The sequence below is a fragment of the Furipterus horrens genome, unplaced genomic scaffold (assembly GCF_987537825.1).
Source record: "Furipterus horrens unplaced genomic scaffold, mFurHor1.1.pri manual_scaffold_4, whole genome shotgun sequence".
Classification (NCBI taxonomy): domain Eukaryota; kingdom Metazoa; phylum Chordata; class Mammalia; order Chiroptera; family Furipteridae; genus Furipterus; species Furipterus horrens.
In genome coordinates, this window is record NW_028327174.1 from 117,620,443 (window position 1) to 117,764,621 (window position 144,179).

Below are 144,179 nucleotides of genomic sequence, written 5' to 3' on the forward strand. Positions count from 1 at the left end.
AGTTCAGCCAAACTGTTGAGTCTCAGGAGGCAGCAATGCAGACAGGATTAAGTGATGCCTATACGTACAGACAGGAAGGAAGGCAGCCGTCCGTCTTGAGAGACGATGGTGTAGCTTCTTAAGAGTCTATCTGCACCGCCGAGAATGGCTGTGCAGTCCGACTCGAGAGTGACACGGTATCTGTCTCCTCCCGTGTTGAATCAACATCTTGCGATGACGCTGGAGTGTCCTCTCCAGTGGAGCTGAAGCTACAGAGCCTGGGCAGGGTGATATGGAGGGTCTGCTGTTGCCCATGCAGCAGACCCCCCCCTCTCTTCGCAGCTGAAGGATCCAAGGGAAAGACGGAGTCAATACAGCTTGGCTTCAGGTGCGCTGCAGGAGTTGCCGGTGTTGACTACAACGTCGAACCGCCTTAGGGACTCCGGCTCCGGATTTTCTGTCGGGGTTTACTCCCTTAGCCTTTCCCCTGAAGAGGTATGCCGCAAGGCAGCGGAGGTTTTTTGGAATCAGAGTTTTCCTTCTCTGATGTGCCCTGACTGGAAGATCGAACCAGCGACACTTAGCTCGCAGGCCGATGCTCAATCCACTGAGCCAAACCAGCCAGGGATGAGAGTGGGAAAAGAGTTATAGGTATGGGGAACATATTGGGGGGAGATCAGTGGGGAGGGAGAAGACCAAGAGTCATTGTGTAAATGTACCAAAGTTTTTTGATCCACTATCTACAGATGAGCACTTAGGTTGCTTCCAGCACTTGGCTATTGAAAATAGTGCTGCTATGAACATAGGGGTGCATAGGTTTTTCTGAATTGGGGTTTCAGGATTCTTTGGATATGAACTTAGTAATGCAATTGTTGTTCAAAAGGCAGTTCAAATTTTGGTTTCCTGAGAAAATTCCAAACTGTTTTTCGTAGTGGGTACACCAGTCTGCATTCCCATCAGCAGTGCACTAGGGTTCCCTTTTCTCCGCATCCTCACCAGCACATGTTTATTGATTTGTAGATGATGGCCATTCTGACTGCTGTGAAGTGGTATCTCATTGTGGTTTTTATTTACATCTCTCTGATGGCTAGTGATGTTGAGCATTCTTTCATATGTCTATGGACCCTCTGTAGGACCAGTTTGGAGAAGTGTTTGTTCAGGTTCTTTGCCCATTTTTTAATTGGATTGTCTGTCTCTTGGTGTTGAGTCATATAAGTTCTTTATATATTTTGGATATCAATTTCTTGTCTGAGGTATCATTAGCAAATATATTTTCCCATATGGTTGGTTCCCTTTTCATCTTGCTGATGTTTTCTTTTGCTGAGTAGAAAATCTTTAGTTTGACATAGTCTTGTTTGTTTATTCTTTCCTTTATTTCCCTTGCCTTAGGAGATGTATAAGTGAAAATACTGCTACAGGGGATATCTGAAAATTTCCTGCCTATGTTTTCCTCGAGGACTTTTATGGTTCCATGGCTTATATTTAAGACTTTGATCCATCTTGAGTTTATTCAGATGTATGGGTAAGTTGGTGGTCTAGTTTCATTTTTTTTGCATGTCCCTGTTCAGTTCTCCCAGCACCATTTGTTGAAGAGGCTCTTTTCAATCCATTTGATGTTCCTTCCTCCTTTGTCAAATATTAGCTGGTCGTATAAACCTGGGTTTATTTTTGGTCTCTCTATTCTGTTCACTGATCTATATGTCTGTTTTTATTCCAGTACCAGACTCTTTTGATTACCATGGCCTTGTAGTATAGTTTGGTATCAGGTATTGTGATTTCTCCTGGTGTGTTCTTCTTCCTCAAGATTGCTGTGATTATTCGGGGTCTTTTTTAATTCCATATAAATTTTTGAAGTATTTGTTCTAGGTCTGTGAAATATGTCATTGGTATTTTAATAGGGATTGCACTGATTCTTACCATCCATGAACATGGTATATGCTTCTATTTATTTGTATTTTCCATATCTTTCTTCAGTGTTATGTAATTTTCTGAGTACAGGCCTTTTACCTCTTTGATTAAGTTTATTCCCAGGTATTTTATTTTTCTTTTTGCTATAGTAAATGGGATTTTTTTCCTAGCTTCTATCTCTGATATTTTATTGTTGATGTACAGAAATGCCTTCGATTTCAGATTATTGACGTTGTACCCTGCTATTTGACCAAATTCACTTATTAGGTTGAGTAGTTTTATCAGAGAGTCTATACAGTTTTCAGTGTGCACTATGATGTCATCTGCAAATAATGACAGTTTTACTTCCTCTTTTCCAATTTGGATGCCTTTTATTTCTCTTTCTTATCTGTTTGCTGTGGCTAGAAGTTCCAAGACTATGTTGAATAGGAGTGGAGAGAGTTGACATCCTTGTCTTGTTCCTGATCTAAGGAGGAATGCTTTCAGTTTTTGTTTACTGAGTATGATGTTGGCTTCAAGTTTCTCATATATGGTCTTTATTATGTTGAGGTATGCTTCCTCTATTCACATTTTGCTGAGAGTTTTCATCATAAATGGGTGTTGTACTTTATCAAATGCTTTTTCTGCATCTATCAATATGCTCATGTGGTTATTGTTTTTCATTTTGTTTATATGATGTATTATGTTTATTGATTTGTGAATATTAAACCATCTTGCATCCCTGGGATGAATCTCACTTGATTGTGGTGTATGATCTTTTTAATGTGTTGCTGGATTCGGTTGGCCAGTATTTTGTTGAGGATTTTAGCATCTTTATTCATCAGAGATATTGGCCTGTACTTTTCTCTCTTTGTTGTGTCTTGGCCTGATTTTGGAATTAGGGTAATACTGTCTTCATAGAACCAGTTTAGGAGTCTTTCCTCTTCTTGAATTTTTTGAAATAGTCTGAGAAGGATAGGAGTTAGTTCTTTCCTACATGTTTTGTAAAAGTCACCTGTGAAGCCATCTGGTCTAGGTCTTTTGTATGCTGGAAGTTTTTTGAATACTGCTTCAATTTCACTAGTTGTTATCAGTCTGTTCAGGCTTTCTGCCTCGTCTTGATTCAGTTTTGGAAGATTATGTTTCCAGAAATTTGTCCATTTCATCCAGGTTGTCAAATTTCTTGCCATACAGTTGTTTGTAATAATTTCTTACAATCCTTTGTATTTTCTGTGGTATCAGTTGTGATTTCCCCTATTTCATTTCTGATTTTATTTATTTGGGTTCTCTCTCTTATTTTCTTGATGAGCCTGATTAAAGGCTTGTCGATTTTGTTTATATTTTCAAAGAACCATCTCCTACTTTTGTTGATCTTTTGAATTGTTTGTTTAGTCGCTATGTCACTTAATTCTGCTCTGATCTTGATAATTTCCTTCCTTCTACTTGCTCTGGGACTTGTTTGTGGTTGTTCTTCTAGTTCTTGTAGCTGTGGGGTTAGATTTTTTATTAAAGATTCTTCTGTCCTTTTCAGGTAGGCCTGTATTGCTATGAACTTTCCTCTCAGGACTGCTTTCACTATATCCCATAGGTTTTGGGTTGTTTTGTGTTCATTATCATTTGTTTCCAGAAACTTGGAGATTTTCTTCTACGTTGTCCTCTAACTCATTGATCTGATCCTCTGTTTTGTTTAACCTGTTTTTGACTGTTTGTACTATGTTCTTCAGTTCAGAAATTGTATTCTTCATTTCCCCTGTTTCTTCTTTTTTTTTCTTTTTTCTTCACTGCTCATTTCCCCTGTTTCTTTTTGATCGTTTCAATGTTCTTTTTTATGCTGGTGTAGTTCTCAGAAAGTTCCTTGTAGTTTCCCTGGAATTCTTTGTAGTTTCCCTGGAGTTCTTTGTCGTTCCCCTGACGTTTGTTGTAATTTTCTCTGAGTTTATCAGGTTCATTGAGCTTCCTTATAACCATTCTTTTGAATTCCATGTCTGATAGTTTGCTTACCTCTATTTCATCTCGCACTCTTTCTCAGGATTCCTCTTTTCCTTTCATTGGGAGGTTGTTTCTGTGTCTCCGCATTTTGGATGCCTCTTCTTGTTTGTTTTTGTTTCTTATATTTGTCTGCTTTGATTTCCCACCTTCGTGGTATGAGATTCTGTATAGGAGACCTGGGAGATTCAGTGGTACAGTTTCTTTGATCTCCTGGGCTTGATGCTCTTGGGATGCCCTTTATGCCATTTGTTTAAGCTGTCTGGTTGTAGTTTCATTACTCTTTGGTGGAACCTTCCTTGGGCTAGTTGATTGAGTGTCATTCTGCCCACCATGTCTTGTGTTCTTTTGTGGAGATGCTGTTAAAGAAACATAAACACACAACACAGGCAAGAAATCCACACCCTCAAAAATGTCCCCCAGCAACAATCACACTATCAGCCACAAATGAGCCAATATTAATATAGATGTAAAGAGGTTAAGACTATTACACTAAAGGAAAAACAGATAAGAGTTGGTTTCTTTTTTTTCTTTTTTTTTTGAATTTTTAATTTTATTTAATTTTAATTTATTTTTATTTTTTTTATCTTGGTTTTTCAATTACAGTTGTCCCCTTTTCCCCTAATTTCTCTCCCCCACCCAATCCACCCCCTCTCCCGCAATCATATCCCTCCCCGTTGTCCATGTCCATGAGTCTTTTATACAGTTTCTTTGACTAAACCCTTCCCTTACTTATTCCCCTTCTCTCCCTCTCCCCTCCCCCCTATTGACTGCTATTCTGCTCTTTGTTCTATTTAGTTCCTTTGTTTGTGCTGTTCTTTAGTTTCCTGTATTAGGTGATATCATATGGTATTTTGCTTTCTTTGCCTGGCTTATTTCACTAAGCATAATTCTCTCTAGTTCCATCCATGTTGTTGCAAATGGCAGGAGTTCCTTCTTTCTTTCTGCTACATAGTATTCCATTGTGTAAATGTACCACAGTTTTTTGATCCACTCATCTACAGATGGGCACTTAGGTTGTTTCCAGCACTTAGCTATTGTAAACAGTGCTGCAATGAACATAGGGGTGCATAAGTTCTTTTGAATTGGTGTTTCAAGATTCTTCGGGTATAATCCTAGTAGTAGAGTAGCTGGTTCAAAAGGCAGTTCCATTTTTAATCTTTTGAGGTAATTCCATACTGTTCTCCATAGTGGCTGCACCAGTCTGCATTCTGCTCAGCAAAAGAAAACATCAGCAAGATGAAAAGGAAACCAACCATATGGGAGAACATATTTGCCAATGACATCACAGACAGGGGACTGATTTCCAAAATATATAAAGAGCTGATACGACTCAACATTAAGAAAACAAACAACCCAATTAAAAAATGGGCAAAGGACCTGAACAAACACTTCTCCGAAGAGGACATACAGAAGGTCCATAGACACAGATAAGAGTTGGTTAAGTGAAAGAAGGATGAGTTTTGATAGAGAAGATGGTAGAATAATAACAGTAGTAAGTAGGGTCAAGACTATGCAAGACAGTTTACATATTTACATTGTATGTTGAAAAAGGGAGGAAAGAATGCAGAATGAAGTGAGAAAGTGGAAGTGTATAGTATAAGGTTTATATAGCAGTTATATGTTATATATTTTATGTAAGAGGAAGGATAAACAAAAAAGACACAAAAAAATTAGAGAAGAAGAATAAGAGAGAGAATAGGTAGGAAACAGATTAAAGAAAGAGTTTTTCCCCAGTTCAACCTTTGGGCGCAGTCTTCTTTTTCTGGATTTGCCCCTGGTCACAATTCCATGGGTTTAAAATCTTCTTTTCTGGCTGGCTGGGTGTGAGGATATCTACCTGGATTCTGAGGCTGCTATTCTCTCACTCGTGGGTCTGCTGCAGCTCTCTGCTGTGAGCCACACTGAGTTGGCCCCCCACCCCCACCCCCGGTCCTGTGGCACCCTCCAGCACTCCTCAGGCTTGTCTAGCAACAGTACTCTACTGGCGAGCCAGTGCACATGCCCCTAGTCCCTGCCAAGTCTCAGGTCCTGTCTGTGCTCCTCCTCCAAAAAAGTCTCTGTGTTGCTTCCAAGCTGCAGCACCAGTTCCACGTCCCTGCCTGGCAGAGCCTTGGTGTGCGCGTGCGCGATCAGAGTTGCCTGCCTGGGGTCCCTACTGAGTCTGGGGTTCTGCCGCAGCTTTCCTGTATGGGCCCCTCTCCATGGCTCAGTTCTGCATTTTTGTTTGGTGGAGCCTTGGTGTGTGCACGCATGCAGGTGCAATGTTGCCTGCCCAGGGTCCCCACCAAGTCTAGGGTTCTGCCACATCTTTTCCATGTGGGCCCCTCTCTTTGGCTCAGTTCTGTGTTTTTATTTGGTGGTGTCTTAATGAGAGCACCCCCAGGCACATGATTGCCAGCCAATGGGGTTCCCATCAAGATTCAATTCACACAGTATCTCACAGTCCGGGCTGTTCTCTGTTTTCCCACACCTCCAGCTGTGTTAACCAAATCTTGCTGACTCTGGGACTTTGCTGGTCAGGGCACCTTTGGCAGGGGGAAGTTTCCAAGCAGATCCCAGCTAATGAGCTAGTCAGCAGCTGCCCCCAATAGTATATATTTTTAATTTTTGGAACTTAACCCCTCTTTTGTACTAGTTTTTCATTTTGTATAACATGGATTTGCATAACATGGCATTCATTAGGAACCTAACAACCATGTTATATGGGGGTCACTGGGAAGCTATAGCTTCACACACTCCCCAGCGGAACACAGCATTGTTCCTCCAAGGGGATTAACACCCCTTCTTTCCCCCAAGTAAGGAGCAGCCCACCTTCTGGTACTGGGTTGTTGGGGAGAGCAGGGGGAAGTAAGCACATGCGCAATGGGAACCAAAACAGGGACCATAGAGGCCTGTCTAAAGCAACCATGCGCATCTAGCAACCCTGCCCGGGGCCTGTCAGATTACTGGGGATCCAAAGGACTAAGCCTTAATATGAAACTGAAATTCTGGACACTGGCCTTTATTTTGGCCTTGATAAAGACATAACTGGAGTTTTTCCATGGGGGGACGGATGGAGATGTGACATTAGAAACAGATAAAGCCTTCTATTTCCACTAGAATAAATCTTGTTACTCCACAATCTCCCATGCATGGGACTGTGGAATGCTTTCCTCATGATCCTGTGAACTAACACAATTTCCATGGACAGCAGCATCAGGAATGAGTTCAGACAAGCGTGGAGTGTGTTGAATCCTAGCTCAGGCTGTGCTGGATGTCCAGGTGGATGCTCTCTGGATTTAAGGGTGGTGACTCTGGAAAGGTGCTGTTTCTTCCTCTAGGTTAATATTGTAAAACTACAAAATAGTAAGTGGCCTTAAAAGGAGCTCTTTTTAATGAAACATAAGTGACCTGGGTGACCCTGCTATATCACAATGCAATTGTATTTTTCCTTTTTCTTTAAGGGAAAAATTTATTGTGTGTGCATGTGTGTGTTGTGTGTGGATGAGGGAGAGGCATAATATGCAAACAATGACCAACATCTGAGAACCTGACATGCTGGGTTTTCAGCTAATAAGAACATGATGGATAAGCAGTTATCCATCTTCTTCCTTGGATGATTACAGGGACAGGGCAGTATTACCTTCCAAGAAGCTCCTAGTGTCCTTCCCACTGTAGATATTCCTTCTTAATGGGCAGTTAAGTGTGGTGTGTCCCAGTGTGTAAAGGAACCAGTTCATCTTGCTAATAGGCATTGAGCAAAATGGTGGTTGTATGGTCAAAGAGGTCAGACAAGTGTCAAGCTAGAAAAATGTGAACAAAGGTCTTTGTTACAAGACTCCTAGAACTCTGAGTGGGTAATGGGCACTGAGATGCTAGTGAGAGGCACTTAGTTATCTAATCAGGGAACTGGCTGCTTACATAGCATGGTTCTGTCCTCCAGATTCATGTTCATTGGAAGACACCTGTGAGGTAGTATTTGGGCTTCTCTTTGGGTGGAAAGAAGAGGGAGGACTAGGGCAGGGGCTTGAGGGCCTCTGCTGAGAGGCCCTCATACCTGAGAAAATGTCCCAATTTAAGAGACTTGCTGTCCCTGAAGCAGGGACAAATTTCCATTCTGAGGCAGCAAACCCATAGCAAGGAGAAGGAAGCAAGTGCGACCTAAACTGATCTCAAACTGAAAGAGAATTCAGGAAAGCAAAATCTCATTCTGGTTCTTTCAAAATGTTTCCTTCCTTTCCCAAAAGCAGAACATATTTATAAGTATTGACCCCTTCCTAACCTTGGAAAGACAAGCATGGGTCTTAACATTTCTCCTTGTCTGAACTCATATGCTAAAAGCCACTTCATGCCACTGTTTCTTTTCAATGATCACCATGTACAGAACAGCACTGGTTTCTGTTCCTTCCAGGGGTTGAATGCTCCAAAGTCCAAGTTCAGTTCCTCTCCTGAGCCATCACAAAGTACCACCTGTTGGCCTGCAGAATCCCCACTAGCTAGGCTGCCAGTGGCCTTGGGGCCCAGACCTTGGTTCCCACTGACATTGTGAGAATATGGCCCCAGGTCTCTGTTCCCAGCCTTACATGTGTCAGTGCAGGTCAACAGGTAATCCTCACCTGCAATCTTAAGGAGTGAGGCTGAATTCCTATGACTTGCCAAGGTCAGTGCTGGAGACCTAGCTGTCTGTGTTGTACTCCATGTCGCTCTCATGCTCTCATGGCCCTGGGAGCTGAGGGCCAAGGGGCTGTCTATGCTGTTCCCATTTCAGCACTGTCCCTGTTTTGGGGCTCACCATGGGGGTGTGAGGCCATCCAGCCCAGGTCTCCTCCAAACTTCTGCCAACCAGGGCCAAAAGCACCTCCATGGGCCTGGGGTGGGAGGAGCTGGTGGCCAGTACCAGAGCAGACAGACACCAGAACACGTCCCTGGGCAGGACAACTGCCCAACACTGGCATTTAAGTTGTCCTTTGAAATAAGGTTCAGTGTAGTATGTGTACACATGGTGTTTGTGCACATATAAGTGTGCACGTGTGTGTAACCTCCTTTAAAGGAGATGATGGAAGCTCTGGAATTCTTTCCCAGACTCTCCCAGAGCTCTGTGTGCTATCTTCACAAAGGAAAGGAAAGCTCACAACCTACAGCCCTGCTTTGGGCCCTATTGGCATTTCTGGGTACCATCGGCCACCTCCCATTAGGATACAACGTGGGCTGCCGGGCACTTGGTGGGCAGATCCTGCACTTGTGAACAGAGGGTCCTGGAGGCCAGGGCCCACCTTGACTGGCCTTTCCTTTCTGTGAACAGCAGAAGCTCACAGACCAGCTCTGAGGACATGGCTGGGGACTTATCATTTAAAAACAAACAAACAAACAAAAAACACAGCTCTGACAATGCTGCTTAACACTTTATTTGTCAAAGTAAGCTATCATATTCCAATAACATCCATGAAAATTATCACAACTTAAATTTTTTATTAATAATTACATTGTTTAAAAAAGTCGAGTGACAAAAGGTAGCTCTTCTGAAATAGAAGGAGGATATTGCTTAACTGGTGGCATGTACTCTCTGGGAAGTTGGGGGTGAGACGCTGAAGATCCAGTGATCACCCTTGTATGTAAAAAACCAGGTGCAGCTGCAGTCCTTGGGTTGGTTTGTGGACATGTGAAGTCACCATCCAACAAATAAAAGCAAGGCTGGTGACACCAAGTATAGGGGAAGGACATGCTTTATTTTAACCACAGAATAGATTATGTTTCTGTTATGGAGAACTTTGATCCCCCTAGTGGGCAGGGTGTTTGTAGCCTCAGCAATCAGTTAGTGCTGGCCTAGCGAGGGCAGGGTGTTTGTCCACAATGCCCTTGTGTTCCCACTAAACAAGGACCAGAAGGTGAAGGCCTGTGCAGTGAGCCCAGACCCACATAAAGACATGGCTAGAATCATAAGAATGGCAGTACACATGTGACAATCAAGCGCAGGCCAGATGCCCCATACAAAGTAACTACCTTCCAGAGTTAGTCATTCATATTGTAAGTCCTTCTTCAGTGAAGTTGCCTTTCCCTTCATGCCCTCTTCTGTAAACCCAGGAGAAAGGACACATTTTCACTAGAACAGACTTGCACACACTTCCACAGTTGGGAATTCTCACAGAACATTCTTCACCACTGGGAGAGACACAGGGGACATGGAGGACAGGGGCACCAGCGGCTCCTGGGCTGGACTTCTGGGGAAGCCAGCGAGGCCCCTTGTCCCTCTAACCCACTCACATTCTAGTGATCTTCATTGCCAAACTTTTGGGAGGGGCAGAGAGCTGCTGGAGAGTGTGGGAAATCCCCTCAGGAAGAAGATGAATGTGTGTTTCCCAATTCCTGCAAGTGTGGCCTTTCCCAAAGACAGTCTCTGGGGGTAGAGAGGGAAGACACCCGGAGCCAACAGCATGCCCACTTTCTCAGATGCCATCACCGATGTGCAACCCTTCCTTTCATGATTCTAAATCTACATGTCGCCTGACCAGCGATTCTGTCATTAGTTTTTTTAATTTTGGGGACTCTAAATGTGTATCGTTACTGTTTTGAATATCTGTTCAGCACACAGGGATCCTCTCTTTAACAAAGTTATTAAACCACCAGGTAGCACAATTCTCACAGTTTCTTAACAGAAGTTCTGTGAATAAGTGATGTCTTGACTTACCTAAGAATGATGTCTAAATAGCTCTAATTTTGAAGAGCCATAACAAAACTAATTATCAATGGTCTGATGATTTGTGTAAGATCAGACATTAGTTAAGGATTAACTAAGACTAGGAGACCAGAAAAGAAATCTCAGGTTTTGTATTTTCACCCCCAAATCACTCAATAGAGCCTACTTGTGGCAAGCATCAGGGTCTGTGATTTTATTATGAATTAATATTCTTTACAAACTTATTTTTATATGCCCTTGGCCACCAGGGTGCCCCCTACTATGAATACAGAAAGATAGGAATTATGTCTGCACCCTCTCTTCAAGAAAGAGGAAGTGTGAGCCACACTAACTAGACAACAGTGACAGCCCACAGAGCCCTGATGTCTGTCCTTGTCACACTCAAGATGATGGACATCCTTTCCCCTGCACAGTCTCCGCTCAAGTACAGTCTTCAGTAAATCTGTGGGAGAGGGGCTTTTAGGGGGCCAGTAAGCCAATCCTTCTAGCAGGCCACACTTTTCATGCCAACATGACTCTTGGCTCAGAACACAGAGCAAAAGCAGTATCCAGACTTCATTTCTTTTAACTGGCTACACCTTAGAAGCCACACTGGTAGAACTTGATTTTTAAGCCTCAAAGCACTTTTACCACTAGGAAAGCTCTTCAGGAGCAGGGCCAGTCACGTGGCCTGTTCCAGCCAAATCCCCTTCTCTTCTCCCTTCCTGCCCTTCCACTGTGGGCATCACAGGTGCACCCGCTGGATGCTGACAATGCAAGTGGAGTGGCTAAACACCATATGGTGCTATCTCCGGGCTGCAGGGGGGTTAGAGGAGCCCAGGTGCCAGAAAACTGGAAAGACAGCAAGGAAAGTGGGAAACAGGTCTTGAAAATAACCTGCCCTGAAAACCACTCAGACAAGAAGCAGAAAGGAATCCACAGTGCCTTTGACCTTCTTGTCTGTCTTTCTTCCATGGCTCCTCTCGGTGGGTTTGTTCTTGTGAAGGGTATGGGTTTGGGGAACCACAGTCACAGGCAAGTGGGCAGAGGGAGATGGAGATGGAGATTCAAAATTGATGCATTGTAATATGTTTGCCTTTGATGACTCATTTGCTCAGAGTCTGCACAAGAGGCTCAGGAGCCTTAGTTCACCACGTCATAGTAGTAATTGCGTAGCCGCAGTTCCACCGCTGTGAACCTGGGCCTGCTGTCCACACTGGAAAGGAAAGACACGCATTACTGTTCGTCATGGCACTAGAGGAAAAAACCTGCTCACCCCTGGGGCCTTTGCAGGGAGAGTGCAAATGGCTGCGCCCCCTGGTGGCCATCCCCCAGAGCCTGAGACTCACAGCACGTCACTGCTCCCAGCTCCAGGTGGCTAGAAGTCTGTGTGGAACACAGTGTCAGGCTCACACCAGACCTACAGAAATCTGTGTGCGTTCATCAAGACCCCAGGTGACTCATGGCCCCTTTAAAGAAGTTTTGCACTCAAAGTCCAGATCTTTTAACCCATAGATTGTCTCCTTGTAATGTAGCAAAACAGATGTATCTGAAATACTTAGCTGGTGAATATGTTGCAGATGTATCTTTAACATATGATTTATAACCTTGTTAAGAAGAAAACAGACACAGTTTAAACTTTCCCTCTCGATACCCCAGCTGGATGGCTCTGGATTTCTGAAAATGTGCTACTGTTGCGGATTCTTTTTAAAAATATTTTATTATTTTAAAATATTTTATTGTTAATCTATTACAGTTGTCCCCATGTGGGTTCTTATTAAAACTTAAAACCTGTCATGGCAGAAGCAAGGATAGGGACATGTCTATTATACATCTTAACATAGCAAGGCCTCACTTTTCTGTCACTTCTCAGGGAAGGAAGCAATGTAAGTAAACTATGGGAAAAAGTTTTTTATAATTTGCAATCTGTAAACAAACTTTAATAGACATCCCTGAATAGAACCTGTTGGAAGCAAGTATTTCTTAAAATTCTGAGAATCTATCATTGTTTGGAAATAATTTTTCGTATTTTCCCAAGATTTTTGGCTAAGTTGCAAGTGGATAAAATTGCCCAATAAGTGAAACAGAACTTGAGGTTAAACTATGAACTGTTGACATTCCAACCTCTTTGACCTACAACTACAATTTTATAAGGTTCGAGAGAATAGCCCAGGAGCATGCATGAGGCCCCAGAATCACTCACCAATGTAAGGGCAGAGTAGTTTCTATAGGAGCAAAAGTTTTTTGTTTTTTGATTTTGTCAGATGGCATTAAAATATAGTAAGTCTTCAAAAGGTTCTGTGACTTTAAGAGAAACAACATATAACAAAACCAATTTGAGCACAGGCTAACTGATGTAAGCAAGATTTAGGTTTCTATGGCTTTTTATCTGTGTTATAACAAAATGATGCTATTCAAGAATCTAGAGCTTTCAAGAGCAAGCAAAAACTGCTTGAAAAAATCAGCTATCTGTGGTCATGTCTGGGGACTTAGGGCTCACTGTAGGGGGGCCATGCCTCTGGACACCAAGTTGTATTCTAGGAGGGAATGTGATGGCAAAGCCCTAGGGTGCAGAAACACATGTAGAAACCTCTGTCCACACAGAGCCTCCATCCTGCTCCAAAGAGACACAAACTCCAACCATGGGGACCTGTATGCACAAAGACCTGAATCTTGCCGTGTGTGTTTTATTCACCCAACAGCTGAGCACCAAGAAAACTAATGTAGAGAAACAGGAATATAGATGGGGCCACAGGGAAGATACCTGGACAGGTGTCTTAGGGAACCCCTCCTTTAGTCCACAGGTGAGGCTGTTGTGAGAAACCTAGGATGACGCTGAGCTTGGGCACAGGAGGGTGACTGAGTGTACGGTGGTGTGCTGCTTCTGCTCAAGGCCCGCAATGCTTTTTCCACACTTCCTCTTGTGCCCAGCCCCCTCTCATTCCCTGCACCCAAGCTCCCCATCCTGCAGTTGCCATGTGGAAAGGTCTTTCCAAAAGAGGCTAATACGAACCCTAACAGGAATATGACCTCCATAATCCTCTATTCCCATTCAGAGCACCCCATGGTTTGCTCTATAGCACCCACTGCAATATGCCATCACATGTGTATATGGGGGTTAATTTGTTCCATATTTGCTTAGTAACATCCAGTCCAAAATTGCGATTTTCATGAGGGAAGTGTCAACTGCTGCTTATTCACATTGCTCACGAACTGGAGTGCAGTCAGTAGATGGGCCAGTGATAAATCTAAAGGTGTGTATGTATATGTCTTTCTGTCTAAATTTTTGTTTATTTTCTATCTATCCTACCTACCCACCTATCCATCCATGGATCCATCTATCTATCTATCAAGTATTGATTGATGGAGCTGTCATTTGTCTACCTATTACCTATCTCTCTATTTATCTATCTACCTGCTTTCTATCTATCCATCCATTATCTATCGATCAATCAATGTATCTAACTATCCATCCGTCCATCTACCCATCCAATCACCCTTCTGTCCCTCCCTCCCTCCTTCCTTCCAACTATGCATGTATATATGTACATATGTATGTATGTACGTATGTATATATGTACCTTCTATGTATCTACCTACCTTTCTATTTACCTGTTTATCTAAAAATCTATCTATCATCTTGGTAAAGGTAGCTGACTGTTTACAATGGAGGAAAGCTTGGAGACTATACAGGGATCATTTGTATTTGCTTCACTGAATCCACCAAGGTCTGGAAGCTTCACATGCTTCCATGTACCAGGCAACTATTTCATTTCCTTTTGCAAATACTACCTGCACATGGGAGGTCCTCACACATATGTGCAGCAGTCTTCCAGGCCCTCTGGCTTTGAATTACTACTGTACTTGTCTCCTTCCAAGAACACACAATAGAATGCACTTATTTCATTGTTTATCATTTATTGCTTCCTGCCCCTTCCTCAACTGCTGATTCCTCCAGGGCAGTAGCTGGGGTGTGTTTTGGCTACATTATTCCTTCTAACATGGTTCACCCTGCTGGGCACATCCCCTAACACCTCTCTTCTACCCTGTGCCCCCTCCCCTACCCACCCTTTCACTCCTCACTGCCCAACATCCACCACAAAGAACAATGGACAGAAATAAAAATGTTCAGTATTCAATTTAAGAGCAAAACACTAACTTCAACTGTCTCCCTGAGAATTCATTTTAATTCAATTTTTTTTTTTTTTGGTTGTTTCAAGTTCTTTTTTCTCAGAGGAAGTGAAACCTTCCAAATGAAGCCGCAGGCAGACGGAAGAACTACCCGAGAGTGTGTCTTCCCCAGGGCTTTGCACATCTCCTGACCTGGGGGTCTGTTCTACTCCCAGTGACACCTCTCTGGCCACTAGCTCCCCAAAGCCTGGCTGGGTGCACTTTGCACAATGCCGACTAAAGCCAGGAAGGCCTGTACTGTTCTTAGCAGCTTTACAGGAACAGGTGTTGCAAAGAGGAGCGTGCTGTTTTGCCCACACTCAGGGGTTCTTGGAAAGTCTCAGAGGTACTCTGTCCTCCTGCCGCCTGCCTTTCAGAGGCACCTCAAAGTAGGACAGCTGGGACGTGAATCAGCACAGGTGCAAGGCAACAAGGTCAAGGTCTGTAACATCACTCAGGGGTCATTTGTCTTCTGTTTCCTATGTGAACTCACCTCATCCACAATGTCTAGCCCAGACCTTTGATTTCCATTTTGAAAATGGCTGGGACCGACCTGTCAATGATTCTAACAATTCTAGTTTGGGCACTGGGAGGGGTGTGTGGGGGGGATTTAGTCAAGACTTTAAAGACTGGACATCCCCTGTCCATAATCTATTTCTAGCCTTTCTTTCCTGCTGACTCCCTGGTAGTCCAGGCTCAAGAAGCTTCCCAGGGCCCAGATGGGTACCTTTGCTACAGAAAGGGCCTTTCTCTGTACAGGGTCAGCACTAGTAACTAGACATACTTGACCTCTCCTTTGGGGGCTCCCTATACTGCTTCTAGACAATAATGAGATCTTTTACGTGCACTCCCAGCTCTGCTGGGTGAATGGTGTTCCCCTGGGGAGTGGTGGAATCCCAGGTGGCACCTGAGAGAACTTGCCCTATCCCTCCTGCATCTCCAGCTGTTGTCTCTCAAAGCAAAACTGATCCCCAAAGTATTAAATCAATTGAAAGTATATGAGCTCCTCCCAATGACAGACCCACAGTACCATCAAGCTGCACACAGCAATGCCAGAGATATAGAGACCATGGCTCGGGACTCCCCACAGTCCACTCATAGGCTGCCCAACCTGTGAAAGGTTAGGTGTGATGGGTTTCCCCTGCCTGCTGAGCTTCCCTGAACATAAGCTTCCCTGAACTTGCCATAAGCTCATGTTTACTCCAGACAGGATGCATGATAGTGCTTAAGACAGGATCTGAGGGGCACTGTTCCCGGGTCTGAGTCACTTCTTGGGAAGTGCTACCTTGGCCAATTCATCTGTGAGCCAGCCAACCACTGTGGTCATGCCTCACTCTGAAAGGTGGTAGGAATTATGAAAGTAGACATTTCCCTCTAAGTGCCTCTGCCACCCTCTGTCACCAAAAATGGTACACAGCATTGGACCAGACTATTAGGAGCATCTTTCTATTTTGACCACCTTACCACCCTGGCCAATATTATCTACATTTAAATTCTGACATCCTGAATTTTAGTATTTGTCTAAACTTTTCTTTTTTAGACTAAAGAATCGAAGTGTGTGGTCCAGAAAGCAAGATATTTCTCCCACTCTTTGTTTAGAAGGCAGCATATCCCTGCCTCATGAAAAGACAGAATGTATGCCCAAACATTCCAAATGCCTCCAGAGTGTCTGGATAAATTGCAGGAAGGGGTGGGTACTCACTCATACGTCCAGCACAGGTTCATTAGATCATACATCTCTCTCGGACACCCTGCAGGACATCCCATCCTTTCTCCTTTCTCCAGCATAGCGGAAACTTCACTTCCTTTCATTCCCTAAAACAGGCAAAATATACCTTAAGTTTTTTAAACATAGCATTCAGCAAAACAAAGCAACAAATATATCCCACCCCTCTCCCCTAAAGAAATAAGAGAGCACATGAAATTGATTTCAATTATAAAAAGTATAAAAAGAGCAGCACCTAATCTATGATTTAGAAGTTAGTTGAGGTTACCCTTTGGGGGAGGTATGCATGCAGGAGGGAGAGTATTTAGGGTTCTGTTCTACTTCTTCCTGTGGGGGCTGGTTTCATGGGTCTGTCCCATCTATGAGGATTCAGCAAGCTGTATCCTAGCATTATCCATCTTTTGGTATGTGTATTTTGATTTTTAAAAAATCTTTAAAAACTATAATGAGCTGCCAATTTGATACTTGAAATAGCCATTATTTCTACTTCAACTTTAATTAATGTTGATTTGAGCATATTTTATGCATATTTACATGTGCAACATACAATGAAAAAAGGACAAACTATTCAGTTAGCATGAAATATTTCTTTTTCAGTTGTGAATAAACTGAGGTCATAGTAACTGCCCACTGACAAAAGACAGAAAGACTCAAGAAGAATGCCAGGATTATGATTTTCAGGTTCCTGGAATGATGATAGGTACATATCTGTTCTGAGGACCACATAATTAATTAGGGCATGACACAGCAGTGGCTAACCCGATAGGGCTTCTGCCCATAGGAAAACGCTTCCCACATCAACACGCCGAAGCTCCAGACGTCACTCTTGCTGGAGAACTTGTAGTAGTTGATGCACTCTGGAGCGTACCACTTCACGGGCCACTTCCCATGGGTCTGGGCCTGAAAGAAATGTGAACAGAGAACTTTCTTAAGAACAAAATTGATTGTGCACACCCACGTTCATAGCAGCACTATTCACAAGAGCCAAAAGGTGGCAGCAACTCAAATATCTACTGACAGATGAATGGACAAACAAAATGGGGTCAACTCATGCAATGGAATGCCATTCACCCCTATGAAAAAAGGGGTTCTGACACAGTGAACAACATGGAGGAACCACGAGGTTATCTTTCATTATGCTTAGTGAAATAAGCCAGTCTAGTCACAAAAGGACAGATACTGTGTGGACCCTAGAGTAGTTCAATTCATAGAGGCAGAAAGTAGAATAAGGGTCCCCAGGGGCTGGGTAAAGAGGGAGGAATGGGGAATTATTGCTTAATGATTATAGTTTCAATTCGGTAAGATAAAAATAATTCTGGAGTTTAGCTGTAAATAAAGCGAATGTTCTTAATACTACAGAGCTATAATTAAAAAAAAAAGATAGCATTTATTTATTTATTTTTAGAGAGAGGGGAGGGGAGGAACAAAGAAAGGGAGAGAAACATAGATTGCTTTTCACACACTCCCAACTGGATACCTGGCCCGCAACCCAGGCATGTGTCCTGACCAGGCTCTAACTGGATACTCTTGGGGTTTGTGGGACAATGCCAAACTCACTGAGCTACACCAATCAGGGATGAACTGTAATCTTGAAAAGAGTAAAATTTCTGTTAAGTGTATTTTACCACAATTACAAAAAAGAGTAAAGTCATGACTCACAAAATGCCAGTGTGTGTGTGTGTACATGTGTATGTATTTGGTCTGAATCTTAAACATATGATTAAATCCTAAAATCTTAAGTTTTTAAATATATCTTTTTAAAGATTCAGATCAAATTTCTTCCATCTTTCAGTCATTTTCTCTCACCTCTTCCTTTTGTTAGTCATACTTCATGGAGCTTCTTGTCACAATGCAAGAGTCAAGCCTGAATATTACATCATGGTGATGCTCCAAGAAACATTGGGCTAGTTTTAAGTGTACTTGTCTATGGTTTTAAGCCAACACTAATTACTTATGCATAGATTGCTTACTAGTATCATTTTAAACTGGTTTAAGTTTTCTAATTTAAAAAGTGTTAGTAAAAAGATCAAAATCACCTCTACCAAAACCCTTTCCCTTGGGGCTTGGGGCTCAGTGTGCTGTGGGTAAGTCTTGCTGCCTCCTGTGGAAATCACTCTGATCTGGGTGAAGTCTCCTAAAGCAGAGGGAGGGAGGTGATTTGCCATAAGGTGGGTTTGGAGATGGCAACTTGGGACCTCAAGCTGAGTTCATAAGTGCCATGGTAGTTCTCTGTATGACAAACTGATTGTACCTCTGTCTCATTCACATTAAGCATTATTTATAGATTTTGATTTCAAAAGTTGTAAACAATATAGTCATGTGTGTCACTTCAAGTTTATTCTGAATTTTGAACTAATAATAAGATAAACCTTTGACAAATCTTAAATGTGATGAAAGGTCAGTCTTTGTCCATCACCAACTCCAAATTCTTATCTACAGAGATAACCACATTTGACAGCTTTCCTTGGATCCTTCCAGAAAAACTCATAAACAAGAATAAATAAGAAATATATACTTTTGGGAGAATAATAAAGTTAGAGGCATACCCATTTGGTTCTTTATAATTTTTCTACTTAACTATGTATCTTAGATATTTCTATGTCAGTACATGTAAATAAAGTCAATTTTAGAAGAGTTAATTGTATGCTTCATATAAATCTCCTACAACTAATTTAAGCAGTCTTCTACTGAGAGGTCAGTCTGTAGTTTCCTGTATTTTGTTATTATACATTATGCTAGAATGAACATTACTGACAGTGTGTAAAGGCAGACCTCAAAGATACTGTGAGTTCAGTTTCAGACTGCCACAATAAAGTTAGGCACACATTTTTTTTTTTGGTTTCCCAGTGCATATACAAGTTATATTTACACTATACTGTAGTCTATTAAGTGTGCAATAGCATTGAGTCTAAAAAACTTTGTACATACCTTAATTAAAATATGCTTTACTGCTAAAAAAATGCTAGCCATTATTTGGGGCTTCAGCGAGTCATAATTGTTGCCAATGGAGGGTCTTGCCTCAATGCTGGTGGTTGCTGACTGAGCAGCGTGGTGGTTGCTGAAGGCTAGAGTGGGGCTGTGTCAGTTTCTTAAAATAAGGTAACAGTGAAGTTCAATGCATCAATGGACACTTCTTTCATGAACAATTGCTCTGTAGCACCGAATGCTGTGTGATATTATTTTATCCACAATAGAACTTCTTTCAATATTGGAGTCAATTTTCTCAAACTCTGCCACTGTTTTATCAACTAAGTTTATGTAAGATTCTAAATCCTTTGTTGTCGCTTCAACCATCTTCACAGCATCTTCACCAGGACTCGATTCCATCTCAAGAAACCACTTTCTTTGCTCATTCATGAGACACAACTCTCCCTCCCTTAAAGTTTTATCATAAGATGGAAGCAATTCAGTCACATCTTCAGGCTCCACTTGTAATTCTAGTACTATTGCTAGTTCCACATCTGCAGTTACATCCGACACCGAAGCCTTAAAACTTAAAGTCATCCACTCAACTTCTTCCAAATTCCTATGAATGTTGATATATTTACCTCTTCTCATGAATCATAAATGTTCTTAGAGGCACCTAGGATGGTGAATCTTTTTCAGAAGGTTTTCAATTATTGGATTGGCCAAAAAGTCTGTTTAGTTTTTTTCCATAAAATAAGAGACACATTTTTCTTTTCTTTTTTTTGATTTGAAACTGTTTTATTTCCTTTCCCCATAAATCATATAGCTGACTAATACAATTTAATGCTAAAGACAAAGTGAGTCACTGAAGGTCCCCAAATATCTGGGCATTACTCCTAAATAAGCAGGCTCTAATATCAACCTACCTAATATCATAGCTACACCCAATGGAAACATTGTGAATAGCAAGAACTTAGTTATGAGTTTCTCACTCACTTTTATCTCATGGGGACATGAGAGGCAAAATAATTGTTCTCAGCTATAAAACTCTTTTAAGAGTATAATCTTCTTTTCTTTTTTGGTTTTTCAATTACAGTTGTCCCATTTTTCCCCCATTGCTCCCTCCCACCAGCCCACTCCTTCTCCCACAATCATATCCCTCCCCGTTGTCCATGTTCATGAGTCATTTATACACGAACCTTGATTAAACCCTTCCCTTACTTATCCCCCTTCTCTCCCTCCCTCTTCCTCCCTATTGACTGCTATTCTACTCTTTGTCCTATTTAGTTCGTTTGTTTGTGTTGTTCTTTAGTTTCCTGTATTAGGTGATATCATATGGTATTTTGCTTTCTTTGCCTGGCTTATTTCACTAAGCATAATTCTCTCTAGTTTCATCCATGTTGTCGCAAGTGGCAGGAGTTCCTTCTTTCTCTCTGCTGCATAGTATTCCATTGTGTAAATGTACCACAGTTTTTTGATCCATTCATCTACAGATGGGCACTTAGGCTGTTTCCAGCACTTAGCTATTGTAAACAGTGCTGCTATGAGCATAGGAGTGCATAGGTTCTTTTGAATTAGGGTTTTAGGATTTTTCGGGTATAATCCTAGCAGTGGAATCGCTGTTTCAAAAGGCAGTTCCATTTTTAGTTCTTTGAGGTAATTGCATACTGTTTTCCATAGTGGCTGCACCAGTCTGCATTCCCACCAACAGTGCAGTAGGGTTCCCATTTCTCCACATCCTCACCAGCACTTGTTGCTTGTTGATTTGGTGATGATGGCCATTCTGACAGGTGTAAAGTGGTATCTCATTGTGGTTTTTATTTGCATCTCTCTGATGGCTAATGATGTTGAGCATTTTTTCATGTGCCTATGGACCTTCTGTATGTCCTCTTCGGAGAAGTGTTTGTTCAGTTCCTTTGCCCATTTTTTAATTGGATTGTTTCTTTTCTTGATGTTGAGTTGTACAAACTCTTTATATATTTTGGAGATCAGTCCCTGTCTGTGATATCATTGGCAAATATATTTTCCCATATGGTTGGTTCCCTTTTCATCTTGCTGATGTTTTCTTTTGCTGAGCAGAAACTCTTTAGTTTGATGTAGTCCCATTTATTTTTTCCTTTATTTCTCTTGCCTTAGGAGATGTATCTGTGAAGATTTTGTTACGTGGGATATCAAAAATTTTTCTGCCTGTGTTTTCCTCTAGGCCTTTTATGGCGTCACGGCTTACATTTAAGTCTTTGATTCATCTTGAGTTTATTCTGGTGTGTGATGTAAGTTGGTGGTTTAGTTTCATTTTTTTGAATGTCCCTGTCCAGTTCTCCCAGCACCATTTGTTAAAGAGGCTCTTCTCACTCCATTTGATGTTCCTTCCTCCTTTATCAAAGATTAGTTGACCATAGAGGCCTGGGTTTATTTCTGGGCTTTCAATTCTGTACCACTGATCTATATGTCTGTTCTTATGCCAGTACCAGACTGTTTTGATCACAGTGGCTTTGTAGTATTGTTTGATGTCTGGTATCGGGATTCCTCCTGCTGTGTTCTTCTGTTTCAAGATTGCTTTTGCTATTCGGGGTCTTTTTTGGTTCCATATAAATTTTTGGAGTATTTGTTCTAGGTCAGTGAAATATGTCATTGGTATTTTAATAATGATTGCATTGAATCTGTAAATTGCTTTGGGTAGTATGGCCATTTTGATTATGTTGATTCTTCCCATCCAAGAACATGGGATTTGCTTCCATTTATTTGTATCTTCCTTAATTTCTTTCTTCAATGTTACGTAATTTTTAGAGTACAGGTCTTTTATCTCTTTGGTTAAGTTTATTCCTAGGCACTTTATCTTTCTTGTTGCTATAGTAAATGGTATTTTCTTTTTTGTCTCTGTCTCTGCTATTTTATTGTTGGTGTACAGAAATGCCTTAGATTTCTGTATATTTATTTTGTACCCTGATATTTTGCCAAATTCACTTATTATATCGAGTAGTTTTTAGTGGAGTTTACAGGGTTTTCTAGGTATACTATCACGTCATCTGCATATAATGATAGTTTTACTTCTTTCCCAAGTTGGATGCCTTTTATTTCTTTGTCTTGTCTGATTGCTGTGGCTAGGACTTCCAACACTATGTAGAATAGGAGTGGAGAGAGTGGACAGCCTTGTCCAGTTCCTGACCTGAGGGGGAATGCTCTTAATTTTTGCCCATTGAGTATGATGTTGGCTTCAGGCTTCTCATATATAGCCTTAATTATGTTAAGGTATGCTCCCTCTGTTTCCATTTTGCTGAGTGTTTTCACCATAAATGGGTGTTGTACTTTATCAAATGCTTTTTCTGCATCTATTGATATGATCATGTGATTTTTGTCTTTCATTTTGTTTAGGTGATATATTATATTTATTGACTTGCGAATACTAAACCATCCTTGCATCCCTGGGATGAATCCCACTTGATCGTGGTGTATGATCTTTTTGACGTATTGCTGGATCCTGTTTGCCAATATTTTATTGAGGATTTCAGCATCTATGCTCATCAGTGATATTGGCCTGTAATTTTCTTTCTTTGTTGTGTCTTGATCTGGTTTTGGGATTAGGGTAATACTGGCTTCATAGAAAGAGTTTGAGATTTTTCCCTCTTCTTGGATTTTTTGGAATAGTTTGAGGAGAGTAAGAGTTAGTTCTTCCCTAAATGTTTTGTAAAATTCGCCTGTGAAGCCATCCGGTCCAGGGCTTTTGTGTGCAGGGAGATTTTGGATTACTGTTTCAATTTCCTTCTTTGTTATTGGTCTGTTGAGACTTTCTACTTCTTCTTGATTCAGTTTTGGAAGGTTATATGTTTCTAGAAATTTGTCCATTTTTTCTAGGTTGTCAAATTTCTCGCCATACAGTTCTTTGTAGTAATTTCTTACAATTGTATTTCTGTGGTATCAGTCGTGATTTCTCCTCTTTCATTTCTGATTTTGTTTATTTTGGTCTTCTCTCTTTTTTTCTTGATGAGCCTGGCTAGAGGCCTGTCGGTTTTGTTTATTTTTTCAAAGAACCAGCTCCTAGTTTTGTTGATTTTTTGGATTGTTTGTTTAGTTTCTATGCCATTTAATTCTGCTCTGATCTTGATGATTTCCTTCCTTCTTCTTGCCCTAGGCTTTGTTTGTTGTTGTTGTTCTAGTTCTTGTAGCTTTAGGGTTAGATTTTTTATTTGCGATTCTTCTATCCTTTTCTGATATGCCTGTATTGCTATGAATTTCCCTCTTAGGACTGCTTTTGCTGTGTCCCATAGGTTTTGGGCTGTTGTGTATTCATTGTCATTAGTTTCTAGAAATTTCTTGATTTCACCTTTGATGTCATTGTTAACCCATTCATTATTTAATAGTGTGTTATTCATTCTCCATGAGTTTGGGTGTCTTTGATTTTTTTTCTCTGAGGTTGATTTTTAGTGTCAAGGCATTGTGGTCTGAAAAAAATGCTTGATATGATTTCAATTTTCTTGAATTTGTTGAGGCTTGTTTTGAGTCCTATCATGTGGTCTATCTTTGAAAATGTCCCATGTGCCTTTGAAAAAAATGTATATTTTGCTTCTTTGGGGTGAAAAGTTCTATATATATCAGTTAAGTCCATGTGGTTTAGTGTGTTGTTCAATGCCTGTATATCCTTGGTGTTTCTTTGCTTCGATGATCTGTCTATTGTTGATAATGGTGTGTTGAAGTCCGCTACTATGAGTGTTTTATTGTTAATATTCTTCTTGTGATCTTCTAGTATTTTCTTTATGTATTTGGGTGCTCCTATGTTGGGTGCATATATGTTTATCAATGTTATATCTTCTTGATGGATTGTTCCTTTAAGTATTATGAAGTGTCCTTCTTTGTCTCTTTTTATTGCCCTTGCTTTGAAATCCGTTTTGTCTGATATGAGGACTGCTACCCCAGCTTTCTTTTCAGGTCCATTTGCTTGGAATATTTTTTTATATCCCTTTACTTTCAGTCTATGTAAATCTTTTGTTTTGAGGTGTGTTTCTTGTAGACAGCAAATATGTGGGTCCTGTTTTCTTATCCATTCTGTTACCCTATGTCTTTTAATTGGAGCATTTAATCCATTTATATTTAACATTATTATTGACATGTATTTATTCATTGCCCTTTGTACCTCTGTTCCTCTCCTCTCTTGTTCTTTTCTTCTTTTTTCTTAGAACATTTCCTTTAGCATCTCTTGCAATGCTGGTTTGGTGGAGATGTATTCTTTTAGTCTTCCTTTGTCTGAGAAACTCCTTATTTCACCTTCCATTTTGAATGAGAGCCTTGCTGGGTAGAGTATTCTTGGTTGTAGGCCTTTGTTTGTCATTGCTTGAAATATTTTTGACCATTCCCCTCTGGCTTGTAGTGTTTCTGTTGAGAAATTGGTCGATAGCCCTATCGGAGCTCCCTTGTATGTTATTTGCTGTTTTTCTCTTGCTGCTTTTAGGATTCTCTCTTTGTCTTGGAATATTGCCATTTTAAGTATGATGTGTCTTGGAGTGGGATTTTTTGGGTTTCTCTTCATTGGAACTCTCTGTGCTTCCTGGACTTGCATAGCTTTTTCTCTCATCAGGATGGGAAAATTTTCTGTCACTATTTTTTCTATCAGTTTATCTATTCCTTGTTCTTCTGATCCCTCTTTAATTCCAATGACTCTGATATTGTTCTTCCCATGCTATCCTGTAATTCCCTTACCTCTTCTTCATACTTTTTCAGTCTTTTTTCATTTTGCTTTATCGTCTGTGAATTTTTTTCTACTTTATCTTCTAACTCACTAATCCGATCCTCTGCTCCGTTTAGTCTGCTTTTGACTGATTCTACTGTGTTTTCAGTTGAGAGATTGTATTCTTCATTTCTTCCTGGTTCTTGTTGATCGTTTCTATGTCTTTTTTTATGCTGCTGTAGTTCTCTGCAAGTTCCCTGTAATTTTCTTGGAGCTGTTGGTAACTTCCTTGGAAGTTGTCATAGTTGTTTTTGAGGTTTTCGAGCATATTGAACTTCTTCACCACCATTGTTTTGAATTCCGTGTGTGACATTTGGGCTATGTCAATTCCATCTACCTCTCTTTCTGGGGATTCCTCTTTTCTTTTCATGGAGAGGTTATTTCTGCGTCTTACCATGTGGGATTCTTCTTGTTTATGTTTGTTTTTTGGGTTTGTCTGCTTTGACTTCCCACGTTTGTGGTATGAGATTCTTTATGGTAGATCTGGGGGTTTCAGTGGTGCAGTCTCTTTGATCTCCTGAGCCTGATGTTCTTGGGGTACCTTTTATATCGTTTGTTTATGCTGTCTGGTTCTATTTCAGATGCTTTTTGTTAGGATCTTCCTTCTGGCTAGTTGATTGAGAGTCACTCTACCCACTTTATCTTGAATTCTTTTGTGGAGATGTCAGTTCAGCCTTTGTGTGTCGTCTCATTTTTCTGTGTCCACAGCTGGTCTAATGAGGTAGGTCAGAGGTTCCTGTTCCTTGCAGCAATGGTGTGCGCCCGCACGGCGCATTCCTTTGGTGCCTGTTGGAGCTAGCCAAGGTGCCCTTGCGCGCGGGCCCGTGCGCGCACAAGACTGCTGGAGAGCTTGCCTCAGGCCTGCCGCGCAGCATTCTGGAAGTTGGTCTCTCGCCTCTTAGGGTGGGACCCTGGACACTTGTGCTCAGTGGAAGTGAGTGCCTGTGAGTCGCTGCCACCCACTGTTCCCGCGCTGCAGCTGTCCACCATTCCCACACCCGCCTGGGCGGGCACGAGCAGAGCCTGAGCAAGTGCTCTGTGCTCCGACTTGGCGCCCACTGAAGCTGGGCAGGGGGCCACTGTGCACAGTCTTCTGCATATCCAATGGGCCCTCCCTGTGCCCGTTGGGGCGCTGATCTTATGTCCATTGGGGTGTGTCCGAGGGGCACCTGGACGCGCGGCCCCGCGCACCTGGGCCAGAGAAGGAAGGCACCTTCCTATGCATGCCCACGTGACCCAAGGGGAGGGTTGGGGAGTGGGCGAGCGCAGTCCTGCTCCTGCGCTCCTCAAGAATGTCCTGTCACCCCCAAACTTTCTCCCCCTCTCTGTAGTTCACAAGAGAAAAATACAAAGGAAAAATTACGTTTTCACTTGCACAGCAGCATGCTGTCTCCTGTCTCCCAGCGCCAATGCCACCTGGTTGAGTCCCATCTCTGCGGCAGAGATCCGCTTTCCTCCTGACTCCCCTCTGGGGAAGCCTGTGGTTGCCAAAAAGTCTTTGTGTCCTTCCAGCCACAGCTCGGGTAGCCACCCGTCAGGAATCCCGTTTTGTCCCTTTTTCCTCCACTATCCTCACTAAACAGGTTGTTCCCAGATGGTTTTTCTCTAATCCAGCAGTGCCAAGGCTCAACTCCTGCCAGTGTCCAGCTGCTCACTGAGATGTTCTGTCTGCAATTAGTCCAAACTATAGACAGGTCTCGGGAGCCTGAGAGCGCAGCCTCCTTTCACTCCTCCATCTTCCTTCCTCCCACATTTTTCATATTCATCAATAACTTTATTGATTTGGATATTTTGAGTATGTTGGCTATCTCCCACTATTGGATTCTAGTGGGTAGAGGCCAGCGCTGCTGCTAAACATTTTCCAATGCATAAGACAGCCCCACAGCAAAGAATTATTTGCCCAAAATATCAATAGTACCAAGAAACTTTGCAAACCACTTTTAACATGTGTGATTAGTCACAGCACCTTCTCCATATACTGCATAATTTTTTTGCATTTCAGTTGTGATTTTATCTTTCTTAAAATAATAAAGCATAATACACTGAAAATGCATATTTTCTTCCATCTTCAATATTAAAATGACTGCGCAAAATTTCACCAATTTTGATGTTTTCTTTTTAATGCATTCTGATATGACAGCTGTCATAATATAATCTAACAAAATTGTTTCAAATGAAGTTAAAGACAACTAAGCACTTCTAGAGCCATCATGTGGAAAAAACTAAACAAACTTTTTGGCCAACCCAATACTTTTCCCAAGTCCCTCAGAATAATCATTATCAATGACAGCTATAGTGGCCATTATAAGGTGAATAATTGGCCTATTTCAGTATTGTTGTGTCTCAGGATGTAGGGATGGCCATGGAGAAGGAGTGGGGGGTGGGGGGCAGGGAAAGCTGGCCACTGGAACAATCAGAACACACACATTTATTGAGTTTTCTGTCTTATATGGGTACAGTTCGTATCACTGCAAAGCAATTATAATAGTAACATCAAATATCACTGATCACAGATCAACATAACAAAAAAATAATAAAGAAAATGTTTGAAATATTGCAAGAATTACCAAAATGTGACACAGAGACACATAGTAAGCAAATGGTGTTGGAAAAATGGTGCTTATAGACATGCGCAACACATGGTTGCCAAAAACCTTCAATATGTAGAAAACACATTATCTGCAAAGCATAATAAAACAAGGTGTGCCTGTATTTGCCTGGTGTGCCAGGTATTTGTGAGGAGTTGCTGTATCAAAGGGCATGTGGTTTACAGTCTGGTGCTGCACAGTTCAGCTGCAGTGCACAGGTCTTAGAAGGCCATACTATCATTTCTCTTTAATTCTGTTCAATTTTTTATTCTTTTCCATCTCATTTTGTTTTGTTTATTAAGAAAAATCTTCCATGTCACGATGTTCTCTCAGTGTTCAGAATTTTTTGTAGCTTCTAACATGGCTTTTAGTTTTTTGTACAGTGTGTTGATTTGATGCATATATATATATATATATATATATATATATTGTAATGTTAGCTAGCATATCCTTCACCTGACATAATTAACATTTTTGTTGTTGTTATGGTAAAAAATTTATTATCTACTCCTTAGTAACTTCCAAGTATACAACACAGTAACGTTAACTATAATCAACATGCATTAGATCCCAGAAGTTATTCATCTTATAGCTGGAAGCTTGTATCCTTTGACCACCTTCACCCATTTCCCTTCCTCACAATTTACTCTCTGTTTTATTGTGTTGTTGTTGTTTTTTTTCCACATGTGAGATGATAGCGTATTTGTCTTTTTGTATCTGACTTATTTTACTCAGTATAAAATGTTCTCAAGTTTCATCTATGTTGTTGCAAATGGCAGCACTTCCTTCTTTTTAATAGCTGAAAAGCATGTGTGTGTGTATTTTTTTAATCTATTTACCCACTGACAGACATTCAGGTTGTTTCCAAATCTTGGCCATTGTAAATGATGCTGCAATGAACATGAGATATAAAGACATCTCTACAGATAGTAATTTTTCTTCCTTTAGAAAAATATGCAGAAGTGGGGTTGCTAGATTGTATGGTAATTCTATTCCTAATTTTTTCGTGGAACTGCCATACTATTTCCCACAGTGGCTTTGTCAATATAAATTCCCATCAACAGTACACAAATGTTCCCTATTACTGATTCCCTATTGTTCCAAGGAACATAGCTTGGAGAGTCTTTCCATTTTTAACAATAAATCAAAACTTAAGAAGAACATGTTTTTTACATAGTTATTTTTAAACAGGGAAATTGCTTCTGGAAACCCACCATAATGAAATATAAAAGAGATACATTCTCATTTTAGATTTTAAGCACTGCTGCTTTGAATACTGGCTAAGTTGTTCTTACCTTATAGTAGTTTTCATCAGCACGAAGTGCTTTGGAAAGTCCAAAATCACTGATCTTAGCATAATGTTGGGTAACCAGCAATACGTTTCTTGCAGCCAGATCTCTATGCACAAAATTGCACTCCTCCAAATACTTCATTCCCATAGAAACCTGATGAACCAGCTCTATGATGTTCTTATCCTTGACATGCCTGAAAGTCAAGTGTGTCATTAGTGACGGTGGGTAGTAGTCCATTTCAGAACAACCAACTGTGCTCCTCACATAGACAGAAGGCAAGTCAACTCATTTCCTATTCTTCTTAAGCAAGATTCACTGGTGGTGACAAATAATCTTGTTAACCTATAACTGTTCAAAAGTAAACATCATTCTCCCACTGTTCAACTGGTCCAGTTTTCAAGGCTTGCTTTGAATTGCACGAAAAGCAGTATAATAAGGTAGTGAAACCAGGCTCAAATTTTGTTCCAAAATTGGACAGAAAACAAAACCAACCCTGAATCAGTCATTAATCTGTGAAGCCAGGGTAACACCTCTTTCTTATAAAGATTAAAGACATAGCCTAAGTAAAGTACAAACATAATGTAGCAAATGGGATTAAGTAACCCATGACTTCTCCTATGAGTATTTCACATGTGTTCTTCCATCTCAACAATGGCTTCAGAGGACAGCACAGTAATGGATATTTTCAGAATTACTTGAGGGAACGTAGAGATCAGCCTGACAAGTAAGCCATTACGGTTATTCCCTATAAAATGTTTATTAAATATTTCTTGTAAAAAACACAGTTTTCCTAGTGAGGTGATATCGACTGCCAAGATATCCTAACACTGATTCTATCACTGAGCCGATAGAGAGTGAGCAAAGGAGAATGAAAATCAAATTTTGGAATGAGGGCTTTGTGGTTTTTTTCCTTCAAAACAAACAAGCAAACAAACAACAACAAACACTTGATCCAAAGACTATAGCTATCTCCCTTCCTCTCGCAAGTTTCCTGTACTGTATAGGAGGAGAGAGGCTTCCTGAAAAAACTAGGCTACTTTGTGCAGTTAGGTCCCGACCCTCGAAGTATAAACTTCTGGGGTCCCTAAAGATACCTGTTCTGCTGTAAATATTTATTGAGTGGACCGAGTTCTGCCATCTCCATAACCAGCATCCAGGACTCAGCTTCACAAATCCCAATCATCCGCACAATGTAAGGGTTGTCCAGCTGCTGCATGACATTGGCTTCTGCTAACAGCTCATCCTTCAGAGCCGGGTCATTGGCTTCATTTTTCAGGATCTTCACAGCTACTGTTTTCACACCTCTGCAAAAGAAATCATAATGTATAAGAAACTTTTCAAAGTGGCTCACTTCCGGATAAATATCTTCTAGAAATGGGGTTATACAAATAACAGCAACAGAATGGAAATGCATCTTAAGAAACCATGCTATAAGTGACTAGTTTTCCAACAATGTTTTGTCATTTTATAGACAGAGAGTAACACTTCATTAGTTAAAAATAAAGGGGTAGGGGGTGGTGCTGAAGAATGTCCCAACTAAGCAGAAAGCCTAAATATAACAGACTATTTAAATACTTTTCAAATAGACCTTACAGACTTTGATATAAATGGACTCCTGTAACATTTTGAGATTTACCAACTCAGATTATGTGTAATGTATGTAAATACAACATCCCTTTAATATATAGATGCAGAGATAAAAAGCATATGTTGTTAAAGCTCATAGTTTACAAAATACTTTTAAACTGAGCTTTGTTAGTTTTAAGCAAGCCTCAACGAGTTTGCAAAAAGTTGTTTTTCATTTTCTAATAAAAATATCACATTGTTCATGTTTGAACTCTTGAAAACATTTTGATATAGTGGAGTTTACGTAAATGGAACTTAACTATTCATGCATGACTTGAAAAACTGCATCTCTCAGTGATACAATTTCCACAAATGCAGGAACTATAACTCTTTTGTTGAACTCCAAAACGGGAGAATAAAACAAGAACTATCCAATAAAACAGGTAAAATAATATAGTAGCAGATTAAGTGTGACATACATTCAGATAAGCACAGACAGCCTCAGTGTAGAACTTGATGCGTGTTCACACGCTGGACACATGCTGTAACTCCTACACAGATGGAGGCACAGAGCACCACCAGCACAGCAGGAGCCCCCCTCACCCTCCTCCAAAGATCATGGAAATATTGTCCTATGCAATCTGTAGACAGTTTATTGTTTCACCTTTACATTTCAATCAACCATCTATCTAAACTGGTTTTGTATATAGTGTGAGGTAGGGTCAAAATTAACAAGCAAAAATCTTTTGATTCTTCCCAATGTTTAAGGAAAAAGCAACACCCATAGCCTCTTCCAGGACAGAAAAGAGAAAGGAAACTTTACAATTCATTTTTATAAGGCCAGCATTACCCTGATGCCGAAATCAGGCAAAAATTACAAGAAAATAATTTACTGATATCCCCCATCAACACAGACGCAAAAATTCTATGAGAAATAATAGGAAGTTCAGTAAATTACGAAAAAGATATTATGAATATATAATTCATGAATAAGATGAGTTTATTCCAGGAATTCAAGGTGGGTTTTATATTTGAAAATCAATCAGTGTATAACTTACCACATGACACAATAAAGGAGACAAACTATACGTTTATCCCAACAGAGGAAACAAAAGTATTCAATAAATGTAATACACATTCATAATTAAAGACAAATCTCTCAGAAAAATAAACATAAAGTTAAACTTTCTTAATACAATAACAACAGCTATAAACCCAACAGTGAAACACTGAAAATTCTCCCCTGGAATCAGGAATGAGGAGGGAGGCTATAACCTCTTCTATCTTATGCTGAACCACAGTTCTTGGCTAATACCATAAGGCAAGAAAGAAATTTGACAAGTATAAGGATTAAACAGAAGGAAATAAAACTCATTCATAGATGACACATTCTGGGTCACAGACTACACAGATAAACTACTAGAAATAACTAGTGAGAAATAAGAGGTGAATGCAGCAAGGTTGCTGGGTATCAGGTCAACAGGCAAAACCAGTTATATTTCCATATTAAAACAATGCCAGTGATAAGCATATATTAACATAAAAGTACTAAATACCTACAAGTGAATCCAACAAAAAGACCTCAACACAGAAAACTAAGTAATTCTGAGAGAAACCTGAGAGAAATTACAGATGACTCAAGGAAATGGAGTGTCGGGTCATGTTTATTGATTGGAAGACTCAATATTATAAAGATCTCTTCATGCCCCAAATTGACCTGTAACGTCTTTCCTCTTCCCAAACTCTCTAGTTGAATTTATGTACAAGTTGGGGGGGGGGGGGCTAAGAAAATCCAGAATTTATTTATAAAAAATTGTGTATTTATTCTTACATGTTTAAACTTCAGTCACCTTCAAAGTACTCTCCATTTAATGTAATACACCTATCGATATGTTTTTTCCACTGTTCAAAACAGTATTTGAACTCATTGATTTTGATGCCTTTTAGTGCTTCTGCTGTTTTTTGTTTCACCTCTTCCACGTGGCAAAACATTTCCCTCTAAGGACTTTTTTCATCCAGAGAAACACAAAAAAGGTTGTTTTGGAGGAGAGATCAGGTGAATAGGGAGGGTGGGGCTCAGGGATAATGCCGTATTTGGTCAAAACTGCTGAACACTCAGCGCAGTGTGGGCAGGTGCAATTGTAAATCACCTGTCATGAAATGGGCAAATGCATGAAAGAGTCCTCAAAAAAAGTTCACTGAAGCTGAATGCAGCCTCTCACAACAACACCAGCTGGTACACTGATACAGATGGGTTCCTAGGACACTCACCTAGCAGGAGAAGCCTGTACTACAAGAGGTCTGCCCTCCAGAAGATACTTCCATTTTGGGGGGTCCCCCTTAGTATCTATAATTGTGTTTATGTTAATTTACATATGTAATTAAGCCAGAAATTTAACTATCACAAAGTAGTTGTGAAAATATATACCTTAATAGAGGATAATTTAAGACGATGTTACAAAATGACTGTGGTAATACATATATATTTAAAATAAGCATATTATTAAAAAATACATATATATTCACAAATACTTAAAATACACACATATATACAGACACGAAAGAAGCAGGATTGAAAGCAAGACTTTCTGTGCCCACTTTTATATTTTTGACTCAAATTATGTAAATTGCTTACTCAAAAATTCCTTAAATTTAAAATATCTAACAACAAAACCGAACTTATTCATATCAGTAACATACTAATTCAAACATTTAGAAGCCAGTATTTTTACTGAATATTCTATGTGGGTTGTCTTCTAAAGACCAAATGAAGTGCAAAGAGATTTTAGTAGTTTAGCAATTCTAATTGTTATATAATTATAGGATAAAGCAAGTAAATAATTATACTAATAATATTTGGAATTAGAACATTTCTGGGTAAGAGAACCGAGAAACAATTTTTAAAATCAAAGAAAATAAGTAGACAACAATGTTACTGAATGACTGCATTGTAATTAAATAATACATATGTGTATGTGTGTGCATATAAAGATCCTACATATACACACATACACTGAAGTTAGTTAACAAGACTAGTATTTGGGTAGTACAAACAGGACACTTTTATATTATGTTTTGATTATCTCTATTTTCTAATTCTCTATAAGACACATGTACTATGTCCAAACTAACATATATAATTATTATATACATACCTAATTACATAATAGTTGCTTTCATGGTGATAATACCAGAAATGAACAAAAATTATACTGTTAATAAAAGAAGATTTAGCTATGGTGTGGTTACATTTTGTGTTTGGGATTAAGGGAACTTAATAATTGCATACGTAGTAAGTATCTAACAAGTCAGCTCATGTGAGAATGAGTATGGTGCGATGGTGCAAAGCCTTGACTTACTTTTTCATCTGGTAGTAGCCCTTCTTTACAGTGCCGAAGTTACCAGAGCCCAGTTCATTGTCCTCCAGGGTTAGCAGTTTCCTGTCCAGGTAGACCTCCTTGGGCCTGATCTCCTCAGGGTCTGCATAGGGGCTTTCATACACTTGTGTGTCCATGGGCAAGGGTTCTGCAATCAAGTCAAGAAACACACAATCCTGGGGCTGGATCCCTAGTGAAAATCCAGCATCTACCACTACTACCTCCTGTGTAGCCATAGTTTCCCTTTCAAAATCTTGGCCATTTTGGGCAGTAAGTACTCAAGGTATGGTCTCACCCAGTCTAAAAAGCCCCTCATGCCCATTGTACTAGACTCCCATTCTTGCATTAATGTTTATTAAGAAAGAGTCTTTCATGCCAGAGGCAAAGAAAGATGAGGTCCTCCTCATGGGCTATGGTGACTTCTACTATGTCTGAAAATTTTTACTCTCCTTCCATTGAGAGGTGCCGTCTACATCACTTCCCCTTAGTGGCTTTTATAACTGTCAGCTAACAGAGTCTATCAGAAGTGATGTTTATGATATGCTCAGGAGAGGTTATAAAACGCATATTTTCTAGAAATCTGGCTCTTGAAGCTTCAGATGTCATACAAGTTGTCCAACTGCCTTGACACCTTCTGTGCTGTGATACAGCCCAAATCATATGGAAAGACCAGGCTGAGAGGCCTCAGCACTAAGTGGAGATAGGCAGATGCTGGCCAACCCCCAGACCCTGGCCTCACCATGGCCTCCACCCCTGCTAGCCCAACCTGACTGCAAGAGGCCCCTAACCACAATTGTCCAACTGAGCCTTGCCCAAATTCCTGACCTGCACCAGATAAAAGAGAGATCAATTAAATGATTGTTATTGTTTTAAGCTACTAAGTATTGGGGTGGTTTTATAGCAATGAACAGACCAAGTCACCAATAAAAAATGGGTCACCTAGAGAACCCAAGAAGGTCATCCAGAGATCCCACTTCCAATAACAAGTCTAGTAGAGGGCTACTGAGTTCACTGCGGGTGGTTACCCTGAGCTGCAGCCTCTGTGGCCTCATACAACCACCACAATTCCCTAAACGTGTCTACAATTCCAACAGCTAAGACATCTGTTCAGGTTCTCCCAGCCACCCATTATTGCACTCGGCTGAAATGTATTAGTGGACACAAACATCTTTCCAAGAACACAATATCAAAAATATGAACTTTGAACAGAATTAGTACTGCAAGAGATGAGTTCAGAAGAAGCAGCATTGAACATTTTCAATATGGCTAATTCATCACGAGGGAGGCTGTGTGGACCACTTCATCCAGCAGTAAATGCAGGTGACTAAAACGGTGTCTCTCACCTCTTTCTGCAGTCCAGGGCCCTCGATCTGGCTCATAGGGATTGAATGTCACGGAGCTCTCTGGCCGGTTCCCCTGAGATGAGGAGGCCTGAAGCACACAAATAACATGTCACCTTTCTTCACTGATACTCTGCTGAGTTGATCCATGTAATTATTTTTATTTTCAAATAGTCACATTTAAGGTATTCAGAGAAGACAAAGGGAAGAATGAGAAAGAAAACAGGAAAAAAACAATGTGCCTTATCTCATTCTTCGGGCAACTGCTTGGATCCTGGAGGGCCAAATGCAGCTCATGATCCCATAACTCAGGGCCCACCAGGGCCTCAGAGGCTACTGGAAGGAGTCACCCAGTGGTTCAGGCAGAATTCCCTCCCTACTTACAACTCTTTCAAATCCTATCTGCCCCACCCAAAACATACTGCAAGTATTTTTTATTCCCTTGGATTAATTTTCCTCCATTAACTCTTTCTCTTCAATTACATTATATGGAAGTTATTTCAAAAACAAACATTAAATATCCACCAGTTGCTTAACCCACTCCCTAATTCCACAGTGTCTTTGCAGTGGAGTTTTGGCCCATCTTTAGCTTCAGTGAAGATCTAGCGACATTTTTTTGATGCCAGAGGGTAGCACTGGACACTCAGTAACCATCATCATCAGCAGCAGCAGCAGCAGCAACTCTGTGAGGTGGAAGCCTCTTGCTAACCTGAGAAAAGTAATTCTTCCTATACCCAGAACAGGTAATGGAAGCATATTAAAGCAAAGCTTTGCTGGCTGTTATTATTGGCATCAATTTGCATCATGAAACCATGAGGGGGAAATCTAATCCTGACATTCCTATAACCTTTCCCCTTTGAAAGTCTCCATCTGTTACCCACCTACAAGAGTATTGCTACTAAATTTAGCTCATGGGAAAACCACAATTCAAACCACTGGTTTTTGTTCTGAGTTGAGTAGAAATTTTATATATCCATTGACCTTATTACTGCCCAAGCATTGGCCATGAAGAAATGAGATACTGCCAGATTTTGGAGACATTTAAAGAAAGAGAGACATTAAGCTGAATTGTACACAGTCACTTATGTTCCAGCACACACTGAATATCCTTGACTGCCTTTCTGATGGCACAGTCCCAGAAAGCAGAAGTACAATAATGAAGTCACAGTGAGCCACGGTCACCGCTTGGCCAGTTGTCTCCTAAACCTCGACTTCCTTCTTCACGCTGTCTACCTTGCATGACAGAGTCGCTGCTAGCAGTGACAAAGGCCTGTCTGATGTGGCTAAAGGACACCTGCTCTTATGTGTCGACAGGATGTCCCTGGATCCGTTTTCTCATGACTGTCTCAGCATTCTTACAGAACTGTTTATAGAAGTAGCTATGATAGGTCAGGCGTGAAAATGGAGTCTAAGTTCTAGGGGCACAGTAATTCATTCTCATCGTTAGAGCTCTGTGAGACCCACTGTTCATGCTTAATAAAAATGTGTTAAACAAACATGTGCTGAATGAATGAAGCCAGGGGATGTGAAGTGTAAACTCATGTGATTTAAAATGAGTTATTTTTCAAGTTTTTATACTAACAGAGGGAAAGACGTGTGCATAATTCCAAATGACAATCTACCTCTTTTAGAAATTTTTATATAATTACAGGATGTGCTGTGAGTTCACATGTCATTTTTTTATAAAATTACCCTGTCTCAGCAGAAATTTCCTAGGAGAAACTCGTAATTCCCAAGGCTCCCCATTCCTGCCTTTGCTTGGTTCCCTCCTGCAAGAAAACTCCAAGATTGAAATGGTTTGAAAATTTCAAAAATGTCTCTTTTGGGGTCACATTCTATCATTTCAACATTTCTGGTTTTCCCTGCAGGTAGATAAGTTATGAGATCCAAAGCCAAAACTTCAGGAGACCAGGACACAAAGGGGACCCCAGCACCCCTTGTCTTCACTTTAACCCCTCCTGCCCTCTGCCTACTGAAGATCATATCCTGGGGCTGTTGCCTCTCTATCCTGAGAAAGAATGTTCTGCAGAGCAGGAGGACTTCATCAAAGCTGTTACAATTAAGCCAGAATGCAGTTATCTGACATACGACTCATGTGGGGGAAGAACTTTTAAACAGAGGTGGGGTTAAAAACAAAACAAAACTGAAAACTATACCAAGGCCTCAAGACTAAGTCAGAATAAGTAGTGATAGATACAGCAAACTTGCCCTGGACAGAGTAATGCATACTTGGGTTTGTTGGTGTGGTGTTCACCCCCAGTCTGTCTGGACTATGGGTAGGGAATGGGTTGAGGGTCCCCTGTGGAAGGTGGGGACATGTTTTTTCACCCGAGGTGGTTCAAGGCTTCATTCTGTTGCTACCCTCACAGACCACCACAGAGTTACAGCCTTCAGAGGCTGGCCGAACCCCACATTGCCCTCAATGACCACTGTAGCTCCCCACCTGGACCTCTTGCCTCATGCCTGCACTAGGACAGAGGATGGCATCACACTTGGGAGGATGTTCCGTGGAAGACACAGGGGGTTCCCTGTTGTGTTAGTTAAAAGGGTAGTGGTGACTTTATGGTGAAGATGAAGATGCAGAAAGCATGTTTCATCTTTCCTGAAGTACTGGATGCATAAGTCATTTAAGAGAACAGCAGCAACAACAAAAACTTTCTGAAACCAAATACTTAGGGGAAAGAAGAATTTGAGGATTTTATGAAGAATGAGGTCTAAGGCATAATGGTAAATTATAACAGTGTTGATTAGTATTTTTACTGAAATTTTAATTTAATAAAAATCATATTGTTGGTTCACTATACCACTGGTCACTATTCAGTCTGCTTTGTATTTGGTAATTTATTTTGCCCCAATCAATAGTATCACCTTTTCTGCTTTTAGAACAAGATATAAATGAATGTTGACAATTGCTTTTTTTCTATTTTTGCTGATACTCCAAATGGAAGTCAAATTGGCAGGATGACACTAGATGGCACGAGCTATCTTAGTTTTCTACTTCGCAAAGAGCAAGTTACAATTTTTAAGTTTTATAAATTTCTGGTAAAAACAGATCACTCCACAATAAGAAAATAAAAGTTAAGTTAGGTTGTAAATTATAATTCCTGATCTTTACTTTTTTTTTCAGAATTAACTGCAAGTAGAAAATACATTTGACAAATACTCATTGAGAGCCTACTTTTAAGAAGTGGGGATTCAGTAGTGAACAAAAGAGAAAAAAAACATATTGCTTTTATGGAACTGACAGGTTAATTCAGAGTTTCCTGATATGGGAGTATTGTGCATGTCCTAGGAATGTCCATTTCTAGACCTTAAGTTTTAGACTTTTCAAGAGACATTTTTGAATCAGGCAATGGCAGTAATAAAGAGAAAGGCATACCTGTTACAATTGTAGTGACAGAAAGAACCAGTAGGTTTCAGAAATACTGGCTGCCATAAACTGACATGGCTCTCATCTCTGTTGGAATGACCAGGGTCTCAAAGGGGAACAAGGTCCTACGGCTGAGGGCAGACCCTACTTGACCAGGGCATGGGATATATATTGGGTTTCTTCAGATCCATGAGGATAAAACACTTGACCTTCACAATTAATCTTCCCTCACCTTAGAAGCAAAGAGATATAATCTTTCCCTTTACAATGACATAAAAACACATTTTCCCAAGGGTCTGGCCCACAGCTTTGGCATTACCAAACCAGTATGACTTGAGAACTTCTTCTGTCTTCCTTTCTCCCAGTGAATCCCTAGTAAACTGTGCATTTAAATGTCTTAAAATATTCCAATCATCAATGTATATATTGGAATAAAACATGAAAAATGGATTTTAATGTGTAATTCTGGAACACATTTCTACAATTAAGTTAAATGTAAATGCTGTGTCTCAAAGAATGTGCCTTTAAAATGTGGAACTGAAACACTGTCTTTAATTCTTTAAGGATTCTGTTCAAGCTCTGCCAATCTATCTTAACAGAAGGATAAATGTATGTACTTATAGTAGCAAACAAAAAGATTCCAGTACTAGTAATAGGACAGATTTTATTAATTTCAGTACTACCAGTCCTTAAAGAAAGTGTATGCAGGAAGCAGGGAGAGGGTAAATCATACTTGTATTCTTTAGTTAAATTCAGTTATATTTTTAAGTATTGAAATGTTACTAATATCTAAAGAAAAGTTTAAAATACACCTTTTCAGTTTTTATTATAAACTTTAAAACTATTTGATAATTATCTTCAAATAAAATATTATTTTTAATTACCTACCTACATGATAGATTTGATTCAAGCTTTAACATATACTTTTTTTGCCTGAATTATTAAAAACTATTTATATTGATCAAATTAACAAATTCAAGAAAGTATTTATAACAGATGAAATATTTGACAGAATTCCCAGTAGTCTTTTCTCATAACTGGTTAAATAATAGAAAATCTTCTTCTATTTGTGAAAACATAAATATTATTTCTCCTAAAATATTTCTGATGAGCAATTAAAATACTTTTAATCTATAGCTTAAATCACACAATTCTTTCATTTATTAACTGCTGATATTTTTGGCATCTATGAGAATTCAATGCATTCTTCAAAGTTGTTATAAATTTAAATGACCTCCTATTTTGCCAGAAAAGCACTTTCACAGTATTAATAAATCTCTTTTCTAATACTTAATTCTTTAAAAACTGATTAAGTAATTTTAATAGTTGCAAATATAAAAAGGCACAACAGGTTTTACAGTAAAAAGTGGTTCTCCTTGACATCACTGATGGCAACTTCCAAGGCAACTATTGTTATCAGTATTTTCTGTATTCTCCCTGAATATCCTATACTATATCAGTACAAATATATGTGTATGACATTGCTGTCTGCAATTAACATTGGATTTTGGAAATAATTTTAGATCTCAGCTGCCTCCCATTATAAATGGAATTTACTTTCCATTGATAGACTTTAAATTATTTCCAGACATTGTCAATTATGCGATGCTGGAATAAACACTTTCATATATACATGATTACACATAAATGCAAGAAAATGTGTACAAATAGTTAGAAATAAAATTGGAATTTAAATTGTATGTGCTTTTAATTTTCAGGGATGTGGTAAAAGTGCCATTCTGGGAGTTGGCATCATTTCACACTTCTGCAAAGTGTGGAAGTGCTTATTTACACCTTTGCTGCCCATTGTGTCACCAAGACATTTTATTTGGGATTAGTTTCACAAGTGGACATAACAGAGCACCATAGTTTTAACTTGCATATCTCATTATAAAATGGAACATCTTTGCCTATGTTTAGGGGCTATTTATGTTTGTTTTACTATAATCGACCTATTGACATTCTCTGTCAAATACCCTGATAGTTAAAACTTTTATTGATTTGTTGACTCTCTTTATATATTAAAGATAGTAATCTTACATGTATCATTATTACTAATACTTACTCCCAGTTTATTATTTCTGTTTTGATGATGTTATGATTCTTATCCTTGATTCCTTATTTTTAGGTAGGCTTACTAATATTTTCCTCAACTTTCTTTAGACATGTTCTCCTTTACTCTAAACATCTATTAAAACTTATTTTCTAGATTTTACTTTAGTCAATGTGAGTGACCTGAGCTGGCTTCAGCCAGCCTGGGACAATGATGGGGTAGGAGAAGGGCTCATCTCCTCATAATCCTGGCTTCTTCATGTCAACCTGGCTAGCCTGAGCTAAAGTCCTCTGTTTTTGCATCAAACCTGCTGGGAAGGGATTTTGTAGATCTAATCAAAACCTCTAATTAGCTGATTTAAATTAGCTGATTATTTTGGGTAGACCTGGCTTAATCAGTCCAGAGTCCTTAGAAGAGAGTTGAGACTTTCTGAAGAGAGAAAAAGGTGGGGTGGTGCACAACTGACCCCTCCTGTGAATGACAGCTTCAGTTGTACCTGAGAGGTTCCACCCTGTCCTGATTGTCCCTTCCTGATGGCCTGCTTGTCTAGCCCCTACAACTGTGTAAGGCAAGTCCTTGTGTTCAATCTATATATGTGGCGGGGGGGGGGGGGTATATGCATACAGATGTGTGTGGACATTATATATGTACATGTGTGTGCTATACACATCCCTATACATATATGTGAGGGCATATTTGTTTTATACATAAATCTTTGACTAGTCATGCTCCCCTGGTTGAACTCTGAATGATGATACACCTGCAAAACACAGAATTAAGATGAATGTGGAATGCTAAACCACTCACCCCTGGGACTGCACCTGAGCTAGGGGGCTATGCATTGGCACACAGGCTTTGGGCTGTTATGAAGAACATGATGCATAAACAAGGGTATGAACTAGAGGTGTGGCCCCTCATCCCCATGTGGCTCCTCCATGGCTGCCAAGCAGACGCTGTGAGCGGAGTGGCCAATGAAGCTGGGGGAGCAGATGGGATGCTGGGCACACCATGGGTCCTGCCTGCCCTGTGTCATTCTGTGAAGCTTTGTCAAAGCAGCATCATTTGATTAAGAACTCTAGTATCTTGGGTTTGACCGGGAAGTCACTAACTTGAACCGAATTTATAATCATAACCTTGAAAGGACAATTTATGACAGAAAAGCACCCTAAATCAGAATACACTTTGAACCACTGTAGTTGATGAGGCACAATCCAGCCTGTTTCCTACTGGATTATAGTCCAGTAGGGCACCATCCTGGCACCGAGGGGAGCCCTCTCCCAGGAGAAGGGGCACGTGCTGACAGGGGCCCAGGGCCAGGTGGGCCAGAGGTGGCAGCCGTGGAGGAGTTTGCCTTGAATCGTGGGGAATGTGGACCTTTTTAAGTCCAAAGCCTCAATCACCTCGTGGCCCTGATCTTGAAACAAACACTAAATTGTGCGCAAAAGGAACACTGACATAGAGAATGTATCACCTTGATAACCTGGTCCCCACCTCCTAACATGCTGCCCCCTCAAAGGCAGCCCTCACTGTCACCCCCACAAGTGATGCTCCATCTTATCTGACATTTCTGTGGGCTGATCCATGCTGACTTGGAATACAACATTAAAATAAAAATATTATTCAGGTTTATCACATAAATTTCCCCCTCAAACACTACCTTAATTCACTTCTGTATGGTCTATGTTCTATGGTCATAGAACAGAAAATGTCTTGAGTATGAGTGCCTGCTTGGGAAATTTTTACTAAACAAGATCTCAGAGCTTTTATGCTTTTAGGAGGGGGGACCCCAAAATACCCAGAATTTATTTATAAAAAATTGTGTATTTATTCTTACATGTTTAAACTTTAGCACCCTCAAATTACTCTCCATTTAGTGCAATATACCTATAGAGACATTTTTCCCACTGCTCAAACAGTTCTTGAACTTGTCGATTTTGATGCCTTTTAGTGCTGCTGCTGTTTTTTTGTTTCACCTCCTCCACATTGGCATAATGTTTCCCTCTGAGGACTTTTTTTCATTGGGGAAATAAAAAAGCTGCTCTTGGAATAAGATCAGGTAAATAGGGATGGTGGGGCAAGGGGGTCATGCTGGTTTTTGGTAAAAAACTGCTGAATACTCAGCATGATGTGGTCAGGTATGCTCATAAATCACCCATCATAAAATGGGCAAATGCAATGAAAGAATCCTCAGAAAAATTCACTGAAGCCAAACACAGCATCTCACAATGTCAGCTAGTACACTGATACATATTGGTTCCAAGAACACTCACCTAGCAGGGAAAGCCTATACTACAGGGGCGCACCCTCCAGAAGATAAGTCTGTTTTTGGGGGGCCCCTTGTATTTTCTGTTTCTCATTAGTACTTCAGGCAATCTGCTTCATGAATTGGTGTCCAATGATATGCTGAAATGTTTGGAAAAATATCAACTGATATGAAAATGGAAACAATTATTAATAAAAGAATCAATTTTATGCCACCAATGATAAAAATTGAAAAGAGAAAACAAGCAATCCATATACATGAGGGAGGTAATTCATTATAAATAAAGTCATTAAAAAGAACTTTTTATTTCCCTCATAATTCAACCATATAGCAAAATATAAAAATGCATCATTTGTCAATCTTACTGCCTCATTAACAAAACTGGTATTTCTAATCCTACAATTCTGTTGGAAACTTATAGCCATAATGAAGTTATTGAGGCACTTGATATCTATGAAATATGCATGCTTAGGCCCTCCCTGTGCAGTACTCACAAAACCTTGGTGTTCCTTCCATCAACACGTGACATATAATCAGTTACCATAACACTGCAACTTATAATTCTGGCAAAGCTAAAGCAACTCAGCTCACTTGGAAAAGATTTTCCAACATAAGAATCAGCTCCCACCTATCATGCTGACTAACATGACTTTCAAGCACACACATCAGCAGAGATAGCATGTGCACAGTGATGGAGTTTGCAGCAAAGTAGCCAGGACCCACATAGAAAGCACAGTGTGTGCCTAGGTAGGCTGCCCATGAGGCTACACATGGCAGAGACATGGGGCCAGAGCAGCAGGAGGGGCAGGGTAGCGCACATGGAGGGCAGCCAGTGGGCGGAGCACAGGTTCTGAGTGCGGATCAGTCCTACCACTTAGTCAGGGACAGCAAGCAAGGGATGCTTTAGCACCTTTCTGTGGCCAAGCTTTGGGAAGGAGTATGATTTCATTCTTGAGATTATTCCACCTGCTGACCAAGTCTAGAAACCATAATGGCAAAGAGGAACAGTAAACATTTCAGAAAACAAATACTGGCTAGTACATAACATGCTATTTTAACTTGCTTTATAACCATAATGCCAGACCCTCCAGGTTTTGCTGATGTAACTCAGTTGATTATTAGGAATGCTTCAAGAAAATCTGGGCACCTCAGCAGAAGGACTTGGAAGGGCATTTGGGTACTATTTCCCACAAATGGCTATATAATTAGAGATGTTACATTAAATGGTTCATGCTTCATAGAGAATTATTAAGTTGCAAACTCAAATAAATCATTGTAAAGAAACTAAAAGTAAATTTGATTGCCCAATTTTGTTATTTCTTTAAGGTGATGGATCCATGCATTTGTGGGAATTCACTGAGTTAAACACTTATGTATTTCTTCTTTTCTTTTTCTTTTCCTTGATTTTCTCCCCCTGACTTTATTTTGTAAGTTTATTTCATTGATTATGCTGTTACATTTTCCCAATTTTTCCCTCTTTGCCCTCCTTTGTCTGGTACCCCTCTTCCCTCCAGCAATCCACCCCCTTAGTTCATGTCCACGGGTCATGCACATAAGTTCTTTGGCTTCTCTATTTCCTATACTATTCTTAACTTCCCCCTGTCTATTTTGTGCCTATCAATTATTCTTCTTAATCCTTGCACTATTTCTTCCATTCTTTCCCTTCCCCTTCCCAGCTGACAACCCTCCAAATGATCTCCATACTTACGATTCTGTTCCTGTCATGGATCCTTGCTTAGTTCATGCTCCATTTTTTTTTTTTTTTTTTTTAAGACTCAGTTGTTGATAGTTCTGAATCTGTTGCCTTTTTATTTTTATTTTTTTCTGTGTGGTTGCCTCTCACTCGTGCCCCCAACTGGGGACCTGACGTGCAACCTAGTTATGTTCATTGTTTTGATCTTGTTCTTTTTCTTAAATTAGTCCCTTTAACGTTTCTTATAATAATGGACTGGTGATGATGAACTCCTTTAACTTCACCTTGACTGGGAGGCACTTTATCTGACCTTCCATTCTAAATGATAGCTTTGCCGGATACAGTAATCTAGGTCATAGGTCGTTGCTTTTCATCATATTGGATACTTCTCTCTAGTTCCTTATTGCCTGCAAAGTTTCTTTTGAGAAATCAGCTTATAGTCTTATGGGAACTCCTTTGAGGGTAACTCTCTGACTTTCTCTCTTTAAGGTTTTCTCTTTACCTTTAACCTTTGGCATTTCAATTATGTGTTCTGATGTGGTCCTCTTTGGGCCCAACTTGTTTGGGACTCTCTGTGCTTCCTGGACTAGTATGTCTATTTCCTTCACCAAATTAGGAAAATTTTCTTTCATTGTTTTTTTCAAGTAAGTTTTCGATTTTTTTCTCTTCCTCTTCTCCTTCTGGCATCCCTATGATTCAAATACTGGCACATTTGGAGAGATCCCAAAGGTTCTAAGCCTATCCTCATTTTTTGAATTCTTGTTTCTTCTTTTTGCTCTGGCTGAATGTTTATCTCTTCCTTATATTCCAAATTGTTGGTCTGAATCCCAATTCCTTCCCTTCTCTGTTGGTTTCCTGTGGATTATTCTCTATTTCATTTAGTGTAACCTTTATTTCTTCCTTTATGTTTTAGCCATATTCCAGGAGTTCTCTGAGCATCCTGATAACCATCGTTTTGAACGCTGAATCTGATAGGTAGGCTATCTTCATTTCTTTTAGTTCTTTTTCTGGGGTTTTGTTCTGTTCTTTCATTTGGGTCATATTTCTTTGTCTCCTCATTTTAGCAGCCTTCCTGTGTTTGTTTCTGTGTGTTAGATAGAGCTGCTTTTACTCCCTGTTTTAGTGGCATGGCTTATGCAGAAAAGGCACCTGTAAATTGTGTGGAGTGGAGCCTTAGGTAATAGCCAGGGTAAAGCAACCTGCTTCACCATTTTGTGGCTGTATGTGGAGGGCTGGAAGAGGGGACAATGCTGCTGCCTGGCTTCTGATGGTTTTGCCTTGATTTGTTTCTTGTTACTTCATCCCCTTTTTTGTACGACAGATGATGCCCTTTCAGCTGCTTCCCCAGTGATGAATCCCAGAGTGGGTGGGTTTGTGTATGTTCTAAGACCATGCTGGCCCTTTAAGCAGTGAAAATCAGGCAGTTTCTTCTGCCACTCAAACCCCTACTGGTTTTTACAGCTAGAGGTAATAGGGGTCTATCTTCCCAATGCTGAAACCCTGGACTGTGTGGTCAGGCCTGGGGCTGGGATCACTCACTCCCAAGGTATCCCTCCCATCTGTTTCACTACCACCACTGCTTCTCTGCCCATCTCCACAATTTTGCTCCTACTACCTGTGTCTTCTTTAAGTCCTTGGTTGTCAGACTTCCATACAGCTTTTCTGACAGATTCGGGTGTTATTGAGATCTGGTTGTAACGCTTTCTATGGCTGTGCAAGGAGGCAAAGCATGTCTACCTATGCCTCCATCTTAACCAGTAGTCTATTTCTTCTGTATATATTTCATTAGTCAATAAAAAGTTGTGCCAAAAAATCTAACTTCTTGGAGCCAGTAGGTGATATATGGCTAAATATAGGGCTTGATATTCTTTTAGTTCTCAGTACTAATTTAGCTTTGAGGAAAAAGAATCTGTCTCAAGGCATATAGATGTTAAAGTAGAATTGACAAGCCCATGAGCCATGCAAAGAGTAAAATAAAACAACGCCTTAAATTGCTATATTTTCAATGTTGATCTTAAAGTTCACTGACAGTTTAGCAAATTCCGAGGCCCCCAATCTGGTGACAGGTGCTGCCCGTGGAGAGACTCCAGTTTCAGTGTAGGCATAGCTTCTGAGCATTTCCTGGTCCCCATGGGGGCAGAAAGTGCATTCTGCTCTCTGCATATTTTTTTAAGGATTAGTAGACAAAAAGTGAGGTGTAGAGCACACAGATCACAGTGGGGTACTTTCTACACTTCACAGATGGCATGAATGGAAATCAAAGGTCCACAGTGAGGTCCTCCAAAAGGAGCAGGAAACCACTTCTAGCTTTGAGTCTAAAACAGTGCAGCAGTTCATCACAGCATGAGGGAGGTAATTGGTGGGATTCTCTCTCTGTAGGGGCATCAGGCACATTTCGGGCAAACACATATGGAGAAGTATGGATGGACGGGCCACATTCTCACCTCCTACTGACAGGGAGGGGGAAGTAGGTTCTGGCCTAGTGTCAAAACCTACACTTCTCTAGGGCTCCTCTCTGATGCCATCCCTTCCTTAGTCTTCCTGTGCTAAGCTACTTTCTTCTTGAAAGGGCAAGGCTGCTAATAACAATGTCTTGGTTGATTTAACCAAATGAAATGGGCAGGAAATGTCACTGAGACATCTTAATACCAGACTTGTTACACCGACAAGGTCATGTAGATTGTGCCTATGTGTCCACACAGGGGCTTCAAGATTGAGCCTGAAATCTTCCAGGTAGCATATTTCTGACTTAACACTGGGTTTCACGGTCCTTTTGCATACTTTTAGCAAACAGAGATAATTTAACCTACCAAAAAAGTTAACTTGGCTAGCTTGGAACTGGGAACAGGCTGATTCTAGCTGACATCAGCAATCCCAGTTTTTCAAGTGTGATAAAAACAATAATCACTACTACTCCTGTTAGCCAAAACATTTTTTTTTTCATTCTGCTCACATACAATTGTTTCACCTCCAGTGGTATTTCTAGTAATACTTACCGCCGGATGGGCACTTGGAAGTTGTGGACGAGTTCCAAAATTAATATTTCCTGGTGAGAAAGGTGGATGATTACAGCTCTGTCAATGAAACCACCATGTACCCCCTTCTCACAGCAGATCAATCAATGTGATGTTAAAATACTGCCTCTTGAAAAGCAGATAGTTTCTGCACACATTTCATTTTATTATTTTACTCAACTTTCTCATCTATGCAATTAGCACTAGTTTTTTAAAGTTAAAGGCTATTTTTTTAAATCAATGATATTTTGTAAAATTGAAGCAATCTGACACTTTTAATCAATTGGTAAAAACAAGGCCTCATCTCACCTGAATTTGCAAAAGGCCGGACCTAAAACGAGGCTGATTATTATCAGATTATTATTCTTCTTCTCTAAAAGACTGAGATTCCAATGTCTTAGTGACTCACCCGTTTGCTCGCCAATTTTTTGACATGGAACTGTAAGAACTCTTAACAAACCATCTGGTTTATAAGAATAATGTTCGACTAGCTGAAAGAGAAGAAAGTAAGAAAATGCAATAAATAACGGAGGCAGGAAAGGGAGTCCTACCTGGAGCAGCTAACTTATCCTTCAAACTTTAAAAGTGATTCAAGGACAACCGTTAACAACAAGGACAGGATATAACTTCTTGTTTGTCTGTCTGACTGACCCCTCCCACATCTCTCTTCCCACCCTCAGACTCAGGACAGAAGTCCACATGCTGCTTTTCCTTCAGGATACAACTCCACTCTCCACTGATCCTCTTTCTTTTTCTCTCCCTTTCTCTCTCAATCTCTCTCTCTCTGAGTCTCTAGCTCTCTCTTTCTTTTTTGATAGCAAGTTGCTTTTACAGTATTTGTTTATATTCTCCTACATTTGTGTGATATTATAAAAGTAATAAGGTAAACTCAGGTGAATAACAGTATTTCCTCCCTTTGAATGCTTACTTTCTTGGTGGAGAGACAGATAAATAGTGTGTAATGCTGATTACAATGCTGTGGGCAAAGGCTTTGGAGGTACTAAGTCATTCAGCCCAAAATTTTCAGAGAGAAGACATCACAGTACAGGTGACGTAGGAGCTGGGACATGGGGAAAGGTGACCTTTCAGGAAACAAGTTTATATTCACAGGACATGGACATCCTTGGCTAATGGCTTCCTGAAAACTATTATTATGATGTCTAATTTCTACATTAAAAGTAAGTTAATGGCAAGTAGATTTACTTATATCTTATTAAAATTATGCAATATCTTTTCTCATAACAGATATTTTCTCTTCAGACAACCTAAAATATTCATATCTGATATCACTTCTTTGTCTGTTTATTGATAATTTTTTTAGTCCCAAAACTTACCTACTTGTGTGACTGTTTGTTGACTGAATATATTTTATCCTTCCAGGTAACATTATTTTTTCAAAATTTTAATTATTGTGGTAAGAATATAACATGAGATCTACCCTCTTAACAAATGTTTCAATCATGATCAGCCCTAACCTGCTATTAAAATGGACCCCAAAGCTCTCCCTATTCTGTGAAATGCAGTATTATATTCTCAGGTCAATAATATTGAGGTCCCTAAAACAGGTGAGACATCTCATCCCTCTCCAGCATCATTCACAAATATCCCTCAATGCATGTGTTTTCAGACAATCTCTTCCATAAGGGTGGCTGGGAGGTGTGTGTACATGCAGCAATTTCCCACTTAAACAGGGGTTCTCAAACTTTTGTGTAAAGGGCCAGATAGTGACATTTTAGGTTTTTTCAGGCCATATTCAATTTCTGTCACATAGTCCCTTATTTAAAACAAATCTTTAAAGTATAAAAGCCACTTTCTTCAAGGACTACACAAAAACAGGCCAGGGGCCAAATTCAGCCTGTATGCACCAAAGTAAGGAATGCTATTGTAATAATTACCAACTCTCAGAAAAACAGCACCAGAGTCCTGGGTGGGGCTAGGGCACAGAGGTACTTTACATTGCCGTTGAGAAAAAAACCCATGAAATCACACCTGAAAAATGAAAGTTACTTCTAGCATTTTTGATGCTCTTTCTTAAACACAGTGGCTAGAAAATATACAATGGAAAGAATTTAATTAGAGCAAGATACTATAATATGCCAGATAAATCAATAAATATGGGACAGAGTCTTGAGAAGGAACTTCCCAACAACTAGTGATGTTTAGCACTGTAGGTGTGCACAGACTCTGAAACTGAGAGTGGACTCACAGGAGAAAAACAATCATTGGGGAGAAGCTGGATGGCTGCACTGGAGGTGGAATCCAGAGCCTTTACATGCACACTGTCAACACATCACATAGGAGTCAAGGGACTTTGGTGGAAGGGAAGTTAATACTGGAAGGCAACATTCTCTACTCATCTAATTTTCAGTGGACTACTTGATAGGCTAAATGATTTTTCAAATCAATACCATTACAATAAAGCAAAGTCTGTGGTTGATAATTAGCCATATGCTAATGGGCTACAAACCAAAAGACAAGGTTGGTATTATAACTTATATGAATATTATACCCAGTATTTGGAGAAGAAGCATTTCTTTTACTAATTATAGCATTAGGAACCAAAATAAATTATGTGGTGGTTACCCTAAGTGCATTAAAGGTAAGGGGGATCCCTGGTACCAATATTTAAAAAGACAGGATTTTGAGTTGGGACCTTTCTTTGCTGTTACCACATACAAGGTTCCTGGCCAGGGCTGGGTGTGGATGTTTGCACACATCTGTCACTCACAAAAGCTCAGTGTAGTTGCTGCTCTCTGGTGGCAAAGTCCTTGGTTTTCTCTGTCTCTGCCCCATTACAGAGTATAGGACACTTTGCTAAAATGACACGAGCGGTGCTATCATTTCTGCACATAGCTGTGGTTTAAAAGAAAGACAAGCTAATTATGCCTGTGACAGCCCCATGGAAAACAGTGGTGAGCACTGGTTTAGTGCTCACTGTGGTAAAGCAGCTCACTGTGAGCTGGTTTAGGGTTACTAACAGTTGTGTCAAGAATAAACCTTTTAGATTCGAGTGGAACAATCCCACATGGGTGGTGGTGGGAGCACAGGAAGTGCTGCCTTATTTTCTAAGTTGTCTTACTTTGAGTAGAGACTCATTTTGCAGCAAGAATGGCACCCAATATTTTATATTCAACTCAGCCTCTCACCACTTAAAGTATGACTGGTCATCTCCACACCTTCTTCACAGCCAAAAACACATATATTTTGTGTGTATTTGTCTTAAAGGCTGTTTTCTAGTCCCCAATACAGGATCCCTGTTGAACTCTGAACACAGCCCTGAGTGGCACCGCTCTGAGATTCCAAGTCCTGACTGGCCCTGGAGAAGATACGGAACCTTCTGGAGCCTCATTAACCTGACACGATGACTCTAGACCAGCAGTCCTCAAATGTGGACATGGGTACGTGGCACCTAGAGGTTGAAGAGCGGGCTCTGGTTGGGCAGGGCTCAGTTAGGGCCACAGGTGGGCTTCTCTAACCGGCTCCAGGGGGCCTGTGCCACTCATTTCCCAGGGTGCTGTGTACCTGCCAGAGAGTGTCGAACTTCTTGCCATCCGGGATGGAGAGCTTCCCCGTCTTGTCCTTGTCAATGCGGTAGTGCAGCACTTTGCCCTCATGTAGCAGGCACAGGGCATAGGACCCATTGTTGTCCCTGGCCCTGATCCTGGAAGATAGGAAGAGTCCATCACTCCTGATCTCACTCCCCACCAGAAATGCCCTGAGAGTGCGGCTGGCCACAGCGTCCCCACCCCAGGATCAAGGGTTTTGCCCACCATGCACAACGAGGCCCCAGTTACAGCTCAGTGAAACCAAGAGCTCACAACAAGAGCTCATGGCCTAGGGCTGGACCACTGCCAAGACTAAGGGGGCCAAGAGCCCCAGCTGGGCACAAGGAGACGCTGAGGCTCTCAGGGTGCCAGCACCTGAGACTCACAGGACCTTGGAGCTGGCTGGTCAGGGGTCTGTGGAGCTCTCTCACTCCTATCTTTCCTGAAGTCAGAGTCCCATCCAGTGCTATTCCCAGCCCAGGAAGCACAGGATGGAAGTGTTTCATGGGCATTTTAACTAGGAACTTTTGGACCACAGATGGAGGGGTGTTAGGGCTCCCACTTCCAGAGCTTGCTCTCCCTTCTGCAGGGAGGGGAAGGCAGGGCTGGGACTTAAACTACTGTTACATATGACACAGTGAGATGGAGTCACTGGGAAAGAAAATGTCATCCACTGAGGGTTGGAAAAAGGCAGGCAAAACCAGGGCTGCACCGGGCTGAGCTGACTGCCCTGGTTCTGATTCTGTGGCCTGGTGGGGTCATTGGGAGACACCCCCTTACCTTATCCCAGGGAATGAGACCTGTGAGTCCAATAACCAGAAGGGAACACACACTACAATGCATAAGAGGGGGGACATCTGCATACAGGGAGGAGAGAAGTCTCCTGGGAAGGCCAGGTGGGGTAACTGTAATGGCGCGGAATGAGTGTGAACACCCCAATTTACCTGGTTAGTTGCCCTCATCCTCAGCCCATTTTCCCCTTCTAGCAACTTGAGCCCTTTAGATCATGAAATCTGAGAGAAGGTGAGTCCCAGAGATTCTAGAAAGCTGTCCAGCTCTGGCATTTTCTCAAATGAGGGAACTGAGGCATCAAATGTTAAGTGCCCAAATGCACTATATTTAGGGAAATGTTCAAATATGTCAACCTACCAGGGACTTCTCTGTTTGGGGGACATCTGTGATGCCTCCTCCCAACTCCAAGAGGTGACACACATGAGACAGGCTTTGGAAACAGATATGGTCATACTTTTTTGTCCTCATTCTTATAGATTCATCTCAAAAAGCTAACCCAAGACTTGCGAGCTGAGCTGTGTTGTGCGGGGTGGGAACTTTGTTTTAAAAATAAAGTTCTTTTCAAGTCAGGCTTGGCTATGCACTATGGATGAGTTCCCTCTACACCTCATGGCTCAAGGCAGCTGGAGTGGGTGGAGGGACATGCAAAGAACCTCCTGGGCCCTTGTCAGGGGCCAGTTCTAAAACCTCTGCACTGTGACAATAGCTCCTTCTTCCCAACCTTGCCCTGTCACCAGCACCCTGAAGCATAAGCTATACTTTCTGGTCACATGGCCCATGAAGGCTGGCTGATTGCTATCAAACTAAGAACCAACCACATAGAAAAGGCAAGACATATTTTTATATGGGAAGGAATTAGAGTTTATTTTGTAATGTGGAACATGAAACTACTTATACTTTGTTTATTGCAATACATAAGCATTAGTGGCAAACAAATAAGATAGTTTGTAAGTATATAGAACTATATAAATTCTTAATATTAAGCATTAAGACTTTATGCATATATACATGAAAGGATAATGGGAGCATAAAGTCCACAGGCCATTCCCAATGTCACTGTCCTTGATTTAGAGTCCTTCACATCTTTGACCTCAAAGTTGCAGAACAGTAAATGGGACCAAAACACTGTTTTGTAGGTTTATGTCCCATCTCCACTACTCCATCTTGCCTTGTGCCTTGATTGACCTTTTCTTGTTAAAACTGAGACAGAGAATCACAGATTTCACAGGAACATGTGAAATCCAGGAAATGCTAATGAAGGCTACAATGGAAAAATGGAACCATGGCATACCGTTCCAACTGGCAAACATTAAAAGACCAATCGTATTAAGTGTTGCTAAGAATGGGGCCACAGGCTCCTTTCTATACTGCTGGTGGGAGTGCGAATCTAACCATTTTGGAATTTTCTACTGAATTGAAATATATTATCTATTCATCCTTTGTGAGTCAGCAATCCACTCCTAGGTACACAAAATTTGTGCACTCTGCACCCTGAAAGTATGCTGGAATATTTATAGCAGTTTTATCTGTGATCACCAAAAACTGTGAACCTGAATGTTCACCAACTTCAGAATGAGTGAATTGTGAGAATTTATACAATGGAATATCACAAAACAAAAAATGAACAAACAAAAGTGATACAAAGCACAGATGACTTTCATAAGCATAAAACCTACTCAGGGTTCCACCAAATTCCCAAATAGGCAAATGCAAGTGGTTTTGTTCAGATGTGTACAGGTCTTAAGGTGGTAATAAAAAAAAAAAAATTAACAGGAAGAAGAAAGTGAGGGCATGCTAGACACAAGAGCCCAGTAAGTGGTGTTCTCTATGGGGCAGAGTGTGAGTAGGGACCTTCTGAGATGTTAGTATTTTCTTTCTTCACTCCAGTGATGTTGGATCTATAATTACACTGGCGAACACAATTTTCATTGAGTTAGATTTGACACTTGTTTTTGACTTACTTTTGACATCTGAATCCAAAAATGACTCCAGTTTTTCTCTATCACGTCAACTTTTTTAAGGTACAGGATACCCTCCCTTTGTCCCCAAAATCATACAAAATGTACATACAAAGGAAAATAAAGAAAAAATTACCTGAATATACTGTTTATTTAAAGTTATTTTATTCACATAAAGGCTATAAATTACTGTAAGTCAAGTTGTGTACAAGTAGTAAAGTTCTGCTACCAAACATACATATTAAGTATTTTGTCTTTTCAAATGACAGGTTAGGAAATGTCAAAATGAGATACTTGAAACAGTCTCCTTCAGTTGGCAAAGCTTTAACAAATTGCTTCATGAGACCCAGTTTTATGTGCAGAGGTGGGAATATAATGTTCTTTCTGTCAACAAGTGGCTCATGTAGGATGTTTGGATCACCAGGTTAGAGAACAGATCTTGGAGGCCAATTTGACTCTACCCAATGCTTCTCACGAGCTCTACTGTCCCATATACACAGGAAACAGGGATACTTGATGTAACCGCATTGCTGACCAAGAAGGAAAGACCATTTTAAGGTCAACACAAATGATCCAATTGTGCTTGTGATATTGCAACAGATCAATGATTCTCTTTATGTCTTAATATTCTTCATGAAAACAAACTGAATGGCCAATTGGGACTGCACCAAATAAATTGCCATTGTGGAGGAGGACACACTTCAAGCTCTGTTTTGAGCTATCGATGAACAGTTGTCATTCAGTTGCATTCTAGATTGGAATTCCCAATTCTTCCTTTAAACCATGTATGTTATGGCGATACATAAAGCCATCATCACTTAGAAAGTACTGCAGAAATGCAGTTTCTCTTGATCAAAAGTAGGATACCTTCGCTCCTTTTTCAAGCAAGTTTTTCTCATGCAGTCATGATACTAGGAGTTCTGAAGCCTTTTTGGATAGTCCCAAATCTCGTGACAAATCATTTAACTCATGCTGATCCAATCCCTTATGAACTGAGTCATCTTCAATTTCAAAATCTTCATTGTTGCTGTCACTTAGGTCTTCACCATACTCCTGTTTTTCGGAAGAGGGTAGTTCAATGAAAACTGGCACTGGGATTTCAGCTGAATGAGGTACTGGGCATATAGCTGATGGTAGACTAGGATACTCTATTTTACATTGATTTTTCTTGTTATATCCTGACGTTTTCACTCTACAAAAGTAACAGTCACTTGAATGATCTCTGGGCTCTCACCAAACCATAGGTATACAAAATGGCAATTTATCACGTGTTCCCTTTGTCCACATCTGTAAACTCTAGATACACTGCTTGCACACATTGTGAGGGGCCCAAGACTTACCTTGATCACCAAGTTTTACTTTAAAACATGCAAAATAGGCTTGCCTGACAAATGCACTGATGTTTGTCCTTTGACTGGGAATGCTGAAACTGCCAGATATAACAAAACAAATCAGGGTTGCTTAGGAACTTATGATGAGAAATAGCAGAGGCAGACATGATCTGAAGGAAAGGAAATAAGTACGTATGGAAATAAAAACATAAATTCTGCTAATTCCTTGTATACAGACAAGAACTCAGACTACACTTCGGAATACGATTCAGTATATAGAGTGGCACACAACCCTCACCACATTGTCTCATGTGTAACTGAATAGCCTAGACAAGTATGAACTTGTCACTGATCTCCAAGGTCGTTCCCCACCCCTCCCCACTCGAGGGAGGTTTGCTCACAGCCAATAGGAGAGCACTAGTGTTTCTCTCGATCCAGGCTCGATCCAGGATCGATCAGCCTAGAGTGGTCGCATTAAGATAAGCTGTACAGAAAAAACGTGACGTGATAGAAGAAAGCTAACTGCAGTTTTGAAATCAGCATGTCTATTTAAGTCTAAAACAGCTGAAAAATCAAACTCAACAGGAATTGTTTTAAAAACTGTTCCCTGTGTTAAGGTGCACAGATAAAGCGACATATTCTTTTATGTGTTTTATATTTCATAATAAAAAGAGTATAAAAAGAGAGCTGGTGCAAGATAGAAATAGAGTATCTTTTGCTTTTGGACAAGTGACTGCTGCAAAGACACATAAGGGTCCTGGAGGAGAGTATCCCTCCTGGAGCTCCAGCCAAAGGCCTGTCAGTTCCTAGGACAACAATGGCAACAGCTACCCTGTGAGCACACTCTAAGGATGGCAGACACAGGGACTGGCTGCGGACATGCGGTCTGAACAGGCCCCCAGGCAGCTGGCAGGAAATGAAGGCACAGAATGGAAACCCACATGCCCAACAGCTGTAGGTGGCAAAGACCAGAGGCTTGGTGACATTAACGGCCAGCAACTGTGAGGTGTTTGCTGGCTGCAGGAAGATCCTGGGTTGGGCTACTTTTAATCTAAAATACAGGAAATACTGGTTTGGGAGCTGAAGCAGCTCCTCTTTTTGGCTCCCTTGTTTCTCAGGGAAGTGCCCCTCTGCCCTACACACCCACCAATTTTGTCACACAGGTGCCCAAAGAGGGGAAGAATGAAGTCTAGTCTTTTCGATTCCTCTCAGGGCTGTTGCCTTCCAACCTCAGTCTCACTGGCCTCAGGCACATCCACATAAGCCCTAGAATACTTTTTCCCAATGCATTAAGCTCACAACAGATTTGTGTTTTGCTATTTCAGAGCATGGGATTTCAATGCTTTGAACTGGAGCTAGGCTGTGAAGTTGCCTTAACTATCCTTGAGACGTCTGGATGTCATGTGGCATGCACATTCTTCCTGGTGAGAGGACAGGGAAGCCACAGTCCTTCAAAGTGGATAGCCTTAGGCTCTGTGATGAGCAGATGAGGTAGGGAGAGTGGTCGTTCTGTGAGGAATGACCCAGATAAATACTAATCAACTGCAAGCTCAAAAAGATCACCAAAAACATAAGGAAACATGAGTTATGAGAGGAGTAAGAGAGAAAGAGAGCAGGAGAGATGGAGATTTATATCCCCAAGGGCTTTCAGTACTGTAGTCATCAGGTATGGAATATAGATTAACTATGCATGAAATCTTCAAAGAAACAAAAGATGGAATCATAAAAACTAGCAAGCAATAAGACACTCTCAAAAATGCTCAGGGATATTTGAAACATCTACAACAGCAAAAAGAACTGCTAGAAATAAAAAAATGTAATTGGTGGGAAAAAATTAAGTGAGTGATTTCAACACCAAATTAGACATAGATGAAGCAAAAATTAATAAACTGGAAGGCAAGTTTAAAGACATTATCATAATGTAGGGCATAGAGATGGCAAATTTAAAGATATCAAAATGTAGGACACAGAAAAGGAAATACAAAATAAGAAAAATGTAGTGGATAAATTGAGAAGGTCTAGCATATGTTTAATAGAAGCTTCTCAAGGAATACATGGTAAAAAACAAAAACCAATGGTAATATTTGAAGAAAAAATAGCTGAGTATTATCCAGAACTAATGAAAGAAAAGCAACTGCAGCTGTAGGAAGCACAGAATCCTGATCACCACTGGCTTAGATTTAGATTTAATGTGTTTTATTGATTAAAATATTACATTTGTGCCACTTTCCCTTCCCTCTGTCCCCTCCACCCGGTGGCCCCCTCCCTCCAGTTGTCCCCCCCTTTTAGATTATGTCCATTAGTTGTGCTTACAGTTCCTCCCAACCTCTCTCCGTCTATTCCATTCCCTCCTACCATGATCCCCAATTCCTATATCATCTCCCTCCCTCTCCCCACTCCCCCTCCCTGTTGGCCTCCCCCCACTATGTTTCCCTTACCCACAGTTCCTTTTCCACTCTCGTTGCCTGTTTCGTTTGCCTTTGTTTCATCTCCCTAGCTTCTGTTTTTTAAACCAGTCCCTTTAACTTCTCATATAACAGTGGTTTGGATCTAATGAACTCTTTCAGTTTTATTTTGTCCTGGAAACACTTTCTCTGTCCTTCTATTCTGAATGACAATTTCGCTGGATAGAGTATTCGTGGTTGTAGGTTTTGGATTTTCATTACTTTGAATATTTCTTGCCAGTCCCTTCTTGTCTGTAGGGTTTCCCTTGAGAAGTCAGCTGATAGTCTAATTGGGACCCCTTTGTACATAATTCTTTTCTTCTCTCTTGCTGCTTTTAAGATTCTCTCTTTATCTTTAATTTTTGACATTTTGATTATAATGTGTCTTGGAGTGGTTCTCCCTGGGTCCAGTCTCTTGGGAACTCTCCTTGCTTCCTGGACCTGCAAGTCTATTCCCTTCCCCAAGTCTGGGAAGTTCTCCTTTATTATATTTTCACTCAATTTTTCAAGTTCTAGTTCATCTTCCTCATTCTCTGGCAAACCAATGATTCTTATGTTGGGCCTTTTATAGCTGTCCCAGAGGTTTCTGATCCTCTCATTGTTGCTTGCCATTTCCTCTCGCTGCATTGGTTGACTGCTTGTTCCTTCTCCACATTCCAGTTTGTTGAAATGGACTCTGGATTCCTCACCATCTGTCTCGTATGCGGTTTTGTTCCTTTCGTTATGAAAGTTTTTCGCTTCTTTCATATCTTTTTCCTGCTCTTTTGTGAATTCTGTAAGCCACCTGATAACAATGGCCCAGAACTGAGCCTCTGACAGGTTTCTTATCTGTTCATCTGTCAGGTTCTCTATCTGCTGTCTGGTGAGCTGCACCACCGGGATCTCTATATTTGTCTGCCACATTTTGACAGATGCGTTTTGTTTTCCTGGGCCGGCTGTCGGGGGCAGGGGGCAGTGCCTGCGTACGCGTCACAAATCAGCGACCGCCGGCGCCTGCCTGTGGTGCTTTCTGTGGGGGCGGGGGTCCAAGATGGATTCACACAGTTATTCAGCTAGGAGACCGGGATCCGTCCTCCCGCCCCCCTGGGCCTCACTGTTCAAGGCGATGCTGCGGCTGCTCCCCAGCGCCGGAGTCGCGCCGGCCAGGGGCTTGATTGGAGTGGCGCACGCCAGGGGCTTGAATGCCTCCAGGATTTTTCGCCGCCCCGCCCCGCGGCTCCGCAAGCAGCTTTGCCTTCTTTAACTCTTACCTGCCCAAATGGCACCGCTGGTTTATAACTTCATATGTTGGGCTTCCGTGTAGCTTTATTTTCTGGAATTTCTAGTTATCCTTTGTTTTGAAGTAGTTGTATTCCACTATAGTTGTAGAGGGAGACCTAGCGTGTCCGTCTAAGCCTCCATCTTGGCCGGAAGTCTGGCTTAGATTTATACATCTTACTTTGTTCATTCCTAAGATACCTCAGATAAAACACTAGTTTCCCCATTTTATCACCGAGTAAACTGAGGCCAGAGAGATGAACTAAGTTGTCTTCATAGAGCTATTAAGTGGCTGGGCCTGTCTGACTTCATGGCCTGAATTTCTCTACTATTGCACTAAGTTTCTACAAATAGTAGTATTAAGGTATGTATATAAACCAGTCCAATAATACAGTATTTGGGGTGTGTTGTAGGAGCCTCAGAAGCTACAGTTTTTGTTTTTGTTTTTTAATTTTATTTTTTGGTTTTTCAATTACAGTTGTCCCATTTTCCCCCATTGCTCCCCCCTCCCAGCCCATCCCTTCTCCCACAATCATATCCCTCCCCGTTGTCCATGTCCATGAGTCATTCATATACGTTCCTTGACTAGACCCTTCCCTTACTTATCCCCCTTCTCTCCCTCCCCCCTCTCCCCTCCTGACTACTATTCTAGTCTTCGCCTATTTAGTTCGTTTGTTTGTGTTGCTCTTTAGTTTCCTGTATTAGGTGATATCATATGGTATTTTGCTTTCTTTGCCTGGCTTATTTCACTAAGCATAATTCTCTCTAGTTCCATCCATGTTGAGAAGCGACAGTTTTTGAGTGCACGTATGATTAGAGACCATCCAACGAACTCTGAAAATCTCAAATGATCCCTGTTCTTTTATTCCACTACTTATTTTAAAGCATATTTTATTGATTAGGCTACTATAGTTGTCCCAATATTTTTTCTCTTTGCTCCTTTCTACCCAGTACCTTCTTCCCTCCAATAGTCCCCACTTAGTTCATGTCCATGGGTCATACATATAAGTTCTTTGGCTTCTCCATTTCCTTTACTATTCTTAACATCCCTCTGTCTATTTTGTACTTGCCAATTATGCTTCTTAATCCCTGCAACTTTTCTTCCATTCTCCCCCTTCCCTCTCCCAGCTGATAACCCTCAGTATGACCTCTATATCTACGATTCTTTCCTGTTCTAAGTTTGCTTAGTTTATTTTTGTTTTTTAGATTCAGTTCTTGATAGTTGTGAGTTTGTTGTCATTTTAATGTTCATAGTTTTACTTTATTCTTTTTCTTAAATAAATTCCTTTAACATTTCATATAATAATGGTTTGGTGATGATGAACTTCTTTAGCTTTTCCTTGTCTGGGAAGCACTTCATCTGCCCTTCCATTCTAAATGATAACTTTGCTGGATAGAGTAATATTGGCTGTAAGCCCTTGCTTTTCATCACGTTGAATATTTCTTACCAGTCCCTTCTTGCCTGCAAAGTTTCTTTTGAGAAATCAGCTCATAGTCTTATGGGAACTCCTTTGTAGGTAACTCTCTGCTTTTCTCTTGCTGCTTTTAAGATTCTCTCTTTACTTTTAACCTTTGGCATTTTAATTATGATGTGTCTCATTGTGTTCCTCTTCGGGTCCAACTTGTTTGAGACTCTCTGTGCTTCCTGGACTTGAATTTCTACTTCCTTTACCAAAATAGGGAAATTTCTTCATTAGTTTTTCAAGTAAGTTTTCAATTTCTTGCCTTTCCTCTTCTCCTTCTGGCATCCCTGTGATTTGAAGTTTAGCACTTTTGGTGATGTCCCAGAGTCTTCTTATTCTCTCCTCGTTTTTTCTGAATTCTTGTTTCTCCATTCTGTACTGGTTGACTGTTTATTTCTTCCTTATGTCCCAATGTGTCGATTTGAACCTTGTCTTCCTTCCCTTAGCTATTGGTTCCCTGTGGGTTTTTCTTTATTTCACTCAGTGTAGATTTCATTTCTTCCCTTATGCGTTTGCTATACTCGATTTCTCTGAGCATCTTGATAACCATTATTTTGAACTCTGCATCTGATAGATTGGCTATCTCCCTTTTGCTTAGTTCTTTTTCTGGATTTTTGATCTGTTCTTTCATTTGGGCCATATATCTTTGTCTCCTCAATTTGGCAGCTTCTGTGTGTTTATTTCTGTGTATTAGGTAGAGCTGCTTTGATTCCCTGTCTTGGTGCACCTGTTATGTTATAAAGGGTGGACCCTTAAGTATTCATCAGTGTATGGTGACCTGTTTTACTGTTTTGTGGTGCTGCATGTGGAGGAAGGGTCAGAGAGGAAACAATGCTACTTACTTGGTACTTGCACCTTTTCCAGACACTTCACCCTCTTCTCGTATGTGACTGGTGCCCCTCTAGCTATTTCTCTGTTGGTGGTTCCCGAAGTGGGTGGGTTTGCATATGTTCTAAGACTGTGGGGGCCCTCTGACTCTCCAGAGAGATGCGCAGTTTCTTCTGCTGCCCCAACCCTCACTAGTCTTTACAGCCAGAAGCTATGAGTCTTTACTTTCCCAACACTGGAACCCAGGGCTTGCCCAGTCTGGCCCGGGGCTGGGATCATTCCCCAGGTGTCCCACCCGGCTTTTATCTGCCACACATAAATGTGGGACTGCCAGTTCCAATGGCTGCTGCTACTGCCTCGCTGTTGCCACTACCATACCATGTCCTCTCTGCCTTGGCTCCCCATCTCTTCCCCTCCTACCCATCTGGATGAATATTTCTTCTTTAAATCCTTGGTTTTCAGACTTCCATACAGTTCAATTTTTTTGGCAGTTATGGTTGTTTTTTGTTTTGAGATTAGTTGTGATCCTTCTCATGGTTGTGCAAGGAGGTGAAGCATGTCTACCTTTGCCTTCATCTTGGCCAGAAGTCAAAATGATCACTGTTCTTAATCTAGCTTAGCTAGATATCAGGCATCTCTAATAGGCTCTAATCTGTTCCCCACACCAGTATCAAAAGTATCACTTAGGAACTTATTAGAAATGCAAACTCTTGAGCCATAACCCAGGCCTAGTGAGTTGAAAACTCAAGGAGGGGTTGACTCAGCAATCTGTGCCTTTAACCAGCCTCCAGGTGGTTCCCACACACAGAGAGAAGGTTGAGAACCTGCTTATATCATCTCCTCTGTATTTTATATCCATCCTGTGAAACACAACTGAAGGTAAAGCTTTCTCATTCTCCATCCTTCATCCTAATTTACATTTGTTCCTTGCTCATTGGGAATACACATTTATATTCTTATAAGCTATCTCAATGTCTCTGTAAAATGTGCCATGTGTGAGTACTATTTTTTTATGGCTACCTTACACTGAGTTACACTGCACTGAAAACATTCCTAATACCTATTTCCAATGTGAAGCATCCACCTGCAATCCAGTCACCTGTTGGGGCAGGGATAGGCAGAGGGTAGGACTTTGGAGAAAGGTATTGTTCTTATGAGTCAAGGGTGACAGGTATGCCCTCTGGTGTCCCTGAGCCAGGTACATTCTGGATAAGGACTACATGGCTATGATTTGCACTCTTCTGATTCTGGGGGGACACAACCCTTTTCTTTAGAGAGACTTGTCACTGAATCTTCTAGTCCCTAGCTGTGTACAGAGTAGTGTACACTCTCACTAGAGCATTTATACATCTTGCTTATTGCTTCAATGGCAGGGCCAAAAGTAAAAGGCATAAGTGAATGAGTGGTGTGTGTGTGTGTGTGTGTGTGTGTGTGTGTGTGTGTATAAAGGACAGAGAGAATGGAAAAGCATATGGTAAGGAAGGGAAGGGAGGAAGAAAGAAAATCATGAATGAGAGCTAACACAGAAGGCATGACTCAGAGATTAAAATGTTGATTTCTCCCTGAAAGTGGCAGGGGAAGAAAGGTCCAGGGGCACCTGAATTTCAGATGCAGAACACGTAAGCACAGGCCACACAGACAAATCAGTTATGCCACGAGGGCTGGACTACTGAGGGCCTCTGCAGGGTAAGCCTCAAGTGTACTTGGTCCCTGATCAAGAGGCCTCTGCACACAAGGATCAGAGGTTTCCAGGGATGATCTTAACTAACATATAAAGAGCTGTCATGGGGAAAGAGTGTGTCTGAGGGTCCTACCCACTGTATGAAACAACCACAGGCCAGCACTGAGGGTGAACCAGTGAGGCCCCCGGGCCATAGCTGCTGGCCTCCTTGCACACTCCCCAACATGCGTATCTCTCAGATCACTGAACTCAAACCCTCCTGGACTTCCTCTCTACCTCAGTTTCTCACCATCCCTACCCAGCCCACACTATTAGCTACCATACAGACGACATTCTCTCTTAACTTCTGTGCCTGATCTAAGACTTGCCTCTCAGCCACCTCTTCCCCACAGGACTCACAAGGTTGCTGCCCTGCCCCCTACTCTTGCACTCTGGGGGCCATCCAAGAGGCCAGGGTCTTTCTCAGGTCCTGACAAAAGTCTCCCAGATGTGACTGGCCCAGTGGTTTGGCCCAGGAGGCTCTGCATTGCAGCACCTGCTCTCTGTCCTGCCTTTCTGCTACCACCCAGGAAACCCCACTCTCCTGTGACCTCCTTCTTAAATCCCCCTCACCTCCTGTCCCCATGGCAACACTGGCCTGGCACTCAGGAAGCATTTTGAAAATAATACATGCGGTCAGCACCTTGAAGTCACTCTTCGCTCTGTAATATTTGTAAGAACTTTTGTCAAGAACAATAAAAATTTACCTGGGTACTAAGTACAATGAAAGTGACAATTTCACTTTTTTTTCTTTTGCAGGACATAAAATTTTGGGAGCATTTTCATTGTAAAATACTTTACATAATGAAACAAAGAGCACAACACATTACATTGAAGGGCTGAGATATGCACTTGGAGCAGGGTTCGTGCATAAGGGCTGTGAGCTGCCCTGTGCGGACCACATGGGGAGGTGTTTCTGCCAGGGAGAGGCAGGGCCTGTTGACAACAGCCTGCTTCCATGCGCTCAGCCAGACCAGGCAGGGCCCAGCAATGTCACTACACGCTTTAGGGATTTTTCCTAAGAATGTGCACGTATTATTTATAAAGAGTTGTGAACCCAGAAGAAGGGCTTAGTTTTATTCTTATGTAAGTAGAAAAAATATTACCAAATTATTATTAAAGGAAGAGGTGGTCAAACACTATGCAGTCAAATAAAGAAAATAAAAGGTGCTATTGAGATGTGTAAAGAAGTTAAAAGTTATATATTTTTTTCTCTAAATTTTGTGTTTGTAGTATTGATCAGCTTTAAAATTATAATTTATTATGATTTTTTTCTTATTCTAAAAATATATTTTGTACCTAATTTTGTACTTTTTAAAAAGAAGGTCTTCAAATTGTATATGCTTTGAACCCCACCAATCCTGGATCATTCCTCTGGGGGAGGGAATTCCTCATTTTTGGAAAATAAGCTTTGTTCCCCTTTTCTAACAAGTTTGTATTTTAGTCACACCTGAGCTATGACTAATTTCTCAAAGTGGTCAACTGCACCATCATACAAAGCCTCAGAGAGCGAAGGGTACACACCCCCAACACAGCATCTGTCCTGGTGTCACTAAAGAGGCAGAGCTCTGACCCCCTCTCACAGCACCTGGGCTGGGAATCCCTGTCTGGTGCTCACATGAACATACAGAATGAGTACGCTTACTCCCAGCCTCTCCACTGTCTCTTTCTACATCCAGCTAGAAAGGTACTATTGAGCTTTACTTGGATCTTCCCTAACACATGCCCCAAAGTGGACAGACCAACTTGCCCAAAGCAAGTTACCCCAATTACCAGCAAGCTCGCCAAGTACACTCCTGCCTCAGGGCACCCAGACATTGCTATTCCCTCGCTGGATAGCTCCCACTGCCTTCAGGTCTTTGGTCAAATTTCTGCGTCACAGCAAAGTCCCTCCTCACCACCCAGCATAAGAGAGAACCAGGCACCCTGGCCAGTATGCTCTGTTCCTTTCTTTATATGCACCAATGTCCTGAGAAGTTCCCATTCAATGCCTCAGTGTCTGTTTCTCCCACTGAGATGCAGCCGCCACGAGGCAGATGCTGGTGTGGCTCATGCCTCTACCTCCAAGCTCGGGGCAATGCTGGCATTTGGTGCTTCAAACAACTATGGGCACCAGTAAATACTGGTCCAAAGAGGACCAACTTAAGTGGCAGGTAACACATTATTTAGGAAAATGTGAATGAGACCTGAGAAGAATTAGTGGGGAGGGAACCAACAGCAGGAGAGACCCTGGGCGGTCCCAGGGCAGGTGCTACTTGCAGCAACCCTTGTCTGAGTAGGGAGCAGGTGGCTGGCCCTATCTGACTGCAGCTGATCCCCAGTGACCTGAGAGTGGGTGTCTAACCCAGCATGCTTGTTTAGATTATGCAATTGATGTCCCATGACATTTGTGTTGGAAATTATTCCCAAGAAGATGGTAAAAGTCCAAACCTCAGGGTGCTACACCAAGAAAAAGGTGTGTCCCAGACCACAGGGTTTCTGCCGGCAGCCTCTACTGCATCCACTAAACCACCATTCCAGTTACTGCTGGTGCCAACTTGGCTCTCTATACTTGTTTTTAGGATTACTTTCTTTTAAAAAAGTGTGTGTTTAAGATCATTACTTAAATAATAGGTATTATGGTAAAGTCTAAGGAAAATTGTTTAAATAGATACTTAAAAGAAACATATTTCTAGAAAATGTTTACAAAGTCAGCTGGGTATGACTGCCTGTTTATGGGGCAACTTGGCCCTTTGTTAACTGTCCAAGGTGAAAACAGGCACTTGTCCACTGAAATACCCAGTGAGCATCTCCGGAGGGTCACTGAACAGTGACAAATAGGTGACTGTGCCCTGCCTAAGTGCCACAGTGTCAAAGAGCCAGGGTACCTCAGGGAATGAGATGGATACCTGCCCAAGACAGATCCTTCCCTTCTCTTGACCACAGATCCTGTCCTGAGGTAGCCAGTATTTCCAGGACATCAGTACTTTACCTTAACCACTAAAGATAACGGTGAGCAGGACTTGTGACGATCACCTCACCCCTAGGGTGATAAGGTGATAAAACACCCCTAATGTGCTAAAACAGCTTGTGATCGAATGCCTGCATTACCTTTCCCATGGGCAACTCTTAGTGAACTTTCTTTAATACCCGCTCTACTGGCACTTAGTTCCAAGTAAAATAGAAGTAAAGTCTAAGATCTTGGGGGAAATGTGAGTAAACAAACTGTGGTATTTTTGGTTTAAATAATTGCTATGCATCCTATATTTGCCATTAGAAGCAGACTATGAGACTGAATAGCATTCTTTAAATTATGTCCCTCAGTGCCCAAGAAAACTGTTTACTTTGGGGTCAAACTGGGCAAAACAAACAAGGGATATCTTTGGTTGGAAACATCTTCTGGCAGGCCAGCAAGTGTGGCTCCTTCCTGAGTTACCCCTGATACTCCAAGCAGGTGTGGAGGTGAGGGGAAAAGACACAATACTTACAAAAATTTTCCATTTGTCTTTGATCCTATCAGGACAATTTGCTCAGATTCATCTCGAGAGATTTTTCCATGGAACCAGGGCATTTTCTCATGGGCTGTAGTAGCGATCAGCTTCTCCAGCTGAGGCTTCTGGCTGATAATGGCCTGCTCCAGAGCTTGGCCCTGCCATGATGGGGAAGAGCAGAGCAATACTGCATTAAATGCAAAACAACAGGAAAACCATTTCTGATCTGTTCCACGTTCTCACATGACAAAATACAATCAAATGTGTTTGTTCGTTCATTCACTCATAAATAAAACCAAAAAGATCCTACAGATTATTTAAATACCTTCAATGTGTAAATAACAAAATAGATTTCAGAATACTGAAACCACCTAGTATAATCTATGAGGTCTAGAGAACATGGCTCCTGACCTCCTTGGATCAGTCATCTACTAGAACTGACTGTTCCGTATTGAGTTTGATCATCTACTAACAATGAAGAAGCACTAAGATGTGTGCTTTCCCCTTTGCCTCTTAAGGCTGCACTCTGTGCCCACACACACACTGGTGCCCGGACCTGCAGGTGCTGTGATCACAGAAGGCACAGGATCACACCTCAACACTGTGGAAATTACTGGTGTGAAATAAATAAATGGGAGAGGGGCTGACAGCTGGGTGAAATAACGTCCTCGTTCTTCATGGGAGAGAAATACATATTCTGTACAGTAGTAAATGAAGAACCAAAGTTTGATTATCTGAAGTCATAAAATAAAAGCTTTGGCTGGATAGCTCAGTTGGTCAGAACATCGTTCCGATACGCCAAGTTTGCAGATTCGATCCCTGGTCAGAGCACATACAAGAATCAACCGATAAATGCATAAATAAGTAGAACGACAAATTGATGTTTTTTCCTCTCTCTCAATTCAATAAATAAAAAAAAAAAAATTAAAACGAAGAACCACAAGAAATAAAAATATAACCAACACAAACTAGGAGGAGGAGAGGAGGGAATATAAAAAGGCAGGTGAGTATAGGAATTTTGTCATGCCTCACAAATGAAACACAAAAACCAAAGCAGTGATAGGTTACATATGAGAGAAGCCTCCAAAGCAAGCAGAGGTGAAAGTGAAAAGAGCGTGAGATAATACTCACCTATGACAAAGAGAACTTCTGACAGGGGAGCCACACAGCTGACTAGAAAACGCACTGTACAGAGTGAAAGAAGCCAGTCTGCAAGGACTACATACCATGTGAGTACATTTATATGGCATTCTGGAAAAGGAAAACCTATAGGATAGAAATCACATGAGGGGCTTCCAGGGCAAGGGTCAGGGTTGTACAAGGGTACTTGAAGGATAATAGAGCTGTTGCACATTTGATTGTGACAGGGGCTACCTTATGCTACGTGTTTGTCAAAATTCATAGTACTGTACAACACCTAAAAAGGATGAATTTTATGATGTAGAAATTACAACTCAATGAATCTGATTTATTTGACTTTAAAAAGAGTGAAAAAGTGGTCTAACATATATCTGATAAATGCTAATGAAAAATGCTGGGTACACAGTATTACTAAATGTTTGTAAGTTTGAATTTACTATAGAACATATTAAAGGAGTAAAAAGAGAGTCACAGAATATAATCCTCAAAAGCCTATAGTCATAACTGTGTACATATCAGCTAGCACCGCAGAATGTGGGGCACACACATCCAGGAAGCTCAAGAGGAATGGATGAGCACAGAAGTCTGAGTGGGAGACCATAGGAATGTAAATTGTCACAGCCTATAGGACCTTTCTGGATGGCAAGGTGTCAATACACACAAATTAAACACACCCTCTTCTCTGTGGCAAATTCAGCCTATTCAGGTTTATCTTGAAGATATTGCCTGACAGCTTAGAGGGATGGGTGTAGAGAAATGTTACTAACAGCATTATTTGTAAACAATGAAAGTTAAATAGATTACGGCGCATAGGAGGGAATATCAGGCAGCCACAAGAAATTAATAAACACGTGTGCCAACAGAGAAAGCTCTGCAAGAGAGGTCATGAAGCTATAAAATCCACTGCCCACTGTGTCTAGTATGACACCTTTAGGTAAATAAAGACCAGGGGATATCTGCGAAGTCTCTCTGAAAGGTCTCAGCATGAACTGGGTGACAGTGGTTTCCAGTGGTGGAGAAACCCACATTGCTGGCATGTAGGGGCCGCCCTCTCAATTGTGACCACAAAAAAGGAAAGGCTGCCTTCTTGTAGCAAAGCATTTTTTTTGTCCAAGTTGATGACTAAGGCTGCTTATCTGAGGCAGCACTCATGGCTCTGCCATGCAGGCTAGGGTACAGAACTGCAGGGCCTGCGCGAGACTGCACACAGCGGCAGGACTGGCGGCCCACCTGCAGGTTCCAAGTCTGCTTTACATACTCCCGGATGAGGTTCTCCTTCAGGTCCTCAAAGGGTCCAGTCTTGGGCTGCATCCCAGGTGGCCGGTTGAAGGGCTTCTTGAGGAGGCAGACGAGACCATCTGACTCCTGGGAATGGTAGTGGCAGAGCTCGGCGGGGCTGGCATGTGCCCTGCCACCTGCAATGGCATAGGTCCCGTTCAGCTCCCGTTCAATGGTGTAGTGGTGTGCTTTGCGCCCGTGTGCCACTGACAGGGCAAAGCCACCCAGGTAGTTGCGGCTCTGGCGCAGCAGGTAGAGCCCGTCATTCATGCCACCCTGGACCAGGTAGTCCTCAGCCTCCTCCCGGGTGATGTTGCCAAAGAAGAAGGGCAGGTGGTCAGCTACGCCTGTGGCCATGCCTGCCTTCCCTCACAGCCAAGGGTTCACGGTGTCCACCTAGTCAAAACAGAGGGACATCAGTCAGCACCCACACAGCAGAAGCAGTTGTAAAACTGCCAACCTTTGACTCTGGAGCCAGGCCCTCCATCAGGGGAGTCTTTCCTCCTAGGACTTGGCCTACAGCCCTAACTAGCTTGCTGTCCACCACCCTTCTGCACACAATCACTAGGTTTCAACTCCACTCTCTCAGTATGGAACCTGAAAACAGAACATCAGACAAATGTAGCCATAGAAACTTTTTTTGTTGTTGTTGTTTGTTTTTATTGTGGGGTCAGAGAATTCTAAGAGACACATTAAAGAGAGAACTCCTATTGCAAAACAGGGCTTAGGAGCTGGTCCTGATGGTCAGCAGGCACACAGGATGGAACCCTTTCAAGATGGAGACAGCAATAAGGAATACTTGCTGCTGGTCCCAGCTATGCGCAGTGAAAATGTTGCTGAATACTCTTCACCTGAAAGCCAAGTATTTACTGTTTTATACACCGTAGTTAGATACCAGAAAGCTGAAGTGTTGGGCAGGTGTACACACCACCTAACACAGTAACAGCAGTAACACACCACATAACACACCTTTGGCCAAGAGATGTGACCTACAATCCTCTGCCCTGAGGCATGAAGAGCGACCATCCCCCCCAGAGCCCCTCGCCTCGGGCTGTACACTCTCTCCTCCCTGCCTTCTTCCAGATCACTTCCAGGCACCCACATATGCTGTCCCATAATGAAGAAAGAGTGCAGGTTTCACATTTGATGAGGCACCTATCACAGTAAAGATACTTCTTCACTAAACAGACACACACACACGACACAGACACACGCAGAAACACAGACACACACAAACACACAGAGACACATAAACAGAGAAACACAGAGGTACATACAGACACATAGAAACACACACACAAAAACACAGACACACAGTAATGTGAAACAACCTCTTCTCAACATGAATTAACCTACTAGTGGCTGTAAACATAAGCATACCTACCCAATAGAGGCAATAGACTTTTCTCTAGGCAATATTGCCAAGTCAGTGCTCATAATGAAGCCCCTAATAATGCTTGAGTTTATTATAATATGATTATACAAATAAATAATTTTCTTTCTTGCTCCTAACATTGACTATCAGTGATTTATTATTCTTTGTCCAGTTTCTAAAACTTTGTCTCCCAACAGGTTTTTTAAAGTACAGTCCACATTTGCATTCAAGTCTAAGAACACTGTTAACAAGAAGATATCTCTGGAGAGACAGCTGATATATCCTCTGGAAGCACTGCTTCTCCTCTGGCTTCATTCTGCATTTCTGACAATTCTTCTTGGATGCTTGCATTGCAGGTTTGGCTGCCCTGTCAACAGTGAGGCACTAAGTGCTTCTTTTATTACATACCACTCTGTTCCTGCAGTGGGTCTTCTAGGGCCTCAACCATCCCTTGCTCTTTGAGCCCCATATGCATTTCCAACTCTTCTCCCCTACAGCCCAGTGCTTCTTAAACTTCCATCTGTGTGCACATCATCTGGACTCAAAATGCAGGGGCCTGTGGGGCTGCCTGGACAACAATCTTGGTGATGCTCATGCTGATCCCTGACTGCACCTGTGGCTCAGATCGCTACTGCCACCTGGCTGACTGCCTTCCTTGCCCAGGTGCTGCCCAGCCAGGAACCAGCCTCCTTTCAAAGTTCTTGCTCTCTCTCAGGCTTGTGTTGCAAATGGCTTAGGTGTGAGCTCTATTCTCTCTGTATCCATTACCACTGTCTTATTGACCACGTCACCCCAGCTTCATGGCCATAAGCAGGCCAGCTGCTGGCCTACAGCTTTCCCCTCATATTTCTCCTCCGCTCGCCTGCGGCCCCACAGTGTCCTGCAGCATTTCCCTGTCCTTCCCATCAGTGTCCCTCCATGCCTGTCAGCCTCATACCTAGCAGGCCTGGTCCCCAGGCCATAGCTGCCTTCTCCAGGTCCTTGCTCTCACTCTCTCTGCTTGGGATGGGGTGGGGTAAGTGGGGGGTCATCTTAAGAGACCTGCCTCAGATGCACCCTTGTTCTTACCTGTCCCTCACTCGGGACCCTTGACATAGCTGCCACCCACCATGACCCTCAACTAAAACCGTAAGTCTTCAAGAACAAAATTATAAGTGTTAACAAATACATTTTAATTTATATAAATCATGACACAACTATTATTTGTTATATTCATCTCTTTGTCACTAACACTTACATTGGTGCTGGCCTTTACTGTGAGTTCCACACCAAAACAGATCAACATGGGACAAAGACGGGCTGTGACGAGGCAGCTTGCTGGGGCCTGTCCTCCAGGCACATTGGGGCACACCTGCATGGTTCTGAGGGAACATTTCAGACTCACCCCTGAGCAGGGGATACCTTTTGGCTTCCTTGGGAATGTGGAGGTCTGGCTGCACTGCGTGGTAGCAGCCCCATAGCTGCTGGTATGACTTCCTGTGCTGAAGGTGATGCTAGGCACATTGGTGGTAGTTTTGAGAGTAGAGATGGGGTATTGCAAGGACAGCTCAGGGCACATTCTTGAGCTATTTAATTTGGGGGATGAACAACATCTGTGATGCCCTTTCTATGCCTTCTCAGGACTGGCTCCCATCAGCACCCATTCAGGGCCTTCGCCTGGTCTCCAATTTCCTTTTTATAACACTGACCATGATGATGAGACTGTCACCTCCATTCCAGCCACTGTCCACAGGTGCCTGTCACCACACTTCAGTTCTCAGCCCTGCTTTTTAGATATTAGCTCTTGCTCACTATGGTAAATCGCAAGTTTTTTGCCTTTGTGATCAGCCTTAGTTGGGACACTGCTGTCATCTTGACTGCTCCAGTCACTGTTTGGACAGTACAGACAGCAGCTTCCTGTTGTGGGCTTTCTTCACATGCCCATCACCTGGGCCACTCCCCTGGTAACTCACTCACAGGCACTGCTTAAATCTGCCTTTTCCTTGGATCCAGGGAAAGTCTATAGCTCAAATTCTAATATCCACTGGAATAATTTTCTCCTCAATAGTGCCTAGAATTTGATACCTATTTTTGTCTATTTCAACATTCCCAGTTATTTTTTTACATGTGTCAAACCAGTTTATTCAAAAGTTCGATGTTGAGAAAGAAAAGAGGTGCCTATCTGCACAAGTAGCTTGTCAGTAAGGCGAGGCTTCGGGTTATTGTCAGGTGAGCTCCTTAACACATTGCTGCATGCCTGCTCTTCTGGGGCCTTTCTATGACACAGGTTAAATGTGCATTTCATGATAGAAAAATGCTTTGTGACATGAAATAATGTTTAACGGTACCTGGGGCAGCAGAACATGCTCCCCTGCTTCACTCGTCTCCACAGCATGTCTCCACAGGCAACAACCCTTTAGTACAGTGTAACCTACTGTTGACTTGATTCTTGTCTGGGTCCCCCAGCAGAGAGCCAGCTCTGGGAGGCAAGGAGAAGGTGCCTTTGATTGTTGCCTTGTCTCAGCCCCTGGAATAGTTCCTGCACATGGCAGGTGGTCAAAAGATTTAGGATTAAGTGAAAGCTAATTTCAAAATAAGGGGTACAGAGAATCCAGTTTTATTTTTAAACGGTTGTATGTATACACATATGTGATAAAATACACACTGAGAGTGAGAAAGGACAGAGAAAATCTGAAAGGATGGTAGGAAGTTTGACCAACTACTTTGTATTTACTGTTGAAACCTCCGCACCACATCTTTGCTCTTCCACCCATTGTCCTCTGCCTGTCCTCTGATCTTCCCAAGGTCACCAACATCCAAGTGGCCAAACCCAAGGTCATTGCTCTGGGCCTACCTTGCCTGACTTTCTGCAGTGCCCCACTTCAGTGAGTCAGTCTCTTCTTTGCAGCCCACTACCAATAATATGTACAGGAGCTCACGTTCTCCTCCCTGCACTGTGCTCCTAACCCAGATGCTGCTTACCTGACATTTCCACTGGAATGTCTGACAGACAACTCAGCCCCTGTATGCTCAGAATGGAGCTTTCGATGGGAACATTCATCCCTCAGCCTCTCCTAACAGTAGCTTGGGACGAGATCCTAAAGTCTTTCAGGATTCCTCTCTCTCACTCATCATGCATATTTAATCCACCGAGTCAGAAAAGACGTGTTTTCCGCCAGACACAACCATCCCATGCTAGAACAGGTTCTGTACAGGGACTTGCTGCAGTGGAGGCTGGGAATTGAGGTCAAACCAGCTGGTTCCCAGGGAGCTCTCATCACCTTTTCTCTAACATATCCCAAAGCCCTGGCTTCTGTCTTCCCTAATGCTACCCTCTCACTTCTGTCGATGGAAGTTTCTATCCAGGTCTCCCTTCCACCAGCCCCCCTTGTGGTCCATTCCCTACATAGCATGCATTGTGAGGCTGCCAAGCCACCTCGCACCTTGTCACATCCCAAACCCTCTTTGAACCCTACTTCCCTCTATGGTTTGGCCCAAGCCCCTTCCTCATCACACCTGCTTATGCCTGCGCTTACCATGTCCACACACAGCCTTCTGTCCTATCCTAACATGATGGGACCTTTTCTGACCCCAGCTGCCTCACTCAAACCTGACCTAGTTGGTTTCTCTTTCTCAGCTATGTGGTCTCAGTTCATGTCACCTCAGAGCCATTTCTTCTGAGAACCATGTCTGAGGTAGCTTCATGCCCCCATTTATCTTTATCTCACCAAAGCATTTATTTCCCTCATTGTTCAACACAAGCCTGCCCTCTGGCCCTGAATGTAAATACCAATGTCTGGAATTATTGACCTGCACCCTCAATACTTAGGGGCTTCCCAGGCACCTACAAAATACCTGCAAAGTGGAAACACACACATCTTTTATTTTCAGAGTTTCTACAGTGAATGAAGAAGACTTTTGTAATAGATTCTCAATGTGCAGGGGCTGCTTTGCCCAAGTGGAGAGCATGGTGATGGAGTCCGGGTACCCAAGACATTCATCCAACCCCCTGAGGTTCCCCAGACTGATGAAGCAACATGCCTACACAGGGCTCACTGCCTCTTAAGTGGAGCTTTTCCAGACTGGGATGGACATGCCTGGTAGAAAGGCTTTCTCAGCCAATGTCCTACCTCTCTCCCAGCCCTATTCCTCCATCTCCCCACAAGATGCATGGAACTTCCAGTTCTGCTTCCGCAAAGAGCCTTCAGATACCTGCCCCCAGCTCTGCTCCAAGCTCACACACACTCCCTCACTCGATGTTTTTCTAATGCATTCACTAGCCTCGTCACTTTGCCCCACACAATTTCATTTTGCCCAAGACCTTGAAAAGGCAGCAGCTTTGATGATGCTGTTTCCACTAAGATCTAAACAAAGAGGGGCACAACCCCCTCCTGGGTCCACACTCAATGGTCCCCAAATGTGGCTGGGTGGCCTTAGCACCCCAACAGCCATGCCTGGCTTCTGCTAATGAAAAGCTGCCTTTCCAAATGAGGCTCAATTTACACACTAAGAGAGCTGCATCACCCCTCACACTCCTTTTGCTGGCTTCACCCATCTCCTTCATCTCCACCTTTATCTGGAAGATGGTCAGAGGCATTTGTCCCCAAGCCCTGCAAGGGCCACAATATACAAGCCTGGAAAGCAGGATCAGAGACAAGCCAAAGTTCAGATTAATTTATTGTCATTAACAACATTATAAATTACCAATAACCATAGTGTAATTTCTTTCCCTTGTTTCTCCTCTCATTTTATCAATATTCCTTCTCTTGGCTCTATTCCCTTCATCTTCTGCATCTTTAGTCAATTTTTATTATTCATGGTATTTAAATTCTATAAAGTCACTGTGAACATTGAATTCTCAAATACTGAACCACTTATTGCCCCTGGGAAAAACAGTTATCGTCCTGCAAGCCTGTAGTCTGACATATTAGTCAACCAATCAATTATAATCTTGTTTTGTGTGTGTTCCTGTGTAAATAAACTTACTTCATATGTGTTGTTGACTTATTAATATTGATCTCAGGGCCAGCAGCACTGTAACTCAAAACTAAGTGATGTTTATCTAACACACATGTTTTCTCCATGAGGCAAATTGTAGCCTCACTGCACTGAGGCATTCAGTGTTTTGCTTGGGGCCATTCAAACAGCATGTCACCAATAAAGAGCACAGCAAATAAAAATAACAAGTGGCTCTAAGTAGACCATGAAAAGGACACTTATTTGCAGTATGAGCTAAGGCAAGAAGACATGACCTCAGCTGGGAATGTACATGTTGGGTGATTCAGATTTTTCCCTTCTCTGTGCATGTCGATAAACGACCACACAAGTGCAGTGAGTATTGATTTGGAGCTTCAAATACATAGCAGGGAGAAGGTACATTTGTAAATATAGATTTCATGTATAATAACAGTCAACTGTAAATAATTTTCTTCTGCTCTCCCCACCTCCTGAAAAGACCCAATCTCGTTTATAAGAACACATCATTTTGCCTTGGTATAAGGCTGTGTTTTTAAATGAAGTATTCTTGTTCCCTAAATCTATGTTCACTTAAACTTGGCACGGAACCATAATAAGCAGCCTCTCTTTGTACTTTTTACTAACACTATCTGTCCTGGTTATCAGAGGCCTGTGATTCAAGGTTTCTGCTTTTCTTAAGACCCACTGAACCATGGCACCGAACTACAGCGTGCAGCCCCTTCTCCTTCCTACAGAACAGTGGTCCCCAACCTCTGGGCCATGAACGGGTACCAGTCGGGGCCTATTAGGAACCAGGACGCACAGCAGGAGGTGCGCTGGGATGTGATACGCTTGAATCATGCTGAAACCATCCCCACCCCTGGTCCGTAGAAAAATTGTCCTCCATGAAATCAGTCCCTGGTGCCAAAAAGGTTGGGGACTGCTGCTATAGAGAGCATTTCCAACTTTGCTCAGCACATTCAGGTGGCTGCTTTCATGTCACCAGCCATACAGCCTTCCCAGATGACATGGACTGCGGTGAAAGTGGTAGTGGATGCTGCTCTGGGAAAAAAGCATCTGGGGACAATTTCTGCCATATCCTACCAGGTTGGAAAACAAAATAAGGAAGAGGCCAAAAACTATCTGACCTTTTTCTCATGCCAAAAGCCACACAGCCACCTCAATGCAAAGCAGCCTTGATAATATTTGCCTGGGAATTTCCTCTGCAGTTTGAAGCTGAAAAATAAGTGTCAGGACTTGGGTGAAAGAAAAAACACTATCAGTGGGTTCAGTTAATTTGCATAAAAAAGAGGGAAGAGCCCAGTCCAGAGACAGAATGGGTCTGCCAGGCTGGTCCAAGATGGCTGCTCAGTTTCAGAGATGTGGCTGGAAAACCCAGCTCTGTCAGAACTGGGAAGAGATAATTCATTCCCTCTGCACTACTTCTCCACCAGCCTCCACATCACACAGATATATCTATCATGAGGTGACTGGTAATTAAAAAGAGCACTGAGCTTAGTGAATAATCAATGAACACAGGGTCTAACCAAGGTATCACTTGGCAATGTCCCTCTTGAGTGGAAGAGGAAGAGTGGGGTTGCATCTAGTGGGCTGAGGTGGCATCAATCCTGAGTGGGTCCAATAACATCTCCCCAGTGAATTTCACCCAGCTACTGTGTCCCCAAATTCACCTCATTGCTCACTCTCCTCTGAGAAAAGACAAAAACAACAGACAAAATGCCTGTAATAGACAAGAGAACACACTGAAAGACCCTAATAGCTCTTACTGGCTTTCTCTTCATCTGGGCAAACCAAACAGGAAACATGGACAGGAAGCAAAGTGACTGAGCTTCTGGGGTCTTGCTCCAGATGATTCTCCAGACTCCTTCCCACTCATAAAACAGAGGCCCCTGGGAGGCCCGGGTCCCCTCCCAGTGACGTGGCTTCCCTTGTCAGATCCACATACACTTTGCTAAGGTTTTCAGCTTCAACCCTTCCCTTATTCATACAACCTCTGCAATGACCTTGCAGCTACTGCAGAAAGCAAACCTCCTGATTTAAACAAAAATGATACATGCCTGTGGATGAAGACATCTACAGAAAGTTTTACCAAATATATATTTAAAAATCACCATAATTTTTTCTAATCGGTTAAAGAATAATTGTGGATGACTCACTGCAAAATATTGCAGAAGCTTATGATAGTGTCCTTAGATTTCATAAACCTGTGACATAAATATACCCAATACTTAAATAAGTGGCAAAAGTTATATGATGGGGAGAAAGAACTAGGTTGGCACAGGGCTGACCCTAGCTCTTCTGGGCACGTGGTCAGTGGAGGAGTGCTAGCTGCACAGGGGAGAAAACCCAGGGGCACAGATACGAAACTGCTGAGACTTTAGTATCCTTCCCATGAAATACAAAATTCCGGGGTCAAGGTTCTGGATTTACTTGATTCCTATATATTTGACCTATCTTTCTTTCCTGGACCCAAATATAGGCCCAGAATTAGAAGCCCAGGACAGCGCTGAGTATGGGAAGAAAAAAGCCCACAAAGTGGAGAGAAGTATGTAAAGGGAGATCAGTGGAAACACTGAGAAAGCACCAGATGAGCCTTACAAGCTGGCACATTTCCTACTGCCACGTTACCTGCGACTGGGGAAGTGGGCTTCTCCCCAGTATGGACATGCAAAACCAGCCAAAAAGCAAAAGTGCAGATCTCTGTATAAAGGGTCTCTTTCAATTGCACATTGAAATAAAACAAGGACACACCAAGGACAAGGGCATGGATCCCACAAAACAGACTCGAGTCTAAGAGCATGTCAATGGACTTCAAATGCACTGTCACAAGAATTCTTACCAAATGAACTTTATCTCAAATTGCTAGGTGGGGCATACCAATTTTTTTGTTGTTGTTATTTCATATTCTTAAAAAGCCTTAGGACACAGTAATATCAAATTCCAAATAGGAGAAAATCCTACAAAGGCCTTATCTGAGATCTCAGGATGCTAACTCAAGTGGGCCCTCATGGGGTTGAGCAAGCATGGTCTTTATGTCAGGACAGTGACGTGAAGGTCAGAGCTGATACGCCAGCTCTCTGACTCTGATCCCAGATCTCCTGGCACATGATAGCAGCAGGAAACACAACTTTACAAAGGGCTTCTGGCAGGTGAAGTCTCTAAGGTTGAGACCCGAGGTGCTTTTCAAGCAGCTACTAAACATATGCATACTCTGCAATAAGCAGGCTTTTGAATTTCTTACTCCAGGATGTGTCATCTCCCACACTTGGAAAAGCATCCAGGAGAAGCCGATCCAGGCTTCACTCCACAACAGATAAAGAAATGTCACTGGAGATGCAGACTGGAGAGAAACCCTCTACAGACACAGGACACTGGAAGGACTCCTGATTTACTAGGGTGCAGCAAGGGGATGTGTTCCAAAAAGTAACAGTAGCCAACCTGCACCCCAAGCCTGAAAAAAATGACAGCTCTATGATAAAAGCATTACCACTTTGCAGATAATAAACTTGAACCAGAAAGAGGTTAGGTATATGTCTTTAGTGTTGCTAGGATGGCTAAGAGAATGATGGTGACAAAGGCAGCAAGAATGGCAATGAGAAGCAGCTATTCCATGAGCAGTCACTTGCAGGGAATCAGCTGACCAGCACAACATCCCTGAAAATAATGGCTACTATTATTCCCAATCACAGATTGAACAGTAGGTTCAGGAATGTCAGTTACTTCCCAAAGAACACACAGGCGCCACTGGCATAGGCAGTGCTGAAAGTCAGCACTTTTCTTTCTTTCTTGTCTTTTTTTCTTTCTTTTTTTTTGTTTTGTTTTTAATTATTTTTTTTATTCCCAATTATAGTGGCATATATTAGTTTCAGGTGTACATTAGACATTACATAACTTAGTAAGCATCATGATAAATCTCACACCCATTTGACAACATACGTAGCTATTAGAATATTATTGACTATATTCCATATGCTGTAAATTACATTCCCATGACAATTCTGTAACAACCAATTTGTACTCCTTAATCCCTTCACCTTTTTCACCCATACCCCTGAATCCCTCCCATCTGGCAACTATCAAAAACATTCTCTGTATCTATAATTCTGTTTCTGTTCTGAATTGTTCATTTATTTTATTTTTTAAGATTTAATTGTTGATGGATATGTACTTGTCATTTTGGTGTTCAAATTTTTTATCTTCTTCTTAAAGAAAACCCTTTAAAATTTCATATAATACTGGTTTGGTGGTGATAAACTCCTTTAGATTTTTCTTGTCTGGGAAGCTCTTTATCTGTCCTTTGATTCTAAATGATAGCTTTGCTGGATAAAGTAATCTTGGTTGTAGGTCCTTGCTATTCATCACTTTGAATATTTCTTGCCAATCCCTTCTGGCCTGCAAAGTTTGTTGAGAAATCACCTGACCGTCTTATAGGAGTTCCTTTGGAAGTAACTGTTTTCCTTTTGCTTTATTTAAGATTTTCTCTTTGTATTTAACCTTTGGCATTTTAATCATGATGTGCCTTGGTGTGGGCTTCTTTGGGTTCATCTTGTTCGGGACTCTCTGTGCTTCCTGAATTTGTGTGTCTATTTCCTTCACCAAGTTAGGGAAGTTTTCTGTCATTATTTTTCCAAACAGGTTTTCAATTTCTTGCTCTCTCTCTTCTCCTCCAGTACCTGCATGATGCAAATGTTGGTATGCTTGAAGTTGTCCCAGAGGCTCATTATACTATCCTCATTTTTTGGATTCTTTTTTTTTCTTCTTTCTGCTATGATTGGGCGTTTTTTGCTTCCTTATATTCTAAACCATTGATGTGATTCTTGGTTTAATTCACTATACTGTTGACTCCCTGTAAATTATTCTTTGTTTAAATTAATGTACCCTTCATTGATGACTGGTTCTTTTTCATGCTTTGATATTCTCATTAAGTTCATTGAGCATCCTTGTAACCAGGGTTTTGAACTCTACATCTAGATTATTTGTCTCCATTTCATTTGGTCCTTTTTCTGGAGTTGTATTCTGTTCTTTCATATTGGCCATGTTTCTTTGTCTCCTCATTTTCACAGCCTCCCTGTGTTTGTTTCTATGTATTAGGTAGAGCTGCTATGTCTCCCAGGCTTGATAGAGTGGTCTAATGTTGTAGATGTCCTATAGGGTACAGTGGCACAGCCTCCTCTATCACCCAAGCTGGGTACTTAAGGTGCGCCCACTGTGTGAGCTTTGTAGATCCTCTTGTAGTTAAGCCTTGATTGCTGTTGGCAGGTCAATGGAAGGGATTTACCCAGGCCAGTCAGCTGCAAGGACTGCCTGGGAGTACTGACCACCAACCTTCGACCACCATGGAGGATTAGCTGCACAAGGGCCCACTCCACAGACTTACTTCAGCAGGGCTCTGGTGACTATTGAGTCGGCTCCCTGAGTGTATCACTTGTGGAGGTGGTTGGGTGATGGTGCTCCAATGTGGTCTGAAGCTGTCCACTGGGTACACCATCTCTGGGGCCTCTTAGGAGGTACAGGTGAAAGTCGACCACTGCCTGTGTTCTGCCTGGGGCCACCCAGCATGAGCTATAACACAATGTGCAGATAGCTGCTACCTGTGTTGGGCTTTGAGGTGCCCAGGCAAAGACAAGCTGTGAGCCAAGGCCAGCTGCTGCTGGTGCTGGGCTGAGGGCCACTTGGCGAGAGATACAGGGCATGCTGAGGCCAGATGCTACTTGTAGAAAAATCTGAAGCATCAGCCAAGACAGGCCATTTGTATAGTAAAGCCACTGGAAACAGCTTGGGTGGGCCTGAAGTTGGGTAGGGCGGGGCTTCAGGGAATCATCAGGGTGAAGCACACAGTGTGAGCCAGGATGATGGAGTCTCAGATACAGCATCTGCCTGGAGGCTCTGTCGGGGGAGGGCTCTGCAAAGGAAGAATGGCCTGTGCCAGAACTTTTGTCTGGGAGAAAGCTGCCCCCTAACTCCTGCACTAACGTTGAACAATTCAGTTCCCTCTCGTATATCTCTGGTGCCTTTCAAACTGCTTCCCCAGCACTGGCACTCAGAGGGAATAAGTCAGCATAAATCCACACACAGGCCCTTTAAGAGGAACTACCTGGGACTCCAGAAGTTTCCTTTGGCCTCAATCCCTGCTGGTTTTTACAGCCAGAAGTTATGGGGAATTGTCTTCCTGGCACTGAAACCCTTGGCTGGGGGTGCTTGATGTGGGGCTGGGACCCCTCACTGCTGAGATAACCCTCCCAATTTTTATCCACCACACATGGGTGTGGTACCAGCCTGTTCTGCATCTCCACCACTCCTGCCAGTCTCCATGTGCTTTCTTTTTCAATTCCCTAGATGTAGGACTTCCATTCAGTTTAATTTCTGGCAGTTCTGAATGATGGTTGTTTTGTAGTTTAGTTGTAATTCTGATGTGTTTGTGTAAGGAGGAAAGTACCATATTTACCTATGCCACCATCTTTAGTGGAAGCCATAAGTCAGCACATTCCTTAGTTACAGCCTGTAGACACCCACAGGTTCATGTGAACAGGCACCCTGATCAGCATATCTGAGTGCAAGCTCAGGCTTTCCTGCCAAACTGGAGTTCCTTCCTTGTCACCTTACAGTAGTGGTTTTCAGTGCACAGCCATGGGATCAGCATCACCAGGAACTTGTAAGAAATAGAAATGCTCAGGGCTCCACCCTGACTTGCAGAATCAGAAGCTCTGGGATTGGAGACCAGAAATCTGTTTCCACAAGCTCATGTCTGAGAACTTTGACAAAAGAATGCCATCCATGTAACTGCCTGAGACAAAAATCTATGTCCTCTTGCATGGCTCCCTCCTCTACGACCCTAAAAGTAACACATCACCTGCCCAATCCATCTTATTATCTAACTTTCCAACCTTCCAACCATGTTCTCTCAAACAAAGCATGATCCACACCATTTCTCTGCTAAAGAATCACCACAGTTCATGCCTGACCTCAGGATAAACAAGCCCATTCCCCAGCATATCAGTTCACCCTCAGATCTCACTCCCACTGGTCTTTCTCTGCACACCAACCTTGGATGCTCCCAGATATCCAACCCCCATCAAGGTTCCCTGTGCCTGTCTTTTTCAATAATGACCACAGTTCTGACTTAATTTTAATTTACTTTTACTTATATGTACATGATTATTTGATAAATTCCTCGTCTCCCTAACAGAGATGATATATATCCATCTCTAGTCTTTAAGTAAACATTTAATTTTAGAATGTATTTAGATTTACAGAAAAAATGCAAAGATAGTACAGGGTTTCCATATCCCCACATCTAGTTTCCCTATTATTAACATCTTACATGATTAGTATGGTACACTTCTCACAATTAGTGAGCCAATTGTGACACATTATTATCTAAAACCTATACTTTATTTTTTTTTTATTGCTTTCATTTTCACCTGTCAATTTCTTTTTTTTTTTTTTTTTTTTTTTTCTGTTCCAGGACCCCACCCAAGATGTCATATTATATGCTGAGGCACCTAGTGGCTGGGACAGGTTTTTAGACGCTCCTCTTTTTTGATGACTACTGGTCTGGGAGTTTGTCGAATGTCCCTCAACTGGACTCTGTCCGATGTTTTTCTCCTAGTTAGGCTTTTTGTGTTTGGGGAGGAATACTGCAGAGCAAAGGTGTCATTCCCTTTGTATCATATCAAGGGTGCATGCTGTCAACATGGCTTATCACTGTGGATGCCAATCAGAGGTGGTGCCTGCCAGGTTTCCCCACTGGAAAGTTACTTCCCCACCCCAGCATCCTTCCATTAATCCTCTTTGGAAGGAAGAAACTGTGCAGCCCACACAGAAGGGGTGGAGAGGTATGTTGAGTGTGAATACCATCCAAAGTTATTTGGAATTCTTCTGCAGAGTAAGTTTGCCTATTTTCCCCCATTTATTTATCCATGCAGTCATTTACTTATGTAAATATGAATTCAAGGGTATTTATTTTTTACAGGTTACAGTTCAATAGTACTTTATGTTATTACTGAAATTGTCCCAGCTTGGCCATTGCGAGCACGTACAGCCAGTTCCCATGTCCCTCTGACTGTTGGTTTTGCTTTTTGAGTACTTCCTTACTTTAATCATTACAGAATACTCCAGATGTATCTTGTATTTTTAGTGCTCCAGTCCTAGAATCTCTTATTTCTCAATCATTTTAATTAATTAAGAGTGGTATTAGAAACCAAGATCTAGGTGCTAGATGTGCTTGTTGATACAAGGACATCATTGATTGTAGACCCTCTCAGAAGACAGAGCAAGGAAATATATGTGTGTATACTCAACCTGTATAGATACACTTATCTAATGTATTTCTCTATATATCCACTGTATCTACATTCACATAAATGTGAATTCATACTGACATCTCCATTCTTCTGCTTCTGTTTTCTTTAAGTAAAAATTGTCGAAAATTGGTATAATTGCTTCCTTAGAGGTATGGTACATAATAATTCAACAATGAAACCACACGGGCATGGTATTTTGTGGGAGGATATTAATTACTGATTTAAATTGGAAAGACAGTGCTATTTAGGTTACTTTTCCTTCTGTGAGTTTTGGTAGTTTTAATCTTTCAGGAATTAGTCTATTTCAAGTAAGTTATCACATTTGTGGGTATAGAATTGTCCACAGTATTGTTATTATCCTTCTGATGTTCATAGGATCCGTAATGATAATCTCTCTTTTATTTCTGATATTGGTAATTTGTATCTTCTTTTTGTTCCTGTTTACTTTGGATAAAAGCATATTGATTTTATCAATCTTTCAAAAAAAATACACCTTTGGGATTTTAAATTTTTTTCTATCGTTTATCTGTTTTCAATTTCAATGATTTCTGCTATACTTCTAATTATTTTATTTCTTCGTGTTGCTTCAGGCTCAATTTGCTTTTTTTTCTGTAGTTGTCTAAGGTAGAGGCACAGGTTATTGATTTTGTAATTTCCTTTCATCTAATATATGTGCTTAATGCTATAAATTTCCTTTTAAGCACTGCTTTTGCTGTATCCCGCACATTTTGATAAGCTGTATTTTAATTTATGTTCAGTTCAAAATATTTTTACATTTCTCCTCAGACTTCTTCTTTGTTCCACAGGGTACTTATTATAATTGGAAACCGTTTAATTTCCAAATATTTGGGGAATTTACAGGTATCTTTCTGTTGCTCATTTCTAGTTTAATTCCATTGTGTTCTGAGAACACAATTTGTGTGACTTTGTATTCATTTAAGTTTATTAATGTATGTTTTCCAAGAATGTGCTCTGTCTTGGTGAATGTTCCACGTGAACTTGAGAAGAATATGTATTTTTTCTGCTGTTGGGTTGAATATTGTATAAGTGTCAAGTGGGTTGCTAGTGCTGCTCAGGTCACCTATAGCCTTCTGATTTTCCATCTACTTAATCTATCAGTTCCTGGCAGAGGGTGATGAAAATCTCCAATTATAATAGTGCATTTGACTACTCTGCTATTAGTCTATCAGTGTTTCTCTTGTGTATTTTTATGCTCTTTTGTTATGTGCACACATATTTAGGGTTATTATGTCTCCCTGGATAATTGACCCCTTCATAGTTATGCAACACCCCTCTTTTATCCCTGATAATCTTCCACTTTCTGAAGTCTGCTTTGTGTAAAATTAATATAGCTACTCCATCTTCCTTCTGATTAGCGTTGTCATTGAATATCTTTCTCTATCCTTTTATGTTTAATCTATACGTGTTTTTACATGTAAAGTGGATTTCTTGTAGATGACATATAGTTGGGTCTTTTTTTTTTAATTCACTTTGACAAACTGTGTTTTAATTAGTGTACTTAGACTATTCACATTTAAAGTGATTATTGATTTAGTTAGATTAATATCTACCATGCTTGTAACTGTTTTTACTCATTGCATTTGTTCTTTGTTCCTTTTCCTCCTCTTTTTTCTTCTTTCTCTGGTTTTAATCAATCATTTCATATGACTCTATTTTATATCTTTCCAGTATATCTTTTTACAATTTGTAATTGCTGCTCTGGAGTTTATAATACACATTTTAAAATCTAAATTCCATTTTCAAATAATACTCTACTGTTTCATGTATAGAGCGGTACCTCATAAAAGGGTATTTTTAATTTCTTCCTCCCATCCTTTATGATAATGTTGCCATTTATTTCACTTATTGATATGCTATAATCACCCAATACACTATTGCTTTAAACAAGTAGTTACCTTTTAAAATCAATTAAAATAAAGTTAATATTTTAAATTTTAATATTAATAATTTTTGTAGGGCCAGTCAGCTAATGGTAACTTTTCTCAGTGTTTGTCTAAGACAGTCTTGTTATTTTTCTCATTTTTTGAAGAAAAATTTAGCTGGATATAAGATTCTAGGTTGGTGCTTGTTTTCTTTTCCCTTCAACATTTTAAGTCTTTGACTACTCAATTCAGGTTTGCATTGTTTGTGATGATAAGTCTGCTGTAATTCTTATCCTTGTTTTTCTGTATGTAAAGGTAATTTAGTCAAATGATCACAATCGATGGTTCATCAGCATTTATCAGATGGGAGAATGAATACACAACCCAGATATGATTATTCCATAAAAGATGGTACATAATCATGTCAAGTGTACGAATGAATGGCTCATATGGGATTATCTGGTCACAAATATTTGTGAAATGAATAACAAATGAATGAATCAGTGAATGAAATATGATTGCAATCTTTTCCAGACAGGAGCCCCACTTGCTCATCTCAGATCTAAGGCGGCATACTCAGGTTCAGTTCACCCTGCTTCACTTCAAATCACAAGAGAGTCCCACATCCTCCAGGGTCCCTGAGTTCATTCTCTGACATGCAGCATGCACACTTTCTGTATTTATTTTTTATACGCCCCCTTCCCCCAATGCAATACAGTTAGCAAACCTTGATATCTCATATTTAGGTGATATCTAGTGTTATTTTCTAGTAGGCTAATTAATAAAGCATAACCCTGTCCCAAATTGTGAAGACACCATGGGTCTTATTATCTTAATTTTCTTCTTTCCCTATGCATAGCACTTAACAAAATTTGAGGTCTTAACCCAGAAAGCTACAATGACTCTACAAAATTCAGGGCCTGGTGCTGTGAAGGCAATATCCACTTTTCTTTTCATCTCAAGGGTAAGCTGCATTTTTCATGCCTAATTTTAGGCAGAACCTTCTTGTAGTCATGGAAAGCCTTCGCGTGCGGAGTCAGAGAGGTAATCTGTGATATGGTCATGAGTCACAGTTAAATGTAGACTCCCTTGTAACAAACACAGGTTTTTCTGCCCCAGCCATATAGCTGAGCCTCAGTTTCCTCATCTGTAAAATGAGGGTTATGGTAAAGCCCACAATAAACAGTGGTGTGGTATTCCCTGACCAAGCCTCCTGAAGTGTTCAGAGAGAGTGGTCTGGCACGTGGTTAATGCCCCCCCAGGTTGGCAGTGAGGATAGGTGTCCCAGTGACAGGCATGGTGATAACTAAGTGGTCACTCTTACTCTTCATCAGAGATTTCTCACTAGATTTTTTCACCAGCTTACCACGGGAAGGCAGATCCACACACTCACCAGCCTCTATGGTTCAGCTGCTGTAAGCAGGCTCAGGGCCTGGCCAATAATTACAAGTCTCCTGATGAAAATTCTGTCAAGTGGGATAACTGTATTCTTATAATGTCTTTTTAAAAGAGATATATTAAAATGTTTAATGGGTGAAATTTTATGATATCTGTGGTTTACTTAAAAAACATCTAAGTCATGACTATATGCTTGGTCGTTATACCATTCTATCTGCTTGCATATTAGAAAATATTCATTATAAGAAATGTAAGATTTTTCATGTAAAAATATAAAAACAAAGCTTAAAACTCACCCTACATAATATGAGCTTTAAAGGCAAGTTTAAAGTATGTCCCTATAGGTCACCACTCTGATTGCATGAGGGCCCTGAGTGAGTTCCCAGGCACATCAATAGTAGGTAGCAAGACCCAATGAGCAATAAAGTCACTCTGTACTTCATGGATCTTACTGAAGAAATGGGGGTGAACACTAACCCCAGCCTAAAACCCTCGAGCACACTGAGTGACAGAGATGATCAAAGAATAGTGTGTAAGAAACTTTGAAAACACAGAGTCTTCAGGAAAACATCCTCTGTTGTTATGACATTACCTAAAGTACTATGTTCACTAAAACCTCCAACTGCTAAAATGACCAGTATTTTACCCTGCAAGGGACATCTGTGCCTCGTCACAAACATGGCTTGGATTCCACATTTCCAGGAAGGAGCAGGTGCTGGCCCCACCAGAGGATGCCCTGCCCTTCCTCCTGGCTGTGTGGCACTGCTTTCTGTCAGGCAGCATTGCTTATGGTAGAAATAGCCCCTCATTTATAAATTGCATCTTGACTGAAGGAACCATAAATATATGACAAAAATCAAGGCTTTGGGCCTGTTTCTAGTGAGATGTGGAAGCCATGCCTCGCGTGTGTTCAAAGAGAAAACTGGCAACTTGGGAATGCTCCCAGTGTGCACCTGTCCCTTTGTACCTGTGCAGATGAAATAAGGACCCACTGAAGGAAATGCCTGCTGTCACACTGCTGTACAGGAGGGGTCTCTGCCCAACAGACTTCTGAGTCAGTCTGGGCCAAATGTGATGACCTGGGAGTCTGAATACTGTAAGCTATGGGGGTCTCTTGGTGGGTGTGCATTATACTACATCATCAGTCTTACTTGTAAAGTTGGAAGTAGACCTGCCATCAAATCACTCCCTGCTTATCGGAATAATATTTATTTAGAAACACTGGCTATGAAAAATTATTCTTTCATAAGGAAAACACTTGTGTGAGAATTAGAAGATCCTTATAGAACTCACTGGGCTTGGCGCCACAATTAAACAGAAATATCAAGTGATGATACTGCTCTTAATCTGATGCTTGTGATGTGACCTCTGCCCCTATTCACTGATGTCCCCCTGATACCAGAACAGTGTCAGGCACAAAATAAGAACTCAAGAAAAATCTGCCAATTTAATTAACGAACATGAAATGCAAGGCTAAGAGATCTGCACTGTGTTATAAAATAGTTCATTTGTTTCAAGGTCATGTCTCTTATAAAAACAGTCAAATTTAACTTTGTTTTAAAATTACTTTCTTGCTTTGTACAAGAAATAAAAAATACAGTCAATTCTCATTATTTGTGGTAATTATGTTCTATAATGCTGTCCTGAGCACTGAATTAGTAAATACTGAAACGATCGCTTCTTGGGAAAATATAGGCTTAGATTCCTGAGAGCCTCTGGTTACAACATTTTCACCAACCAATCAATTCATAACCTCTTTTTATGCGTGCTTCTGTTCAAAGACATTTTATTTAACAGGTATTGTTTTTTCATTAACATTGAACTCATGTCTAACAGTACTGTAACTCATGGATGAATGAAGTTTCATTCATTCATAGCTTCTCCATAACGCACATCACAGACTTATTCATTTAAGAAACCTGAGCAGCACTTTGTATCATACTATGCCTGTGGACAAATTTAAACAGCAAAATCACCAACAAAGAGCACAAAAATTTGACAAGTGTGGCACTCAGTTGACATGAAAAGGATACTGGGCAGAGTGTCCCGTACCCTGCCTCCCTCAGCTGGTAAGTCAGGTGTTTTGTTGCTCTCTCTGTGCACATCCACAGAGGTCCAGGAGAGGATCATGAGGACTGATGCAGTCTCAAATCAACTTTAGCAAGTAGGCAAATTCACACTACAGAACGTACAAATACTAAGGATGGACTGGACATTATCTTACACGAGAGTGCTAAATGTAGGTCTTAGATTCATAATTTATTCATTTTGAGTGACCTCAAGAATATTCACATGGGGCCTTTTTGATCACAAACAAACGCAATAGGAAAGTACAGGTTATTGTAAAAATCAATACAAAGGTGAACAGGTGCTAATTTTGGAAAATTCAAATCTCATTTGGCCTCAACACTTGATAATCATGTCTTTTTGTGCTTGTTTGGTCTCTAACAAAATGCTTCTTGGTGCTCTCAGAAACATAGGTTTTATTTACGAAGTAAGAGAATACACAGCCTTTGCACCCAAAGGGGCCTGAGTGTGTTTCTCAGCCCTGCTCTCACCAGGTCTCACAGCTTCCACTTTGTTTGGAGTGTTCTTCTTTTAGGACAAATAAGGGTAAAAATGGTAAAATTCAGCATCCATTAATTATGAGTGGTATTGCTCTTTTCTGTACTTTAAAAATTTTGTTTAAAAAATGTTGGCTGTGAAGAATAAATGAAGTTCAATCTGATCAAGACCTGGTGCTTGGCTCCTATTCTTTCTTTCGACCAGACCATGAACAACTCGAATGCAGGGAAGGGTGTTGGCCACTGGTATGACTCCATCACCCAGCCCTGTCCTGGCTGGCAGGAGGTGACGATAGACCAACGAGCTGAACAAATTGGAGAACCAGCTAACACCATGGCTCTGGTTGGCTATGTGGATCAAAGAGGCTGAGAGACACAAGAAATTTTTTGGCTATTTTGAAGTTGTTTTGTGTTTGTTTTTTCTTAACTGTTCCTGCAGACACCGAGTTAAGAAAAATACTAAAGACTCTAAGTTACTTTATTAAATATATATCAAATATCCGATAGCTTGGGTGTTATCAGAGTAAAGGTTTCACAATCCCATTCTCTCTGGAATCACCCACCGTGAGAACAAGAAAGAGAATTGCCATGGGACTAGTGGATATCTCTAACCCCAAACCTACACTGAACAGAGCCAAATGCAGCAAAGGCTGGACCTTGGAGCATGAAGACCCTTAGGGAAGGCGGTCAAGGAGGGGAGCAGCTGCAGACCTCAGACAAAGTCTGCAGATCTGGGGGCTCCACACTGCAGTGGGGAAGCCAACATTTTCTTGGAGGTGGAGAGGAGATTTTAAATGGTCAGCAGACTTCCTGGGAAGAAATCAATATCCACCAAATTCTCTCTGTTACACACACACACACACACACACACACACACACACATACACACAGCATTAGTAAGAGTGGAGATAATATTCTGTTAGGCTGGAATATTTTGGGCTGCTCCCTAACATGAGTCATTTCCAAGGTGAGGAACCTACCCCAAGTACATACAATTACACTAAATAAAAGGAGAGAAACAATAGGAGAAACATACAACACATAAAACATATTCACCAGAAAACCATTCCAAGGGGAAGATGAAATCGTGGACTTTGAAACAGCAGTCACTTTGTTAAAACAATCACTCCAACCAAAGATACAGAAGTTAGGGGATGACGGGGAGGCAAGAAAAGTCATCAGAAATAAGCTGGCAGAGATCAGGAAACAAAGAAGGAAAGAAATGACAGTGTTATTTCAATAGCAAAAGAGAACATTGTAAATAACATGTTGGGCAGAATGGAGTAGCTGGAGAAAATGAAATGGAATTAACAAATAGTGAAAGAATTCAACAGGTAAGTACTAGGACAAGGAGATCCAAAATATGCAAGATGGCTACTCCTGAAATAGAAAATTTAAGTAAAGGAGTGGAACATATGTTCAGAGTCATAATTAAGTGTCCAGAAATAAGAGGAATTTTCTCCTGTATTTTCTTCTTTAGGAGCCAAGCTAGCAGACAGAGTGACATCCCCACAGGGGTAAGCCTGTGCTGAGGGCTGGTGAGCACACAATTCAGCATGATAACCAAAACAACTGTGGCGAGTAGGAAGGTTCTGATGCTTTACAGAGAATAAAGCCAAAGCAGGGTTTTATCACACCTGGACACTTGCTTCAAAATCACTCCAGATGCTTCTAAACGTTAGACACCAGGCCTGGCCTGCTCTCAAGTGTTTCCTCTACACATAAAAAGGTAAGAGTGATTGCTTTCATTAGCAAACTCAATTCAGAACAAAACAAAGGAAACTCTAGACCAGAACACTGATTCTCCACCCTTGCTACAGGTTAGAATCATGTGGGTGCTTTTGAAAAAAAATTTTTAAGCACTGGTGACAAGGTCCTGTCCCAGACTTACTCAGAACCTGCAGGGCTATGGCCGTATCTCAGTATTTTTAGAGCTTTTCAGTGATGCCTGCAGCCAGGACACAGAATAACGGCTTTAGCACAACTGCCTTTGCAGTGAAGGTCCAGGGACTCAGACGCATCCAACAGAGCTGACTACTGAAGTGGGCAGCAACACGGGCAGTAGCGACTGAAGGGAAAGGCAGAGTAAAGAGTTTGAAATTTCACATAGAAATTTGAAAGAAGTAATATTAAAGCCATATTTGAAGAAAACACTTGTAGTTAAATACTACTGCCCCCCCACCACCACCACACACACACTAATTTTTAGCAGTCTTGATTTTGCTAACACAGTAACTCAGGTGGAGGGCCCTGCCCATGTCCTTGTGCCGACAGCACATGCCTGAAGCCTCCTGGAGGAAGAACACACATGCTACTCCACTTCTTAATGCTGGGATGAGTCATGAAGGGAAGGTTAATAACTTGCAAACCTTCCAAGCTTCTCTCTGTGGTATTTTATTTCCTCAAATTTAGCAGCACCAGAATTCCGGAGACAGCAAACTGCACTTCCCACCCACTGCCCAGAATGAGGAGAAGCCAGGGTTCCAGTCGAGGAGACAGGACCACTGTGTCATATCTGCCAGCCACAGCCTCCTCAGGTGCTGCTACCTCCCACAGATGCACCTGTGTCTCATCCCCTCATGTTCTTCTGTTGCTCCCAGGGCTCTCCAGTGAGCACATGGTGCACATTCCTAGAAATGAAAGTCTTATTCCCCCTTGTATTTGAAAGAACAGATGTGGTCAAGCAATACGCATTACACTTTCTTCATTTTACCTTAGTGAGGAACATGTTCCCTCTTCAGATCTTCCTTTTAAATGGAAAGAACCTCAGATCCCAAATATTTTTCAAAAATGAAGTTGGATGTGTTTTTACTGAAGAGAATTCATAAGTATAAAGGTTTCTCCATTAACTCTAAACCCTCTTGAACAAAACTAATTTATTCTTTCCAAAACCATCCTGAACCAAGTGTGCTTAACCTGAGGATACATTAATTAGTGTCCACCAAGCCTGGGCTCCCATTAGACTGCTCCAGGGCCAAAACTGGGAACCATTCAGGTCCTAACACTGAGCCAAACTGTAACAGTGCATTGTGTGTGTGCTGTATGTGTGTACTATGTGCATGTGTGTATTCTGTGTGTATATGTGTGTGCAAGGCTGTCATGTTGAGTAGGAGACTGTCACTATGTTGAGGATGAAAGGGCTAGGCCAGATCCCGTGGACAAGACTAAGGGCACCACCATCACTTTCAATGATCAGATCCCCTTAAGGAAAAGGGTCCACATGTGGACAAGTGGCAAGCATGATGATGCAATCATAGTGACACTGAGATTAGAAAAGGGGGAATGGGTAGAAGCTGGCTTCCCTCTCTGACTCCCCAAGATGTCCTGAGTGTGGCTCAAGTACAACATGACATCTGGGTCTCTCCCACACATCGTGATACAATGACTGAAATGCTTGTTCTACTCTGCTTCCCTCAAAATGTGGCTAGTGTGAGTGAGAACTGAATGTTACATTTTATTTAATTTTAAGTACTTGAATGTAAAATGGCCATATGTGGCTGCTAGATTCTTGCCAGGGAAGCTGGGAAAGGCCTCTGGTGTCACCTGGGCCAGGTGTCAGAAGTGGAGTAGGACTGACATGATGAGGCCGCAGGTGCACAAAGTCACTAAAGGAACAGGCTGTATGGTCCAGATACCTCTCTTTTCTGAACATGTCTCCTACTTGGGCCAAATGTGGAGGTCTTAGGTTTTCTTTTCATTAAGGAAAGACACAGTTTTACTGCAACAATCCAGTTTACTGTATCCAAATCACATCTGAGCTATTGAAATACAAGAAGGAGCTTTAAGTGGCAACATGTGCGAAGCAGGCACCACCTGGGGGCAGGGAGCAGCCACAATTTCTAAATCATGGTCTCCAGCTATAATGTTTAAAAGTGCATGACCAGGGCCAAAATAATGTTATAAATTGCTTTAGCGTTTCAGGGTAAGAGTGATGCCATGACCCCTAGGGAGGGGGTTCGTGTCCAAGAATGGAGAGGATACAGCTGAGGAAAGCACGCCCTAGGTGTTGCTTAAAACCCAGCAGGGTTCTCAAATCCATAATTAGGGAATAGATTTGCTTCAGAGCTTGACTATGGTGGATAATAGACACCGTTTCTGTGACACTCCCACTAAGTCTTCTAAAACCATCTTGTCCTTAAAACACTTGCTTTTTCAATCCCCAGATAAGCAGAGGTTCTTTAGTTCCTTGATCTCCTGCAGCTAACCATTGCTATCTTGCAGGGGCCTGTTCTTTGCATGCCAGTCTGCTCAGTGCCTTGCTCAGCATGTCTCTGAGCTCCATAACCCCCCAGAGGCTGGTATTTGCAGCCTCATTGCACAGGTGAGGTTGCCAGAGCCTAAGTCCTTTCAACAGATGATGGAATCCAGAGCCATGTGCCTGGTTTGCTTCTGGCACCCATACCACCCCCGAGAGAGGCTTTAGAGCCACTTTTTGGAACTAGAAATTTATAGGTCAAGGCCCTGCTCCTAAAAGTTTTATTACAAAGTATAAATGCATGTGAATGGATGAGTCCTGGGGCTCCTCGTGTTGAGGGCTACACAATGTTACCATGGTGTGCGTGCATACCTATGTATGTGTGTAGACAGAGTCAGGACCAGGGAGGACACAGCAACAGAGCGTCCCAAAATGGCCCTCAGGTCACCATTTGCTGCAGCCCCTAAGGCCCAAAAGCCAGGTCACATACAACAAGAAACCATGGCCCTGACCTCAGCCTGGAGCTAGACCATTTCTGTCCTCATGAGAAAAAGCTCAAATGAAACAGTCAGATCACAAATTATCTGGCAGAAAATATACACAGTGGAAAAATGCTAAACACTATTCTTAAAGATGGAGACCATTCAAGTGATCTTGTATAGAAAATATTACAGGCGGGTTTTTTATCAGACCAGGGCACACTTTTTCTGGAATTGTTTTATGTCCATTCATCTCCTATAGGACTCACAGCATGTGTGAGAACCCATGGCCATTCCCACTAAGCAGTCTTCCAATGAAACGTCCATGGACTCCTGACTTCATGAATACAAGTGCCCAAGGGACAGAGAGTTCACAACATGAAAACATCTGAGATCCTTCTCTCTCTCTCACCATCTCTGTCTTCTCTCTCCCTCTCCTCCACCAACCCTCCCAACACACACCATTCTAACATCTAACACACCCAGAATCTTTGCAACCAAAGGCACACACAGCTGAAACTATATCCAGCATAACGCTAAATTCAAATTTGGTGGAAATTCTGTTAGGCTTTGAAGACTAGCTTGTATACCATAAAACCGTACTAACTAGTTCTAAACCAGTGGTTCTTAACGTTGGTGGGGGAAGTGGTGAGAAGCCTTAATAATTAAAGTCCAAAGGCAGGCTACAGGCCAGACCACATCAGAATGTGGGGAGGCAGCCTGTGCACCAGTGAGTGAGACCAGCATGGGTGATGGCCATGTGCAGTCAAGCTGGAGAACCCGGCTGTAGAACAATGGGCAAGCCACCCACCTTCTCTAAACCGAAGTCCTTGTTGGAGATAGAATGGTCCCAACAGCCTTGTTCTAAGTTCTCTTCCTGGTCTCAATCTATTTACTCTCCCCACCCCAAGCAAAGATTCTTATTTTATCATGATCTTTGCAAACTTCTATGTGCAGAGTAAAAATGTATATTTCACCTTTTTCTCCAAACCAATTCCACTGTGCTTCCAATTGCTGCTCACATTTCGTGCCTTTGCTTCCAGATCTCTCTCCATATTCACACACACACACACACACACACACAAAGCTGTATAGGCAGACCTGCATCTGTATGTAGTAAATAACATTCACTGTAGCCTACAATTTATTAAAAGCATGTGTGTGTTTTTTAAAAATATATTACATCTTGCTTTTTAACTGAATATAACTTGGACATCTTTATATTTTGGCTCACAAAGATTGCACACTTTTTAAAAGACCACATGGGATTCCAATGCATGGACATGCCATAGTTTATTCCACAGTCCCTCTACTGACATGTATTTCTTTTTCCTTTCTTCTTTTCATTGCTATACAAAATAAAATGTTGCAATGAATGAATGTATGTATATATTTCTCCACTTTTGTCAATTTATGTGTATAATAAGTTCCTAAAAGTCAAATTGTTGGATCAAAGCACTGGGGGAATTTTAATTTTCAGATTTTGCCCAACAGCTGGGCCAGTGTCCATAGGTCTGAATGTGCCTTTCCCCATATCCCGTCACACAGCAAATGCTTCACCTGCAGGGAAGTTGGGCATGTCCATGCACCTGAGGTTCATCTGCCAATTTGAACTGCCTGTCGGTGTTCTTTATTGATTCTTCCGCTGGAATGGGTTTATTTTTCTCACTGATTTGAAAGAACTCACTGCATATTAAGTCTATCAATACTTTACCACAGGCATTAAAAATAAATATATCTTACAATTTCCCCCCACTTATTTACATATACTTTTCATTTGTATGGGGATTTGCTTAAAATTTTAGTAAGCCATACTCATCAATTTTTTATATTATGGTTTCATATTTTCTATCATATTTAGAAAGGTCTTCTTTAAAATCTCACCTAAGTTTTCTTTTAAAACTTTTATGATTTCACTGTTATAGTTTTCTTCTTTGTTCAACCTGGAACTTATTTTGGTATAAGTAGCTTTATTGTTTTTTTTTCAAAATTATTAACCAGTTTTCCATAGACCATTAATTAATAATAACCCATCCTCTCTTCCCTGAGTGCTGGGAAATCGCATCCTTGCCTTGCAATATTTTTCCAGGTATAATTTAGGTCTGTTGGTTCACTCAATATTGTAGCTTTGCCATAAGATCTTGTAGAATTTGTCTCTCCTTATCATTCTTATTTCCATTTATTCTCTGGGTCTTCTCATAAGTTCCTTTAAATGTTTTTTCAATCTAAGGTGGAAATACATTGTATGTCAGGCATTTTAATTTGCTCAGTTTGTTGTTTACATACACAATGTTCCACAACCATCTGCCACTCACTTCAGTTGGCACAGATAGCTCTCTGTCCTACACAATGAAGCCCCCCTAGGGAGAGGCCAGATTCCACATAACCACCTGTTGTGGGCTGAGTCACTGTGTTCCCCAAATCCATGTGTTGGAGCCCTAATCCCCATATCTGAGAATGGGACTCTGTTTGTAAACAGGGCTTTTACAGAGGTGATTGAGTTAAAATGAGGTCATTAGCTGAACCCTAACCCATATGGCTGCTGTCTTATGAAAAGGGGAAATTAGGACAAGACACACAGACGCAGAGGGGTGACATGGAAGATATAGGAGAAGACACCAACCACAAGCAAAACAGAAACCTCAGAAGAACTAACCCTGCCAACTCCTTGATCTCCGACTTCCAGTCTCCAGGACTGTGAGATGGTAAATGTCTGTGGAAATTCCACCTGCATCACGAATGTTTCCACAATAGAATGGAAATGAATTTGAAATTGTTTTTCTTCCTCTGTCCTACTGCAACCCATGAAGACACCTTGACCTTGTACTTTCTCTCCCAACCCTGTGCAGTGATGTATGCAGAGAGCAGCACTTCTTTCCTGTGCGAGGAAAGCACAGGCGGGAAGGTCTGCTGTGTGAAGGACAGCAGACAGCTGTGCTCACTGCGGGTAGCTCAGTGCATGCTTTTCACTAGCTTTCCGCAGTGCCCTGTGCACTCTGGAAGTCACCTCGATTTGTGTTGAAGTGATGTTGTCATAGTAACCTCTTATTGATATGGCGTAATTTTGTCCAATTCATATTGAATTGGTTTAATTTTTCAACACATAAACATATATTATATATTTTCTAGAACTACTGGTGAAAGAGTAAAACTGACGTGTTCCCACTGTGCTCATGGCCTTGTGCTGCCCTCACTTCCCCATGTCCACTCATATGATTCTATATCTTCTCAGCACTAAGCATGGTGGCAGACCCTTTCTTTACTCTTTATTAGAGTAGTGGATAGGCATTCTGGTTCTGAATTAGAAACACCTTGGTTTGAGGCCTCAAATAAGAGCAATATTCTGGTTCTCACTGCTTTTCAGAAGGCTGGATGAAATCATTCCTAGACCACTTCCACCTCTAATACTCCATGCATCCTTAAACATGCTACTATGAAATTAATGTATTTGCACTGGTGATTTCCTAAAAATATGAATGGATTTGACAAGGCCGTCCTCTCCTTAGACATACATTCTTCCCAGCTCCCAGGGCAACAGAGAAGACCAGAGAGGACCCAATCCTGGGATCCACCCCTGCTCTAGCAAGTTCCTCTCCCTCCTCCTTACTGTCACTTCCTTCACACATCTACGACCATCAGCTGATTGGTGCTGCTAAAAAAACAAAAAAGGAAGTGGTGGACTTCCGCTTCAAGCATATGCAGCAGCTATAAATGCAGAGAAAGAAACAGCATTAAAGACAATAGCACAGAATATAAATTCATACCATTTGGGAGTAAAGGAAGCATACCACTAGTACACTGGAAATGATCACAGTCCTTGACAGACACAAAGAAAGATGGTCTCAAACTGAAGAGGGAAACCACAGCCCACAGACAGGCAGGAGGACAGCTGTGTGGCAGACGAAACCTTGGAAATGACAGAGTCCTGGGGTGGGGTCAGGAGGAACAGCCAAGCCCCCCCTAATTCCTCAGCTGTGGACACTCCTCAACAGTAGCAGAAGTCCCTCTGCAGGAAAGACCTTCCTGTGCAGAGGCAGGACCAGTTCTGCAAAGAACGAACAGCAGAGCCCCTGTGTCCACGCACTGATTACTGGCTCATGCTGTCCTGTGTACATCTGACCTGCCTCCTCTTTCATGGACCACACAAAAGATGCAGCTGAAAAGACCAACTCCTAGGGTACACCCCCCCCAAAAAAGAGCATCAATGGGGAAGGGGTGCAATCACAAGAAGCCCAGGAAAGCTAACCCCATAAAGGAACAGTATCGAACAAGCAGATGAGACAGTGTCCAAGGGACAGAGACCAGAATGCAGCAAGAAAATGTCTGCACTGGAGCCAGCAACAAAAACCAGGAGCCTAAAGTGTCATTAAAATTAAGAATGAATCATACTCCTTAAAAATTAACCACCAGCTTGCTGAAATGTAAAAGACAACAAATGCACTGAATAAGAGGATAGACAGAGATGAAGATATTTCTCAAAAGAAAGATTAATCTGATGGTTTCACGAAACACAATGCAAAGGGTAAAAGAGAGGGAAAGAATGAAAGAAGTTCTGCTTATAATATCAAAGTTAGGGAAAAAACCCTAAATGTCCATCAGTAAATGATATTTTCCATTCTGTGGAATAAAACACAATGATCACTGATACATAGGGCTCCCCAAACCCTGGCATGCTTTTGTTATCGATTAATAAAAGAAAGTTGTGCCCTGGCCTGTGTGGCTCAGTTGATTGGGCATTGTCCTGAAAGCCAAAAGGTTGTGGGTTTGGGCCCCAGTCTGTGCTCACACAAGAGGCAACTGATTGATGTTTCCTTCTCTTTCTCCCTCCCTTCCCCTCTCTCTAGAATCAATAAAAGAAAAAAATAAAATAAAGTTGCAGAATGATACTGGTATTAGGAAGATACATACACACACACACACACACACACACACTTCCAATGTTATACCTTCTGAAGATACACACATATACACATAGGTTGAACAAGTGGGAGAAAATACCCCAAATTACCCCCCCAACACACATGGTGGGGGTGGTCTGGGGATACAGGCGATGGTCCAGGAAACTGTTACTGCTGCCTGTCATAGCTGAAGCCTTCACCAGTGGACCTGTACATCAGTTATGCAACTTAACATTTTTCAAAAAGAAAATGATGGAAAGTTCTCTCACCTTGGAGGTCACAGGAACTAACTATTTTAGAAAGGGAACATACTCATCTACGACTTGTTTGGGAGTACTGCTATTAGCTTCCATCTAAGACTGCAGGGCAGATTCCCAGAGCCACCCTCCTGAGAGAGGCTGTGACAGTTATGTCAGTTCTAACCACAGGCCAGGTACGGGTGCTGCACACATGATCTCCACTGTGCATCACAATGAAGCCTTCTGTGACCATCCCATCTACAGATACTAAAAGCAGCTTTAAAACACAGAATGGGATTTGAACCTAGGGAGTACTCAGACCCCTACTCTCAACCACTGTCGATGTAAACATTCAGTGAATGTGATTTTGAGGCAGTAAGCAATGAAATGATTAAAATATTCTTAGCATTTAAGATAAAATTAACCACAGTATTCTGCCTCCACTCAAGCAAAGCCTGAGGATCTTGTAAAGGGACACCAGAGGGTCACTAGTATTTACAAAAGAGGGCTTTTGGATCTCTGGTTGCCAAGATGCTCCAAGAACCAGTGCACTGCATGGCCATGAAGGAGTGCAAAGACACAGACACATGCCCCACCATGTGTGTCACCTGCACAATGGCTCTGAATAATCCCATTGAATTATCTGTGGACATTCCTTCATATGCAACTTTATTCTGTCCAGCATTTAATGTACTTGAGCTGCCTAAGGAAGACCACTCAAAATACACAGCACCTGTTCAGGAATCAAGAGCATCTGGGCCCTGGACTCAACATTCCCAGGAAAGTACAATCAGTTCATAAAACATTAGTGTCAGATTAAATACAAAGGTAACATTAAGACTGGTTTTAAAGGGAGATGCCATTTAAAATGTTCTGACAGGAGAAATTATAAAAGTTCTCCATTACAAATAAATAAATAACCATAGAAATAATAAGTTTGGGAAAATGTTTTCAATAATTTAAACAATGGATTTACAACAGGCAAAATGTACATGAATGTTAGTTAGAGGTATGTCAAGACCCCAAAAGGTAAAGCAAAGGGTCTGATGAGCAATTTGCATGAAAGTATTTAGTCAATCAATTCCCCAAACCCTGCTTCAATTATTAGTGTTTATGCAGTGAAGCTGAAGAGAAATTGTCAGACTGGAGCAAGAAGGTGGAAGGTTCCAGAAAAAAAGAAAAAAACAAAACAAAACAGAAAAAAAAAAAACCAGAAAATTGCAACTGTGAGAGGTTGTTTGGTATATCTGACTCAGTGGGTCAAGAGGAGTTTTAGCTTAGTCTCAATGAGTCAGGGAGAGAATTATAACAGGCACAGGGCCCACTGAGAAAACACAAAACCAGAACAAGAGTTTACCCCCAAAAATAACAAGGGGGACAAAACATGTAACTACATTATACACCTTGCTTTAGCAGTAAACATCATCACAATAAAGTAAACACCAAATAGCACCCTAACCCCCATTCTAAAATATTATTCTGGGTGGTGGGCAGTCAAGGAGAGCCATGGGCTCATTTCTCAGAGTAGGAACTCAGCAGACATGGTCTATAACAGATACATCCAAACATAACCAAATAAGCATATTATAAAAAATAATAGGAAAAATAGCAATAAAAATGAAAAAGCTTGCTTTGGGTGAGCAGTACTACAGGATGGGAAAGTATTATTGATTAAAATTAAATAAAAAGAAAAATTAACTCTGATCATACCAAAACATTTCCATGACAACTCAACAGAAATTGATAGATTTAGTAAATTAAACCAACTAGACTGGTCAGGACGGAATGAAAATTTATCAATTAAGACAAACAGATGGAGTGAGAAAGTAGAAAGAAGGTCATGTGTTGGACATTCCAATGCTTTATGTAGCCACTCAGAGTCTAACTAAACAAACAAATGCTTCAGGCCTTTCCTGAACCGCTGCTACCATCAGGCCCTCTTCCATCCTCTACATTCCACCAGTGACTGCACCCAGGCCTGGTCCCACTGATGCTAACATCAACCTGCACTTCTGGTAGACCCTGCTGCCTGCTCAGCCTCTGCTCTAAGGTCCTCTCACATGCAGCACGCCAGTCTAAAGACTAGCACCTCTGGCATCTGTGCTCCTCTCCAGTACTCTAGCACAGCAGTGAGGGCTATTGTTACCGGCTTAAGGAGCAGGGACTCCGGTTTCAGAGCTAGGTACCCCCAAGACAGAGGATGCTGCTTACCAGACACTGCCTACTGCAAAGCTTTCAACACACCCTCCTTATAATCAAGGCATCACCAGTATTCTAGATTATTTCTACCTTCCTTCTCTCATCATCTGCCTTTGGCAGCCTCCCTAAATAAATACATGATTTTGCCAAAAAATAAAAAGATTCAAGGAAGAGTCATTTTTGATTTGTTAAATCTACTGCAACATAAACTAAATGTTCTTCTTTCTACCAGTATCTATTACCTTGGCTAAATATGATTATACTTGATTCCAATTCAACCACCTTTCAAGATCCATCAGGCAAAATTTACATAATTAATCATTAAGTGCAAAAAAAAATTCAAATTGATACAAGATAACTTTGTCAGACAAAGTTACAAGCTAATAAAATTTTTTCTTCATGATATTAAAATGAATAGCCCTGGCTGGCATGGCTGAGTGGATTTAGCACCAATCTGCTAACTGAAGGGTCCCCAGTTCAATTCCCAGTCAGGGCACATGAATGTGATGCGTGCCAGGTCCCTGGTTGTGTTTCTCTCGCACAACAATGTTTCTCTGTCTCCCCCACTTTCCTTCTCTCTAAAAATAAATAAATAAAATCTTTAAAAAAAAAAAATGAATACACTTTTTCTTTACAATTTAATCAGCCTAGTTTTACTTTTAAAATCTGCCAAGTCCTCAGTTAAAAAAAGAAAACTCTTTTCTAAGTGAAAAGAAACCAAACTGTACAAATCAAAGTAGAAAATAAGATGATAAGACATGCCAGGCAATTTAATTCCAATCTCTCTTTAAGACTCTCTACCTTTTGATCTTAATAGCTCTTAAAAAAAAAAAAAAAAAAAGTATGCAGACATTTAAGAAAAATTCTCCCCAAAAGCCTAAATTCCTAATTTTTTCTCCACTCATTTACAGCTAAACCATTCCAAAAGTAGAAGAAAATGTTAAAACTTACAAACAAGGAGAGAATTAGAGTATAGTCAGAGAAAAAAAAATCTATCACAGTTAAATCTGAAAAAGCAAAAATTTGCTTGGATTTTAAAAAGTGCCCTCCCATTCCTTAGGCACAGATGACAGAGTCAACTACACAGTGACTAGGGAACAATATTTCTTCCAAGGACATACTGCAGTTGGAAATTATGACAATACCCTTTCTCTGAGCAACTACGGTGTTTTCCTCTACAGTCCTAGACTGTCAGAAAATTTGCTGTTTGAAAGTAATCAGTAAGGATAAAACATCCTATTCTCACTTGCAGGATTCATATTTTGATGGTTATCATAAAAAATTCAGTGAAGTCCTGCTATTTCACTCTTTGAAAAGGGGACATTGCCGATGTAATTATTGAAAAATGTGAGTTATTGGGCAGTAGAAAAGTAATTTGCTTTCAAAACGAAACAGTAGCTTGATGCAATCTAATACAGATTCAGTCTTTTGGTCCAACTTCAAAAAGCTCTGAAAAACAAGTTTTTTTAGTAATTTTAGGGACCTTCATTTAGTGACCACATCTGCCCGAAACTGACACACAGGTACTTACAGTTTTTATTTATTCCACCTAGTGAGGTTATTCACAGCATAGGCTTAGAAACATTGTGTGGAGTTACAGGACGCTGTATTGCAGTGCTAGGTGTCAGTATGTACATGTACCTTTCTAAATTCTGAGAAATGTCTTTTTCAATGCTGAAATTCAGATTCTAACTTTGAATTTTAAATTCTGAAAAATCCTGAATTCCAAAACACATCTGAGTACAAAAATCTTGAATAATGATTATGGACATGCAATGTGCTACCCTAAATGAAATCCTACTAAGAACTGTTTGGTTTAAAAACAGAGAAATCAGACCTGTACTTAAATATTAAATATGAGCCTAAGGAAGGCTGAGACATTATTTTGTAAATGCAGACCTAGCAACAAAATGATCTCCCTGCCACTTTCATCCTTCAGAAAAGGCAAAGACCTAAGGTACACACCTAATTTTTATCCTAGCTTAAAACATTAAAAACATTTTAGTTAAGACTATTTATGTAACCCTACATATCTGAGCACTACAAACACTATAATACAAATCAATTTCTATTTTGTTGCAAGATTTTTCTAAACACTTCAAAAGAATTATGTAGATAGAACAAAATGATTTGATAAAATAATCTTAACTGAACAGATTCCTCACTTAAAACACCTAATACTTTACAAGCATCTAATCGTTTTAGCTCAAATACAAATATATCCATGCACGATCTGAACTTGAGGGGCCGGGAGCGAGGGGAGCATTAATGAATTTAATTGCATTTTATTGAAATGCTGCCTGTGTGATACCAATACATTTGTTTTTATTAAAACAAAGAAATCAGTAGAGTTAATTCCATTTCTTCCAGAAATTTTCCAACATTACATTTTTTTATATTATTATTATGAAGATTCAAACATCTGACGTCTTCAACTCTCAACTACATGCTGAAATGCTCCAGCCAACAGTTTTACTTGGGTTCAATTAAATCTTTGGCGAGTCAAGCAAACTCATTAAAATAATCTGCAACACTGTTTCCAACGTAGAAACATCCAAATTCTAACTTCTCCAATGATTGTCTTTCTGTTCTAGAACATTCAAACAGACCAGAAAAAAAAAAAAAAAAAAGAGTCGCCTTTGAATAGCTATTTACATTGGTTTCAAGTTCTGGAGCCACCTGCCAAAAAAAAAAATTAACTCAAATTTCCATTTTACTACATGACACTTTACTGGTCTCCAAATCACTCACTGGCCAAATAACGTACTTTATCATGAAACTATTTCGAAGAAGAAATAATCACTTTAAATTTGAGTAGTCGTTAAAAAAGTTTCAAGTGTCTAATAATACAACTGCTCTCTTCCGTCGTGTAAGAAATGTAGTTTACATAAGACTTATGCAGGTACATCGAGTCACGATAAATGAAGTGGAATTTTCCAGAGCACTCCTGTCAATGGTCAGACGGAAACTAGTGCTCGGGGACGCCGAGTTTCCCCGTGCCCGCGGGGTCCAGCCTGCGTTTCCCGGGGCCGCCTGCTTCCGGTCGGCGCCGCCGGGCACCTGCGGTACCGGTCTCCGCACAGCGCCCGGGCCCAGGCCTCGCTCCCAGTGCAGGAGCCGGACCGAGAGGTTCTGGCTTTAGGAGAAAACTGGGCACCACTTACCTGCTTCAATTCTCGTCCATTTCCCCTCCTTGTTTAAACGCCGAGGGCTCCGAGCGTCCCGCCAAGGCGCCGGGACACCCAGAACCCGCCGAGCGCGCACGGTCGCTCCCCGCGCACCCCCCCACCCCGCCGCCTTCACCAGTCCGAGGGAACCCTGGGCCCCGGTCTCCGCTGCCGGAGCGGAGGCAGCGCGCGCCACACCTACCAGCGCAGGTGAGCCAAGGGCGGGGCGGCGCAGGGTCGAAGCGCACGGAGCCGGGCACAGGGAGCCGCGCGAGGGAGGGCACGGCCGTGGGGCTCTGGGCGCAGCGCGAGCCCTGCTGCTTCTGCTCGCGCCTCCCGCCGCCAGTCTCCTCAGCCGCCGAGCGCGTGGCGCTTCCTCATTTTGGGCAACTTCCTTAACGCGCCCGGACAGGCCCCGCACTTCCTCCCGGCCGCCGCCCCAGTGCCCCGTACACCCCAGCGCCCAGTGTGCCCTGCAGCCCAGGGCACGGCAGCGGCAGCCGGAGCGCGGGGGACCCGACCGCAGGGTTGGCCTGGGAGGCGGCGGCCTGAGGGGAGAAGGAGAGAAGCCAGTCGGGGTCTCCGCCCGCTTCCGTGGTACGGAAGGCCGGGGCCGGGGGCCTTCACATACAAAGAGGACCACTGCCAACAACAGCCCTTCCCCCTGTCGCCTGCTGCCCATTCCTGCTAAGGACAGCAGACCCTCCAGCAGGACTGCTCCCAGTGCTACTGCTCAGGAGGAGAATCTTGTTCCCTGGCTGTGTATTCCGTCACCAACCCAAGACACCTCCGCTGAGCCGTGATTGAGAGGCTATGGACTCAGGCCAGGTGGCCTTAGGTGATGCCGGACTTCACCGCGCGCCCTGGGATGGTCCCACACAGGCTGGTTTTGAAGGCTTTCATTATAACAAAGTTCTTGACAGTGAATTTAACTTGTTTCCTTCTACACATAGCAGCCTGCCATCTGCAGCTAAATTACATTTAATCCTTTTCGGTGGTTTTAAAATGGTTTAAAAACACCTACCTGGTTTCCCTCCCCTATCCCTCTCCCCTTTTTCTCGGTTGGACAACACTTTAAAAATCTTCCCATAAAGTTTCCAGCCCCTCACATTCTTGGTAACACTGGTTCGGAGTACCTGTTTTTAAAACGTGTACCCTGAACCCAAATACAACAGCCAAAACAAAATGTGTAGCGTGTTAGATTATAATTACTATGGAGAAAAATAGGTGATAGGGAATGTTTACATCCCATTGTGTTACAGAAACAGAGGAGTCCAAAAATCCCAAGAGTTTGTGGCTGGGGGATGGGGAGAAGGAAGCAGCTTTTAGAATGCCTCCACATGCCTGAGGCTGGTGGCTAGTGTCTTTCTTATGCAAATAGCTTTAATGCATCCAAAGCCTCAGGCAGATGGGAGGAGTCTTGAACCAGGGGACGGTATGGAGAAAGCACACAGAGCCTACGTAAGGGTCTGTGAATGGTCAGAACTGTTTGCAACGCCCACTGCGTCCGAGGACGCAGTCAGGGATATATAAGCAGCTGCAGACATTTTAGCTCAGGGTCTCTCAAGCTCTCGTTCAGGCTCTGGTGCTCTGACTCAGACTCTCTCTGGCTCTCGCTCGTGCTCTCACTCTGGGACTCTTGCTCTCTGACTCGGGCTCTCACTCGCGCTCTGGCTCTGGCGCTCTGACTCTCTCTCTGGCATGCTCGCGCGCTCGCTCTCGCTCTCTCGTTCTCTCGTGTGCTCCCTCCACGTGGCTTGGTGAAGGGGTCTCCAGGCTGCTTTAAGAGGCTCTCGCCATGCAGTTTTGAGAAGGAGAGAAGATCCACGCGGTTTGCAGGAAGAAGGCAGTTTGCAAGGAGGCTGAGAATCCAGGCGGTTCTGCATTGAGAGCTGGAGGGCACCACAGCACAGAAAGGACCTCCCCAATCAGATTGAATGACTGGCAGCTGCTGGTAAAGCTGAACTGTGTTTGGAAAGTAGGGAAACGGTTTCTGTGACTTTCCTAAAACTAGCCTGGTTTGGAAGGGGGGGAGGCAAGGATATGTGTTTGTGGGTGTTTTAAAGAGCATAAGACTTAACAGAAATCCGCAAATATCTAAATCTATATAACTGTTAAATAAACAATTCTTTTTCTCTTCACCAAACTCTGGTATTGAGAGTTATAATTTTGGCGGCGGGCAATCGGGCCCCTAACTAAAGAGCCCGTGGGTTTGTTTTCAACTGGAGCAGCCCAGGGGTTCTGTAACAATTGTAGCCCCTCAGCCTTTTCACGTGGACATTGTCTTACATTCATTTTGCCATTAAATGTTTATTTTTTATAATTTATTTATTTATTGTATTTTTTCCATTACCATTTATCCCCCAATACCCTCTTCCACCTCCACCCCTCCCTCCCGCAGTCACCATGTCCATGAGTTCTTTCTGTTTTTTTCCTTTTTTGCTGGATCCTTCCACCCCCACCCCTCAAATCTCCCCTCCCTAGAGCTGTCAGCCTGCTCTCTATCTATGAGTCTGTCTCTATTTTGCTTGTTAGTTCAGTTTGTTCATTAGATTCCACGTATGAGTGAAATCATATGATACCGGTCTTTCTCTGAGTGGCTTATTTCACTTAGCATAATGCTCTCCGGGTCCATCCATGCTGTTGCAAAAGGTAAAAATTTACTTTTTTAAATGTTTAACCCATGTAGTGTTGATTATGATCTTGGACGCTGAAATAAATCCGGCAGGCAGGATGATTGGCCAGTAACGAACGGAGGACTTTGGCTCACTCAGACCAACAGCGGAGAGGGGGAAGCCTCATCCTCCTTTTATTAGGATTTCAAAAGTTACTAAAAATAGAACAGGGTGTGAGCTTTACAGCCAACAATAAAAGGATTTTTACAGGTGAAAGAATTCTTACAAAGTATCATTAATATGTAAAATACAGCCAGGGTAACTTCTGGTTTTGATAACATCTATCAGGGAAACAAAGCAGATCCACTAATCATCAAGGCCAGCCCCAATTTAAGACTTTATCTTCAAGGAGGAAGATGGAGTACTCAACAGACCTCTTTGTCCTCAGGATTCCATGACCCAGTGGCCTTGAACAGCTTAAAGCTGCAGGCGAAGACGAGATTAGCTCTTCATCTCCTGAGTCACAGGACACCTGGGTGGAGGGACATGAAAATGCCCCTACCCAGAGATCTGTGTTCCTGCAACAAACCCAAGTGAAGGATTTTTATTATGGTTATATTTGTTAATCATTAGACTTAATTACACTTCACCCAGCCAATGATACAGCCATCGTTCTCTAAACAAAGGCTTAGAACATCTAGACAGGTTTGCAGAATTGGTGATGTTGTTGGAAATGGGCACTAGAGGACCTGTCTTGAGTTTACTAAGATTATATATTTCCTTAGGGACTGATGTAGAGATGAGGTGATGTTCTAGGTCCATCTTCATGCCACTCTTTAGCACTACGGTGGTTCTTTTTGGGTAAACTTTAAAAAGTTAATCAGTATGCTTTCAGTGATTAAAAAATATATATGTGTTAAAATCATCACACAAATACCTAAAAAAAAAAAAATCGTATTAAATGACAGTACATTTCTCTTGGCTTCCTTCCTTTGCCCCATGTTCTGACTTTGCTTTTGATCTTTCACTGTAATAATCCTTAGCTGTGATTGTATGCTGAGTCCTAGAAGACACCTAAGCAAAACCCAAAGTAGGATGATCTCAGGGACACCCCATAGTTTTTAATGTCTCCTATTCCCTGTGGATTCTTTATATACTTATTATTTCTTTTAAAATAGTCAATATATTTTCCTGGTTTTGCTGTGTGAATTCCACCACATGAAGTCTCACACATCTGCTGTGTGGTCTTGAGGGTTTCCGTGGTTCTTGTTCTGAGTGCCTGGCTTTCTTGTGTATTTGGTCACATTTGACTGAGATGCAGTCGTTATCCCTGAAACATTATTTATGGAAATTAGTTGAGGACTGGGAAGAAAGTATTTTCTTTTGGAGAGGATTTGCTTTTGCTTCTGTCAGAAGCCTAGGATGCAACCAGTGTTTGAACAGTGTAAGAAAATTTCTCAGCTTATGTTTTTTGGACCAGCTAAGTGATAAGAATTTGAGCACAGTTCTGGTCAACATGTGGTTACAGTTTACCAAGGATGCACATTTTCTGTTTCTGCTCTGTGCTTCCTTTTGCTTTTATTTCAGAATCCTCATTTATTGTATTCATGACTTTCTCTTCTTTAGTTTACCCCATCATTTTGGTGGATCACAAGCTCCAGGAGTTTCCTGAGAAGTGGAAGTAAATATTTTAAAGAATGTCTATATCCCAGAAGTTCTCCCCTCAAGTTTGATTGGTGGTTTGGATTGTATAGAATTCTAGTTCAGAAATTATTTTTCTTCACAACTTTAAGTCATTGTACTATTTCTTTTGCTTCCAGTGTTGCTGTTGAGAAATCCAAACCATTCTGAGTCTTTATCTTTTTTTTTCATTCTGATTCTTTATCCTTTGAGCATCGTTACTAGTTCATTGTTTTACCTTGTGCAGGCTTGCCAGCTTTCTCCAGACCTTCTGTTTGCGCTTCTCCTCTGTGGTGACACCTCCTTGATCCTTACAAAAGACCCTTTTACTTTTCCCTTTCTGGGTGACAATTTGAGGGCTTATTAGTCCCTTTGTGCCTGATTTTCTGTGGCCATTGAGCATGGAGGGATGGAGTTGTGTGTAATGACTGGGCTCCTCCTTCATGCATAAGACTGGGTTGAATACAAGAGGGCTCACTACTCCTTGGGAGAGAGAGAGGGAATAGCTTACTTCCCTTTTTTGGAGGCAGCTGTAACCATCACCTCAGTCCCTCGATTAATGTGTGGAGGCTTCAGACTACTGATAGTCATGGCTAACATTTCTCTTTTTTCTATCAACTCCACTGCAGCCATTTTCACTGCTTCTTAATCAAAAATGGGAAAAGCTAAGAATAAATTATTACTCCTTTTTCTTCTATTAGTATTTGAGTGAGAATTGTCAGGATCTTGTAGACTCACCAGATGTGGTTTCTGGGAGGTGGGAGCATGACCTCACTCTGATCCTCTCAAACTTCTGTTTTTCAGATGAGCCAGCACTTTCCTGACTTCACCTTATTAAGCCCTTCTCCTTTTCTTGTTTGGCTACTATTGATAATGAGTACATTTTTGTTTTCTCCTCCTTTCCTTTTATCTTTGGTAGCAAGGAGGGAGGAATGTTGTTTTGTTTTGTTTTGTTTTTTCCTAGATAGTGAGGCCTTGATATTACCTGAATAATTCACCACTTTTATCCAAAGTTAAATGTCACATGTTTTTACCATAAAACATTTTAAGATTTAGAATGCTAGGTTCTCATTTTATCTCTTTCAAATTAAAAATACATGGGTTACACATGATATATGTTAGGATGCTTTAGGTTACAAGTACAAGAACACCTAACTCCAACTATTGACATAATAAAATTTTATTGGCATAAAAAGGAGAACTCTCCAGAGTTAGGACAGCATCAGATATACTTTTATACAAATTGTTTTGAGTTGAGATAAAAGTGATACAACACAAAAGTCACCATTTGAACTATGTTAAAATGTAATAACATAATCCTATCTTGTGTTATATAGGCAAGTTAATTTTGATAGGCCAGCATCGCTGAATCTCAGTGAAGCTCACCACCTGGTCACATCTATCTGCTCAAATGCCACAGAATGTGACAGGAGGAGCAGCTCCTTCTGCTGTCTGGTTCCTTGCGAATTCAACCCTGATTTATTAACTTATTTACTTTTAAGTATGTTTTATTGATTATGTTGTTACAGTAGTCCCATTTTTTTTCCCCCTGTGCTCCCTTCTGCCCAGTACCCCCCCTTGCCTCTGGCAACCCCACCCCCCTTAGTTTATGTCCATGGGTAGTGCATATAAGTTCTTTGGCTTCATCCTTTCCTATATTATTCTTAATGTCCCCCTGTCTATTTTGTACCAACCAATTATGCTTCTTAATCCCTGCACCATATCCCCATTTCTCCCCCACCCCACTACCAGCTGATAAACCTCCAAATGATCCCCATACCTATGATTCTGTTCCTATTCTGGTTTGCTTAGTTGGATTTTGTTTTTATTTTTTAGATTCGGTTGTTGATAGTTGTGAGTTTGTTGTCATTTTAGTGTTCATAGTTTTGATCTTCTTTTTCTTAAGTAAGTTTCTTTGACATTTCATATAGTGATGGCTTGGTGATGATGAACTCCTTTAGCTTCACCTTGTCTGGGAAGCACTTCATCTGCCCTTCCATTACAAATGATAGCTTTGCAGGGTAGAGTAATCCTGGTTTCAGGTTGCCTTTCATCACATTGAATACTGCTTGCCAGTCCCTTCCTGCCTGCAAAGTGTCCTCTGAGAAATCAGATGATAGTCCTATAGGCACCCCTTGTAGGCAACTCTCCACTTCTCTCTTGCTGCCCCCAGGACTCTCTCTTTATCTTTCACCTTTGGCATCTCATTCATGATGCATCCTGGTGTGGTCGCCTCTGGGTCCAGCTTACCCAGGACCCTCTGTGCTTCCCAGACCTGTATGTCCATCTCCTTCATAAAATTTGGGAAGTATTCCTCATTTTTTTCAATTCTTGCTTCCTCATTATGCACTGGTTGACTGTTTTTTCCTTCCTTATGTTCCAAATCATTGACTTGAACCCCGGTTTCCTTCCCTTCACCATTGGTTTTGTGTGGATTTTCCTTCATTTCACTTAGCATAGCTTTCACTTCTTCCCTTATGTGTTTGACGTACTCAAGCATATCTGTCAAGCCTGTGAGCATCTTTACCATCAGTGTTCTGAATTCTGTGTCTTTTAGGTTGTCTATCTCATCTGTTTGGTTGGCTATCTCTTCATCGCTTAGTTTTCCCACTGGAACCTTGATCTGTTCCCTTTTTTGGGTCATACTTCTCTGTCTCCTCATTCTGACAGACTCCTGTGTTTGTTTGCCTCCACATCCCAGGTAGAGCTGTCATTCCTGTTACGTTGTAAAGGGTGGAGCCTTAGGGGTTTGTCAGTACAGGGTGACCTCTTTCACCACGTTGTGGCGCTGTATGTGGGGGAGGGGTCTAAGCGGGAACAATGCCACCTGCCCAGCCCCTTTTCCAGGCACTTCTTTCACTTCCGTATGGGACTGGTGCCTCTCTAGCTGTTGCCCTGGCTGTCGTTCCCAGAGTGGGTGGGTCTGTGGACATTCTAGGACCTTGGGGGTCCTTTTAACAAGCGGACTCTGCTGAGAGACTGGCAGTTTCTGCCTCTACCCCAACCCTAACTGGTCTGCACAGTCAGAAGCAATAAGACCTTATTTTCCCCAGTACTGGAACCGTGAGCTGCGAGGTTCCGTGAGGAGCTGGGAACAGCCCCCCAGGTGTTCCTACTGACTTTTTAAAACATGTGACTGTATTTTCCACTGGCCTGCCACTGCTGCCACAACCACACCGAATCCTCTCTGCCCCAGTTCCGCCCCTCCTACCTGTCTGGATGAGTATTTCTTCTTTATATCTTTGTTTTCTGGACTTCCATGCAGTTTGATTATCTGGAATTTCTGGTTGTTTCTAGTTTTGAGGTAGTCGTATTCCTTCTTAGTTGTGGAGGGAGTTGCAGCGTGTCTGTCTGTGCCTCTATCTTGGCCAGAAGTCCCCAAACCTGATTTAAATGTGACTTTTCACCTACAAATGGTGTACTTCCATATTTTTCTGTTGTCAGTGAGGTTTGGAACAAGAAAGTTATGTAAGTCCCTAGGATAGCATCTGAACTTCAACCACATGCACCTAAGCCCAGTGGCCAGGTGTTAAAAGCCTGGGCTATCGCACCAATGCTGCTCTCTAGTTTCATCCATGTTCTCCCAAATGGCAGGAGTTTCTTTTTTCCTTCTGCTACATGGTATTCCATTGTGTAAATGTACCACAGTTTTTTGATCCACTCATCTACAAATGGGCACAGAGGCTGTTTTCGGCACTTGGCTATTGTAAATAGCACTGCTGTGAACGTAGGGGTGTACAGGTTCTTTTGACTTGGTTTTTCAGGATTCTTTGGGTATAATCCTAGCAATGAAATCGCTAATTCAAAAACAGTTCCATTTTTAGTTTTTTTTGAGAAAATTCCATATTATTTTCCATAATGGCTGCACTAGTCTGCATTCCCACCAACAGTGCACTAGGGTTCCCATTACTCCATATCCTCACCAGCACTTGTTGTTTGTTGATTGGTTTATGATGGCCATTCTGACTGGCGTAAAGTAGTATCTCATTGTGATTTTTATTTGCATCTTTCTGATGGCTACTGATGTTGAGCATTCTTTCATAGGCCTATGTACCCTCTCTATGTCCTGTTTGGAGAGGTATTTGTTCAGGTCTTTTACCCATTTTTTAATTGGGCTGTCTGTCTTCTTGGTGCTGAAATGTGTAAGTTCATTATATATTTTGGAGATCAATCCCTTGTCTGAAGTATGATTGGCAAATATTTTTTCCCATATGGTTGGGTCCATCTTGCTGATGTTTTCTTTTGCTGAGCAGAAACTTTTTACTTTGATGTAGTACCCTTTGTTTATTTTTCCTATATTTCCCTTGCTTTAGGAGATGTATCAGTGAAAATATTGTTACGTGAGCTTTCTGAAATATTCCTGCCTATGATTTCCTCTAGGACTTTTATGGTGTCACGTCTTGCATTTAAGACTTTGATCCATCTTGAGTTTATTCTGGTGTGTGGTGTAAGTTGGTGGTTCAGTTTCACTGATTCTTTGCACATCCCTGTCCAATTCTCTCAGCACCATTTGTTGAAGAGGCTCTTCACAATCCATTTTGTGTTTCTTCCTCCTTTGTTGAATATTAGCTCACCATATAGACCGGGGTTTATTTCTGGGCTCTCTATCCTGTTCCATTGATCTATATGTCTGTTCTTATGCCAGTACCAGGCTGTTTTGATTACAGTGGCTTTGTATTATAGTTTGATGTCAGGTATTGTGATTTCTCCTACTGCGTTCTTCTGTCTCAAGATTGCTGTGGCTATTCGGGGTCTTCTTTGGTTCCATAAAAATTTCTGAAGTATTTGTTCTAGGTCTGTTGAATATGTCACTGGTATTTTAATAGGGATTGCATTGAATCTGTAAATTGCTTTGGGTAGTATGGATGTTTTAATGATGTTGATTCTTCCCATCCATGAATATGGTATATGCTTTCATTTATTTGTATCTTCCTTAATTTCTTTCTTCAGTGTTATGTAGTTTTCCGAGTACAGGTCTTTTATCTCTTTGGTTAAATTTATTCCTAGGTGGTTTATTTTTCTTGTTGCTATAGTATATGGGATTTTTTTTCTAGTTTCTATCTCAGATATTTTATTGTTGGTATACAGAAATGCCTTCAATTTCTGAATATTGACTTTGTACCTTGCTTTTTTGCCAAATTTGCTTCTTATGTCAAGTAGTTTTTTTCATGGCATCTATAGGGTTTTCTATGTATACTATCATGTCATCTACAAATAGTGACAGTTTTATTTCTTCTTTTCCAATTTGGATGCCTTTTATTTATTTTTCTTGTCTGATTGCTATGGCTAGAACTTGCAGACTATGTTGAATAGGAGTAGAGAGAGTAGACATCCTTGTCTTGGGCCAGGTCTCAGGGGGAAGACTTTCAGTTTTTGTTTGTTGAGTATGATGTTGGCTTCAGGTTTCTCATATATGGCCTTTATTATGTTGAGGTATGCTTTCTTTATTCCCATTATGTTGAGTGTTTTCATCATAAATGGTTGTACTTTATCAGATGCCTTTTCAACATCTATTGATATGATCATGTGACTTTTGTCTTTCATATGGTTATGTAGTGTGTTATATTTATTGATTTGCAAATATTAAACCATCCTTGCATCCCTGGGATGAATTACACTTGATTGTGGTTTTTGATTTTTTTTAATGTGTTGCTGGATCTGGTTTGCCAATATTTTGTTGAGGATTTTAGCATCTATGTTCATCAGCAATATTGGCCTGTAGTTTTCTTTATTGTTGTGTCTTGACCTGGTTTTGAAATTAGGGGAATACTGGCTTCATAGAAAGAGTTTTGGGGTCTTCCCTCTTTTTGGACTTTTTGGAACAGTTTGAGAAAGGTAGGCATTAGTTCTTCCCTAAATGCTTTTTAAAATTCACCTATGAAGCCATCCGGTCCAGGTCTTTTGTGTGCCGGGAGTTTTTTGATTACTGCTTCAATTTCACTCTTTGTTATCAGTCTGTTCAGGCTTTCTGCTTCTTCTTGATTTGCTTTTGGAAGATTATGTTTCTAGAAATTTGTCCATTTCAACTAGGTCGTCAAGTTTCTTGCCATACAGGTATTTGTAGTAATTTCTTACAATCCTTTGTATTTCTGTGATATCGATTGTGATTTTTCGTCTTTCATTTCTGATTTTGTTTATTTGGATCCTCCCTCTCTTTTTCTTGATGAGCCTGGCTAAAGGCTTGTTAATTTTATTTATCATTTTCAGAGAACAGGATCCTACTTTTGTTGATCTTTTGAATTGTTTGTTTAGTCTCTATATCATTTAATTTTGCTCTGATCTTGATGATTTCCTTCCTGCTACTCACTCTGGGCTTTGTTTGTTGTTGTTTTTCTAGTTCTTGTAGCTATAGGGTTAGATTTTTTATTTGAGAATCTTCTGTCCTTTTTAGGTAGGCCTCTGTTGCTATTAACTTTTCTTTCAGGATTGCTCTTGTTGTATCCCATAGGTTTTGGGCTGTTGTGTGCTGATTATCATTTGTTTCCACAATCTTTTTGATTTCTTCCTTGATGTCGTTGTTAACCTATTCATTATTTAATATCATGTTATTCATTCTCCATGAGTTTGAATGTCTTTGAGTTTTTTCCTTGAGTTTGATTTCTAGTTTCAAGACATTGTGATCTGAGAAGATGCTTGATATAATTTCAATTTTTTTGAATTTGTTGAGGCTTGTTTTGTGTCCTGCTATGTGGTTTATCTTTGAAAATTCCCTGTGTGCACTTGAAAAGAATGTATATTTTGCTTCTTTGGAGTGAAAAGTTCTATATATATCAATTAAGTCCATCTGATCTAAAGTATTGTTCAATGCCTCAATATCCTTGGTGTTTCATTGCTTCAAAGATCTGTCCATTGTTGACAATGGGGTATTAAAGTCCCCTACTAAGAGTGTGTTGCTGTTGATATCCTTCTTGTTGTCTTCCAATATTTTTCTTATATTTGGGTGCTCCTATGTTGGGTGCATGTATGTTTACCATGGTTACATCTTGTTGATGGATTGTTCCCTAAAGTATTATGAAATGTCCTTCTTTGTCTCTTTTTATGGCCTTTGCTGTGAAATATGTTTTGTCTGATATAAGTATTGCTACCACAGCTTATTTTTTTCATGTCCATTTGCTCGTAATACTTTTTTACATTCTCTTCACTTTTCAGTCTGTGTAAATCTTTTGTTTTGAGGTGTGTCTCTTGTAGACAGTATATATGTGGTCATTTTTCATATCCATTCCACTACCCTGTGTCTTTTGCTTGGAGTATTTAATTCATTTATATTTAAGGTTATCACTGACAGGTATTTATTCATTTCCTTTTGTACCTGTGTTCTCTCCCTCACTCTTTTTCTTCTTTTTCTTACAGCATTCCCTTTAGCATGTCTTGCAATGCTGGTTTAGTGGAGATGTATTCTTTTAGTCTTCCTTTGTCTGGAAAACTTATTTCACCTTCCATTTTGAAAGAGAGCCTTGCTGGGTAGAGTTGTCTTTATTATAGACCTTTGTTTTTCATTGTTTGAAATATTTTTTGCCATTCCCTTCTGGCTTGTAGTGTTTCTATTGCAGCTCCCTTGTATGGTATTTGTGTTTTTCTCTTGCTGCCTTTAGGATTCTCTCTTTGTCTTTGAATGTTGCCATTTTAATTATGATGTGCCTTGGAGTGGGCCTTTTTGGGTTCATCTTCATTGGGATCCTCTGTGCTTCTTGGTCTTGCAGGACCTTTTCTTTCATCGTTAGGAAAATTTTATGTCATTACTTTTTTTATCAAGTTTTCTGTCCCATGCTCCTACTCTTCTTCTTTTATCCCTATGATGTGGATATTGTTTTGTTTCATGTTGTCCTGCTCTTCTCTTTAATCCTCTTTATTCTTTTTAATTCTTTTTTCATTTTGTTGCATTGTCTGGGAGTTTTTTTTTCTATGTTGTCATCTAACTCACTAATCCAATCCTCTGCTTCATTTAGCCTGTTTTGATTGCTTCTACTGTATTCTTCAGTTCAGAAATTGTATTCGTCATTTCTTCCTGGTTCTTACTGATAGTTTTTATGTACTTTTTATTCTGGGATAGTTCTCAGTCAGTTTCTTGTAGCTTCCCTGGAATTCTTTGTAGTTACCCTGGAGTTCTTTGTCATTTCCCTGGAGTTCTTTGTAGTTCCCCTGGAGTTCGTTGTAGTTTTCTTTGAGTTTGTTGAGTTCATTGAGCTTCCTCATTACTGTTGTTTTGAATTCCATGTCTGATAGTTTGCTTGCCTCTATTTCATCTACCCCTCCTTCTGGGAATTCCTCTTTTCCTTTTGGCAGGGTGTTGTTTCTGTTTGGTGGGGTGATACTCCACCTCCCATTCTGGGTGCTGGTCGTTTGTTTCTGTTTCTTAAATTGATCTGTTCTTATTTTCTTCTTTGTGTTGTGACCTTCTGTGGTAGGAATCTGTGTTATTCACTGGTGCAGACTCCTTGATCTCCTTAACTTGGTGCTCTTGGGCTACCCTTTATGCCTTTTATTTGGACTCCGGTAGTATTTTGGTTTTGTTTGTTGTGTTGCTCTTTGGTGGATCCTTCATTTAAAGTAGCTGACTGAGAGTCACTCTGCCCACTTCTGACAGTTGTTGAGCCGCCTCTGGCTGATGCCTCTTGTAGGGAAATAGTCTGTTTATGAGATTTTTCCCATAATACTGAGGTTGAGTCTGCCTTGGGATCTGGTCTGCTTCTCCTCCATTTTTTTCTACAGAACCAGTGTACAAAGTTTCCCAAAGCTCCTTTAGTTCATTTCACCTTCTTTAAGCTGAAGCCCTGGTTGAGCGTGGGAAGTGCGCTTTTTTCTGCCAGGGAGCATAAGGGGAGCATTCTCCTGTGCTGGGGCCGGGGGCGGGGGGCTGTTCCCTCACACTGGCTGGCGTGTGCATGGGCCAGTAGCTATTCCCTGTTCAGGTGGGCCAGGGACATTGCACTGTGCTGACTGACATGCATGCGGGCTGGTAGCAATCCCCTGCTCCAGCATGTGGGTGGGCTGGGAACGTTCTGCTGAGCTGGCTGGCATGCGAGTGGGCCAGTAGTGATCCTTTATTGGCTCTGGGCCACTCAGGTGACTGGGAGTGCCTAGGTTACTTTTTAGAACTATAATTATAGTCAACTCTCAGTACCTGCAGGTTCAACCAAGCATGGATCAAAAATATTTGGGGAAAAAACTCCCAGAAAGTTCTAAAAAGCAAAATTTGAATTTGCCACATGTGAGCACTACACTGAATCCACACAAATAAAGTTCTGGGCAGACATATTTGAATATACCTTATTTTCCTATAATGCAAATATAAATTTATATGCAATTAACTCACCTATCTTTTTATTATAGAGTTGTAAGAATTCTTTGCATTAGATATAGAATTTGCAAATATTTTCTCCTATTTTGAAGGTTGTCTTTTCACGTTTCTGATGGTATTATTTGCAAGACAAAAGTTTTAAATTTTGATGAAGTTAAATTTAGTTAGTTTTTATTTTGTTGCCTGTGCTTTTGTATTATATCTGAGAAATCACTGCCCAACCCAAGGTCATGAAGATTTGTTTCTGTTTTTCTCTAGGTGTTTTATAGTTTTAGTTTTTATATTTATGTCTCAGATTCATTACGATTTTTTTTTTTTTTTTTTTTTGGTATAGTTTAGAACAGAGGCCCAACTTCAGTTTTTGGCATGCACGTATCTCATCTCAGCGCAACAGTAGTTATTGAAGCAACTACAGTTGACCCTTGAACAATGCTGAGGTTAAGGGCACCAATCCCCTTACAGTAAAAAATTTGCATATAACTTTAGACTTCTCAAAAATTTAACTACTAATAGCCTACTATTGACTGAAAGCCTTGCCAATAACATAAATAGTCAACATGGATAGACCTTGAGGGCATCATGCTAAATGAAATAAATCAGACTGAAAAAGCAAATCCTGTATGATTATCACTTATGTGGAATGTAAATATATATATATAAAACCAATTTTATAGGTACAGAGAATAGACTGGTGTTTGCCAGAGGCAGAGAGTTGGGGGTTGGATAAATGGGTAAACTGTTGTTTTTGTTTGTTTAAATAAGTCATTTATTTTTAAAATTAAAAAAAATAAAAGTTTTCAAAATACATATTTTGTAATTATTAACACAGTTTTCTGTAAAATTTGATTGTCAAATAGAAGTTGAGGAAAGGCATGATTAACCAAAGTTATCTACACTCTTTGACCTTTGAGTCTCTGGGTCCTGAAAGCCCAGGTCCGTCCTCTCCAGATGGGACTTCTTTGATTTGAGTCAAAGACAAAATTGATCATAAGGAAAGTCTGGGGGCCATTAAATGGGTGGGGATAAATAGGAACAAAATTTGTAAAGAGAATTGAGTCAATAAAGAACTCTGGTTTTCCAAAGATAATATATATCTAATAAAAACCTTACTAAAGAGGGTATAATATAAAAGTCAGCCCAAATCACAGCCCTAGAGGCAACTATTCTTAAACTTCTCTTTATGTGGTTATAGTCATCTGTCTGCATACGGGGACATGTAAATGTAAGTATGTTTACATGTTTTGTCACCTGATTACTGGATTAGAATGTATGTTGTGGAGATACTCTTATTCCACCTCCTTTTTGACTGCATACACAGTATTCTCTTGAATATATGAACCACAAGTTATAACCCTGATGATAGACAGTTCATTGCTTCCAGGTTTTTGCTGTTATGAACAGCCTTGCCACAAACACTCGATTCTACACCTATGATCCTTGATGGAGCTTTCGGAATGAATTCCCGAAAGTGGACTTAGTGAGTCAGAGGAGATGCTTGTTGCTGAAATGCACTTGGGACCTAGTGCTCTGCACAAGGTCAGGAGGACTCAAGGCAGGACTGCACTCTGCTTGACCAGTGGCAAGCTACATAGCCAGAGGATGGGTGCCTGACACTTCCTGGTGCACAGGTGCTTCATGGGTGCCGCAAGGCTGGCCAGGCCCTGGTGCAGACAGCAGTTTCTGAGGTGGCCCCTTCTGCTGTCTCTAGTAATGAATTCCAAGTTCTATCCCTGCTTCTGTCCCAGGCAGTGTGAGAGGTGAAAGAAACTTCATTTGTGTTTCTAACTTGTATCATTTTAACCGAGAGGCTGAATATCATTGTGAATTCCTATTTATCACCTTGCCCGATATTTTCACCAGATGCTAATTTTTCTCTATTCATTTATTTTAAAAGGTTTATTGGACTATAAACCTTATTCCTATCCATATTCACCAGTTCAGTTGTAAACATTTTCTCCAATTTGTCCTCTGTTTTCAACTTTCCATATTTCATTTGTTTGTTATTTATGCCAAAAATAAGATTTCAAATATTTTTATGTAGAAAAGTTGCCTGTGGTTTCTAGATTTAATGCTTTTGTTATCCTCAAACATATAAAAATACAACCTTTTACATTTAAATCCTTATAATCCATTTGGAATTTATTTGGTTGGAAGCAGTGAGATAGATATTCAGTCTTCCCAAATGGTTAGTCAGTTTATTCAACACTCCATCTTCTCACTGATTGTTCATTAAACTTTATCAAATAATGAATTGCATAAACACTTGGGTCCATTTATGGCCTTTCTTTTTTATTTTATTCATCTTCCTAATATGTGAGGATATTACTGCTTTAATTGCTATGGCTTTGTAATTTTGCATCCCTGTAATCTTTTTTCAGGATTTGAAAAACATTTCTTGGATAGGAAAACTCTCCCCCCCCCAATGTGTTAAGATTTTTATTTTTATTATCCACAGACCTGAGAAAGTGCATATGTGTGTGGATTCTTAGATCATAGACACTCTGATTCAGTTTTGAGGAGATAAATAAGGAAAACAGAGGGAAGTTGCCCTCTACCTCATGGCTATTGAGCAGAAAATTGGGTATAATGATAGCCTACAATTCTCCAATAGTGACTTGTGTTGTGTGTTAAATTTTTGATGTTTCTGGTGACCTGCAGCAGCATGAGCAGCTTAGAGACGAGTGCAGATTCCTCTACATTTTGTTGTCTTTTTACAAGTGTAGTTGAACACATAGTTTTTACATAAATTTATTAGATTACAATTGATAATATAAAATATATTCACATGATTTTCCTTTATAATTCAAAGGCTGATGATTGTTAAGTATATTTTTTGAATAACTGATTTAACTAACATTTCATCCTTTCAGTGCTTGTTTGACATTATGAGCTGCCTTTCAGTTAAACAAAACAGACACTTGAACTACATAGTACCTCAGTACTTATAGACTTATGCTCTTTATTTCTCCCTCAGTTAAGAGGACTACAGCTCACAAGGCAATGTATTAAACATGTCCCCTACTCTAACCTTCCATATTAGAAAAGGTGAACTTTAGAATGTGGCTGGGACCCTTGAGGATTTGGAAGAGACAGTGACTGTGGTCACAACCAGAGGATAGGCAGCTTAAAGCAGCAGGAAACGGGGGAACATCAGTGTTCCAATTCTTGCCACATGGTGGGAAGGCAGCTCCTGCTGGGAGCTCTCAGCAGTAGAAGGCATCAACCTCCAACCTTTGTACATTGGAGGTGTGGCTTGGGGCATCCCAAGGATGTCCCTTATTCTGCATCCTCCCTCCTTGTCAAAGGCTGAAAACACCCTAAGCAACCAGGGCATTAGAACAACTAATGATCAGTAAGAAGCCAACAATGGTCCCATTAAGACTGGACAGTCCTCTGCTGGCCACCTGATCTCAGCATCCTTATAGTCACAGTGTGTTTCAGAGAAGACTCAGGAGGCCCTGCCTGGGTGTGTTGTCTGAGCAGATCAGAAAAGGGAGGACATGAAATGCTGGGCAAGGGAGGACAGGAGATAGCCAACTGTTGAGTTCAGGTGTGTGACAGGTGAGCCTGCCTGGTGAGTTATGGAGACCCTCTGAGCCACCAAAATCATCCTTGAGCCCCAGGTTGTATAAGCCAGCTGGAACCCACAGAGGCTGTGGTCTGAACAATCCTGACTCGTGAAATGGCTTTATAAATCTGGGAGCATTTTGTCATCTCAGGAAAAAAGTTTTTAACAGGACTTTTAATTTTTTTCTCCTTTGAGACATTTTAATAAAACATAATAATTGGAGACATTGTCAACAGAAATCAGGGATTAGCAGCTGTGGGCCGTGTCTGTCTCTTGCATGTGCCCTTCCACCTTCCATGCCCAGAGTAGTTTTCATATTTTTAAAGGGTTCTTAAAAATACACAAAAATGAAACACTGCTCCAGACAGTTTATGTGGCCCACAGAACCTGAATTTTTCCCGTCTGGCTCCCTACAGAGCAAATGTGCTGACTTCTGATGTAGCTGGTCTGAATTATTCAAGAAGCTCCTCAAGCAAGAGTGTAATGGTTCCTCTATGTGTGCATGGCTTCCTTACCCTCTGACTCAGTGCAGCATTGGAGGTAATACATTAATTTAATAGATGGAAGTAAGATTCTACTTTGAAAAGCATATTTGAGTCACAGTCTCATCCCTCTTTGAGTCCAATGGGGCTGCCTCTGGCCACAGCCTGTCGTCACCTGCCTTCTTCCCTGTGGCCCTTTCAGGGACATGGTCTCCCCACCATACTGGCACCCTCCAGAAAGCAGACATTATGTCTTGGGTTATATTAAATGTTATTTTAAATGTGAGAAAGAAGTTTATTGGTTAGTTTAATCTTTGGAAATCTAAATGGAGATCCTGATGTAATTACACATTAAAAGATTTAAAATGTCTCATCACTCAATATAGAAAACAGATTTGATTCAGGGAAACATATTAATAAGTGGAAATCTGTTCTTTATTTTTAATAAGTTTTATTTGGGGATGATTTTAGATTTATAGGCAAGTTGCAAAGATGGCACAGATAGGGACTATATATGCTTCTCGCAGCTTCACCTGATGTGAACATGTGAGCATGGAGCAGTCACAAACTGAAAACTGTCACTGGTACAATGCTGTGACCTAAGCTGTGGATTTTATTCAGACTTTACCAGCTTTTTCACCAACGTTTGTTTTCTGTGTCAGTATCAAGCCCAGGATCCCAGGCTGTGGTCAGCTCAGGGTCCTTCCATGTTTAAAATTTACTGCTGACCTCATCTCATTTATACAGATTTTTAGAGCAAGAAGACTGGACCTTCTGTTTCCGAAGATTCCCTTTGGATCTGTGTTTTTTCTTAATTCTGTAACATAAAAATCATATGACAGAGATAAAGAATAATTTAGCTTACATTTAAGTGCTTTTAACAGTCTTTGGTTAGACTCTCAGCCCATACTATAAAAGGAAACCCTTCATAGTTTTTCTTAGAGACTCAGTACTCTCATAATTAGAAAGTTTGTCTTAAGTTCCAAGTAAATTCCTTCTGTGACGGTCTACTTCAGCATTAATGATGAAGACTTTATCATTATAATTATTAAAAGTATAATCATTGGTTGTTTGATTTAACTTGTCCTGAGAACCAGGGCCCTGGAAGCTTGGTGGTCATCAGAGAGGACAAGCAAAGTCGAGAATTGCAGGCAGGCAGTCTGGGGCTATGGCAGGAGAGAGAGGAGGGCACCCTGGGGTGGGCTTTGCCAGGGTACCACTTCTCCTCACCTATGAGTATGGGGATACCTGAAGGCTGGGGGGGCTCATGGGACAGTAATTCCACTGAGAACAGCCGGGCAGGTGAGGAAAGCATTGGGTATTTTGTTGCAGATGCCCAGAAGTCAAAGTCAGGGGCCCCAAAATCTAAAACTTGCCAACCTCCCTAACACCCTCCCCCCCAAAAAAGCCTCTCAGAAAAAAATGTCAGTTATAGTACAGGGAACACATTAGTTTCCTCCTGCCAGCCGAGCTTTCACATTGAGCATGAGCTTTTGTATTTAAAATGGTTTCCCTTGTTAAAACAGTGGGAGAAACTGGGTTTGAAGAAACTGTGTTCTAATGTTTCCAGACAACATCCTCCTGTCGATGATCTTTGGGGCAGTGGTGAATTCACTTACCCTCCATCAGAATGTCAGTGCTGCTTCCAGAAACACAGCCCCATCTCTGCCTCTAGCTGCTCTTGCTCTCAGGGGGCCATCCTTGGCTTAGTAGGCACCCCTTCCCCGTGGGGGTGTGGACAGCCTAGCCCACCATGAGCTGGCTTGTGTTGGGGGATTTGTGCTTGCACTTAAGAGGGTGTGGGAGGACCACCTCAGAGCTCGCTGCGGTGTCGGGCACTCTGCATCCTGGCATGTGTGCCTTTGCCCACATGGAGCATATGAGGTCCCCTGGGACACAGTTCTGCTGGGGGCGGGGGCTGTTTGCTCCATCACAAAGGCAGAGGGGCATGTAGCCATTCTGTTCCTAGAGAGTTCCATCTGGGATCAGAGCAGTCCCAGAATCTCTGTTCCATTTTTGGAGAACTCCAGTTTTTACAAAGTTCTTTCTCATATTGATCAACACTTGGACATACTAAGATTTCTCTCCTTTGATGTAAAAGCTGCCTTCTAGAGCTAAGATTTAAACCTTTATTTTCACAGTAGTCTAGTTTGGAGACCACAGTCACCAGCATAGCAGCAAAGTCAAGAGCATAGGCTCTGGATTGCACTGGTTAGACTTCCAGCACTGTATTGAATAGAGTGAGCATCCTTGTCTTGTTCCTGATGGTAGGAAGAAGCTTTTAGTTTTTCACTGTTGATTGAGTATGGTGTTAGCTGTTGGCTTTTCATATATGGCCTTTGTTAAGTTGAGGTCACTTCCTTCTATTTACTTATAGCTGTGTGTGTGTGTGTGTGTGTGTGTGTGTGTGTGTATCATGAAAGGATGTTAAATTTTGTCAAATTCTTTTTCTGCATTTTTAAAAGATGATCATCTGACTTTTGTTCTTCATTTTGTTAATGTGGTATATCCCTTTTATTGATTTGCATCTATTGAACCATCCTTGTGTTTATAGATAAATGCCTCTGATCCTTTTAATGTGCTCTTGAATTCAGTTTCCTAGTATTTTGTTGAGAATTTTTGCATCTATAATCAATAGGTATATTGATCTATAGTTTTCTTTTCTTGTAGTGTTATTTTCTTGTTTTGATTTCAAGGCAATGATAGTCTTATAAAATGACTTAGAAAGTATTCCCTTCTCTTCAATTTTTGGAAAAATTTAAGAATTATAGATATTAATTCTTCTTTAAATATTTGGTAGAAATCACCAGTGAAGCCATCTGGTTCCAGGCTTCTTTTGGGGGAGGTTTTGATTGCCTGTCCAATGTCTTTACTCATCATTGGTCTGTTCAGACTTTCTATTTCTTCTTAATTCAATCTTTATAAGTTATATATTTCTAGGAATTTATCAATTTCTTCTAGGTTATCCAATATCTTGGCCTATAATTGTCTAGAATAGTTTCTTTTAAATCGTTTCATTTCTGTGGCATCAGTTGTAATGTATCCTCTTTTATTTCTGATTTTATTTATTTGAATCTTGTCTCTTTTTTCTTAGTCTAGCTAAAGGCCTGTCAATTCTTTTGCTTTTTTTCCCCAATAAAAACAGCCTTAGTTTTGTTGATTTTTTTCTATATTATATTTCATTTGTTTCTGCTCTTATTTTTATTATTTCCTTTCTTATTCTAACTTTGAGCTTAGTTTGCTCTTCTTTTTTAAGTGCCAATTAGGGCACCTCATGTGCTTAAGCCCGGTGACTAGGCAAATAGAGGGCATGCAACTCAGGACCAAACTAAATGCTTCCTTGAGATTTGACATAGGAATTGTTCAAAAGGGAGGGCCTCTCTTCCAGTTGTGTTATGTTCTGCAAGAATATAGCCTTGGAGCTTCTAGAGCAGCAGTTCTCAACCTGTGGGTCACGACCCCTTTGGGGGTCGAACGACCCTTTCACAGGGGTCGCCTAAGACCATCGGAAAACACATATATAATTACATATTGTTTTTGTGATTAATCACTATGCTTTAATTATGTTCAATTTGTAACAATGAAAATACATCCTGCATATCAGATATTTACATTACAATTCATAAAAGTAGCAAAATTACAGTTATGAAGTAGCAACAAAAATAATTTTATGGCTGGAGGTCACCACAACATGAGGAACTGTATTAAAGGGTCACAGCATTAGGAAGGTTGAGAACCACTGTTCTAGAGCCATGTTTCTTGGCTCACAGAGAAAGCCTCTCTGAAGTAGGAGGGAATGAGGCTGACAAGAAAGAGTGAAACCTGTACCTGTAGTTGAGAGAATGGAGCAAGAAAGAGAAAACTATTCACACATCACTTAACCTGGGGGGCTTCTCTCTCCCTCTTCCATCTCTTTTTCTCCACCCCTCCCTTCCTCCTTTCCTCTCTGTCTCCTTCTCTCCCTCTCTTACTCTCTTGTTTTTGTCTTTAGCCATTTTGAGTTAGGCTTAGATCTCTAATAATTGAAAGTATACTAAACAATGTGCAGTGGTATTTTGTTATTGTGAAAACTAAAAGAGGTAACTTGTATAAGATGCCTGAAATCAATAAATATGTTTATTTATACCTCTCTAGATTCTAGTTCCTTTTTTTTTCAAGCATACCTAACAACTTCTACATTTTGTTTCACTCAAGACAGCGTACTTCCCTCTTTTCATTGCACTTAGACCATCTACCATAGACCTTTGTTTATAAAGATACTAAATATATATTTATAAAAGCTCCAGGCACTTTGATACATATTTTACATGTAGTATCTAATTTTTCATGTCCAAGATAGCCTGTAAAGTGGGTCCTATTATTATCTCCATTTTACAGATATAGACCCCGAGGAAAAGGAGGTAAAGTAACACAGGCAGGAAATTGCAGAACCAAGATTTGAAGCAAGATCTCTCTGCTCTTAAATCCCTCACTCCCAGTTTTGTTTTTCAGTGTTCCTGGGACCTGAGCATGTGTATATAACAACCAGTGAACAGTTTTTAGGATTAAGTGTATAATTGTTACAGAATATCAATAATGTATTTTCGCAGTTTAAAACACAAACTGACCACTTTGTATTAATTCAACTAATAAGAATGTTATTGTATCATACCATAAGCAAAATGAGAACAGGGAGGTGTCACCAGTGGTGACGGGTTGAATCCATCATGTGATCAGCACTTACACAGGCTGCCACTCTCATCTTGAGAAAGATACCTGGTCCAGAGCACACCAGGTACCAGGACTTGTGACTTCCTTCATCTGGACATAGCAACCAGAGATAGTCCTTGAGGTTCAGGGTGCATGTTGGGGTGGTATCAGAGGAGATGGGTAGAGGAGAGGTTATTCTCATTATTGTTGTGGGATCAAAGAAACACCCAAATGAGAATGATGCTCACATTTATAGTTGACATTCCGCAGCTGTTTTCATTTAGCTATTCAAAAATGTGCCTGGGAACTAGGTTTTCTTACATATTTGTCAAGCTTTGGCAGTGTTATTTGAAAGCATGCTATTTCTTTGTGAAATCTAATAACTTCAGCCTTGGAAAAGGTTCCAGGTATTGCTGACAATGGATGTCATTATTAGTGTATAGTTGATAAGACTGTTACTGATTGAACTATGGTAATCTAGCCAGCAAGGCTAATTAATATGATATCTGGCATCTACACAACTTTCCTAGGTCGATTTTTATAAATTCAACAACTTTGTTTTTTCTTTTTCTTCTTCCTTTCTTTCTTCCTTCCTTCCTGTCATTTTTTCTTTCTCCCTTTCTCTTTTTCTTTGTTTCTTTCTTTCCTTGGATAAATGATTTTTTTCTATTTACTTATAATTGAGGTATAATTGAAACTGTATTTTTATTTCTCAAAGAAAGTGACCCAAGTCAGATACTTCTTAGCCAATAAATATTTCTATTCCCAGTTGAGGTCAAGAGCAGCTGAACTTGAATATGAAGTTGGCACATTTCTTTATCTTCAAAACACTGTAATTTTCTCTATAGCACATCTTTGTGGACACAAGAAGTGGGAACTTCATGTGGAGAAACAGCACTCCTGCAAAGATTTGTACAAAGAGCTTTACAAGATCTCAGTTTTTTAGTAGAAAACTTAAGTACTTTATGTAATCAAGCCAATGAAAAGTCATCATTACAACTCTACCCACTCTCCTTTTCAGCACCTGTGTATCTGTGTGTGTCTGTGTATATATATATGTGTGTGTGAATGCTTGCATGCATGTGGCTATTTGCACATGTGTGCACATATGTTCACATGGGTAAGTGTGCGTACACGTGTGTGCATGTGTATGCACATGCATATGTGAGTGTGTTGATATGCATGTGGCCCTTGTCTACTGTGCACCAGGCAGTTCTAAGCTCTGGAGATACAGGACCAGGAAGATCTCTGTCTCCAGAAACTGAAAGTTCAGTGGGCAGATAGCCAATCAACAAGTAAGCTGATAAATATGCAGTTTGATTTCAGGTAGAATTAGTACTATGAGAAAGTACAGGCAGTGAGGAGGAAGAGGTAGTGTGTCAGGGAGGTGTCTCTGAAGTAGACATCTAGGGTGTGAATGAATGAAGATATTCATGAATAAATGGTCTGTGGGAAGATGTGGGCAAGAGTGTTCTAAAGAAAGGAGATGAGAAGTGCAAAGGACCTCATGTGTTCAAACCAGGGTGTTAGGGTGAATGATGGGAGATGAATGTGTAGAGGAGAGAGGCTAAATCAGGGCGGCCTCATAAATTACAGTAAGTACTTTGATTTTGTAATAAGGCCAAGAAGAAGCCATAGAAAGACTTTAATAAGGGGAGGGATTTCATCTGTTTTTCAAAAAAGTTATTAAACATAGGACACCATGGCAGTGTAAAATCTTAATTTCATTGGGTTGACCTTGATCTGTTTTTTAAAATTAAGACATTATTTACATACAATAAATACAAAAACTTCATATGCATGTTTTGATTCACTATAACAAATGTGTATAAATGTACATACTTAGGTAACCACCATAGTGAACATAAATAAAATTTCCACCACCAAGAAATTGCCCCTTTATAGCAAGACTCCACTCTCCAAGAGTCAATTATAATTCTGGTTATTATCACCTTAGTTTTCCCTGGTTTTAAACTTTGCCAAGTAGACATATATACCCCTTGTAATCTCAAGAGTATACATTTTTCTTCTTTATTATTGGACTAAATATTTTACACACAGCAATAGAAGTTGGTATGCATGTTTTCACATGCATGAATGCGTGAATGTACAGTTCCATATACACAGTGCATATGTGTATGTATTTTGTGTAGGTGTGAAATAATAGCAATGGCTACCATTGACTTAGTGCCCATTCTCTGTAGATAACCAGGGACTTGACATTTACTGTCTAATTCTCACATCAGTTTTGCAAAACAAGTATCATTCCCATGGTCTGATGAAAAGTTGGAAACAAGAAAGATTAAACACTCTACTGAAGGAATATGGATTGTGAGTGGCTAAACTGAGATTATTTCTGTAATTCCGATCCTAACCCATTAGTGGTGGTGATGTAGAGCCATCCTCGTGCGTTGACCCTGGAGTGCTGTGAGGGCCCAATGCCAAGCAGTGACTCTGTCTGTGGGATCTATTGGAAGGACCCTGAAAGGACAACTGTGGGTGCTGAGACACTGCATGGATAACCCCTGCTAGCACCTATGTAATTTTCGTGGCATAATGTTTTAAGTCAATATGAACCCTCACCTGATCAAACTTGTTTACAGGAGAACCGCTCACTCCACAGATCTTATGGGATGCCTTAGTATGGGTTTTGGTCTCACTGGGGATGTGACAAACCACACTAAAGGGGAACCAGTCCAGCCAGCAGGTGCCTGAGGGCGTGGTGCCCATCTGGAGCCCTGCCGTCACACTCCTGCATCAAGAGTGCTGAGGAGACTTGCTTGGCAAGTGGTGATACTCAATAAATACTTGCAAGTGAATGAATATAGAAGTATGTGAATGAACTCTCCTTTAGTTCAGTAAATTTAGTCAGTTGACAACCCCTCCCCTCATACCTCACTGCCTCATCCCAGTTGTTCATGGCATAGGGAATTTTTTCCCCACTTGGATAATTTCACATTGCCCTCTGCAGAATAGCATCTGTAGTACCTCCAGGGAAGTGCTCTGCTGGGGGAGAAGACAACATTTTTTGTGTGTGGAGCATTGGGGTTGCTTAGGACAGTTGCAGGAGGATGGAACATTCTGACCTGGGGTTATCCTTCCTTTGTCCCTATTCAGACACATGACCTTGGGGCTCTCAACCAAGTCCTCTGAGTTTCTGCATCTTTAACAAGAGGTTGAAATAATAATGATAACCAATGTTTATTGAAATATTGTCACACACTCTGCTGGTGACTTTGCATGCATTTTCTCCTTTAATCTTTGAGTATGCTTATGGCTATCCCATTTCACAGATGAGAAAACTGAGGCTAAAAAGGGTTGACTAACTTGCCAAAGATGATATCACTGGGACAGGCAGAGCCGGGACTCCAAACCCCAGATGTCTGTGCAAACCCTGCCATTTTGCCAATTTCAAATGCACCATCAACCTCCTAATTTTGCCTCTAAAGAGTGAGATGCTTTGCAACTGTTACACTCTAAGTCAGCTTTCCAAGCAACATTCCTGTATACATTTAATAAAGTTTATTAATGATAAGGGAAAACTTCCCTGAGAATTTTCCTGCCTGTTGGCCTCTAATGCCCAGCAGAGGGCAGTGTAGACACAGGCCAGTATCCTTCCATTACCCGGGTGGGTGGGGAACTGGCAATCAATCAGCTTCTAGTAAAAACCAGTCTCTGCTGGAAAGGGTTAAATCTACGTGGAGAGAACATTGAAGAGTATATAGCAATAGATTCTGATGAAATGCTAATTTATTAAGAGGCATAATTTGGATATTGTTCCTTAGATGGTGTCAGAAAGACATTTTTCTATTAAACAGACTTCTCATTTCATTTCATGCATAAAAAAGTGATAAAGATTCTGTGCTTTCTCTCACCTCTATTTATAGGAGTTATTAGCATGGCTATACCAGAAGCCATTTCACCTTGGCTGGGACTGATGATGAAGCTAAAGGAGACAGTAGAGCTCTGTTACCTAGCATTGACTATGATCAAATGCCTTGAAAATTACCAATTTCAAGAATTTGTGCATGTCACATTTGCTTTTAATATCTTATACATTTTTTTCTAGATTATTTTCTTTTATATCTACAAGCTACTAAGATTTATAACTGAATGCCAGATTATCACAGTAAACTAGTAGTAGCTGTTTGTGTGACAAAGCTACCCAGAAAGCAACCTCTACCAGCAGCTCACTGGCCACACACCTTCCCCTGGTTCTCTAGAGACCTGCTCATTTTCACAGCAATGCCTCCGTCAGTTCTTGGCTCATTGTAGAGAATGAGCTATCCTTCAAACCTTTCAGCACTCACTATATGAGAGCATTTATAAACAAAAGCAATTGACAAAAGATTTGGAATAAAAAAAAACATTTGGGCACTTATTATAGTTGGGCCCTTTTTAAAAAAAAATAATTTATTTTTGGGAGGGTCTCCTGCTCTGTAACAATTCCTACCTCTCAGACTTAAGACCCTTTATAATCTTATAAAGGACAATGGGCGAAGGTCTCATGCTCCTCTAGCTGCTTCAAGCTGGACATGGTCATCATCCTACCTAACCTTGGGTCCAGAAATCTCTAATAAGAGTGGAGGTGTAGAGGGGAGGGTGGCCTTCCCACATGGGGAAGGATCTTTCAGACTCCAGGTCAGGTAGCTGTCCCTAGGCAACAGCATGCTCAGTTTAATAAGCTGGCATCCTTGTTGTATTCTGGGGGCAACAGATTTGGCAACAGGGTTAAAAGGCATCATTCAATCCATAACCACTAGATGACAAAGGCAGGTATTAATTTTTCAAGGTCCCACATTAGGAATAAAAAAAAAAGGCTTCTTTGGAGAAAGGTGTGCAAGGCACATCTCACCTGTCCAAAGCCCTTTTGCCTGCTATACTTAGTTTGGGCTGAGGGGAACATTTTAGGTTTCCCTCCTCTCAGACCTCTGGGCCCTTCCAGTCCAAGCCATTAGGATAGAAAAGAGAAACCAGTTTTAAAGTGAAGCCCACAGACCACCCCGTACTTCACCAACCCAACCACTTAGTTCAGCCAAACCATTGAGTCTCAGGAGACAGCGATGCAGACAAGATTAAGTGAGGCCTATATGTACAGACAATCATTCAGATAATGAGATCAAGGGCCTATGTCCTATGAAAACAGAACACACATGTTATATACACAATATAACCCACAAACCAGTCTAAATCTGTGAAACTGTCTGATTGGGAGGACATCCAGTTGCAAGGTATTTGACATTCTTCTTGCCTGTAAATTAAGCATCTTTGATGATGGCACAGACCTAGCTGAACTTTCAAATAAAAATAAACTTTAAAGACAGCTCCACTAGTTTACCACTTACCAGTGAGCATTGTGATTTTTCTTGTATCGTGATTTTTCTCCTTAAGATTACCTTCCTTGTCATTAAAGGGACTACATTAAGTCCAGTTTTAATTTATCCTGTTCATTTGCATAAACACAACAAGAGCAGCAAGTGATAACATATGATCTTTAAGTCTGCTTTGCTGGAACTTACACAAGGAACATTTAGGGTGACCTTTAGTCTGCCCTTCAGGGCACAGAAGCTGAGCCACATATCTGCCATTCAACCTTGTCTGTAAACATCTGTCTTTTCCAAGTCCTTCAGGTTTTCCATTGTGTCTTAATGTTCCTTCTAGCCATCTTCAGGAAAGCAACCTTCATTCCTTCCCCGGAAAGTTTGCCATGAACCACACAACCAAACAAGGTCCTAGGCCTTTTTTCTTGTGGGCTTTTATTACCTTTGAAAGTCAATCTAGCTGCTTTATTTATATGAACACATTAAATCCTCACAAGAACCTTACCAAAGAACTGTTATTATCATCCCCATTTTAGAAAGGGGAAAAGTGAAGCACAGAGACGCTAAGCGACTTGCTCAAGATCACAGAGCTAGTAGGTGGCAGAGCAGGAATTCAGTCCCAGAGAGTCTGCCTGCAGAGCCTGTGCCTTTCCTTCCTGCACTTCCTTCCCTCAATGTCAGAACCAGCAAGGCTCGTGAGGTTAGTATATTCAGGGCATTTTTCTGAAAGAATAGTCTTCACCTGGATCTATATATGGTGGGTTCCAGAATCTTCTCCTTGAGTGCTGTGGAATGAACAGGCCTGGCCATGCTTCCTCCATGACTGATGGGTTGGTGTATAAAGACCCAGTTTCCTATTCCCTCCGGGATAACTCTGAGGTTCCACCATCTCCTCATGGGGTGGAGGTCCAGTGGCCTGTAGTGGTGCTGGCCCGATCATGCCCCCTTGCCTGCTGCCATCTCTTTCCTTGCCTTTCCTGTTTCACATCCCTGCTTCCCACTGAGGTGCCCTGCGCCTACCAGATAAACCTCTTTTGGTGAGGCCTCATTTCTGGGTCTGCTTCTGGGAAAAGGAAGGCAGCTATAGCGCCCACATCTAACAGTAACAAGACTTTCTGAAGATACCAAAAAATTGTTTGGGAATGACTTAATTCCCACTCTAACAATCCAAAGAAGAAACAGGGTCTTCAGATTCTCTCTTCAAAGAACTAGTTCTTCCATTTTCCTGGACCAGGACACAGTTTACAGACAGACTGTGGGGGACTTACCTGTGTGGTTTCAGGAATTTTAGCTTGGCCGCAAGCTAGGCACCCCGGGGAGGCCTATAAGTCTTGACCAGAAGACTGGGAAGGTTGGAGATGGACATGACCTGAAAGCCCATTCAGGGGGTTCCCGTGGAAATTGGATTTAAAGAATGCATATTCTGCTTTGAAGCTTGCTCTGTTTTTCTTATCTCTTAAGTTAGCTATAGACCCTGTGTAACGTCAAGTACCCGGAAGGTGTATTCACTTGATGTCCATATAGTGTCAGGACGCCTAGTGGACTGTGACCCAGAATGCTCACTGTGTTCCTTATATTGTTATCAGTAATCAGTGATTGTTAACAGTAATCCAAGCATTTGAAATTGATTGATGATTTGTGTATTCTGACTCTGTATCCCCTGGATACCCTCCTCAATAAAAGGAGCCTGGAAGGCTTGATTGGGGCTTTTCTCCCCTAGAGAGATCCGCCACCTTTCCTTCTCCCAGAAAAAATACAGTGTTTGGGTTACTTACTATCTCTCATCCGCGATCCTGAGACCACTGATGGACAGTGAGTTTCCACAGAGCTGAGGACGTTGGGGGCAACCTGCCTCAACAGATAAATATCTCTGGAGGGAGGAATCTCTTCTGCTTGGATTCAGAACTGACCAGCATTCTTTCTGGGTGACCAGTTTTCTGCCTGGGGAAAGCATTATGGGAAAGTACCATAAATGGTACTGCTAATTCATGGAGTCTCTGAACAGTGGTTCATCTAATAACATTGATTGATTGTTTACTATGTGCCAGGAATTAATATGGATGCCTGCTGTGCTTCAAACCCAGGCTTTCTGTGTCAGATCCTGGATTTGTAACTACTTCTCTACTACCTTTTGTGTCAGTTTCAAAAAACAGGAACATAACAAAAGGCAGAGGAGGTTCCGGAGTTCCTGTTTTTCTTATTCATGCTTGATTCCTTTCCAGTAATGAAAGACTAAGCAGTTAGGCATGAGCAGAGCAGGGACGAGAGGCCAGGTAGAGAATGTCACCAGGGTGGAAAGTCCCAGTGCCTAGCAATGGGCAAAACTAGAGAAAACAACTATTATAGGCTAGGACCTCACCCTCAGGGTGACCTTTCCTCCATTAGCATGTTGTTAGTCAAGCAGTTTACAACCTCTTAGAGGAGGAACAAGAGGGCCAGAAAAGAGTCTCATATGACTCCCATATAAGCCCTTGCACAACCACTCCCTTAACCATTAAGCCTTCATGACAATGAAGTTCTGGCCAGCATCAAATAATCATAGGAACAAGGCCTGAGTCTGTTGACCACAGAGACAGAGCTTTGGTCAAACTAAAAATAACATCTAGGCCTCAGTTGTGTTTCAGCTCCAAGACCAGAAAAGCAGCAAAACCAGGCAAAAAAATGTCATGGCTGACCAGCCGCATAGAGTAATGAACTCCTGCTCTGGCACCAACCAATCAGTAGAGACCACTACTCCTAAAGGACACAAGTGAAAAGCTGATGAATATTCTGTTGATATCCTCCCCTGAGACCTCCCCTAAACACCTAGACTTTAGAAAACATAAAAACCTTTAAGGCAAGGGACCAGTGCATTCTCTCTCCCCTACCCTGCCCCCATCTGTGCCTCGCCTTTCCCCCTCTTCTTCCATCAGTCATGTTATCTTTGATTTCTTTCCCTTAAGCTCTAAGGGCCCTTCTTTTGCTTCTGTAACTTATTTCCTGAGTCCACACAGCCCAGCTGGCTCACTTCTTCCTCTGTGACTTTTAAAAAATATTTTATTTATTTATTTATTTTTAGAAAGGGAGAAGGGAGGGAAAAGGAGAGAAACATTGATGTGAGAGAGAAACATTGATTAGTTGCCTTTTGTACGCCCCAAGCCGGTAACCTGGCCTGTGCAACCCAGGCATGTGCCCTGACTGAAAATCAAACCGGTGACCTTTTGGAACCCACTGAATCACACCAGTCAGGGCACCTCTGTGACTTCCTATATAATTTTTGTCTTGCATAATAGTTCTTGGCTCTGAATTCTTTCTTAGCCAAACTCAAGAAGTGAGGTTCAACTTCACCATTAACAGTAACACACAGGCAATGTTCTTCACATAGTTTTTTCTCCAGTAAAAAATCCATACCTCATAGTTTTAAAAAATCAAATAAATCCATGCAAACAGCAAACAAAAAAAAAAACTTTTTTTAAGTACAGCCTCAGGGGCTGCTTCCTTTAGCAGGTGCTGCAGTATACCTCAACGTACGTTACATGATGGGGTCAGAAGCCGCAATTCACACCTTTGCTGTCTACAAGGTTCAGGCCTGTGGGTTTGGGAAGTATTCCAGGCCTGCACTGATGCACCTCTGGAATTTTTGGTTCCAAGCAGATAATTGAGCCTGTACATGTGCTTACTTTTTCCCATCCCACTAACCAGAATTTGAAGAGAGGAAACAAAGGTTTATACCAGAGCCTCTGGAAGAGCATGGTCAGCAGATGAGTATCTTCATTTCTAGAAGGTGTGGTCTTGCTTTGTGAGAGACAAATAAGAGAATTTTACATAAGCCAGGCCTTGAAAAGATGCTTCCTTCTCTGAACGTTTTACTCCAGCACAAAAAAAAAGTGCAAATAAGTAAACCAAAAATGAAAGAGAGAGGGAGGGAGGGAGGGAGGAAGAGAGAAAGTGAGAGAGAGAGAGAGAGATTGTTTTTAATTCTGCTAGCAGTTATTTCCGTATCTGTAAATATGTCTTTGTCCCTTTTCTTTTTCTTTCAGTTCATTTTGTTCCTTTAGAATCACACATTGACTACACATTCTTAATGATGCCATCTGGGCTCACTTTTTTTCATCTGCTATTTTACTTGTCTTCACCTGCTTCCAATTTTGACATCAATTCTTTCCATTTTTGTACTGGTTATTTAGAAACTTTAATTAGCATTCAGACTCTCTTGTTTGTTCCATGCAGTCATATCTCCAGATACCCTTTGCCTTCCTTCCATGTAGGATGAGGAGCTTGCACTCCTATAATTCCCTCTCAATTCTATTCAACTATGCCTTTGCTTTCACAGTTTCCAGCCCTTTATCACGTGGTAGACTGAATATGGTCCCCAGCGATGTCCACATCAGTTCACAGAACCTGTGAATATATCACCTTATGTGGCAAAAGGACTTTGAGGGTGGAATTGAGGATTTTGAATTTGGGAGACTATTCTGTAGTTGGGTTTGATGTCAGCACAAAGGTCCTTATAAGGGAAAGAGGATGGCAAAAGGTCAGAGTGAGAGAAGAGATGATGATAGAAGCAGAGTTTGGAGTTAGCCTGATCAGAACCATGAGGCAAGGAACACAGGTGGCCTTTAGGTGCCAGAAGGCAAGGAAACAGCTTCCCTCCTAGGGACTCCAGTAGGAGCACAGCCCTGCCAACACCTTGATTTTAGCCTGGTAAGACATGTGTCAGACTTCTGAGCTCCAGAACTGTAAAATGATAAATTCTATATTGTTTTAAGCCACTGAGTTTGTAGTATATTGTTATGGCAGCAACAGGAAACTCATACAGCACCATCACCAAGCCTTCTGGTGTTTTGTCTATGTGCTATGTGCTGTTATGCCTGGGGTGTTTGACATATGTTCTCCCCTTTAATCCTCCAAACCACCAGAACTCCTATTATGTAGAGGAAGAACCTGAAATTCAAGGTTGTAGTACTTCAGTAAATGCCATACAAGCAAATAGCTGGTCTGGGGCTTACCTATGCCTTTTGGAGGGCAAGTTCTGATATTTTACATTCCACTGGCTCCCTGATGGAAGAGGCAAAAGCTACCTTAAGGGCTTACAATTCACAGAAAGGGAGATTTGGGTATTGCAGAAAACAAGAAAAAGATAGCATTGCCAAACTCTCCAAGAGAAGGGTGCAATTTATCTGTTGATGGGTCAGACCTCTGTGATTTGTCTGTCTTTTTTGTTGACCCCAGATCTGGAACCTCTTTGTCCTTTCCTTTGAAAGCACCTAAATGCTGGTGAAATAAAGAGTGGCCTGGGACACCTCAGCTTCTCCACTCGCACAGAAGTAAACCTGGAGTAGGGTGTACGGGACACTCTCAGAAGCCAGAGAAGTGTTGATGCACAGTCTCCTCTCTCTGGAAAGTTTACCAGTTTGGGGAGATGAGGAGCCCTGGACCTCTCTCTAAAAAGAGGGCTTGCATCCTGCTCCACCACATCAGGGCTTCTCTAGCATTTAGCATTTTTCTGACCCCCTCAATTGGGGTGACAAGCCAGTATGACCACAAGCTGTGATGGACAGTCCTTTGTAGCTTTGCTGGGCAGGAAGCTGGTCTAGGAGAGGAGCTCACACCCTGAATGAGGTGGGCAGGTTGGAGCTGAAATAGGTATTGGTGTCTTACTGGCTTTTTAAGCTTGTCATCTTCTTTCCTTTTTCCATTTCTTCCTTTTTTTGCCCTGACTCAACATTTGCCGTTTCATCTCCTTACCATTTCTCTCTGAAATTAAATCTCTCTGGAGATTTATCTGTGAAATACCCCTCTCTTCCTCATTCTCTAATTTTCCCTCTAAAACACTGGGTAGAACATGCTCTTACAAAGAAGCACTGAGAATCTCCAGCCCTTACAACTGATTGATCACTCCATACTCTGCTAATGCTCATTTACAAAAGGCTCATCATTTTGCCAGTAAATGAAAAACAAAACAAAGCTGGGAATCTCTAGTGATGCCTGTAGCTACCAGTTATTTCCTAACATTTCTCATATTTTTTGTTGCAATACTGGTAAAGGCTTAGCACTGTCGATTAGGTTTTTGTATTCAAAACTTTTGAAAAAAAGAAGGTTCCTTAATTTTTCTGGTAGACTACATTTCCTGTAAGAAGAAGCTTCTCATTTTTCCCCCAGAATACTAATGAGTTCCTATATTAACTGGGTGTATGAGATGACACTTTCAGATTGAGAATACTGCTTTTTCATAACTTCATTTATATTTGCAGAACAAGTCTATAATATTACAATGATAACAAGGCTACCATCTTTTTACTATGCAATTTTTTCCCCATTTTAGCTGAGTGAATACTTTCTCTTCCTACTAGAATGATTTGAATAACAAAAGATGCAGACTGGTAAGAGCAAGCTGCCTTGGTTAATTCATCTGAAGACTTCTTACAAAGAAGTTTCTAAAATAAAATGATAATCCCACTGTAGGAGATTTAACAGCTGTGAGAGTAGATACAGACCCCAAAAAATCATGGGATCCCTTGAACAAAAATTAATTTTGGTTTTTGGAAGGAAAATGAGAATTGCAAACTCTAGATGTCAACTTTAAAGTTTTTCTTCTCTTCTATACAAAGCGTAGTGAAAACGGAGACTGCAACCCCTGCAACATAGTAACATACGTATGTATGCTCATTGGTAAAAATGGGCACTTTGCTTCCACATTTCTTGCTTTACACCTGTCTTGGAAAACACCATTGTGTCTTTGAAATGTGTCTGTCTCAGAAATGAAAAATGCAATTTTTTTTTGCAACACCTGACTCTTAAAACTCATTTATATTTGAAATGTTCCTTCTTTGAATAAATGCACAAGTGTTAGAACTTTGAGTGACACAGATACACAAGTATCTTTTAGCACATTTAGTTTTAAAATACTCCCATGTAATACAATGTGACCCTTTTGTTTTAACTCAGCTCAAGACATCTCATGTAAGAACTCTAAAATGACTACTTGTTATTCCCTGGTCTTTCTTCACTCTTTATAATTCTATATACTTGAATCATATTTATTCTCCTAATCCTCATATTCATGATGTTACTACATTTTGCAAAAATTCATCAGTGATTCTCCCTACCTATATCTGCTAAATATAGTTCAAATTTTTTCACCAGGTATTCAAATGTTTCTACACTTCAGCCTTTATTGAACTCTTGAACCTATTTCTTATGTAGTGAATGCTTATAGTTTATTTGCAATTACAAATGGATCAGCCCCACCAGTTTTTTCTACTCCTTTCCAGTCCTGGCTTTCACTGAGTCCTCAATCCCTTGACAACTATTGTTAGCATAGGTAGCTACATATTGATAAAGAAAGACTGCAAAGGAAATAGGATATCAAGCCTTATTAACTAGGGAGCTGAATCAGACTGTAATTCAGCTTCACTGGGAAGTTGCAGCATTCGTAGCCTCCCCAGGAGACAGCTGCATTCTCCACCCTTGGGAGCTAATTCCGGAAGTGGGCAGGAAGGATAGTTACTGGTCATTATCCTGGATTACCAAGGGACAGATAAAAGAATAAAGGGGAAATTCCTCTTCTGAACGCATGCCCAGTAGAAGTCAAGATGGCACAGAAAGAAGCTCCTCTACTATGAGGCATGTGTAGTAGGAGCCAAGATGGTGACCATAAAGGCCTGTCTGTCTAGCTTGGGAAAAGGATCTGTTTGGATAAGGGACACAGAACCCTGGAAGATCTAGGAAACTGATTGGTTAGAGGGAGGGGTCAACACCAGCCTGCAAAGAAATATGGAAGTTGATTGGTTAGTTTGAAAGAGCACCTGGTCCTTCCCAAGCTCAAGAATATAATCAGAGCCTAACAAAGGCAAGATTTCTCTCTTGTTGGGTAACGTGTGCTCATCCTGCAAGTTATGCATTCTCTCTCTCTAACAGCTGGAGAGGAGGCAGGGGCAGGAGTTTAAGGTGGGGAGAATGAGGGATGGGGAGCACCCAGCAGCCACTTAGTCTCCAAGCACAGTCTTCAAGCCTTCAAGCTCTTGAGCCTAGTTACAATAATGTAGCACCAGCTGAAGCACAGCTGGGGACAGAGACTATACTAGCCAGTCAGGAACAAAGGCTGAACTGGACTAAGCTTTGATATGGACTAAACCAATGGCACAGAATTTCTGGACCTTGGCCTTCCACAGCATGATGGAGCTTAAACCAAGACAGTCCTTTGTGTTTGCTCCCGCTTCAATAAACGTTACCACCATACTTCATTCTCCCATGCATGATCCCCCAAATCTTTTCTTGTGGCACTACAAAAACCCCCTTTCCACTGGTAACACTATCACTACCCTATTTCAAAGAAATCTAGTTTAAGTTTACTTCTGTGTTTTCAATAAAAGAGTAATGACTTTCCTTTCACATTCAGCTATAAAATATCACTCGAGTTACGTTACATTATTTTGCCTCCATTTCAATGATTTAAGTATTTCCTTAGCCAGAGAGGAGGTACATCCCATCACTTAAGAATAAGCCATACAAAGTAGTAAATTGGTTCTCTTGACAGATGATTTATAATGTTTAGACAATGAGTTTGGAATTAGATTTGGTTTTATAAGACCTTTTGCTTACAAATAATAAAAACCAAATTTAACTCCTTTAAGCCCCCCAAAATAAGTTGATTATAAAGGCAGAGGCCATTGTTAAAAACTCCAAAAGCTCTGAGATTTTACACTGCTTGCAAGCTAAAAAGTTAGATTGCCATTACTTCATGGATGCTAGCAGAAGAAATGAGACTCCTGGATCAAAGACAATAGACAGTTTATTACTTTATCAATAGTAGCAGCCAGAAAATCAGAATTTATGCTCATTTACTGAGCTATAAATCCCACAGAATGTCTTGAAGAACATCAGATGACTCTTGCACATAGTGTGGATGTGTTATAGGTGAGGGACTCTCACCTTAGGGAGCTCAAATTTTTATAATAGTCAATAAGTATGCATGCATACATTCTTGCAAAGATAGTCTAGAACAAAGTACAATTATATGTCACCTGCAGGATTTTCAGGAAGATTAGAGACATGGAGAATTGTCCCTCAAAAATATCCACCCTCATTACAATACCATGTTGGCTTCTGGAAAATTTTCCCATTAATATTCTTCTTTAGCCAATTTGATTTATTCAACTGATAGAGGCTGGAACTCAATTTATTATTTTTTTTCTCATACAGCATTTAGTCAAGGATGCTATTAATGGGACTCTAAATAGAAGAGTAATGTTAAACTGCAGTCTTTTTTTTTAATTTCACTTTTTTAAAAGTATATTTTATTGATTATGTTGTTACACTAGTCCCATTTTTTTCCCCTTTGCTCCCCTCTGCCCAGTACCCACCTCCCCTCCAGCAATCCCACCCCTCTTAGTTCATGTCCATGCGTCGTGCATGTAAGTTCTTTGGCTTCACCCTTTTCTATATTATTCTTAATATCCCCCTGTCTACTTTGTACCAACCGATTATGCTTCTTAGTCCATGCACCATTTCCCCATTTCTCCCCCTCCCTCCTCCCAGCTGATAACCCTCCAAATGATCCCCAAAACTTTGATTCTGTTCCTATTCTGGTTTGCTTAGTTGTATTTTGTTTTTATTTTTTAGATTCAGTTGTTGATAGTTGTGAGTTTGTTGTCATTTTAGTGTTCATCATTTTGACCTTCTTTTTCTTAAGTAAGTTCCTTTGACATTTTATATAATAATGTCTTGGTGATGAGGAATTCCTTTAGTTTTACCTTGTCTGGGAAGCACTTCATCTACCCTTCCATTCCAAATGATAGCTTTGCTGGGTAAAGTAATCCTGGTTTCAGGTTGCCTTTCATCACATTGAATACTGCTTGCCAGTCCCTTTCTGCCTGCAAAGTGTCCTCTGAGAAATCAGCTGATAGTCCTGTAGGCAGCCCCCTGTAGGCAACTCTCTGCCTCTCTCTTGCTGCTCACAGGACTCTGTCTTTATCTTTCACCTTTGGCATCTCATTCATGATGCATCCTGGTGTGGTCTCCTCCAGATCCAGCTCGCCTGGGACTCTCCATGCTTCCTTTACCTTTTTGTTCATCTCCTTCACAAAATTTGGGAAGTTTTCCTCATTTTTTTCAATTCTTGTTCCTTCATTCTGTACTGGTTGACTGTTTTTACCTTTCTTATGTTCCAAGTCATTGATGTGAACCCTTGTTTCCTTCCCTTCATCATTGGTTTTGTGTGGATTTTCCTTCATTTCACTTAGCATAGCCTTCACTTCTTCTCTTATGTTTGCTATACTCAAGCATATCTGTCAAGCCTGTGAGCATCTTTATCACCACTGTTCTGAATTCTTCATCTGTTAGGTTGTCTATCTCCTCATCTGTTAGGTTGGCTATCTCCTTGTCGCTTAGTTCTCCCACTGGAACCTTGATCCATTCCTCCTTTCGGGCCATACTTCTCTGTCTCCTCATTCTGATAGGCTCCTGTGTTTGTTTTTCTCTGCGTCCCAGGTAGAGCTGTCACTCCTATTACGTTGTAAGGGGCGGAGCCTTAGGGAATCGTCAGTACAGGGTGACCTGTTTCACCACGTTGTGGCGCTGTGTGTGGGGGAGGGGTCCAAGAGGGAACAATGCTACCAGCCCAGCACTCGCCCCTTTTCCAAGCACCTCTCCCGCTTCTGCACCTGGCTGGTGCCCCTCTAGCTGCTGCCCTGGCTGTTGTTCCCAGAGTGGTGGATCTGCGGATGTTCTAGGACCATGGGGGCCCTTTAAACAAGCAGACTCTGCTGAGAGACTGGCGGTTTCTGCCTCTACCCCAGCACCCACTGGTCTGCACAGTCAGAAGCAACGAGGCTTGATTTTCCCCAGTGCTGGGACTGTTAGCTGCGAGGTCTGGTGAGGAGCTGGGAATGCTCCCTAGGTATCCCTCCTGACTTTTTAAAGCGTGTGACTGCACTTTCTGCCGGCCCGCCTCTGCTGCCACAGCTGCTGCCACCGCTGCCACCACCACACCGCGTCCTCTCTGCTCCTGCTCTGTCCCTCCTACCTTTCTGGATGAGTATTTCTTCTTTATATCTTTGTTTGCTGGACTTCCATGTAGTTTGATTTTTTGGAACTTCTGGTTGTTTCTAGTTTTGAGGTAGTTGTATTTCTTCTTAGTTGTGGAGGGATACACAGTGTGTCTGTCTACGCCTCCATCTTGGCTGGATGTCAAACTGCAGTCTTGACATCATCATGACCACAGGGTCTCAGACACAGCCAACTGAATAAAACTTAAATAGCATCAGGGTCTACCTTATAAATACAGGTGGCCTTTTCCTAATTTCTGCATTGATATTTTCCTTTGGCATGGGATCCCTTTAACTTCCTCCACTTGTAATATAATTATGTCAAATATATACATATTTTGAGAATCTCATCAGCATTTTAACCTTTGTCTCAACTGTTAAGGGTAATTTAGAAAATTAAAGAAAAGAAAGAAAGTCTATTGCATTTAACCAGTTTTTACTATTCCTTTTGTCTTTCTTCCTTCCTGATATTTCAACTTTTTCATTCTATAATTTCCTTTCTAGTTAAAAAACTTTCTTCATCCATTTTTAAAATGCAGGTCTGCTGGAGACAAAATTTTCTTACTTTGTTTCATCATTTGAGAATGTCTTGATTTCTCTTACTTTGTAAGATATTTTTCCTGGGTATAAAATTGTAGGTGAAAACTTTTTCTTTCAACACTTGCAAAATGTTGTGACACTTTTAGACCTACTTTTTAATTAAAAAATACATTTGTTGGAATTCTTACAGGTAAAGTGACTTAATTTTTTTTTTCAGTATTCAGGTGTTTAATTGTGATGTGTCATGGTGTAGATTTCTTTGGGTTTATCATGCTTGGAACTTAATAAGCTTCTTGAATTGGCAAGTTTGTATCAAATTTGGAAAAATTTCAGCCATTATTTGAATACTTTTTAATTTAATTTTATTTTTATTCATTTGTTGCCTACTAGCCTCAATTGATGCCCTTGGGGGATGGAGTACTTTATTCTGCTAGATGGAGATGGGAGTTCAGGTTCTGAACTAGGGCTCTTATGATGCCATAATTCCTGAGA

The 144,179-nt window shown here is 41.2% G+C and overlaps 1 protein-coding gene across 3 annotated transcripts; it reads right to left on the reverse strand.

The window, feature by feature from the left end:
• Nucleotides 1-10,644: 10,644 nt before the first annotated feature.
• On the reverse strand, nucleotides 10,645-104,831 carry SYK (spleen associated tyrosine kinase). 3 transcript variants are annotated; one of them, XM_090273974.1, is made up of 14 exons: nucleotides 104,670-104,831; nucleotides 68,764-69,207; nucleotides 66,391-66,551; nucleotides 51,108-51,246; nucleotides 47,995-48,076; nucleotides 47,568-47,617; nucleotides 43,789-43,857; nucleotides 35,196-35,283; nucleotides 33,835-34,000; nucleotides 30,004-30,213; nucleotides 28,913-29,102; nucleotides 17,163-17,303; nucleotides 16,380-16,492; nucleotides 10,645-11,723 (listed from the first exon to the last, which is right to left on the reverse strand). In XM_090273974.1, exons 2-14 carry the CDS (start codon nucleotides 69,166-69,168, stop codon nucleotides 11,651-11,653), a joined length of 1,887 nt encoding a protein of 628 aa, XP_090130100.1. In that variant the 5' UTR covers nucleotides 69,169-69,207; nucleotides 104,670-104,831; the 3' UTR covers nucleotides 10,645-11,650. The 3 variants fall into 3 exon arrangements, with proteins under 3 accessions (XP_090130100.1, XP_090130101.1, XP_090130102.1); XM_090273975.1 differs by lacking the exon at nucleotides 104,670-104,831 and adding an exon at nucleotides 104,465-104,560; XM_090273976.1 differs by lacking the exon at nucleotides 43,789-43,857.
• Between the last annotated feature and the right edge of the window lie 39,348 nt (nucleotides 104,832-144,179).

What these genes read in the sequence shown, in the direction of transcription:
- SYK (XM_090273974.1), bottom strand. Translation starts at nt 69,168, where the DNA reads ATGGCCACAGGCGTAGCTGACCACCTGCCCTTCTTCTTTGGCAACATC. An exon ending in TTCCAAGTGCCCATCCGGCG is followed by an intron (nt 43,858 to 47,567) that starts GTAAGTATTACT and finishes TATGGTTTCTAG; the next exon opens with ACTTGGTCAGCAGGTGGAAT. An exon ending in AACCTGTGCTGGACGTATGA is followed by an intron (nt 11,724 to 16,379) that starts GTGAGTACCCAC and finishes TTTCCTTTCCAG; the next exon opens with TGTGGACAGCAGGCCCAGGT.